General features: G+C 40.1%; 13 protein-coding genes and 1 long non-coding RNA gene across 19 annotated transcripts; 6 read left to right on the top strand and 8 right to left on the bottom strand.

Moving 5' to 3' along the window:
- The first annotated feature begins 612 nt into the window (after positions 1–612).
- Positions 613–21780, top strand: LOC122979837 (lysyl oxidase homolog 4-like). The gene is made up of 15 exons (XM_044347603.1): positions 613–1142; positions 2103–2371; positions 2472–3088; positions 3826–4037; positions 10095–10133; positions 10259–10466; positions 11600–11780; positions 13261–13415; positions 13538–13705; positions 14200–14362; positions 14449–14692; positions 15648–15763; positions 16172–16308; positions 20798–20909; positions 21020–21780. The coding sequence occupies exons 2-15, from the start codon at positions 2104–2106 to the stop codon at positions 21088–21090; spliced, it is 2691 nt and encodes an 896-aa protein (XP_044203538.1). The 5' UTR covers positions 613–1142; position 2103; the 3' UTR covers positions 21091–21780.
- Positions 21781–27161: 5381 nt separating this feature from the next.
- Positions 27162–33493, bottom strand: r3hcc1l (R3H domain and coiled-coil containing 1-like). 2 transcript variants are annotated; one of them, XM_044346047.1, is made up of 7 exons: positions 33390–33493; positions 32326–32832; positions 30648–30835; positions 30273–30343; positions 29413–29508; positions 29168–29308; positions 27162–28548 (listed from the first exon to the last, which is right to left on the bottom strand). In XM_044346047.1, the coding sequence occupies exons 2-7, from the start codon at positions 32806–32808 to the stop codon at positions 28496–28498; spliced, it is 1032 nt and encodes a 343-aa protein (XP_044201982.1). In that variant the 5' UTR covers positions 32809–32832; positions 33390–33493; the 3' UTR covers positions 27162–28495. The 2 variants fall into 2 exon arrangements, with proteins under 2 accessions (XP_044201982.1, XP_044201983.1); XM_044346048.1 differs by lacking the exon at positions 33390–33493 and adding an exon at positions 33305–33382.
- Positions 33494–33790: 297 nt separating this feature from the next.
- On the top strand, positions 33791–39054 carry crtac1a (cartilage acidic protein 1a). The gene is made up of 14 exons (XM_044346046.1): positions 33791–33914; positions 34694–34899; positions 35011–35207; positions 35323–35459; positions 35599–35755; positions 35838–35972; positions 36287–36423; positions 36545–36681; positions 36820–36902; positions 37115–37215; positions 37305–37473; positions 38247–38392; positions 38680–38719; positions 38807–39054. Exons 2-14 carry the CDS (start codon positions 34703–34705, stop codon positions 38812–38814), a joined length of 1644 nt encoding a protein of 547 aa, XP_044201981.1. The 5' UTR covers positions 33791–33914; positions 34694–34702; the 3' UTR covers positions 38815–39054.
- A 1390-nt stretch (positions 39055–40444) lies between these two features.
- golga7ba (golgin A7 family, member Ba) lies at positions 40445–46622 on the bottom strand. The gene is made up of 5 exons (XM_044346053.1): positions 46496–46622; positions 45378–45503; positions 42638–42790; positions 41829–41930; positions 40445–41709 (listed from the first exon to the last, which is right to left on the bottom strand). The coding sequence occupies exons 1-5, from the start codon at positions 46541–46543 to the stop codon at positions 41626–41628; spliced, it is 513 nt and encodes a 170-aa protein (XP_044201988.1). The 5' UTR covers positions 46544–46622; the 3' UTR covers positions 40445–41625.
- Positions 46623–48500: 1878 nt separating this feature from the next.
- zfyve27 (zinc finger, FYVE domain containing 27) lies at positions 48501–58214 on the bottom strand. Of its 4 annotated transcripts, none has more exons than XM_044346050.1 (13): positions 57869–58199; positions 55904–56141; positions 55713–55783; positions 55418–55604; positions 54392–54487; positions 53876–53988; positions 53559–53677; positions 53068–53139; positions 52667–52687; positions 50837–50978; positions 50674–50720; positions 50477–50558; positions 48501–50309 (listed from the first exon to the last, which is right to left on the bottom strand). In XM_044346050.1, exons 2-13 carry the CDS (start codon positions 56137–56139, stop codon positions 50239–50241), a joined length of 1257 nt encoding a protein of 418 aa, XP_044201985.1. In that variant the 5' UTR covers positions 56140–56141; positions 57869–58199; the 3' UTR covers positions 48501–50238. The 4 variants fall into 4 exon arrangements, with proteins under 4 accessions (XP_044201985.1, XP_044201984.1, XP_044201986.1 ...); XM_044346049.1 differs by having other exon boundaries at positions 57859–58199; XM_044346051.1 differs by lacking the exon at positions 52667–52687 and having other exon boundaries at positions 57859–58191.
- Positions 58215–59598: 1384 nt separating this feature from the next.
- si:ch211-284e13.5 (uncharacterized protein LOC793850 homolog) lies at positions 59599–64072 on the bottom strand. Its single transcript, XM_044346055.1, has 3 exons — positions 63541–64072; positions 62474–62809; positions 59599–61785 (listed from the first exon to the last, which is right to left on the bottom strand). The coding sequence occupies exons 1-3, from the start codon at positions 64064–64066 to the stop codon at positions 61217–61219; spliced, it is 1431 nt and encodes a 476-aa protein (XP_044201990.1). The 5' UTR covers positions 64067–64072; the 3' UTR covers positions 59599–61216.
- Positions 64073–64173: 101 nt separating this feature from the next.
- Positions 64174–71706, top strand: avpi1 (arginine vasopressin induced 1). The gene is made up of 4 exons (XM_044346057.1): positions 64174–64269; positions 66583–66805; positions 67843–68308; positions 69577–71706. The coding sequence occupies exons 2-4, from the start codon at positions 66772–66774 to the stop codon at positions 69776–69778; spliced, it is 702 nt and encodes a 233-aa protein (XP_044201992.1). The 5' UTR covers positions 64174–64269; positions 66583–66771; the 3' UTR covers positions 69779–71706.
- Positions 71047–77484, bottom strand: pi4k2a (phosphatidylinositol 4-kinase type 2 alpha). Its single transcript, XM_044346056.1, has 9 exons — positions 76970–77484; positions 75047–75247; positions 74827–74958; positions 73808–73961; positions 73654–73715; positions 73427–73526; positions 72635–72768; positions 72482–72541; positions 71047–72281 (listed from the first exon to the last, which is right to left on the bottom strand). The coding sequence occupies exons 1-9, from the start codon at positions 77306–77308 to the stop codon at positions 72120–72122; spliced, it is 1344 nt and encodes a 447-aa protein (XP_044201991.1). The 5' UTR covers positions 77309–77484; the 3' UTR covers positions 71047–72119.
- A 2167-nt stretch (positions 77485–79651) lies between these two features.
- pgam1b (phosphoglycerate mutase 1b) lies at positions 79652–83185 on the top strand. Its single transcript, XM_044346566.1, has 4 exons — positions 79652–80057; positions 81415–81689; positions 81798–81978; positions 82536–83185. Exons 1-4 carry the CDS (start codon positions 79919–79921, stop codon positions 82700–82702), a joined length of 762 nt encoding a protein of 253 aa, XP_044202501.1. The 5' UTR covers positions 79652–79918; the 3' UTR covers positions 82703–83185.
- An 867-nt stretch (positions 83186–84052) lies between these two features.
- Positions 84053–89266, top strand: exosc1 (exosome component 1). The gene is made up of 8 exons (XM_044346064.1): positions 84053–84201; positions 85328–85443; positions 85717–85791; positions 85916–86004; positions 86105–86138; positions 86249–86299; positions 86608–86692; positions 87986–89266. The coding sequence occupies exons 1-8, from the start codon at positions 84069–84071 to the stop codon at positions 88090–88092; spliced, it is 690 nt and encodes a 229-aa protein (XP_044201999.1). The 5' UTR covers positions 84053–84068; the 3' UTR covers positions 88093–89266.
- A 62-nt stretch (positions 89267–89328) lies between these two features.
- knop1 (lysine-rich nucleolar protein 1) lies at positions 89329–94304 on the bottom strand. Of its 2 annotated transcripts, none has more exons than XM_044346063.1 (7): positions 94197–94304; positions 93403–93477; positions 93013–93081; positions 91634–92896; positions 91458–91529; positions 91183–91251; positions 89329–90322 (listed from the first exon to the last, which is right to left on the bottom strand). In XM_044346063.1, the coding sequence occupies exons 4-7, from the start codon at positions 92846–92848 to the stop codon at positions 90017–90019; spliced, it is 1662 nt and encodes a 553-aa protein (XP_044201998.1). In that variant the 5' UTR covers positions 92849–92896; positions 93013–93081; positions 93403–93477; positions 94197–94304; the 3' UTR covers positions 89329–90016. The 2 variants fall into 2 exon arrangements, with proteins under 2 accessions (XP_044201998.1, XP_044201997.1); XM_044346062.1 differs by having other exon boundaries at positions 93403–93503; positions 94197–94302.
- A 2754-nt stretch (positions 94305–97058) lies between these two features.
- gprc5bb (G protein-coupled receptor, class C, group 5, member Bb) lies at positions 97059–105054 on the bottom strand. The gene is made up of 4 exons (XM_044344804.1): positions 103929–105054; positions 102131–103235; positions 99153–99265; positions 97059–99048 (listed from the first exon to the last, which is right to left on the bottom strand). Exons 2-4 carry the CDS (start codon positions 103233–103235, stop codon positions 99004–99006), a joined length of 1263 nt encoding a protein of 420 aa, XP_044200739.1. The 5' UTR covers positions 103929–105054; the 3' UTR covers positions 97059–99003.
- Positions 105055–109361: 4307 nt separating this feature from the next.
- LOC122979096 (LITAF domain-containing protein-like) lies at positions 109362–121402 on the bottom strand. Its single transcript, XM_044346307.1, has 6 exons — positions 121259–121402; positions 112434–112501; positions 110758–110866; positions 110523–110582; positions 110215–110362; positions 109362–110119 (listed from the first exon to the last, which is right to left on the bottom strand). Exons 3-6 carry the CDS (start codon positions 110855–110857, stop codon positions 110014–110016), a joined length of 414 nt encoding a protein of 137 aa, XP_044202242.1. The 5' UTR covers positions 110858–110866; positions 112434–112501; positions 121259–121402; the 3' UTR covers positions 109362–110013.
- Positions 113447–114613, top strand: LOC122979098. Its single transcript, XR_006402797.1, has 3 exons — positions 113447–113457; positions 114004–114011; positions 114095–114613. It is a non-coding gene; the product is annotated as an uncharacterized LOC122979098 (long non-coding RNA).
- Positions 121403–121896: the final 494 nt, after the last annotated feature.

A 121896-nucleotide genomic window follows, 5' to 3' on the forward strand; every position in this document is an offset into this window, starting at 1 on the left:
AACTTCCAACAAAAGGGACTCTTGACTTTTTAAAGGCATTTCTTGACAAATTACATTCATCACTGTAGATTTCTTGCTTCTTTCCTATATTTGGTTACTTTGGGGTCATCTCATAGCTCATCTATGGGAATATCTGCCCTTAGTTTACGTAAATGTGAGCCACCATCCATCTCTATTCTTAGAGAGAGCTTCCTGCAAGCGAGGAGGTGCCACGACTAAGGATGTTATGAAACTTAACTTCATGCAGAGAGAAAAAAACATTCAGACTGGCAGCTCCATTCTTACTGCTGCAGCATACATAGTATTTATTTCATGACACCACTAACTGTGGGCAGAGGATACTGCCAAGGCGTGTGTGTGTGTGTGTGTCTGTGTGTGTATATGATTTTACCATTGTGCGGGATAGAAACACACCCCCTTTCAGACATCAGATGGGAAAGTTATTTTTTATTTAATGTATATATACATGAAGTGTTACAATGAGAATGAGAATCATGGTTGAGTGAGAACTATAGAGTGAGACTAGAAATATTCACTTGTAGAACTAAGTGTATGCATGTGAGCACGTTGTGAAATAAGGAGAGAAAAAGAAGAGAGATCCTTATAAAATCTTGGTGTTTTATAAGTTGAACTCACGTGGCCTGTGTGTCCAAACCACGTGACCAGCCTGCAGCAGAGAGGTTGGTTTGAGTTAAACTACTGTACTTGCTGCAGAGTAGCAGCATATGTACATAAAACAAGTGTTAACAAGTCTGATTTTGGGGTGCACTATTTATGACACAATCAGCTAAATACTGATATTCAAATATGGCAGCTGAAATACCAAAAAACTAACTAATTTGCTATATTTTGGATTGTCTTTCCTTTGTGTTTTAATTGATTTCTATAGTTAGTTTTCCTTTGATGGATGATAGGTGATGTAAAGGAGAAACGTAACCAGATGAAAAGAAGAGAAAAGTTGCATAAATGAAGGAAATGGGAGGGATGGATAAAGTAGCAGATTGGAGGGAGTGACAGAATAATAAAGAGGGAGGGAGAAGAGGAGAATAGAGAGACATCAGGACCAAACTCACTGCCTTCTTTTCCTCCAGTGCTCTCTCCCTTCTTTCTCTCAGTGAATCCAGGCTGAGATCAACAGATAGGTGAGTTCAACTTCAGCATTTTTCTGTCTTCTCTTCACTTCACCTTTTGTCTTTTGTCTTTTGTTGTTTTTTCTTTTTTAATTTTTTACCTCAGTCCCCTTTTTCCTCTATGATATATGATTTCATCCCTGCAGCTGTCTGAACTCATCAAACACTCATCTCAATTTTAATTCATCCTTCATTAGTCTGAGTTACTGCTTTGATTTACATATATTTGTTTATCTTATTAGATGTATTTATGTATGTTGGCATGTTATCCACGTGTAGAGCAGAATTTGACTGACCTCTGACCCTACTTTAACATGCCTCTCTCATCCTCTCCTCTTCCTCAGATTGCTCCTTTTCTCCAGTTTCTTCCTCTTTATTAGAAGAAAAAGGTTTTAGAGATGGACCAAGGATGAATCAATCATTGCCCATTAACCAAAATGTCTCTCACAGGAGCAGACCCGATGTTTTATTTATGTGTGAGAAGATTTTTATGACAGTGTTTATTTGCTTTTGTGTCTGTTGGCTAAATTCATGCAGCTAAGCTTGAGGGTTTGCGGAAAGCCAAAGTTTCCGTTGGCTGGATGTAGAGGCTACATTTAGCACTGGTTATTACCCCCTTGCCCTGACTGGTTCAGACTGAGGGCTGTGCTCAAGCCTCTGACTGTCCTTTAAATGACTTTGATTATTATAAAAGATAAAAAGATCTATTTTTCTTTTGTTTTACTGTGGAATGTCCCATAAGTGTTAGAACAGTTTCTAATTATATGTTTTGTCAGAGGAAGGAATGTGAGTTTCATGGCTTTGTGTGATTTGGGGGATTTTTGTGGTACCATGTGCATTTTTATGTTGGGGTTCCTGCTTTACATTCACATTCTCCGGTTTCTGTTTTATTCCCCTCGTCTTCACCTGATGTCACACTGCTTCTGTTTCATTCGCACCAGCTTTTCTTCACTCTCCTTTTTTTCTCTCCAGGATGGTGTGCCTCAGCTCCCTGTCCACACTCCTCCTCCTCCTTCTTCTCTACACCCCTCCGCTGTCTGCCCAGGAGGTGCTCGTACGTCTCGCAGGTGTAGGACGGCGCAATGCAAACGAGGGACGTGTGGAGGTGTTCTACAATGGCGCTTGGGGTACAGTGTGTGATGACGAGGTGGATCTGCACCTGGCCAATGTGATTTGCCGACAGCTGGGCTTTCAACGCAGCTTTACGTGGGCACACAGTGCCAAGTTTGGCCAGGGACAAGGTATGTCCTGCCAAGAACATTTTGTTTTGAACACCTAAAGTGCTCACTGATTTTTTTATTTCTCTTGATTCAATGACTTACCACCCTTTGTTGCTCTTAGGTCTGATCTGGTTGGACAATGTGCGCTGCATGGGCACAGAGCTCTCTATTGCAGAGTGTCGCTCCAATGGTTGGGGAGTCAATGACTGCACCCACGCTGAGGACCTGGGGGTCATTTGCAGCCCAGAAAGGAGACCTGGCTCCCCCTCTATCTCTTTGGAGGAGGCCCCTTCATCCTCCAGGCGCCAGCCAAACCAACCAAGACAGAGAAACCATCCACCGCAGTCTGTGTCACCCCCAGCTCCACCTGCAGCCCAATCCCAAACCTCTTTATCTGCAAGAGGCCATGAAATCGCCCTTCATCGCGGCCCATCTTCTTCACGTCGCAGCAGCATCTCGCCACAGGAGAATGGCCACGAGATCCAGATTTTGCGACGGAATCGTCCCAGAGGAGACCAGCAGGTCAACCCAGCCTTGCCTCAAGGGCACCAGCTACCTACACATCTGGCAAATGGCGCTACCTACAGGCAGAGACAGGAGACAGCAAGGAGCGGTCCACAAGCAATGAGACAGGAGGCACAGGGGCAGGTGAACAGGCAGCAGTTCAGTGGGAACCATGTTGAACCAGAGCCTGTTTATCCAGGCATGGGAATGGAGACAGATGCACACTACACACAGGTAAAAACACACACGGGCATAGATACACACACAACTTCTAGCACACACCAAAGAAGTAAACTGCTCAAGCTTTATTCAGGCTCCCATACATAAATGTCATTTGTGGAGCCACAGGCCAGTGGGCATGTATAATTAGAGACAAACCTAAAACCAGACCTTCTCCAGATCCAGTTCTTAAGCACCAGCAGGGCCTGAAGTTTAGGAACCAACCACCAGTAGCTGAAGAGTCCCAGTTCTTTGCAAGGAAATGGCAAGATATTTATCACTTGTGTTTGGCTTTCTTTTCAACTTGGAGAGTTTAAACTGTCTTCACTATTTTGTTATCGTCATGACACATATCCCTACACATTAAACAAACTCTGTGTTCTGGTAGTTTTCTTCCTGTTGCCTATGTAATGTGGATGATTAGAGGGTATGATGATTAGAGACATAGCATATCATCTTATCATGTTATTCTTCTCTCGATTACGTGCTGTTTGCAGTTAATTAAGTGAAACAACTGTTGTTTGAGCAGAAATGAAGTCATGTCTATTAACTCAGATTAATCCTGTTTTAGTATGCATGACAAAAGCTTGTCATGCACACTAAAACAGTGGGTTGAGGTTAGAGCAAAGCCTTCAAAGCAAGTGAAAAAGATCCATTTCTATCCCCTGACATAAAACCTTTTTTTGTATAAAGCAGTGCCATACTCAATTATTTATCATCTTTTTAAAAATTGCATGTTTTCTGGTGGACAGGGATCTTCAAGGGTTCACTTAGAGGAGGCTCGTCTTCGGCCTGTGCTCTCCAGCAATCATGGCAGTCTGGTGACAGAGGGAGTGCTGGAAGTGAAGCATGCTGGGAGGTGGCGTCATGTGTGTAGCCAGGGCTGGGACCTCAGCAGCAGCCGTGTCGTCTGTGGCATGTTAGGATTCCCTGATGCAGAAGCCTTTGACCAAAATGCCTACAGGTGAGTATGTGAGAGTGGATGAAGGAGGGAGACAGAAAAAGAGTGAGTGTGCACACAGATGCATATGTGTGTGTATGGTTATGAAAGGGATGGAAAAGTGTGGTGGACACATCCCTTTGCGGATTAGGCGGCCCCATGCCTGGATTGCTGTTCCATCCCCCCCATAGTAGAGGTTAACCACAACTGCTGTCATTAGTACAACCACATTTGGCATGTCCACTGTGGCATCAGCCGAGCCCGGCTGCTGGCCAGGTCTGTCTGCCCCATTGGCTGAGTGAGGCTCGACACAGAACTTTAAAATAGTCCTAGAGAGTATGTTATTACTACAAGATTATCATCATCATCATGGCGTGTGTCTTCACATGAAACCTCCCAAACATGGTTTCTAATCTCATATAATTAAGAAACTCCCAGTGAAAACTGTGCGCAGCAGCACTTTCTAATGCGGTAGCCTGCAAGAATGACTGAGTACTCACCTCTATTGAACTTAAATAGATTCACCATTGAAACAATTTGATTTCTGTGTATGTCTCTGTTAAAATCATTAGTTAAAATAATTTAACAATGAGGAGTCAAATCACAATTTACATTCACAGCATCATCCTATTATTAAGCATTGAGCTCTTTTCGAGCTAGCCTCTGCTCTTCCATCTGTAACTCAACAGGTTTCCTTTTTTCTGTCTTTCTGAAAAGCTCCTCCTGGGGTTTTCTGCCCATATTTTAAAGCCCATATTTATTATATCATAAGAATATAATAAATATTTTTTATAATAACAACTAATCAAATGTGAAAGGTGTCAAATGCTCCCAATCATACTCCTACACCAAATGGCAGAGAAGCAATGTTAGCAACTAGCTGGTAAACATATTGTAGCATTTAGCTACTTCTCGCAGGAGTTCTTGGAGACGAAACCAGCACTAAAAGTGAATATTGGATTTACATTCATCAAGTGGACAGAAACACAACTCCAAATGAATGATGAAGTTGCTCTGTATCACCTGCAAAACTTTGCCAAAAGTTTGGCATATCAACTTAAAAGGCAATAATATGTCAGCGTTGTGTTCATTACTTGTTTCAGCTGCCCCCAAATGACCAAAATTAGTTGTTGCCGGTTTAATCAAACTGGGTTTCTTTTACTGTACTATACAGTAAAATTTGAACACTTCATTATCTGAACAAAGAGAAAATGATGATTTGTTCATCAGCATTCAACAACAGCTTCATGTGAGCTGTATAGTTGTTGAATCCCAGCAACATAATCACAGTGTTTTCTTCTGAACCTTCTTCTGTTAAAATTACAATGTGCTAACATTTTCTAGGTAGTCCAGTCAAAGATACATATTTAGTATAACATATAGACAGAAAACCCCAGAAATAAAGACACATAATTTGCTCAACTAATAACTTATCTGTTTAACTGCAGCCATAAATACCCCCAGAAGCACCAACACAAACCTTCAAAGCCCTTACACACATACCATTAAAACCCCAGTACCTCATTCACACACATACACACTAATACATCCCTACAAGCCTTACATCGACTATGTCCAAAATCCATGTGCACACACAAATAAACACGCAAACACATGCCTGTGCGCACGCAAACACAGCCCTCTGTGTGTCAGTCTGTCTGCCCACAGAGGTCTTTTTATGGCTTGGCTAACAGGACGACTGTACTGACCGCTGGCCTGCCCTGCACCATCTGTCTCTCCATGTCGCCAAAAATTACGCCTTGTGTCTTGCCCTGGTCTGCCTGGCATTAGGATACAGGCTGTTTCTCCTCAGCTTCCCTGTATACCACTGCCGCCACAGCCCTAGCAACAAATAAGTCTTGCTCATAGTGGTGCTTCCTTCAAGTCACAAATGGAGCAAAGACATTATCAAAAGACAAGACTCTAGTTGTCCATCATACTAACTTTCTAAATCTAAAGCTACTGTAGACAACAACACTGAAAAACACCTAGAGCCAAGAACCCAACCAGCAGCTTGTTGAAAGACTGGACTGGGCTAGAGTATGTTTGTTTTTTGTCAACCTCCACCCAGCTACGTGGGAGATGAATGGAGCAGCCATTTTTGTCCAACAGTAAACAGCTGGGGGGGGGGGGGGGGGGGGGGGGGGGGTTGAAAAAAACGCATTAGGTGGATCTTTGGCATCTAGTGCCACTGGTGTTCATGTATTCTAGGGCAGATATTTGTGTGAGGTTAAAATTGTGACGTATCTTATCCGGTTACAATAACCATTTTTAGCTGGGGCATTGTCGGTTGGTGGGATAGTCCACCACTTTGGTCCAGACTGAAATATCTCCACAAGGATTGCCATAAAATGTTGAACAGATATTTAAGGTTCCCAGAGGATGAAGCCTACTTGGCTGTTTCTGTTTAACCATATGATAACAGTCACATCACATCCTCCTGGTGCTGCCAACTGTGCTGGCAGTGGGCCATGCCTGCTCTTCTTTGGGGTTTGTGTCCACTTGAACATCTGTAATTATGGTCTGAGAGATCCTTTAATCCAGAATATTCTTTCAACTGAACCTGCTGCACACCCTTTGCTGTGTCAGCACTTCCCCCTGTGGCCATGTGGTTGTTTTTTTGGTGTGACTGCTTTTGTCTCTGCCTGTTAAGTTGCTCAGCGCATTTTTACAGATGTTTTAAATACTCCCCCACTTTGCTGTGCTTACAAAAGGCAAGTGCTAAAGCCATTTTCCAGCTCCCTTGTTTCATCAAATCCACACACTCTTTGAGGCTCACAGTAACTTCTTTAGTTCCCCTAATTTATTTATTTTCACCCCCTGCTCCTTGTTGCTCCCCTCCTCAGTTACAGCTTTTTTAAGAGACTTTTTATGTCTTTGTGGCAATTATGCTAAAAGCCGCATTTCATGGAAAGTACATCATTATGACCCCTTTGAGTTTTCGTTCCATGGAGGTTGATGGGACCGTCTAAGGGCTGTTGTGGAGTCAGTGTGGCAACCTGCTGTCTCTTGAGTGAGCCGATTGTTCCAGTCAGGCAGCTTTGCATTCATGCAGTATAATGACAGGTTATGTCTCCTTTCCTGACAGTCAGCTCCTCTCTCCAGTGTGGCTTATGGTATTGTGTGGTCAGGGTTGCATAAAAAAAAACCTGGCATCTAGCTGATGATCCTGAGGAGTAAGGAACTCTTCTCCTGGTTAAAAGGATTCATCAGAACCTGTTTGTTGAGCCTGAGGCTTGATGCTGCGGTTGACTGTGCTTTGTTTCAACCTGACAAGAGGCATCATCTACAGTGCTTTCAAGTCTCAGTAAGACCACTGAAATTGGTCTGAAAACCATCTCTGCTGTGAAGTTAGGCAATGCTTATAAAAGTTGCCCAGTTCACAGAGATTTCAGTCTTACATCACTCGCTCCTTGTTTCCCAACACGCAGTCCTAACGTTGGGTAACGACACGTGGGGATTTAAAGGGCTTTGTTTTTACAGAGGCAAGGCAGGGAAAGTTGATATGTACGTGCATATTTGCATGTCTGGTGTGTGTGAACCAACATGCTACTGCTCGACCGCACAGTAGACACTGCCAAGCAGAGCAGGCAATTATATGGGTAGCACTCACCCCCCTCTCACTCTCCTCAGCCTCCTCCACCCCCCTCCACCCCATGAACTAACACCCCTCTTACAGTCTGTCTCTCTCTTTTTGATTTACCACTGTGTAATGAAATATTTTAAACTGTGCAGACAGACACACAAGCAGATAGACGAATGCAAACACACACTGTAATACATACAGTACCCATTTACAAAAAAATCACTCCTCATCTACATAAAGAGAGATCTGTATTTCAAGATTAATGTAGTTGTAGTTGTTCAGTCTATACAAGAGAGAAATAGAGAAAGATACTAATTGCAATGTTTTATCTCATGTAAAATTTAGTAGCAACCAGTGGAACCAGTTACTCAAGCTAGTGTAAAAAGTACAATATTTTTCTCTAAAATGTAGTGCAGTAGAAAGATTCACTAAATAAGAAGTATTTAAAGCTGAAAATTATACTAAAAGCTAAACTAATCAATATTTTTATATTAATAATGAATTGAATTACAAACCAGCTCCTTTCAGCTCTGTGGGGCTTTTTTTTCAGTCTCATTATTCTGATTAAGCTCATTTCCAGATGTAGCAGGCAGCGGTTTTCAGTGAAAAAGCTCTGACAAACCCACAAAGAACCACCTGCTCAACACTAAACACTGGTGAAAATAGCGGAGCATATAGCAGCTGAAAAGCCAGATAATTCACCACAGGGGAGCATAACAGTCAAGAGGAGCCAAAAGCACGTGACTAAATATACATTACTTCTACCTCTCAAACTCCACAATTTGATGTGATTCCAAGATGGAAAGAGGAAGAGTCAAAGTCTGAGTGTTTCTCAGCAGATTAAACCACTTTGAATGTGTTCATTGTAGAAGAGGAAGATGAACAAATGTATCCACCAGAGGAAGCCAGCTGACTGTTGTTAGACTTTTTGTCTAAATTACTTTTCTCCATTCTTTGACTGCAGCAAACATCACAAAATAGCACAATGTAACAGCTTATCTGAGGTTGGAACTTTCCTTTTACTGTGACAGACATGATACATATAGTTTTCCCTTGAGTGTCTGGCTTGTTGTTGGATTGATTGTGGTGCACATGTTCCCTACAGTTGTTTTTCTGGCTCCACACACATTTCTCATCTAATGTTGGGAACGTGCATAACAATTTGTGAATTGCTAGGATACTGGGGTTCTCCTGGAGAGGAAACATCTCCCTTTTTAGTCTGCAAAATTTTTAATTGCATCACAAATCTGGTTGTATGGTAAACTCTTCTTGTGTCTATACTTAGTCCTCTGACTCATTTAATTCAGGCACGTTCAAGGCGTCAGTCACGCTGCACCTGTCTGTGGTTACACTGGTTGATGCATGTGGTCAGTTGTAATGTGTGTGTCACAGAAGTATACTTCCCAGACTCTGCCTGGTTTGTGAATCATCCTTTTTATTGAACTCCCTTTTTTTTCTTCGCTGTTTTAAATTTTAGCATAGTGTGTGTGTGTGTGTGTGTCCAGGCGTAGGGAGCCTCATTATGTGTATAGGCTACACACTGTTTCCCTTTAGGATTTGACTCTAGTTTAAGGCAATACCCATGAAACTAGACAGTTTTGAAAACCCTGTTGGAGTTGGCAGACCTCAATAAGGCCTCTTACAGGGATTAATGTATAGTGGCTTATTCATATTTTTAGTTTTTTTTCCACACGGATGCCCCAAACCAGACATACACTGTAGACATATAGACAAACACTGAAACAGAAATACCCATGAATGTAGAAATGGAAGATCTAAAAAAAAAAAAAAAACATAACAAGAATGTGGAGGTTTGAGAGGAGGGAAAGAAAGAGGGAGTTATGTGATCCGTTATTGTAAATCTCTCATACCCTGTCTCGTCCATGAGGGCTATGTTTATCTCCTTCATGTTGTGTCTCCTTCATATTTTCAGATTCCAGTCTGCTTATTTAAGGTTTGATAGATAGGATGGAGGAGATGTCAAAGAGGAGAGGCAAGGATGATTGAGAAGAAAAGAGGAGAGTAGGCAGAAGGGAGGAGCACAGACTGCGAGACAGCTGGTTGTTTTGTCTACTGGATGTAAAGCTGAACAGTTGTCAGGAGTCTACAGCCATGTTAAGGCCTAATATTCACCATCTTAGTTTAGCCTGTTAGCATGCTAACATTTACTAAGCACAAGGTACACCTAAGGTTGGCAGGAAATTTATTAGTTTTGCCGCATCAAATTTTGTGGCAATCCATCTAATAGTTGTCGAGACATTTCATTCTAACCATGAATGATAACCTCATGGTGGCACTATAGGAAAAGTCAGGGGATCACCATAGACAGTAGGATTCATCCTCTGGGAAGCATTAATGTCTGTTCAAAATCTCACGACAAATCCATTCAATAATTCAAAAGTGTTGGACCGACTGACAGACCATCATTGCCATCCATAGAGTTATGTTGCTGGCATGGCTACAAAAATCCAATTATTGTGTTATTTGTCTTTCAGGAAACAGTGGGACTCTAAGTTAGCGGATCCATCCTCCAGGTAAAATCAACATCCACTCTTTGAAGCACTCTTTGTATCGTGTGTATAAAATGGTCATGTATATAGCAAATCACAAACCTCTCTATTCATCTATCATCTATCTTTCTACTTCATTCCCCACCCAGGCTGAGGACACAGATCAGTAAAAAGGCCTACTGGGTGGAGAAGGTGCAATGTCAGGGTGTGGAACCCTCTTTGTCGCAGTGCCAGGCCCAGCTGTCCCTCCCCAGGAATGATGTCCCATGCCGGGGGGGCATGCACGCTGTTGTTCGCTGTGTTCCCGGGCCCCAGTTCGCACGCTATGGCAGAGCACCTGCACCACCCGCCGTGCCGGTCAGTGTGGAGGTGGAAGCCAAAAAATATAGATTGTAAACGAAGAGTTATAATTAAAGGAATAGTTTGACATTTTGGGACATATTCTTATTTGCTTACTTAGAATTAGATGAGAAGATGAATACAACTGACCCAGTGGGCTAGTTTAGCTTAGAATAAAGACTGATAACAGGGAGAAACAGCTAACCTAAAAATCTGGACACAAGCAGAAAGGTTAATGAGACAAGTTGTGGTTGCCTGTTGGCTCTTGCTTCATATGTAGCTAATAAGTATGAGCGTAGTGTCAATCTTCTCATTTAACTCTTGACAAGGTGAATAAGCATATTTTCCAAAATGTCAAACTATTCCTTCAAAGTAGCAGAATTACAATACATGCAAACAAACAGCAACATTAGAGGAACAGTCTGTCCCATGGATGTATTTAGGGAGCTGGATACAGCGCCACCAGTCACCCTTGCTGCCAATTTCTCCTCGTGGCCACTAGCAGTACTGCAGCAAAGCCCTGCGGTCCAAAAGTATTTTCCCCATAGAGCACCATTATAACAGAGACGTCTATAAAACTGTTGATAGGACACCTCAAACTGCAAATAAGGTTAATTATTATTCTTTGTATAGGAATTTTTAATCCATGAAGACCAGAAAAGCGATTTTAAAGTTTGTAACTTCACCATAATGTAAAGTCTATGGGCCAAGTGGTAAAACACTTCTGTGCATATTCAGTTAGCCTGCACAACACGGACAAAAACCTGGAAGCAAGAAACTTTTTTGGCTTATGTACCAGGCGCTTGTTCCTAGAATACACCCATGAACTTTCCCGAGGGGTCATTTAACAGAATAATTTAGCTATTTAAATTTTCTCAGGCTGTTCCACACTGTCAAGAAAATATTCTTTTGTCTTCAGTTTAGCTGAAAGAATAGAGCTTTCCATAAGGATCTCAGTTTCTGATTCAGAAAAAAATTTACCAATACAAGCGTACAAAGAATGTCTGTCACATGAAAAAAATTCACATGAAAAAAATGATGATAAAACAATTATGAATAAAATAAATTAAAGTATGAGGCTGAAATTTAGTTGTTTAGGCAGTTTAACAATCTGAAATTGTTCCATTTTTCACCTCTCCTTTTCCTTGCAGTCCGTCGTGCGTCTGAAGGCGGGGCCCCGTCTCGGAGAGGGCCGTGTTGAGGTGCTGAAGGAGGGGAAGTGGGGCACCGTGTGCGACCACCTGTGGGACATGCCTGCAGCCAGCGTGGTCTGCAGAGAGCTGGGCTTCGGGACGGCCAAAGAAGCCCTCACCAAGGCTCAGTTGGGACAGGGTGAGACAGAATACATAAACTTAGCTACACAAATAGTGTACATAAGGTCACGCTGCACTTTGAAGTCTATGTGATGCTTTCCAGTGATGCGTTCTGCATTACTCACCATCACTAAGGAAGTTATCGTGTGAGATGTTTGATGTTGAGTATCACAAAGACCCCTGGCTACTGTGATAACCGGTGATGATCTGAACAGTACTGACTTTGATTCGGTGCCTAAGTTCACCACGCACCCCTGAGCATGATCAGTCCAACTCAACGATCCTTGAGACTAAACACTTCTCACTAAATATGTATTTCTAAACGGAGCGATGCAGTACTCTGAGAACTTTGGACCCAAGCAGACAAATAAACCCTGTGAAAATGTCTCCTCCTGTCCCAGAAGCTGATTGTTGAGGAATTCGACTCATGACCAATTATACAAGTGTAAACTATACTAGGAGGTTCCAGCGGCCAAAACAATGCCTTGTGTTGTTGTCAAAATAAACCTGTTATATGTGAACAGCTAGCAAAGCTTTGAAACCAGGATGTCAAGCAATCAGTGCTGAGCAGGACCAAACATTCAGAAAGATTGTGATTATTTTGGCGCTGCGTTTTTTGTGGGCAGGAAAATATAGCCATGAAAGTGTCTAACAAAAACAAATTTAAACATTTTCCTCGGAAATAGACCCTGCTTTCACACACTCACTTTTTATTCGTGCCATACCTCTGCAGTAGCTCTGTAATCACGTTAATTTCCTGCCATTATCTTTCTGCCCAAATAAGCACATTGCATGTCCTATAATGGTGGGTGTATTTCCTCCTCTCTGCTTGACTTAATGAAGTAATTCATGGAAAAACATTTGAGTGTTACTTTTAGGGCTCTATTAAAGTAGGTGCTATAGTGGTGCTATGTCTAAATAATGAACACGATTAAATGTCAGGATGGAGCATTGTGACTTTTAATGTCAAATTTCAGGCCAGTTTACCAGTGTTGTAAGAACAAATAAGAGACAGACCTGTGCCTTGCAGGAGCCATTTGAAAGCTCATGGGTAGTGCAGTCAGAGAAGAGCGACTTGAATCTAGACTTGATGACATCTTTAGCTATTTAAGCCCAAATTATAGGCTTTATAGGACTTCAGTCTAGGCCTCACACACCTACGCAAACATAGATGTGTTCAAAGATTTTCCTCCATTTTGGCGTTTTGGTATCTATTTTGGGTTATAAAGCGTGGCCCTGGTGGAGTGTACAATAATTTGGATAGAAAGCTCTCTGGCTAAACTCAGTTTCAGAGCCACATCAGAGGTCCCGATCATGTCTGGGCTTTTAATCCCTCTCTGTGGACATTTGTGGCTGCAGAGCCATCAGGTTTTGGAGACTTTAATGTACTGTGTGTGTATGTGTGTGTGTGAGTGTGCGTGAGTGTGTCTTTTTGCATGTGGCCTATGGTTAGCAGACATGTGAATCAATCAACTGTCGTTCCACACCCTCTTATGTAGGTACTGGCCCCATCCACATGAACAGTGTGCAGTGCACAGGCAGAGAGAAGTCGCTTACAGAGTGTCACTTCAGGCCGGTGCCGCTTTACACCTGCAAACACAGCCAGGATGTAGCAGTCCGCTGCAATGTCCCCAACACCGGCTTGCAGGCCACGGTGAGAAACACACACACACACAAAACTCAAAAACATATCCACTTATTCACATATAGGCACTGATATATGGTAGTGTTCAAGGATACGCAAGAAAACAGTCTTGGCCCTCGATCCAATTCCAGGTGCGTCTGGCAGGAGGCAGAGAGCCAGCCGAGGGCCGTGTGGAGGTGCTGATGGAGGTCAGAGGAGTGAAGCGCTGGGGCTCCGTCTGCAGCGAGAACTGGGGCATCAACGAGGCCATGGTGGTCTGTCGACAGCTGGGCTTGGGCTTTGCCTCCAGAGCTCACCAGGTGAGCGACAGAATAGAATACAAATGTTCAGTCTTTGCTGTTTTTCTCTCCTTTTTTGGCTTTAAGCTTTTGTTCTGTGTGCTCCTATGTCCACCGCTCTCTCTGTCCTGCTGTTTGTGTGTCTGTGCTGCCGTGTTATTACCGAGGCCTGAGGTAGGCTAATTACAGGCTTCTCAAAGGTCCACTTCCAGCACACTGAAAATAAAAGTGGGAAAGTGAGGCGAAGAAAGATCGGGAAAAATTCACAGAGCAAACAAACTGAAAATAGAACTGTGCATGGAAAGGGCAGTGTGAGACTGTTTTGGGGGGGCTGCTGGGAACATTTAACAGGCCGTTTTAAAATTATGAAAAAGAGTGGAAAATGTGATAATGTCTACTGATAGTTACAAAAATATAGTTTCTTTCTTTCTCTCCAGACGTATTTAACACAACGACACAAAAATGAGCTCTAAAGTTTTTGTGTGTGCACATTCTCTCCTTGTGTCTCTCTGCAGGAAACTTGGTACTGGCCTAGTTCTTCAGATGCTTCAGATGTGGTTCTCAGTGGAACTCACTGCACTGGCAATGAGATGTCTATCCAGCAGTGTCGCAGAAACACAAACGTGTACTGTCCCAGAGGAGGAGATGGCAGAGCCGCAGGAGTCACCTGTGTAGAGAGTGAGCCAAAAAAATAAAACACACAGACAAGTTTGTATTTATTGTGCAGCGACTGTGAAGTAAACTCTGCGTATTTACTTCAACAGCTGCTCCCGACCTTGTACTGGATGCCCAGCTCGTCCAAGAAACTGCCTACCTGGAGGACAGACCCCTCCACCTGTTGACCTGCGCCAACGAGGAGAACTGTCTGTCCTCCTCTGCCGCCAGGATGAACTGGCCCTACGGACACCGCCGCCTGCTGCGCTTCTCCTCACGTATCATGAACATGGGCCGCGCTGATTTCCGACCCCGGGCCTCCAGAGAAAGCTGGACATGGCACCAGTGTCACAGGTAAGACTGGAGGGAGGATGAAATGAGGGAGTAGATGAAGTTAAAGGCTGCAGTGTTGACAATGAGCCAGTTGTGTCACTTAGAGGAGCTCTCGGGTTTTCATTTTAACCAACAACTGCTCATTTTACGCCTTCGACCGGATAGGGGTAACAATGTGGTGATTTTAGCTGCTTGGTTGGAGAGAAAACCTGCATAACCTCCTCCATGGCACAGGACTGGGAATCATTATGAGGTGGTACAAGAAAAATAAGAATCAACATTTAAAAAAAACAAAAAAAAACACAGTTGCTACCAGAGGTCAAAGAATTAAACGTCTGCAGCAAAAGATGAATGGGAATTAAAGATTTGACGAGTAAAACGGGATCACTGGGTGCAGCGCAATGCAGAGATCTGAACTATAAATATCGCACAACTTATAAAAGTCTGTTATTTAACGCAATAAACACAATCCTTTACCCTGCAAAATGATGTTTACAATAAACATCCTTCTCATTGGTCACCCAGTTGTTACATTCAGAGCCATGACGAGGTTCACAGCAGCTTGGCTTCTTATCTCAGCGGTTGCGGTTTTGTGTGTCCCAAAACGAAAGGCACAGCTCAGTGTCTCTCCCAGCCGCAACCCAATCACTACCTCCCCAACCAGCAAAAACATGGTCTGACTCAGTTTTGGTAGAAAATGTCCTGGGAACGGTTGTGTAATGAGAGAAAGAGCAGCACTAGATTGATATCCATCTGCCCACCTGTGTTTTTACAATTGCTGTCTTTCTCAACAACGTAACAGGATTTATGATCGCTATATTTAAAATAAATGTCAGGGTTTTTTTACCAGCAGGAACAACAACAAAAAAAACAGCAACAAATTCGGTAGAGATCGCTTAGTTTCTTTCTATAACTTTTTGCCATTTTTCTTCACTTTCTTCATGAATTAATTATGCTATCCCGATCCAACTCTCAGGCACTACCACAGCATTGAGGTGTTCACCCACTACGATCTGCTGACCCTCAACGGGACCAAGGTGGCTGAAGGTCACAAAGCCAGTTTCTGTCTGGAAGATACCTACTGCCCTGATGGTGAGATGGAATTCAGATTAATGACACATAAATCTACTTTTTTTTGGGGGGGGGGGGGGGATCTGGAGACAAGAGGCAACATTGTGACAAACAAGAGGACAACAATCAGGAATACATAGAAGTGAAAAGCTGAAATCCCATAATGAGCATTCAAAGGCAGCGGCAGACTCAGAGGCCAAGCCTAAATTGATCTTGGCTTCACAAAGCACAGACAGTTTAAAACAGCTTAGATCCTCTCTATTCATTTGAAAGTCACTAAAAAAAGATCTGTTTTTGAAATCATTTCGTTATAATTTCAGCCTGTTTAGTACAAGAGCCAAATTCAAATCCACAGCAACTGACAGCAAGGAAAATTTACACATCATAGCTCTCTCTTTTTAACTCTCCTTATTCTGTTTTGTCTCCCAGGTATCCATAAGCGGTATGCCTGCTATAACATGGGACAGCAGGGTATCTCAGTTGGCTGCTGGGACACCTACCGCCACGACATTGACTGCCAGTGGATTGACATCACAGACATACGACCTGGTGAATACGTCTTCCAGGTCAGGAGATTTCTTTATTATGGAAAAAAACATCTCCCAAAGTGAACTGTCACCTTATTCTTTTACACAGCATTCATGATGATATTGCACCAATGATCTCTGTAGCTTACAGTCACGTACAAAAGTGAAGAAAAAGAAAAGAACAGAGCAAGCACATCTAAAGGCGCACGAGATAAAAGCTGTGATAAAAGACTGTAATTTCAGCTAAGTGGCTCTTGGCTGTGTTTACTGCCATTCAGGTGTACAAATGTACGTAGTTTTAGGGTGTGTGCGTATTTAAGGAAAGTGAATTTAGTCTGTATTTATACAGAAAGCAGACCTGCTATTATCAATCAATCAAACTTTATTTATATAGCACCTGTCAAACAAATGCAATTCAAAGTGTTTTACAAGCGACTGACAAAACGTTGAATGTTAAAAATGGATTTAGAGACTCATGTACACCAAAACAACTAAAAAGCAAAAAAAATAATACTAATACTAATAATTGAATAAAAAATAAATAGATTATAGTAAAACAGTAAAATGTTAAAAAAAAATTACAATAGAATAAAATAAATAATCATGATAAAAGCCAGACTAAACAATGGATTTTAGTTTACGTTTAAAAATATTAATATTTTCAGCTCCTCTCAGATCCTCTGGAGGCTGTTCCAGTGGCTTGGAGTGTAACGGCTGAAAGCAGCATCAATAGATGTTTTTGTTCCGCTTTGGGGAACAGCTAAAAGAGAAGAACCAGAGGATCTGAGAGGCTTTCCTGGTTCATAAACCAGCATAAAAGCATTTCTGAGAGGCAGTTTGGAGTTTCTCTCTCTGAGCCTTTGATACTTTATATCTAAAATAAAGTTAAAAAGTGAGTTAATCAGCTAGTGTCATCAGGAGACACAGCCACATAGAGCTGAGTGTCATCATCATAGCAGTGGAAGGAGATGCCGTGCCTCCTGATGATACTGCCCTGGGGTAGCATGTACAGATTAAAAAGTAATGGTCCTAAAATTAATCCTTGTGGTACCACACAGGTAACCTCATAGTGTTTGGAAGAGTGGTCATCTATACGTACAAAACATTTTCTTCCGCAAAGATATGAGGTAAACCAGTTAAAAACAATTCCAGACAGGACAACATGCTCACTTAACCTATCTAAAAGAATCTGGTGGTCCACAGTGTCAAAGGCAGCACTCAGGTCAAGTAGCACCAGAACTGAAGGCTTGTTGCTGTCAAGATTTGTTCTGATATGATTCACTACTTTTAGCAGGGCTGTCTCTGTGCTGTGATGTCTCCTAAAACCTGATTGAAACATTTTTAATTTAGTGTTTGAGTTTAAAAAGGTACTTAACTGATTAAAAACTAGTTTCTTTAAAATTAAGCTTAAAAATACGAGATTTGAAATGGGTCTAAAATTGCTGGGTGTTAAAATATCCAGCTGTAGTCAGTGATTTACTATGGCAAGGATGTCTTCAGATACAGAAATAAAAATAGTTTTAACAAGACTAGGTCAAAACCTAGTATAAGGCTGGGCCATGTATGAAATGCTAGAGGGCTTTTAATTTGTACTTCGCCTGGTTACCATCAGACATGGACAGCATTCATTTTCAAGATGTTTTTTTATGTAAGTTTATTTATTTGTATTGCACTTTTCATACAGTAACTGTAACTCAAGGTCATGTACACATAAGAATAACATTAAAGATACTTAAAATACATTACACCAGATTTTGGGTGTAGAAAGGGAGAAAAAATATTAAAACATAATAAAGTGACATATTAACAATCCTACAGCGAAAATTACAACAGCTTAATCTCTGCCATTGCTGTTGGGTGGTGAAAAATGCATTCTGGTTTGCTTCAGTGGCCTTCGGCCGCCTTCAGCCAACCAATGCTGTAACTTCATCACTCAGTTAGTAACAGACATTCTGTTATAGGACCGGCCCCTTGACATCACTCTGTAGAGGATATACTGTAGGTAAAAGTGCAGTGTGCTTGTTCTGCTGGCAGATACCAGGTCTAATGTGGATTATTTTCTCCCTGAAGTGGCCAGCAAACTCTTCACATTTAGAACCTGGAAGCTCGATACTGTAGTTAGTTGTGGTCCTTAGAAAGTATGGGCTTATTTGCAGAAAGTACAGGCTTATTGACAGTGGAAAGGCTCTGTCAGCACTTTACATACAGAGTGAGTTTTATGTTTAAAAGCTGAGCTCGTTGGTTCGACTGCACGTGTCTTGTCTGCATCCTGACATCCAATCTGCTGTGGTGACCTACTCATCTGTCCTCCCTCTGTCATTTGTTCTATTTTTTCCTTGATAGCTCAGTTTCAGTAAAGTGATGATGTTTACAGTTTCTAATTATTTTCAGTGTGTTTATGTAAAATAAAGATGTTTAAGTCTGGCTTGCATGTGTGGACTGTATGTAAACTACATGCAGGAGTGGTCCTCCTGCACTGTATGAGCCTGTACAAATGTGACGAGTTACGTCTCGAGAGATCAAACCACATACATGTCATAAAGCAGAGATACACTGTTGCCACGACTACGTGACACAGCAGCAGTTTGTGGCCAGGATTGTGGTTCAACAGTAGTTGAGCAGCTCATAAATTTGTGTTAGAAGTGAGAGATTGGGGGAGAATGCAGATCTTTCATGCAGCTGGGTGTTTCTTTGGGTCTTTACTAAGAATGACAGGGTGGCAGTCATTTTTAGGATCATACATTAAAGCCGATGAGTCACGTTCACATCAGCTTGATTGCTCCTGATTGCTCTGTCATTTAAAAATCAGCTGTGCAACCTCACAGTCTTTTACATGACAGTGACGACCTTCATTGTTCTGTAAAACAGGCTGTTGGCCTTTTGTTTCACATTATTACAAGAGCTTTTAAAAAGGCATCAACTGCCACCAAGTTAATATAATGTTTTACACTGGGACTATAAAATATGTGCTGAAATCATTGGCTGCTCTCAACATGCGATATTAAAAACATATGAAATGCTTGACACCAAATTTGGCTGAAAATATAATGAAAAAGAATCACAATTATGAATATTTTAAATCTTAAATAGTGCTCTGTATAAATATAATTGGAACCACAAAAATTATACTGTATGTAAAAAAATGAAACTGGGTCGCTTTATTGAATGTGTGGTCAGGTTATCTGTTTGATGTGTGCATCAGGAAAATTCATTTGTGCGCTTTTCTTATATATATGGCAGGCAGACAGACAGGGTGGAAAACAACAAACCATAGCAACCAACCATGGCTACAGCCTAATGATAGGCTGCAATTTAAATCCAAAACCAAAACTGTCATCTGCATCTCTGGGCCTTTTTTTCCTGTACAGATAACAGTGGAAAGTGATGTCATGTAACGCCTGAACCCCCAATTTATACATCATGAGCCATATAGAAAAAGAGAGAACAATAATCCTGTGGCTTCTAAGTGAGCCCCGTTGACAGCCAGTTGTTTCCTAACTGTCTGAAGTAAAGTGTTACTTTCTCACTTGTTCCCCTACTTTATTAAGAGACACTCCTTTCCTTAATCAAAACTTCAGAAAGGTACTTTGTCAAGAAACCAGTGGAGACTCCAGGAATCACTGCTCCTGGACAAGAAATAGTCCTGCACATAATAATTTTTACAATTTGTATTTTGTACAGATTAAACAAACATATAGTTAAATATAATGTGTTAATTAGTGTGCTTTAGAGGTGCTGGCAGGCAGATTTTTTTTAACCTTTGAACAGAACCACGTTAGCCATTTCCACCTGTTTCATGTATACTAAGCTAAGCTAGCTAGCTGGCTGCTGACTGTAACTTCAAATTTAACATAGTCAAAGTGTATTAAATCCTTTGAAGTGGAATTGACAACTTCCCCAAAATACACTCCCAAAACATGCATCTGAATGGTGTAAAACAGGTTCTGTGAACAACATTGTTCTTAATCTGTTGTTGAGCTTAGTTATTTGAAGTAATGTTCAACTTAGATCAAATAATTTCCCAATCTAAATTAATTCAGTAAGAAAAAACAGAAAACTGAACTGTGTGAAAGATTCATCTTTACAGACCCTGCCAAGATACCTATCTTGATACTAGAGTTGGTATATGCAGTATTGTCCTTAATGGTTTTCAACATGGTGGGGTGAATCTGTATTCCCAGATGGGTAAAGGAATCATTGATTGTCGATTCCGATAGATAGGGAATACTTTTGACTGAAGTACAGAAGGGCATGAGTGTGGATTTTAACTAATTATTTTATATCCAAAGTTAAATATATAGTAAAATATCATCTGCATACAGGGCAATTACTCCTATTACAATAGTAGAGAAAAGCTGGGATGCTCTAACTGCTTGCACTAGTGGTCCAATTGCCAGGGCGAAGGGCTGTGGGGACTAGTGGTACCTTTGTCTGCACGAGACTTGCAGTGGAAATGGGAATCAATAAGTTAATAAATGACTCACTTGAATCTTGCAGCATCGTAACTGTAGTCTCTCTTCTTTTACAGGTGGAGGTCAACCCTACCTTGGACATGGCTGAGTCTGATTTCCATAACAACGTGATGCGCTGTCGGTGCAAGTATGATGGAGCACGGGTTTACATGTTTGGATGCCATGCAGGTAGAGTGTGAAAGCTTTTTCAGTGCACATAAATCCCATCTCTACACCTCAATACTCTCCCTATTTGCTGCTGTGTATTCCATTTTCTCTTCTTTGTTTGTTTTCATCAGGTGACGCTTACAGCCCTGAGATCGAGGACTTGTTTGACCACCAACGTCAGATCTCCAACAACTTCCTGTGAATTAAGGAACACCCAGATATAAGGACAAAAAACTGTACAACTCCTCACCACACCTCAACATATCAGGGGAAGGAGGTTGAATGACAAAAAAACATGCCAGTAAATAGAGACATGAGGGTCAGAGGGAGGAGGGTGGGAAACTGGGATGGTTCGGGAGGGAAGGAGGGAGGAACTTTATGGAAAAATGCCTAATTAGTATCCCATGACTGATCATCATCAAAGTGACTGTTCCTGTTAGAAAGTCGAGGAGATAAAAAGACGAATGTAGAAAGAAGGAAAGACAGAAAAGTAGAAAAAGACCAATGTAGGCCACCACAAGCTTCATTTCACCATGATAAAACCTTGTTTACAATATTAAAAACTTATGTTACATTTTTTTATCTAATTGAATTCCCTTGATTAAGACATAACCATAGTTAAGAAAGTGAAGACATGAAGGCACATGAGTACTTGTACAATACTTCAATAGGCTGTTGTCCATATAATATCAACACAGGTACCAGACTGTCTACAGAGCTCTGTGTATGCTTCCTCTGCTTTCACTGTTCACATTACAAATGCAGTATTTCCTGTTTCAACCTTGTGGTTTTTGGATGATTTGGATGATGGTTTTGGATTAGAATTGATTTTTTTTTTAATTTCATGGTGCTATTTTGCCGTATTTGAATAAATATTGTAATGTATTGCAAATGTATTGTCATGTACAGTTTTATATTACCTCTCTGGAATATTGTTCTTTAGGTCTCTAATTTATACAGAATTTTAATGTACTTTTAAGTTGAACCTTGTCCCTGTGTGGCTGTTTTTTTGTATTTGTTAATTTTATTATGAGAAATATTTTAACTTGTTTGTCCTTTACCTGTTTAACATCGGTAACATCAGATGAGATCTGGTTGTACCACGGTATTGCACCTTCAACAGTACTTAATGGTAGTGAAAGAATAAACATCAGATTGACAAACTGTATGGTTATTTGAGGCATGGTTATTTTACTGCAGAGCTTGCTAATGTAAAACAAAGATAAAGATTAACATTACAATTTCTGCAGATTTGAGGAATGCTGATTCACTAAAAGACAGTGATTCCCTTTTTAAACTGACTATATAGTGAAAATTTACAATTTACAGTTTCATTTAGCAAATGCTTTTATCCAAAGTGACGTACATCTGAGAGCTGATACAACACAAGCAGGGATCTAGTCAGGTGAAAACAAGACGAGTAAGTGCCATAAAACTAAGTTTGAGTCTGATAGGACGTAGGTGCCAACAGGAGATGCCCAGAGGCAATGCATAGAGTACACAGAGTGCATAGAAGCAGATTTTTTCCCCTGTTCGTGAAAGAGCTGGGTCTTTAGTCTTTTTTTTAAAGGTTGAGAGGGACTCTGCGGATCAAACAGAGTTTGGTAACTTGTTCCACCACTGAGGAACTATAGAAGAGTCTCGTAAGCGACCTGTTGTGGTGGTGGTACCAAGTGCCTTTCATTAGTAGAGTGTAGTGAGCGGAAGGGAACGTAGACTTGAATGAGGGAGTTCAGATAGGCAGGAGCTGTTTTAGTTGCTGTTTTGTAAGTGAGTGTCAGGGTTTTGAATTTGATGTGGACAGCAACTGGGAGCCAGTGGAGTGATATGAACAGCGGGGTGACATGCGTTTGGGGCTGGTTGAAGACCAGATATGCCACTGCGTTCTGGATCATCTGCAGAGGTTACAGTCATATGCGAGTACATGCAAGGAGGCCTGTCAGTGAGAAGTTGGAGTAGACAATGCGTTATATTATGAGAGCCTGAACCAGGAGTTACGGTGCATGCTCAGACAGGTAGGGTCTGATCTTCCTGATGTTGTAGAGGGCAAATCGATATGACCAAGCAATCGAGACCATGTGAACCTTAAAGGTTAGTTGATCATCGATCATGACACTCAAGTTTCAGGCAGACTTTGTGGGCATGAGTTGGGCTGATTCGAGCTGGATACTGATCTGTTGTATTTAGGGACTGGCTGGGTTGACAAGGAGCTCAGTCTTAGAGAGGTTGAGTTGAAGATGGCATTCTTTCATCCACGCTGATATATCGGCAAGGTATGATGAGATCTGGGCTGAGAATGTGTGGTCTGTGTGGTCAGGAAGAGCTGGGTATAGTCAGCATAGCAATGGTATGAGAAACCATGAGAGCCATGGGAGGATTACTGTGCTAAGTGATGTGGTATATATTAAGAAGACAAGGGAACCAAGCACTGACCCTTGAGGAACGCCTGTGGATAAGCTGTGCAGTTTGGACACTTCTCCACTCCAAGATACTTTAAAATATCTCCCTGAGAGGTAGGACATGAACCAGCAGAGGGCAGATCCTGAGATACCAAGCTTAGTGAGTGTGGAGAGGAGGATTTGGTGGTTAACCGTGTCAAAGGCAGCTGACAAATCTAGCAGCAATAGAGCTGAGGACTGACTAGCAGCTCTAGCTGAACATAGTAATATTTATTTATTTATTTATTGAATGGGACAGTGTGCAGTTTGAAACATTAAAGATACATTGCACCAGAGTTAGCTTGAAGCTAATTTGCATCTGTAGTCCCCGACAAAAAACATACATCAGCACAACAACGAACAGTAAAAAGCAAAAAACCACACAGAACACAATCAGACTCAATGGTTACACAGATGATTGGTCTTTAGTACATGTTTCTGTCTGGTCTTGAATGCATTGATAGAACTACAGTTCTTCATATCGTCAGGTAGGGTATTCCACTGAGTTATGGCTTTCACAGAGAAAGCTGACTGCCCAAATGCAGTGCGATGAAATGGTATGGTACAATCTTGTATAGAGGATATTCTGGAGGATCTAATAGAACTTACTGAGCAAGTGTACACAAAGTCACATAGTGGAGGAGGGACCAAACCATTCAAAATATTATAAACTAGGCACAAATCTGAGAATAAACTAAAATTGTCAAAGCTCAGTAAATTGTATTTCTCCAGTACCCTACAGTGATGGAAATGCATTGGCTTTTTGTCAAGAGTTTTTAGAGTTTGTTGTATAAGGACTCAAGAGGTTTTATGGTTGTTTCTCCAGCCTGCCCCCAACATGTGATGCAATAAGACATATGGGAAAGAATCATAGCTGCATAAATATCTTGGCTGCGTCCAAAGAGAGACAGTTTGTACTTTATGATTCCATTACCGACAGGAGTGCAGTCTCGTTAGAGTGATCCTGCTTAAAGCCAGATGAATGAAGATAAATAACAAAATCACAAGTAACAGCAGTTCATGCAGTTTATACAGTGCTTTGTGCAAATTTTATACTCTGATAACAACCAAGTTTAGACTCCATTGCTCCCTTTAGCAGTTTCTATAAAGGTTTAAAAAGAGCGACTGGGTTTCCCATTTTCTCCTGGGAGCCTGAGCTAACTCATTCTTAATGGTTGTTTCCAACCTCATTCCCACTGATGAACACATACACACACACACCACACACTTGTAACTCTCACAGCTGCCCACTGTCACATTACATAAGCTATACTTTAAGTATGGGACTTTCGAGTTAGATAAGAATATCATTTTCACATTCAGTAAAGAAAATGACAATAAATATCAAGTGAGTTACATAAAGAAAGTTACTACTGATAGCTACTGTAAATAAAATCATTTATTAGTGACAGTGGCAGCACAGTGTTACTGTTACTAGCCACCATTTTCCATAAGATAAAGACCATAACTATCTGTTATCTGAGAATTTTAGAAACTCCTACTCCATCCTACAGTAACGCTGGACATAACATATCATGCCTATCAGTACCTGCTCCCATTATTAACATAATCATTTTATTATCATGCATTGCAATGTCCTTTGATTAAAGGAAGACAAACTTTAAATGAACAGCAGCCACTGTAATCCCCATTATGTAGTAATATTCACCTTAAGTTTGCTAACATTAGCCACCATAAGCAACTGTATCAGCTGGTGCATTTTTGCATATGAATTCTGCTTTTTATTTGTAATTGGAACACTGTCATTTCTTCTCTCAAAAGTTCAATAATCACACTTTAAGTGAGCACTATCATCTTAAAGAACATACTGTTGTGCTAATGCCAAGATGCTACTGACTGCTCAGGTCATGATCAAACTGATTGATTGTGTAATTAGTAGCAAAGCGTTGAATTTGTGAAGGGAGAAGGCTGATGTAAGGTGTGATTGCTGACAGTGTTTGGTGCTGGGAAACGTGCCACCCAACACCAGCACACTCCTTTATTGTGGTGGGACATTAGATTGTTCCTTCATTTGGACCATGCCTCACATTTCATTTGCTCCATGACATAACAGCATTTCTGTGTAGCACATTGAGGGCAGAGCTACTCCCCGGGACCACTACTTGCTTAGTAGTGGTTTGTGTTCGTGTATTTAATCTAATGATTGTGTGTGAAGCACCCAGCGGGCTGCTCTGCGGTGCATCACCTCCTCATGAACCCACAGTAAAGCATGACATTATGGGCTGGGCTCAGATCTCACATGATGATGGTAAAGAAGAGCAGCTCCAGGAGGCGTGTAGTTCAGCTGCAAGAACAACAGCGCACATGGAGGTCCACTTCTGTTCTGGCAAACTCACTGTGAAAATGTGGCCACATTTGCTTTTATTCCACACTGGAAGACATTTTTGGAAGTAAGTTATGTAAGAGAAGGGTTATGTGTGCATTAAACCCAGCAAAGGCCTGGCTGCAACAGTTAAAAAAACATAACCAGCAATAACAAGAAAATAATGTAATTAATCACAAATTAGACGCATGATCTATTCACTAGACACTACAAAAAGTCTCACAAGCTTGTGTAGCTTATGTGGTGGTTATGGGTACATTTTGTGTTTATTCGTCTGTCTTGAAGAGATTTAAGTGACATAAAAGAAATAGCAAAATTACAAAAAGTCTACCAACCCTGAAACAAAAACATATTTTGTTGTACCCACCTCTTTCCAGACTCTCAGCAATAGATATGCAAGTTTAAATTAATGAATCAGAGTATAGTTGATGAATCAGAATATAGCAGTCAAACTGAGAGGTAAGATATGAAAATTCACAGCCCTCTTTGCCTTTATTTTTAAATCTCATCACTTATGGTTCCTGGAAAAGTTTAAATAAATTATGGTGTACCAGCAGCCATAAATAAAACTTTAAAAATACTACTACTCTAACTGATTTTTAATTCCTTCTCCATTAAATAAAACTGCATTTTTCTTACTAATATTCAGTTTGTCCCCATTTTGTCCGTAAAAACACACAATACACATGCTGTCAGACACATTTTCATCAACTTAAGTGTGCTGGGCTCATTTGATTCTTAATCCGCTGATCCTGCCTACATCTCTAGAGATAAGGGACCTCTGAAAGGGGATTTGTTGCTGCAGAGATTTTATTTGGATCACATAAAATGGCTATTAATTTAAAACCAATGTGAACACAGAAACTGAACGTGCAGTGGTGCCTCCTCTGAAGCTGCAACACTTTAATTAGCCCACAATGAGCCACGTGGCACCATGTCTCTGTTGCTCTTAGCCAATGATCTAGACACAAACTCTTTCTTCCAGCGGCACTGGAGAGTACAGATTTGAGAGAGAAGAGAAGTAGTTGTAGTATTGAATATTAGGCAAATACTGTAGACTGAATGGTGTCTGAAGGCAACATAATGTTTTAATATGAATGATCATCTTTTAAGCAGCAATTTATTGTCTTACTTTTTTTCCCACCAACATATTGCAGCTAGTGAAGCCAAAAGTTAACAGCATATTTCAGTTTGAAGTTGATGCAAAGTTCACTAACCGAAAACAAATAAATTTGCAGCTCTCAAGGTAAATGAGACGCGTTGCCACATGGTCTGTGGTCAGCTGCCTCCAGCTGTCAAAGAAGTCTTGAGCCTGGATGTGTGTGTTTGAGGAAGCTCATACTAAATTATGAAAGATTACTCTGAACTGGGAAACTGAGGTTGAAGTTAAACCTTAAAAATTCAATAAACACTGTCTCTCTCTAGAGAGAGCCAATTTTACCACTTCAAAATTCTAACTTTCCAGGAATAAAGACACACAGGCCTTAGAGCTTGACCACCACTCTTTTTTTTATCTAAAGCAGTTTGAAAGTTATTGTGAACATTACTGTTGGAGATTTTTCTCAACCAACAGATTACACCAATTGGAGTGGAAACGTATTATCAAAACTGGAATTGAAATAGTGCCTTAAATTGTTAAACATGAACTATTCAAGAACTTATTTTTCTCGAAATACTTGTACAGTACACAGTGTGACCTAAATACAACATCTGCTTATTCAAGGTTACCGGCCAGACATCTCTGCTGGCTGTGCAGGCACATTAAAACCCAATACTACTAAATTTTCGGGATTTATTCTCCAATCATACTAGTTCCATATAATAAAGCTCTTTATAATGTTTTAAATGTCAGATTTTTTTCTAAAAATGGATTTGAAGAGTAAAGGAGTAGTCACACAGATTAAACGGAACATGAACAGAATATTAGACACATAACTGTGATTTGCTTTGGAATATCTTGTTGTTCACCGGGTTGAGATTTGTCCTTCAGAATAAATGACATCATCATCAACAAGACTCCTCTCATTGAAATTGTGTACAGACAAGCACACAACACAAAATACAAACATTAAATTTAATCAACTGCTGAGTGGTGGAGGCCTTTCGAGGGGTGTCAGCTGCAAACTGAACTGATTCAAAGGTTTGTAGTAAAAGTTTAATAAGAAGTGTCCAGTTATGATGCATTCACTATAGTGAGTCTCAAACTGACTGTAAACACACGCTGCGTTTTTTTAAAACTTTTAATTCAACTGCCAACAGAATCTTAACAATGTCTTTGTGTAAAATGATGCACTGTTTCACAAGACTGAATTCAACCCTCAAATTTACAGGTGGATTTACTTGGGTCATCTTTACAAAACATAAAAAGTCCATATAAAGACAAACATGAATAACATAAATTAATTTGTTACCCTTTACAAGTGATGAGGCTCAGTCCTCGTTGCAATGTTAAGAGATATCAAAATAAGTGAGTCTGTTGTGCGACACACCCTGCACAACCAAAATATGAAGATAAAGGTTAGGGAAAGGAAATGGGACGCTCTCATGTGATGTAACACTGCGGGCTAACAAACAGACGAGGATGAGATGTTCAGTAGCAGTTGGTGAAGGACTGTGGCAGAAAGAAGGAAAAAAATGGTGGGAATCCATTTCTGGGAAGTGTAGTGGTAGGAAGGAGTGACCAGTTAAGAAAAACAGAGCAGGAGAAGGACAATCTTTATCGAGTGTGAAGAGGTACAAGATGTCTTTAGCCTCTGCTGAATCAAGGAATCTAAAAAAAATAAAATAAAAACAAAACAACAGAAGGGAGGTAGTTTTCTGTCCAGTCACTTCCCCTCCCAAGCATCTTCCCTCTGTTTGACTGCCAGGCGCTTTTTTTCTGAAAGATAAATCACAGAGAGACAGTTCGTCATATCAATCAGTGAAAGCCCTTAACTAAACAACACTTTCATGATTTGTTGCTCTAAATTTGTAACAGTCTGCCACATGCAGGGATCTGTGGAGCTGAGGCAGACTGAACAGCCAGTTGTGGATATGACCATACGTGGCATCCAGTCCAAGGACATAATGTTCAGCACATGATGCACTTCAGCGCTGACATTTACTCTGCGTGTTGTGATGTTAAATAACGAGCGCAGCAGTGCATCCATGCTAAGAACAAAGGAGCTTTTTTTAGTTCACTATACTCAAGGCTCTGACTTCCTGACTAGCTGTTCAGTGGACAGCCATTTGTGGTTTTCTGTGCTTATATACTTATGTTCCATCTAAGAGGGGAAATAGCTGCTGGACTGATTATAGACCTGTTATGATCTGCACAGCAGCGGACGGAGAGCAACTTCTCTTGGCATCAACCTGCAACTACACTTGTAACTGTAGTTTCTTTGAAAAGTATGAAAACAGCTCCCACTTGTGGTGAAAACCTTGTGATGCGAACACTGAGGCAGTGAGACTGTCAGATTAGGGTTGTCATGTTCTGCAGACCACAGTTCATCTCTTACCTCTTGCTTCCTGGAGCTTCTTCCTCTCTGCCTCGCGCTGCTCCTTCGTCAGGTTGCTCTTTACACCGAGGGCACCAATCACGAGCTTTCGAGCCAGTGCTGCACTCGTCTGAGGTCTCTCCTTAGCAGGCAGGAGGTAGTCTTGGGATGGGAGGTGAATTAAGATAAGATTAGTCCTTAAACGTATATGAGAAACAGAAGACAGACGGACAGAGAACCGGAAAGACGGTCGACTGTGTTTGCACCTGAGCAGCTGCGGGCTTTGGCCTTTATGGCAGGGGAGGATTTGGAGAGTGGTCGCAACTTCATCAGCATATGTTTGGATCTCAGAGCTTCACGGGCTGAAAAGGGAAAAGAAACAAAAGGTTGTTTACTATTATTTGTATAAAATGGAAAAAGACACTTTGTAAGATGATGTGACAAAGTAAAAGAAACAACTTACAACACCATATAATACCTCAGCAGTAAATGCAAACTTAATGTTAATAATGTTGTGAATTTCTCAGTCAGAGGTTACGGTCTACTAAAGCCCACTGATCCTTCTTACTAAAACAGTTTTCTTCCCATTATGACGGGGAAAAGTGTCACAACATCAATTTCTACTGCAGAGGATAATGTACTGTAAGGTACCCCCCAGATTTTTATGTGTGGTGGAAAATTCATAGTGTAATACATATGTATTTTTAATTGTGTTGAAATTTATGATGTAATGCCTATATACTCTTTAAAGCTCATATAGCCTCTCGTTTTTGACACTGTTTAGCTGACATGACACAGAAGTGGAATTGACAAAATCAATAGTCTGCCAAGCATTAACAGACAAAGTAAATAAACCTGTGAGGTACTCTTTAATATTATTATAACCAGTGATATTTTAGGGGAGTTACTGGGATAAATAAGAAAAGACCAATGAGAGGTGTAAGAAGGATCAGGAGAATGTATTGCCTGACAGTTTCAGTTGCTCTGCACAGAATAACTCAAGGTCTTTACCACTTCAATTCAATAAAGACATTATACTTTTTTGACAATCTTACCTCTGGACGATTTTTGTTTTCCAAAAGTTAATTCATTTGCCACAAATGATGTGAAGCAGAATTTCACTAACCTGCTATGGGGCTTGAGAAGAGACCCAGGGCATGTGTGTCATCAATCCACTGAATATCAAAGCCTCTTTGTCTGAAAAACATAAAAGTCACAATTAAGCAGAACTAAAAGGTTACTAAACCTGAAGGTAGATAAAACTGGTACTTCAAGTCATCTGAGATACCAGAGACCCCACACTGAGTCACTGAGATTTCAAATTTAGAGACCTTTCTTGACTCCTGTTTTTAGTGAGTCAGAAGCTGTTTAAGATCAGTTAAAACTCAAAGTTGATCTTAAAATGAAGAGTTGAAAAGAAACCTGAAACATATAGATGACTTTGAACTACAGTATATTAAGATTTGAAAAGTATAGAAGTAGTACAATGAATTTTACATACTGGTAGGACTGAAATAACTTAAGAAGATCCTCGGTCTTAAACTCTGCAGGAAAATCATAGATCTCGACGATGTGAGAGAGTTCGTCCTCTGTGAGGTCGATGTCCTCATCATAATCTCCGTCCATGTTGTAGTAATCGAATCTGGCCTCCTGGATGGACTTCTTTTTTCTACCATCCTTTGGAGCCAGCTGGAAGGGTGAGGAAGGAGTGTGAGCAAATGACAGAATGATGGCGAATAAAGAAATTAAAGTAGGAAGAAACAGATAAAGTCTGATTTATATCTCTGCTGTCAGGTGTCACTAAAGCCTAGTCAGAGACAACATCCAGATTCAAGACTTGCATTCTGACACACACACATTAGATCCAAGTAAAGTCAACAATACCAAAAGCTTAGCACATGAGGAGGAGGTTGGGGTGGTGAAACAGTAAACAACATAGACATTAGTATATCAGCAAGGTTATAGTGAGACTCACTATAACACTATATACAGCTTCAGCTCAGCTACTCATACTACCACAAGGCTCAATTTATGGAAAACTGGTGCACATCATCTACAACATGTCCAATCCTGGGTGGACAAATCTATCAATCATTGTACATTGTAAATACATTTAATATTCTTAGTCAAGCCGAAACATTTTCCTGGTCTAACTTAACAGTTCAAAGCCGTTACTGGGTCAGAATTATAAAATACTGAGAATGGCAGCTACAAATAACATTTTGTTTTTTTGTTGACCGTTAGCAGTGTCACTGCCATCATCCAGAAAACTTTACATGTCGATTTCTATTTCTAAACTGATATCAAGATACTGAATATCAGTGGCCAGTTTGGTGGGTGTAGTTTGTGGTGCTATTGAGTTGTATTGCATTATACTAAGATATCAACAGTTTAATGGTCATAATTACATTTTTAATTTACAAATGTGAGATGATCAAAATATGGTAAAGTCTCCATTCAGCACAGGGAAACTTTTTCATGTAGCAAACATAAGATTGTATTGTGTTACACTCAGAAGTGTTATTAATATGTAGTCTACCCTAATTTATATTAACGTGGGGAGGCAATAGCCTATATATTAGAAACAGCTCTCAATTCAACAGCATCACTTAAGGGCTACAACTAATGATTATTTTCATTCTTGGTTAATCTGTCAATTATTTTCTCAATTAATTAATTAATGATTTGGTCTATAAAATGTCAGAAAATGGTGAAAAATGTCGATCACCATTTCCTAAAGCCCAAGATGCAACTTAAGGTGTCTTCTTTTGTCCCGACCAACAGTCCACAACCACAAGATATTCAGTTTAATATTATAGAAGACTAAAGAAACCAGAAAATATGTGTGATTAAGACACTGGAACCAGAGAAGTTTAGTACTTTGTCTTTAAAAATGACTCCAAACAATTAATTGATTAACATAGTTAATGATTAATTTTCTGCAACTGATTAATCGACTAAATGTTGAAGTTCTACAACAACCACTAGCGACTACAGCCCCCAGAAAGACCATGAAGTTCAATCAGCATCACCATTAACAGTTTCAACAAAGCCTGAACATTTTAACCTTGGATTTTATATAAGTACAAATAAACTGGCAACTGAATGTATGAATGTTGGGGGAGGTTCCTCTGGTTACTTTTTTTTTCCTTTCATCCAAACCTACTGTAATTTCTCACCTCTTCAAGCAGGTGCGGATCGAGACAATCCCCATCATCATTGAACAAGGTGTCCCAACTCTCCTCTTCCCCCTCTTCTTCAGGAGAGGATGCCGCCTCCAACCGTGAAGTGACCTCTGTATCCACATTAGTTGAGTCAGGCTGCCCATTAGTCTCCACCTCTGTATCCTGTAGCCTCTCTTCCTTCACATCAGTACTGGTGTCACTGTTCGGTACCTCACCCCCATCTTGTCCTCCAACAGGTAATGTCTTTCCCTCTCCTCCAGCCTTGTCCTTCTTGTTCTTGGCATTCTTTCGTGCTTTGTCCGTGTAGCGAGGCCTGGGTCTTGGTTTAACTTCTCCCTGAGTCTTAGCTTTGTCTTTGGAACCCTGAAGTCGTTGTTTGGGCACGTACAGAGCCTGACTTGGCCTCTTTGACTGAGAAGAAGGTGTAGGTGAGGGCTGGGCAGTAGCACTGTCTTCCTTTGGCTGTTCCAGTTCCATTATTGAGAGATGTTATCAAAACATCTGGATAAACGAGCAACGGAAACAGGAGAAGAGGCAAAGCAATAAAATAATGTAAGTGGTCACTTCTTTGCACTATTTGTATCCTGTTTACAGTTCACAGAAACGGTTTCAGCTGTTTATAGTAATTCCTTGTGTATATTTCTAAAGATTGTTGTGTTGTTATGTTGCGTAAGTACATTGAGAGCCACTAAAAACATAAACACACTTGGCCAATAAAGATGATTCTGATATAAAGTGTTAAATCTTTCTCAAACATTAATATATTTCAAAATAGTCTTGAATAAGTTTAATGACAGTATTATTTCGTTTTTATTCCAACGACTTGGTCTAGGCAATTCCTCCGAGAGCACAGTCCAAAAATGAAAGAAGCATTTAACATAATGCAGTTAGCTGAGTTACAGTTAGCTTCCTCTCGCTGAGGCTATAAACATTATTTACTGAGGACACAAACATAAAGTTAACACCGACTTACATTAAAATGTAATTCTGTTCATTTATTTTCACTGAGACTATTTTAACTACACGTATATAGGATAAATATTCCTCTTTCGGCTTACCCGTATTTGGTTTGTTTAGCAACAGATTTCCGTCGCACGACTGACGCAGGCGTCGGATAAACGCAGAGAACTCTGGGAGTTGTTGTTCTTATATGGCTCTGCAGCAGAACCACTGTAGGACGACGAGCTCGTTTGTTTTGACGTCGAATTTGTTTTACAGCAGAATATGCACAGTCTTTATGAGTCAGGATTTCTGTCCCGACAGGAATAATGAATGTGCCGTCGCCTGAGTGTATTATTATGTGCTATTGCTGTACTGTGTTTATTTAGCAGCGCCTACAAACAGAACCGACTTCCGCGTCTCACACACATGCTCATAGAAATACCGGTCAGCCATTGGCCAACATCCGAATTATTTAGACCGTTCGTCGCTGATTGGCCAAATGCCCTACACGTTACACAAGCTGTTTCGTAAATTTTAAAACGCAAAGTTGTGTAAGGTCTCAAATGGTATTATAAGGGTGCAGACTGCTCTCACACCATTTGTGGGTCATTTGCATCTCTGTACATTGTGAGAGTTGTCAGGTAAGACAGTATTTAGTCTCTGAAGGAATTTAACTCTTGCATGTTACTGGCTCTGCTCAGGTGAAGGCATAGATGAGGAATGTGCTGCATGCATGTGTGTATTAAGAGAGCATTCATTATATTGTACATCAGTGACTTCGAAGAGCAAACGATTATATCTTGCATCATTTTTAACAATGAAACAAGAAAGAATCAATAATGCAGAAAATATCCAGCGTTAATAAAGTATGTGCTCATACTGTATAGCTGCAAAAATATGCATTTTCAGGGCGGTATTCAAGTATCTTACTTTTTTTTTTTTCAGATGTAGAATTACTTTTTCAAAATGGCAAAAACATAATGGTGTTCGCTCGTGAATTTAGAATAAAAAATCTCATACTTAAAATCTTCTACTTGGGCTCTCCTCTGATTTTTGTTGTTTTTTGGACACTACTCAACTTCTACCTCTATATCTAATTTTTGCTTGGTTTCATGATTTCACCAAATCTTACTAAATCTTTAAAAGTTGCGGGACTCACAAGAGACACATAGAAAAGAAAATTGGTGGAGTTTCCCTTTAAATTCATGTTCTTATAATTTGCCATAAATGTATGAATGATTTTGCTTTAAAGAAGCAAACTAATATGCTCTCTATCATGTCATGAAGACAGGATGTCTGTGCATTATATTTGCTCAACACAGTGTCCTGTTAACTTACATTATGTCTGTCCTGCTCTCTATAAAAAGAAATTTCCATGTGAATTGTGAAGTGAAATGTTTAATGCTCTGTGTGCCACCAGGTTACAAAGATGTGGGGTTCAGGTGTGTTGCTCCTGCTCTTCGGACTCTGGCATCAGTCCCAGGCTCAGAACTCCGACCCCATGCTACAGGTTGTAACACAGACGATGCTTCCTCCTGACAGCCTGCACAATCCGACACAGCTCAATTATGGGATGGCAGTAACTGATGTGGATGGTGACGGCGACCTGGAAGTGGTTGTGGCAGGGTGAGTGTATCATTACACATCTCTTAGCTTTGGCTAATGTTCATTACACTTTGTAGGTTTGTTATATAAAATTGTGTGAGCAAAATAAAGCTGTGTGTTGTCCTCCCTCAGGTACAATGGGCCCAACCTGGTGTTGAAGTATGACCGCGTTCAGAGAAGGATGGTAAACATTGCTATTGATGACAGTAACTCTCCATACTACGCACTGAGGGACCGAGCAGGGAACGCCATTGGAGTTACTGCCTGTGATGTGGATGGAGATGGACGTGAGGAGATCTACTTCCTCAACACAAACAATGCTTACTCTGGTAAATACTTCATTCTTATGATCAGTCAGTTATGATCAGCAAAGTGCATGACCGCAGCAAGTTATTTCAGGTAGATGAATCATTTTTCCCCCTTATTACTGCCTTTTTTTTGCAGGACGGGCAACTTACTCAGACAAGCTCTTCAAGTTTCGTAATGGCCGCTTTGAAGATCTGCTCAGTGATGAGCTCAATGTGCGTCGTGGCGTCGCCAATCGCATGGCAGGACGCTCTGTGGCATGTATCGACAGAAAGGTCAGTACACCTACTTTGTCCAGTGGCTTGGTTCTTCACATCTCACCCTCTCTACTTTCTCTTTCCCCTGTTCTTTTAAGAGATTGTCAGTTCTGTACAAAACCCTTCTGCTACTCTTTTGCCTGTTGTTTCTCTGCAGGGAACTGGCCGCTACTCAGTCTACGTGGCCAACTATGCCAGCGGCAACATCGGCCCCCACGCTCTCTTAGAAATGGACGAGGCTGCCAGTGATTTGACCAAGGGCGTCATCGCTCTGTCTGACGTAGCTGCTGAGGCTGGAGTCAACAAGTACACTGGTCAGTTTGGAGAATATAAAGCGTGTGATGTTTTGAATTTGGCTAAATCAGCTGCTGCATTCAGAGTTTGGTTGTTGTGCAGGTGGCCGTGGCGTGGTGGTTGGACCGATCCTCAGTCAGTCAAGGTCAGATGTCTTCTGTGACAATGAGAACGGACCCAACTTCCTGTTCAAGAACAATGGAGATGGGACTTTTGTTGATATGGCCAGACAGGCAGGTGAGAATAAATCAGGAAAGAAGAAGCTGAAAGCAGGCAGAGTTTTTTTTTTTTTTAAATAAGAGTAGCATGAGTGCAGTTGTTACTTCATGAGATATTTGTATGTCTTTCAAAATATGTCCTCTTTGTCTAATATGTTTTACTCCAAATATTCTAGTTTTTGTTTTGTTTAAGAAGTACAGAAATATAGTTAAGCTTTAGTAAAACTAAAGGTTGTAGGTAAATTGTTATTATCAGAATATTGAGGTTAATGCAATGCAAATAGCAGCATTATCTTCTTTAACACTATCTTTAACACTGTGTAACCTTTAAAGGTGTGGAGGACAGATACCAGCATGGCAGAGGAATAGCACTAGCTGACTTCAATGGCGATGGAAAGACAGACATCGTCTATGGCAACTGGAACGGCCCACACAGACTTTACCTGCAGGGCAGCGACTCTAAATTCCGGGTAATTAAAGAGAGCAGGACAGTGGAGGGAAAAGAATAAAGGAGGGATGGAAAGTAAACGTTTGTAACTGACAAGATTTTAATAAAGCCTGACATGAAAAGCTATGTGTTCTCCTGTGCAGAACATCGCTACTGGAGGATTTGCCACCCCCTCCCCTATTCGCACAGTCATCGCTGCCGACTTTGATAATGACAAGGAGCTGGAGGTGTTTTTCAACAATATTGCCTACAGAGGCAACGCCCCTAACAGGCTGTTCAGGTAAGATTTCAATAATTATGTGAGCCCAAACTCAAATGAGAGGCATCCTTCATTCAAGGAATAACTGGCAGTGGTGCACATCCCAGAGCATTGAGATCATTATCAGCTATTTTTAGAATCTTGTTTGTTTGTTTACAGGGTATCAAGGAGAGATGGTGCAGACCCTTTGATTCAGGAGCTTAATGTGGGAGATGCTGCAGAGCCACAAGGGAGAGGAACAGGTGAGATATATCTGAACTCAGACCAGAGGACTTTGGACAATACATTTTCTCTAGTTTCATTCTCAAAATGATGTAACCTGAACTGAATATTCTGATATTCAGCTATCTCTGTGTTTGAATGAGATTTACAGTGACACAGCTGTCAGTAAAGCATCACAGTGAGGTTGTTATGTAGGTCAGCGCAGTGAAAGCTCTCTGCCTGTTTTGGACAGGTGGCACTGTGACAGACTTAGATGGGGACGGACAGCTGGACCTGCTGTTAGCACATGGAGAGAGCGCCCAGCAGCCAATCTCTGTCTTCAAGGTCACCCAGGTGTGTGCATGTGTTTTCGTGCGTGTGTGTTTGTTCATGATAACTCAGCTGTGACTATCCACAACCTAACCTGTCATCTGTGTTTTCAGGGCTCGTCCAATAACTGGCTGCGGGTCATCCCTCGCACCCAGTTTGGCTCTTTTGCCCGAGGTGCCAAGGTAACAGCCTTCACCAATCAGAACGGAGCTCAAACACGCATCATAGACGGAGGCTCAGGGTACCTGTGTGAGATGGAGCCTGTTGCCCACTTTGGTTTAGGTAAGTAACACGTACACACTTTATAGACACCGTAAGAACATGGGACACATATTTCAATTAGCCAATTTATTAGCAATTAGCCTAGCTTAGCACAAAGACTGGAACCAGGGGGAAATGGCTAGCACTGGTATGTCCAAAGTTTAAAAATAAGCCTAACAGCACCTCTAAAGCTCATTAATTAACATAAATATTTATGTAATTTTTAAAATCTGTACACCAACAGGAACAACAATTTGTGGTTTTAGAGGGAGTTATGTGCTGTAACAGTTTCTCTTTCAAACAAGTCTCAACTGGATGCCAGACAGCCTCAGAGCAACACAAGAAGTCACTGCTTCCAGCTGTTGTTCATCAAGAAAAAGCTACAGCATAAAACTCCCAGTACATCATAAATTGTCAATTTTACATTTCTGTTTGTATACAGATTAAACAAATGAAATACAGTGTGTTAATTAGTGAACTTTTAGAGGTTTTGGCAAGAACGTTGGACAGAACCAGGCTAAATGTTTCCCTTGCTTCCAGTCTTTATGCTAAAGCACGCTAATTGCCTCCCTGCTCTAGCTTCATACTTAACACACAGACATGAGAGTGGTATTGATCCTCTCATCTAATTCTTGGCAGGAAAGCAAATAAGCATGCTTCAGAAAATCCTGAACTATTCCATTAATATGTGATATCGTGTTGTCCTCAAACATACTGAAAATTATAGGACTTTTTGAAGGCTTTATTTTCCTCTTCGTGTGATGCTCAGTGATTTTTCTGGTCATTACTCCCAGGAAACGATAAGGTGACGGTACTGGAGGTCTCCTGGCCTGACGGCAGCTCCATCACTCGCCTCCTTCAGCCTAGTGAAATGAACTCAGTGGTGGAAGTAGCCTACCCCAGAGAGGGGGAAATGTCTGTGCTTGCCAATGACACACAGGTATGCACTACGGATCCACGGCATGAGTTATGAACACGGGTAATGTTCCAGTCAGTCTGTCTTACTGGTCTTTTGAGCTGATCAAATCAACCACAGTATTTATATTTCTCTCTTACTGCCAGCGTCAATTCAATTAGAAGCAATTTTACAAAAAGAAAAACATGAAAGTCTCTCTTTCTTCCAATCACAGTTGTTCAATGATATTTTTCAGATCTTTCTATAAAATCCAAATGAATCAACATATTTGGTTTGGATACCAGTAAATTCCTTTTTTTTCTTTTTTTCAGTGTGGTAAAGGCTTCACTGTCAAGAACGGCCGCTGCGCAGGTAGGCAATTTTTTTAAAAGACTTTTTAAAGGTATAAGTATTAATTTGTATTCTTTTTAATTTTCTTTTATGTTTATTTTTCAACAGGTATTTGAGGACAATCGCATGTAATGCAATAAAAAACAGTGTGGAAAAGGACGGATTTTATTTTTCTTTCTTCTGTGCTTTGGGACAGGGGCCTTGTTGTTTTCTTTACTCTATGAGTAGTTTTAATATTTTTGTTATACTTATTTTTTAACACTTTCACTTTCATTGGTTACCTAACTACTACAGCTGGGTTACGGTTGAGATTTCATGTACCATGGCAAACTCCCTAAATAAACTGCTTCAATCAATATGCTGGGTGTGTCAGATTATCATTTCATAGTTTAAAAGTTATATCACTGATTTCAGTAACTTGAACCACTGTATGTATAAGAAAAAATTAAGAAGTGTCTCCCATGTGTTTGCACGCCTCTCCTCTGCCTTTTCTAGCCTTCATTCCATCTCTTTCAGTTTCAAACATTTGTACGGTGTTGTCCTAACCTTATGTATGTCTTTCTTTGTTTTCCCCCACCCATATGTCCTTGTTCTCCCCTGTTCTCTCCCTCCATCACATGCAGCGTTGGCTCCATTTTATGATGGCATCCGCTCCACCTCTGCCTGCACGTTTGAAGCCTGCTGTTTTAAGACAGTTTTATTACAGTGTGTCTTGGTTCTCTCTGCACTGGCAGATCTGAGAGGATGGTAGCATTTAGGGCAGCAATGGTACAGTAAGAGAGCATTTATCCAGCACTTCCTACGATATGCAGTAATAGCATGTCTATTGGTTTTATCTTGATATACTATTTAATCATGTCCTATTATATGGACATCCTGCAGTCTGGACATTTCCTGTTTGCGCTGGTGAACTGAGTGCATGCTTTAGACTCTCCATGTTTTAATTGAAGACTGGTTAAACTGAGATTGTGGCCTTTAACCAGCTGAATATGCTGCAGTGTCATATAGTGAGTCACACATGCATGCAAACATGAGGGAATTTGCCTGACCAAAGCTTTTCATGCATCAAATTAGCAAAGTTTTTTCATCCAGGTGCCTAAACCAATGTTTTTACTGCATGAAACAATTTGTAATTAATATTATGCATAAAAAAACTGAATGTCCTTGTGAACATTTTCCTGTGAATAATTTGTCCTTTGTAGTAACATTACCATGGTGACATGAGGAGAGGATTTGTTCATGAAGTCAGTGGTTTAATAAAATCAAAGAATGTTCTTTTACATAAACTAATAAAACATTCTACTGTTCAGCGAAGATGATGAAAATGGTTCTCAAATTCTATGAATTGTGAATTATGTTTACTCTAACATAACATTAGAGCAAACATTTTTTGGTCACATAAAGCTAATATGCTAACAGGCTAGCATACAGTTCTCTATTAGCATTAAAACAACAGACAGAGCAACGGTAGCACTCTTTTGGAGTTGTTTTTCTGGGCATCTGATGAATGCAAGTCCTATATTCACTTTCCTTTCAATCTGTTTTGTTCTCCACCAACTCCTGAGGGAAATATCTGGCTGTTTGTCAGCCGCTTGGTGCAGAGCAGAGAGCATGCAGTGGGTTTATCAAAGACTTTTGGTTAAAGAGTGGTGAGTGACAATTAGCTTTTCCTGCAGTGACAGGTCAAATCATATGCCATAAGAAACATCTATTATATAGATTTACAATACAACAAAGAAAGATAAATTCTGTATAGCTGTGATGAAACAGTATTTATTTGACACCAGTCATATACACCTTGTTGCTATGTGTATCAAACAACCAGCAGTACGAAAGTTTGTTCTTGCACAAAATGTCACCAAAGGAAAAGACACATTCACATTTGTAAGCCAGTTTTTCGGCAGTAATTGTTCTTTGGAAGTTCGTTCAGAAATCAAGGAAGGGTTGATGTATTTCAAAACACAACAGGTATGATTCAGGAAGACTTTTTTTTTTTTTTTTTTAACCCATCCTTTTTCTACTTACTGATGCATTCAATGCACCGTATGTCTTTGCATAATCATCCAAATTTAGGAAGAGTTGGTCTCGCTCAGTGAAACCAAGAGGTTAGTACTAAGACTTGTGCATGTGTCCGTGTTCGTGTGTATCGAATAAAACGCAGGCTTCACATGAGCAATGTGGAAGATCTGCTACATTATATACATGGCTGAACGACATTCAGCGTCTACCAGACAGCATGATTTACAGCAGAGGTGAAGGAGGAAGAAGGTTTATGTACAATATATCTGGGCTCTGGGTGGGTGAAGCCTTGTGATGCCCTGCTCAAATAATTGGTACATCCTTCTTACATTTCCTAAAATCTGGAAAACCAGAGCTACAGATACATGGTGAAGCGTTAAGTCCAGTTTTGTGGTTGGTTTGCAGCGTTGGCTGATCTGGACCACGTGGTGCAACTGTGGTGGCTGAGGTATGAGGCTTGTGGTGTTCACTCATATTTCAACACTTCCTCTCACTTCCTTCCATCCTTTTCTCACCCACCAGATGACACATAGCTGTGGGAACTTCAAAGAGGACAGGAGGCAAAGTAATGGTACGATCACACAAAGTATTACTAGCAAGATGATTTTTTTTTTTTCTTTTCACTTAGACTTTCCATCCTACATTACTGTATCAGTGCAAGCACACTAACTACTGTTGCAGTGCATGTTTTAAGCACTCACTGTGAAGAAAAAGCTTAAACAACTTAAGTAAGTGATGGCAGGTCAGGAGCAACATGCCTTTCTTAGGTAAAGATAGTGAATCCTTTGTGTGAGCGTAGCTTAGGGATGTATGGCGCTAAGTGTTGGGACAGGAGTGGTATCGCTGTCCTAAGTTCTCCTCTGGGGTTGTCAGTGATCAGGGGGACATGGTTTTTAGGAGGCACCCAGTCATCGAGCGGTGCTGCCGGACACAGAGCTGCTGCCTGAGCTGGAGCCACTGGAGCCTCGGTCTTCATAGATGGAAATCTCTATCTGGTGAAAGTAGTTAGGGACCAAGATTTTTTCCATGGAGTAATGGTTAAATTGAATAGAAAAAGATAAATGTGAATGTTTTTTGTTTACTTGCAACTGCAAACACTGAGTAAGGATACGACACGCATTCCCCTCTCTATGGGATCTGTGATGAGCAGACCTCTGGGAGCATAGATCTTCTCATTCTGCTCCTGAATGTACTTGGCTATCTTCTTCAATACCTGACACACGGATGGAGAAAAAGAGAGAAATGGTACGGAATCAAAGGCATGTTAAAGGACAGGTTCACAATTTTTCAACTCAGTCTTAAATCAACAGTCAGGTGCCCGTATGAATATTGAAACAGATTTTTGCTCGCTATAATCATCCCTCCAGTTCATACTGGCTATTAGAAGATCTCCTCTAAATGTGCCTATAATGTTTAAGCTACACTGTATTCAAAAGTTGTTCGAAGATAATAGGAGGCTTCAGAGTGTCTGAGTTAGTCAAATAAAGTTGATATCTTCCATAGTCACAGTCTTTTTAGAAAAATTCCCTCTTTGCGTCTTCAGAGAGTGTTTTCCGGTTCAGCTGCAGTGGAAGGATTGTAACAAAAAGAAGGAATTTAGCACTAAAAAGACAATAACTTTTAAAGATATTGACTTCATTTGACTAATTTGGACAGCTGACACCTCATATTGGCTTCAAATAAACTTTTAAATATTTTTTTTGCACAGAAGAAGAACTGTGGGTTTTGTCATCACTTACATCAAAAGAGCGTTATGAAGGGATCTCTTAATGTCCAGTATGAACAGGAGGAATGATTACGGCAAGAAAAACATGAGTCATTGTTGATTTGGGCACCTGACCGTTGTTTTAGAAAGGCCTTGAAACTTAATCCCCACACTTTATCATTAAAATGCATGAGGTCGTAGATCGCCAGTCTGACCTTCTCATAGCGTGTCTCCATGCAGAGGAAGATAAGATATGCTGTAGCACAGGCCAGACAACCCTCCAGATAGGACTGGCCTCCAATCTTTTCTGCCTCTGCGTAGTAGTTATTCAGTGTCTTCACAGTGTCCTCAAACAGTGTCCGCTCAATCTGGAGACACACGGACAGAATCACGGGTAGTAACAGAAAATATTAGTTTTCAAGATGTAAAACCAAAATTTAAACTAACTTATTCTTCATCTTTAAAGTCTCCCTCCACTCAAAAATCTTGTTGCTGCAGTTGAATGTTTGAGCTTCACTGTGCAGAGTTTGTTTTTACATTCATCTGCTGAAAGTGGAAAGTTTCTCTGAGCTCACTGAGAATCAGATTTTTTGGGGCGGGCCTATGAGCAGGATTTGTGACATCACAATGAGTTTGGACCCAATCGTGGTCCAATATGCAACTTACACAAGTGTGAAACTTAAAGCCTCCAGTGCACAAACACTGAGAATGGACTTTACAGTGACGTAGGAGACATCTTGTGTCCAGCTGTTAAACTTTTGAAACAAACAATATTTGCATATTTTTAAGATTCTGGGATTTTTAATGGGAGAGATGGAGGAAATCATAGACATAAAACACTAGATGGGACATTACGTCATACCTCATGGGATAACCATCTGCCATCTTAATCTAGATACTAGTCTGTTCGCAATCGCCACCAGCGGGCAGCAACTATGGATGTCAGCTATGCAGCACCTATTGCTTTACTAAAAAGACCAAAGAGACCAGGGATCTGGCATCACTTTCCACACATCAGTATATAGTAGATGAGAAACTTATTTTCTACATATTGGCCAACTAAAGCAGTGAACTAGGTAACCTCTCTGTTAGCTACCAAGTGACAGACTGGCTGAGTTCTAAGTCAAAGTTACTGCTGATTGCGAACTCTCAACAGCATTGATCTGTTAGCTAAACAGATAAGTTATAACCAGCGAACATTGTTTTAATGTTAGCTACACTAACTTAGAGCTCAAAGGTAACGTTTAGTAATGTTATAACAAAGTTATTAATATTACTCTAACATTTGACCGCTAAACAGTTGATTCCATGCTGATCAAATGTTAAGTAAACATACAACATGGTAACGACAAGGAGAAGTGCATTTATTTATTTCCTGAATTTATCTATGAATTTTTTTCCCATGTACTTTAAGATATTAGCAGTGTTAATGAGTATTTGCCAGTGTGTGTGTGTATGTGTGTGTGTGTATATGCATTTTTCTATCCTTATTGGGACCGTCTCTGGTATAAACATTGACTTTATTGGGACCAATAGTTGTCATGGGGACCAAAACCCGGTCCAGATGCGGCAAAACGTCATTTCTGAGGTCCTGGTTAGGGTTAAGGTTAGGCTGTACAAAATGAATGGAGTCAATGCAATGTCCTAACAAGGATAGCTGTGCAAACTTGTGTGTGTGTGTGAGAGAGAGAGAGAGAGAGAGAGAGAGAGAAAAAGAGAGATTTATCTTGCCTTATGTACAATTTATGACATTAATAAATATATTAATATACTAGAGTAGGTATATTTCCCTCTTGTGTTTCTGATTGTAACTGCCTGCAAATATAGGCCATAATAGTCAATCTATTTGGGATTTCTACATAAAAGGTATTCCTTAATGTAGTATATTAGCCATTCAGAATGCCAAAGAAAGTTCTTACATATTAAGTTCATGCAAAATTGAAAAAATAAAATCATTGTCTGCAAGATTATCGTCATGATTGAAAGCATGATTTGTTCTCCTGGAGCTTTAATAATCAAACTCCTGCCAGAATCTTTGTTTCTTTGGTTCAGTCTAGACAGACACAGTTCTCTTATGCTCATTACTTTGAATAAAAAAACAGTATGTGTTGGTAGAAAAATACAAGGATTATAAATAGAACATAAGCCTCTTTCAACATAGGTTCCAAACACAGCAAGTTTAAAACTGGACCCAGGTAAGATGGCTACCATATGGCTCCATCCCAGAATGTCAAGTCACTATGTCAGGTCGCATCTAAAGTTTTATATCTATGGAGGAGATGTCATTTTAAACATTTTAAAGTGGTAATTATACATTTTTGTGGGAAAACCATATTAACCACAAATTATTGTTCCAAGCAGAGTATTGTTACATGTCTTAGTACATGTCAGAGGGGAGCTTTAAAGTCACCTGGTGAGTAGAACAGTTTTCATTGTTTTGGTTACAGGTTTAGTTCCCAAAATACAACTGTAAACGACAACATCACTTCATTTCTGTTAATGATGTCATTAATTAAACTAACACTGTTTTTGCTTTGTATAGTCACCTCTCCTTCAACATTGCACATCTGTAACCACTGTTAATATCTCTCTAAAGGAAACAAAGCTTTCCTGTACAGTGCTAAGATATCCATGTAAAGCAGGGTTAAGACAACAATTTGTTTGTATTTTACTCATTAATTACCGCATAGCAATCAGTGTTTTGAATTTAGCCGGTATTATCCCTTCCAACATGAAGACATGTGAAACCTTTTTAAGTGACATGCCTACTATTAATGTTTTAATTAGTAAATATCTACCTACACATGCGCGCCACACTGGCATCATCTCATACCAAGCACTATGATAGCTACAAATACACATCCAGATACAGGTGTGGTTCACTTGGAACTTGTCAAGGATAAAAGGGCAACACAATAAGAAAACACAGCACAGCACTGCTTTTTGACTCCTCACCCTGCTCTCCAGCTCAGAGGGGAACTTGGTCTGGAACTTGCAGGTGGTTCCCTCGCTATAGTCTCTCTGGATGAAGACTTTGTTGGCCAGAGATGCACTGTGCCTCAACTCCTGCAGATTGTGGAACTAAGGAGGAGGAGACAAATAAAACAAGGTTTGATACAGTGTCTCTTTAATGAGTCCCCAGAGTTAAGCCTACTCAGTTATAATGTGTGCAAACAGTGGCTGATGTTTTGGTCTGTGGAAGTAAAGGATGATGGAGGAGAATGTGATCCATCACTTTATGGCTCGGTGTCTGCACTCATTTCTGCCCTGTTGGCTGTTGGAGCAAAGCCCAGCTTTTGGACATACTATCTTTTCCTCACACACTTTCATTCTCTCTCTCTCTTTCTTTCTCTCTGGTGTTACAGGGAGGTAAACCTTGCAGGAGTGGGGCAACATTTCACTACAGCTCACAACAGATCGATCAGGCGGAACACGATGAAACAGACTGATAAAGAGCCAAATCTTGCAACTCTTTAAATCTCAAATATTTGTGCAGTGAATTTGGATTATCCTAAATGTGAGTGTTGGTTTGTTCCCCCCAATGAATCATTATCATTTTTGCATTTTATCAAACTGACAGCGAGAGAGAGAGAGAGATACTGGAAAAGCAGTGAGGAAGGTTTAGGGCGGCGTGGCTTCTGTCCATGGTGCTGAACGGGGTTTGTCGGTGTGTATGTGTGTGTGTGTGTGGTCACTGGTCAACACAGTGGCCTGTCACCGGATTAACGGGGCGTCTCAACACACAAAAACAGATCTGCTTTCACCAAAACAGCTTAACATCGAGGCGAGGATCCACTGATTCTGCCCCATTTCTGTTTCCATTAAGGTCAGCTGACTTTCAAAATTCCCGTTAATGAGGTCCTCTCTTTAAAAAAATGCTCACAGGAGGACGAAACTAGCAAGATAATGTAGGACACAGTCGTCTGTCCTGATTCAGTGTGGCACAGTTTGAACGTGAGCCGTCTCAATGCCCTCATTGACCATGTGAACTGCAGCCGCGCTGGTTTCACTGAAATGATAATTATTATTGTTCATGCTGGTAAAGGAAACCTCAGATAATGTGCCAGTCTTACCTCTGTCGCCATGTTGCCATCCGTGGCCGTAGGGACGAGTCCCTGCATGCGCTGAAATCGCTTTAGTGGGACACAGGGACGGATTGGAGGAGTGCAGGGGGGAGGGGCGGGGAGGAGGCGAGCGGAGGGTGAGCCGCGGGGGGGCGGGGTCAAGGGGCGGGGCTTATACGAGTACAGTGTTAAGGTCATACCAATTTAGCTTTTTTTTTTGTGAGTTTGGACTCTTAATTTAACCAACTTTCAATTTAATGTTCAATTTCTATTGTATGGAAGCAAAATAAAGTATTCATTGTTTTTGGCCATATTGTGGGAAACTGGAAACGGCTGTAAACACAACATTTCCCCCTAAAATTGACATCCAACAGTTGCCCATCCAGAGGACATGAAGCAACATATAGCTTTCAGTTGAGTCGTGTTTCTGATCACCTGACAAATACAAGTTCAAAATTCACTCTTTTAGCTTGGTTTTGTTCTCCACCAACACATTAGGGAATTATCCGGTAAATGCTCCTTTCAGCTAGACACTACCTTCAGCCCTGTTTACACCTGGCATTCACTTGTGTCTTGGGCGATCTGATCACAAGTGGACAGCTTTAAGTACACCAGTTCACACCAGGCACTAGAATGTGTCTCCATATGCCTCTCGACTGACCACGTGTGATCAGATCTCACTTCCCCGCTCTATATGCAGATAAACACGTACATCGTTTCCGTTTGCAAACACCAAATGCGTTGTTGTTTTTAACTGGCAGGAGGCAGCAACGCACCACCTGTGTCTAGTCTGCCAGAAATTCAAAAATATGGCTAGAGAATCCATTTTGCCTGTTGTTGTGGCTTCCTGTTGTTGTTTCGCACTTTAATATGACACGGTTGGCAATTGAGTACATACTTCTGCTCATGCAGAGTCACTGGAGTAGGCAGTCTTTCAGTAAGACCCAGGACACATTTTTGTACACTTCTAAAAAAAATGTGGCCACATGTGGCCCAGACCACCTCCGAATGTCGTCTGAGCAATCAGAACTGGGTGCATTCACACCTGTACTTAGAGTTGTCCACTTGTGATCATATCACCCAAGACACATTTTAATGCCAGTTGTGAACGAGGCCTTTATCTGTCTACTTCCTTCTGAGCAGATAGCATGCAGTGGGTTTATTGGAGCTTTGTCACTGAAAAAAAAACTGCTACCAAAAAACAAGGCTTATGAGAGCAGTGAGGGTGAACCAACAAACAATTATAAGTTAACAATAAGATGAAAGACGCTAAAGTGCTCAACAGAGCTGAAGAGAACTGCAGAGTCGGCTGATAATTCTTCATGGCTACGGCTTCATCACAAGCGATTCTGCTCACATTACACATACTCATTTGGTCCATTGTTTATATAAAACATTGAAAAGAGCAGCTGTAAGGATAGTCTTATAAGCACTTAATACATACTGCAATTGTGAAATTGAATCACTTCTAAAAACTTAATATTGATACTTCAACTGTTATTGCATTGAACTTTTTTACTTTGAAAACTATCTACCTGAATTTGTTTGGATTTCAGTAGCCAAGGTAATTTCAAGTTGTGCAATTTCAAAAACTTGTAGCAGAAGTATCTAATGTTCAGAAATTACACTCAAGTTGTTCAAATTAAATTAGTCATTTTTGGATCCAAAAAATTCCAGTCAACAACTCAAAATGCTTAAGTTGGACCGGTGAAGGTCAAACATCAGAATTCAACATGAGTTTCAAACTTAAACATTGGGTTTAAGTCAAGTATGAATGGAACTGATCAGATCTCTGTCCAGGCAGTTTGCGTTCTGTCAGAAACGTTTTCAGTTTTTGAAATTGCAAAACCCCAAGCATTCAGTAGTAATGAAATTTTACAATTAGGTATTCAGTTGCTTATTAAATTAAAATTATTATGGTCGTTTTTCTTGGCCTCCATGTAACTGAGGCAAAGACACCAGCTTTCTTTAAGAATACCTCCAACTCAAAAAGAAAATACTTACCACTTTTGACTTTGAGTTAATCAAATCATCACAGAGTTTATTTCAATATTGGCATATTTCAACCATAAAATAAGGGCCATTATATACAGAATGAATCATTAGGTCAAATAATTACTTGGACTTTTGGAGTTTTAAATTAAATATATTAGATATAGAACAATTTACAGTAACAGTTTATATATGATTACAATAAAAGCAAAGCATACAATTACAATCATCTGTGTCTGAATCATGATTAAAACAAACGTTGCATCTAGGATCCACTTCTTGGGTTACAATGCCACCACACCAATTCTTTTAAGTCCTGCTTGCAAGAGTGTGAGGCTCTGCTGACAGTTTAAGTTGGTTGTGCAGCCCATTCAAATGACTTAACTCCAGTTGGGCTGACTTTGATCCAGTTAGAGGTAAAACATGGGTTCCAAGGACCTGTAGCTCAAGGAGACTTTTAGGCTGCTGTAATACTCCAAAAAGCTCATTTCACATGTCCACATACGAAAAATGACGACCAAAATGAAGCACCAATTTGATCATTACGAGAAGCTTTGTCCATATTTTTACTCCAGTACACCATCACTGGCAACATGTCAGACATAATGTGATTCATTGCAGGCCATGCATTTTCAGTTTACTGCCATAGAGTTATCATAGTCTCACAGCATGTAATGTCTGCTCCCTTTGTGCCTAAGCTCCTCTAGCTGGTGGGAAATAAGTAAACCTCACTCACGAGTCACAGTGAGTATTCCTGTATTTCACTGGCAGAACCGCACTTGAAATCAAATTTAGAGTTTGCACAACATGCTCTTGAAGATGGCTCTGTGGGCAAATACCAGCATACTTACAGCCTTGAGGTCTCTCAAATAATGTGCATGCCAACAGGAGGAGCACATAGGTTGCAACGGGTGCAGACAACTAGTAACACAAAAAGTAAACCAAAACCACTGGCCTTGAAGACTTGGACAAACTCAGAATTAATCAGCTGACATTGGTGACCAGCTGCAAGTGGATTGGGGGGTTGAGTATGTGAAAAAAAAGTTTGGCTGGCCAGCCTGCGCACATTGTGGCAATCAAAGCCAAATACAAAGCTTCTTTTGGTCGTACATCCATGATTTTGTTCATCAGAACACAGAGAATTCAAAATAGTTTGGAGTACACAGCCATCCTCACGTCAAATTCATCACCAATCTAAAAATATGCAAAATTTATACAATTCTTGATCGTACAGAAAAGTCCCCACAGTTGAACTGCTACACAGGGCTGCATTTTAAGATATCAGCATTCAAGTCTGATCAACTTTGTGGCAAGCCGAAGCACGTAAAAGCAAAACCACTGACATCCTGTAAGCTTATCTGTTACACTCAACAGCGCCAGCCCAATCCTGGCCTCCACCCTGCATGCTTTGCACTTCCTTCTGCTCAGCAAAGGGCAAAAATAAGGTCCTTTAATTTTAGAGCCATTGTGCTCTGTAGTAAGTCTCATTGATCCATAAGGTCCAGTTTTTCATTGAGAACTGAAACAGGAAATATCTAACATATTACAGTAGAAGTCCTATAGGCAACACGAATAGCTAAGGAGGGATGCAACTGGAAAAGGCAGAAAGGTTCTTGGTGTTCAATATGGGAGGTATCTGAACAGATATGAGTGCTCAAAGTTGAAAACCAAGGCTTGTGTTAGGGTTTCAGTAACTTGTTGAAGGGCTCAGGTGCAAACGGTGGATGACCTCCCAAGAGAGACAAGACTGACATGCCATCTCATTGTAACTTGATGAGAGAGGAATTACAGGCAGCACAAACAAACACAGTCTCTCTCTGGGCCTCTGGAGCTGAAGAAGAAACAGAAATAAGACAATGTGATCAGTCAAAAGTCAAAGAGCAGATAAGAAAGAGGAACAGAGACAGGAGACTGTGCTTTGACATGATGCAACTGTCATGCAATTTTATCAATCAGTCACCTGTCGACATGAAATATTCGAACATTCTCCCTTCTCACCTGTTGCTCCCATGCAAGATCTCAGCACTTTGAAAGAGCAGCATCGGGAACAAAAGCTGTTGCCACAGTTACTGCAGTTCCTCTGCAATAGGAAGAGACATCGTGTTGAAGCTTGTGCCAATGGAAAAGTAAGACAAAATTAAATATGATGATGACGCGATGCCTAAATATATCTTTAAACAAGTTTTCAGTCTCACCCTTTTCTTCAGCACTGAGAAGACGGCATTGCAGCTAGAACAGTTGCCTTTGTAGACAGAAAAAGAAACATAACATTATGAAAAGCATCTGTTCACAAAACGCTCTTCTTTCATCACTGAAGTATAATAAGAGGGAGGAAATACAGTGTCAGAGCAGACTGACCTGTGCTGGTGGTGGGGTAACGTTTACGCAGTTTCTCTGTCAGTTTGGACACTTTGCTGCGTATTGGTTCATTGCGACTGAGGAGACCATTTTCAGAGATGGTGTCATACTCAGGAGCTCCAAGCGGCCCATCATCATCCTCCTAAAGAAGATGGAGGAGGAGGGAGAGACAAAGAGAAAGGCAGACTGAATGAGACACTTACATACACTGTAAGCTACAGTAATTGGAGTAAGTCTTTTATAGTATGAAAACCTGGCCAGAATACTGAGCCGAACTCAGCAGTACAGCTGAACTGGATGAAATTTATTATTACAATTACAGCCAGTTTAACTGATAGATGTTTGGCAAATGAATCAAGCATGATGATGGCAAATACTAGGACTACTAGGGAGATAGATCGAGAGAACAAACATGCATGTACATGGAAAAATGGATGTATGTTTATACAGGATCTATTTGCCAAAAATGAGGACACTGAACCCCTCACAGAGCTGAGAAAACAATACATCTCTATACTTACCTACATGTTGCACAAAAAAGACTTGTTAAAAAGACCTGTTCCCACTTTCTGGAAACTTAAAGCTGGGTGGTGATGTTATTTATAACCAGTGTGCAAAATACCCTTTGACAATTGGGAGTCCCGGTGCCAAACAGAGTAGCAGAGTAGCCATACATCAGCAACTAGATCCCAGTAACTATTTAAGAACGAGTGCAGTTGTGTATCGTGTATTGAACATTTTACATATGCCGAGGCGGAGCAAACTGCATTCAAATGACATAAATGCTTTGACTGAAATATATATTGTTATTTTGTTATATAAAATAAACCTTACTGTGTCGATAAATGGAAAATAATCAGACACGTTGTTGAGAACCCGTTCAAATTTAATTTTCAGATTTTCAGGGGATCCAAGCTGTCGATTAGGCCTAAGAGTTCACTGACAGGCAAAACTACCACTTCACATGACAGCAATAAGATGATACAAGAGGACCAGAGAGTTAGAGGGCAATGAATTAGAAGGAAATAGTCTCAACAAAATAAAAGGATAACGATGAATGTCAAAAAAAAAAAAAAAAAAAAAAATGTCTGCCCTCAACATACAAGGCTTTCAGAGTACAGGTCAACTTGTTTCTCTTTGGTGTGCAAAAAAACACCAATTAGCATAAGGGAACGTGACTTAAAGCATGATGTATATGTCATTATGCACCAAGTTAAATTTGTGTTTCATATGCTGTAATTAAATACCTAAATGTTTACAATATGGTTTCCATCAAAACACACACACGCAACATAAGATTAGTGGGTCCATCTCACTAAATCGGTTTGAGGAGGGAAAAGCTGATGTCAATGACACAATATGACGTCTCTATGGTGATGAACAATGACCAGATGTCCTTGTGCAATGGTTTCACTGGAGCCACAATTATGGGCCTGCAAATTATACAGCACTACCTATCACTACTGCATACTCATGCTCAGGGAACAGACACAGGAACAGACGGATGGATGGACTGATGGAGGGTTACCAGGAAATCTACTCACCACTAAAACCAAAGGCGTTTCCTTCTCGAGAAGCAGAACAACACATGAGAACGACGTTACCCACAAGCATTGTTATTCAGTGTGACTACACATGAACATACATACAAAACCAGGCTTCAACGAGCAAAGCAGGAGCTACACCACAAAAGTAACCTCACACAAGCTTCCAACACATGAAATAGTTGTATAATAAAACAGTTCATGTGTCAAGTGGGTTTATAAAAGCAAAATTACTGAGTGGCAGTGCACTAGCCTCTTCTAAACAGAGTTGGGGTGACACACTCACCTGCAGGGAAATTGCATTTTCCTGAGTGCAGAGGAAAGCAGAAAGAAAACAGGAAGTAACAGGAAATATGTCGTCAGCATGAAAGGGGTTTTTCACATTTAACGCAGAGATATGAGAGAGGTATCGATCTTCCCATCTAACTCTCTGCAAGACAGCAAATAAGCACATTACCCAAGATGTTGTACTATTCCTTTTACATTTACCAGCACATGGCTGCTGTAATGATTCGTTTTATCCTGATGTGTCTTTTATCACTTATCTAACAAGACACATTGTGGCGCCCGGATGTCCATAATTCCAACATCAGATCTGATATTATGAGGAAGAAGTTAAAGGTTGCCCGAAAAGAATAAAAGCAAGGGATCCCAGATTTGGGCAAAAAGTTTTAGGATTGTATTTACCTCAATGGCATCCTTAAATTCATCATCAGGCTCTGCCTCCTCAGCTTCCTCCACACTGCCGGGAGACAGATCCTGCAATAAAACACACACACATTAATTCATAAATACTTGTTGTAAAAGCACCTCAGACTGCTGCAGGGTGATCAACAGATATTCTTTAACCTTGATCACAGATGAACATAATATTATTTTTGATGGGTGAATTTTTCAATTCACTGTTGCCTTGTTGTGACCATGAGGCCTCCAGAAACATACAGTCACATGAATCTGACCCCTTTCTATGCCTTTGGCTGAGAATAAAGTCACAACAGGATGGAGCAAATCCATGCAGGGATATGCATTATGGTACTGGGTGAATACATTGAGAGCATGGGTTAAACTGGATAAGAAGCTTACAGCCATGGTTGGTTTTAATGTAAACCACGACCACTAAATCCTTCAGTGTTCAAACCCACATGCACTTTTCTCCACACTGTCCTCCATCTGCTCACCTCCAGACTAGTTGGTGTGGGGGTTCTGTCCAATATGTTGCCCTGTTCATGTTCTTCACATGTCACCTCTGAGGCCTGGACCTGGCCCACATGGAACAGCTTCCTAAGGTCCAACAAAACTGGAACAAAAGAAATAACACTTGACTTTACTTTCTTAAAGGGATAGTTCACCTGCTTCTCCAAACTGGAGGGTGCGGACCAACATATACTGCAGGTAATACACTGACTATGGATAAGTACGACCCCACATGCGAAATGTCTCTTTAAGTTAACCTGTTAGTGTACGTCCATGTTATTATTTGACAGGATGAACTCACCTCTGCAGAAGTCTCTGTTCCACAGGAAGATGGCACTGTTGAGCCCGGCAAGCACCCAGCCCACAGGAGCGACATAGAGCAGACTCAACACTATTAAAATGCCTCCATAGAACCTGGAGGGGGATTTAACAAATGTCAGGTCACACCACTATGTAAGTGACTGATCAGCCAGTATATTCTTACAGTGATTAACACAGTAACCTTGGTGTGAATAAGACAGTATTACAAATAAGCTGTTCACAAGAGTCACCCCGCAAATTATGTTACAACATCAGTTTCCCTTCAGTGAAACTAGAATACTCAATGGCTTTATTTGTTTATGCTTATACTGGATTTGACACTGTTTGGTTTAAAGTAACCACAAGTTAGTGCTACTGTAGTAAATCTATGTAAATATGGCTACTGACAACATCAGTACAGAAACAAATAACCAAAGACAGCAGCTCTTGAGTAATGACTCCTCAGCTACACAAGGCCTTCTCTGTGTGTTGTGTGTGTGTGTGTTCACATGCAGACCTTGATGACTTGGTGTGATTGTCCCAGTACAGGACCTTGTAAAGAGTTTCAGCTGACTGACAGGCAGAGGACAGCATGTCATCCAGGTGCTTCAACCTGGTGAAGACAGAAAACATGAGCCCACCCACAAACACAAACACCAGAAGAACAAAGATACACTTCCACCCACACAATAACAAATGTCCTGCACAAATGTCACATAAATGTAGGACACATGAGTACAAGCCACAGTGTGTGAACTTGTTCCAAAGAGGGCAACTGATGGATATTTTCATTGTCAGTCTATGAATTACTTTTTCTATTAAATCTTTAATTTATAAATCATTATTATAAGATTAAGACTGAGATTAAGACCTTCTTTATCGTCATTTCTCAGCACTCACATCCAAGGTTAATAATGGTAATGGCTATAATGGTACAGTCTGTGACCACTAGCAGAGCTGTAGTTGTTGGTTTTGATGATCGACCCCATACAAGTTTGTAATGTGCTGTACACGGTATCAATGTGGCCATAAAAGTAAGACTGAAAGTAGATATAAACAATGCAGGATAAAAAGAAAACATGTTTTACGAGGTATGAAATGAATTGAACAAGTTTGTGAGGCCTCAAAAGTATCCATTTTTACATTTTTGGTGAAAAATAGTGAAAAAATGTGGTGAATCTTTGGATTTTGAACTGTTGATCAGACAAAATTTGACCTTGGGCTCTAAGACATCATAACAGGCATTTTTGCTACTTTTTGGCATTTTATAGACAAAACAATATCAATTGATAGATTAAGCGATAATGAAAATCATCATTAGTTGCAGCCCTAAACAAATTTTTACAAAAGTGACTGCGACACAGAGGTGAGGAGCACATAATGCAAAGTGGAGTGGCATCTACTCCACAATTTTTTGCAAACAAATTTAGATCCAGATCTGGATTAAATACCCAAAGTCAGTTGCACACATGTGTAAACATGCTCTCATTGCCAAACCATTCAATACAGAACATAGCCCAATCCACAGCAGCATCTGTCTTACAGGTCTTTGACTTCCAGCATAGCCTCCTGTTTAGTGAGGTGCACTGTCTGCAGGTCTCTGCGATGTACAGCATGATAGCGCCTCTTCTGGAGCTCCGCTTCCGAGGATCTGCCCACGCACCTGTCCTGCAGGTAACCCAGGGCAGCAGGCACTGTCACTGCCACCACACCCACTGAGAACCAACCCACTGATACCAGAGAGGCAGACAGAACAGTGAGTAGATAAATTATTCAAGTGTCTTTTTAAACACCACACTAAAGATGGATAAATATTAATGCCTAATGCCTCATCTTACCTTCATTAACAGTGCAGAAGAAGACATTGAGGAATATACAGACAAGCAGAGAGCACACGGGCATCTTCCACCTGAGGGATAAAAAATCAACATGGAAAACTGCAATATAAATATGGCTTCCTGCAATCCAGGCCAAAAGCAATTACATCAACTGATTGTCAGGCAGGCCACAAATAAACACACATACACACCCGAGCAGGAAGCGTGCCAGCTCCACCACATCTGCAACTGGTTCTAGGAACAGTGCCATTCTCTTATAGGACACAACCATGTTGAGTAGGTCAAAGTTGGGGGTAGACCGCGGGCTCCCCAACTCAGAGGCGTCTGGGGACCCAGGAGTCTCTTTGGATAACGAGTGTACCAGCTCCCCCCGTTCCCCTGCACCCTGCGAGGGGTCCTGGGATGCTGCTGCACTGTGCATCATCATTCCTGTACAGCGTGAGGGAAAGAAAGCAATCCTGACAGTGAAAGGGCAAAAAGATTCCCGGCTTAATGTCACAGCCCCCTAAATAAATATGCTCTGGACCCCGCCTATAAAACCTGCTTACATGGAGTTACAAGCAGCATATAAAGCTGCGGGTATGATGTTTAATCTCTATCATCTGATAAATAAACAGCAGCAGGTCGTGGAGTTGATGTGGTAAACTTTAATTTCCACTTTTCCCAACTTTTAAGTCTCAGCAGAAACCGTGTGACACATTTTTCATCTAGATTCAGGCGGGACAAGCTGAGTGAAATGTGTGTTTATTACATGTGTCTTATTAATGTGTGTTAAGTTTGTGTTGTGTATGAAGCTGTTGATACACGTTTTGTTTACGTGGCACAAAGAGCCATAGATTCAGGTCAGTAATACAACCTTTTCAAGGGTGCACTGCATCTAATGAAAACTATTCTTGGTACTGTAAATTGAGTCATTTTTGAGTGAGTTCCTGGTAATTCAAGTTGCAGCCAAGTATTTGATTAAGTACTGTAGTATTGTAGCAATAATAATAGTAAATGAAAGATTTTAGAACTGCAACTACAGATAATTTTCATTCATCTATTGATTTCTTTCTCAATTAATTGATTAGTTGCTTGGTCCACAAAATGCCCAAGATGCAACTTAAAATGTCTTGTTTTGTCCCAGTTAACAGTTCAGAAACCAAAGATATTCAGTTAACTATAATAGAAGAATAAAGAAACCAGAAACTGAAGAATCTGGAAACAGAGAATTCTGGCATTTTTTCTTTTAAAAAATGACTCAGAATGATTCACCGATTGTCAAAATAGTTTGCGATTCATTTTCTGTCAATCAATAAATCAATTTATTGACTAATTGTTGCAGCTGCACAAGATTATTAGAGGGTGTAGTTGGTTTAAGTTTGTCTGAACATTTATTATTTCAAAAAATAGTTAACTGAGAGTTAAAAGTTTGGAGAAGTGGAAATTAAAGTTTAAGAGAAGGGATGCACTGATCTGTGTTTTTCAGTACCGATACCCGGGCTTTGGGTATCAGCAAATACTGAGTACCGATCTGATACCAGTGTTTAATTAATAAGCTTTATGCCTCACTGTGTGGAAGAGACTGGGATCATTCTTTTATGTGTAAGGCAATATCAGACTTGACTTAAACTTTGCTGTAATAACTTAGTAAAACAAAACGTCACAAATAAATACATAGATATAAATTTACTGAATAGTTATTTATTAAAATAATAGTATCCGATACCAGATCCAGCTATTTGAGTCAGTATTGGATCGATATCAGATATCAGTATATCTCTATTTAATAGTATATATATTGGGATATTTAGGAATGTGCACATATGATTGTGAGCAAAACTTTCTCCCAGTTATGTGCATACTCCTGCTATGATCACTGATGTAAACTAATCTTCCAAAGAGCTACTTTCTTACTATACAAGTAATCTTAACCTATCACTCAGCTACATGACTGGTTTTGCTGTAACACACGAATTTAGACCATTTACTGTGTCCTGAAGAGCACCTGATTCGCTACAATAAGCAACATCCTCAAATCAGGGCCTCAGTGTTGTGGCCTGTGAGATGCTGTCAGACAGGAAAGTTAATGCATGCTGACAGACGGACACTATAAATATCTTATAGTTACTTCAGCCCAGCTAATATGATCTGGGAGATAACTTACCCCGACCTACGTTTTCAACAACAGCCAACAAGAGAAGCAGCAGCAGCAGCAGCAGCAGAGAGAGGGAAGCTCAGGCGAAACTAGCCGACATCATCCGCCTGCAGGAAGGAAGAGCCTCCACATTCAACGGCCTGGTCAACATGACAGCAGCCCGGACTCCTCCATGAGCATTAATGTGTATAAAAGAAGTACTTTTACAAAAGTGCCGCGCTGTCTGCTGCGAAAACCGCCGGATAAAAGCAGCTATTTTGACTGTTGACGGCTGCTCGGTCCCAGCTAGCTGTTAGCACTTCCTCGTCCAATTCAGGCCAACTAATTGATAGCAGAAGAAGGAGCATACGTCCGATGTAGTCGATCACAGAGTGGTATGATCTTTGGATGATGAAATGAATTGATGTGGACTTTCTAAAAAAAAAAAAAAAAACCACTATGGGGGCTTGTTTGAGGGTTGGATTATTTTGGGCTATTGTTGAGGTATAGCCACGCATTCCCCACACAGCAACATTTCCTGTGTTCATTCATGATTGTTGTCTCACAAACAGTGCTGGTTTAAAAAATTTCAACCAGTAAAAGTTGCACGTCCTCTCCTTACTGATAGAGTCTCATTACTAAGTAGACTAGACTAATGGCAAAAGTTAAATTGGCCTTATTTTGTGTGCATATTTGATGGCATTTGTGTCAGCAACTGCAATTTGGAGCTTTGTTTTCACTGCTGCAGGGCGGGTGGGGAGTCAATAAGAGAGAGGGAACAGAGATGACAGCTCATATAAAGGTACAAATACAGGGAATAAAGAAAAAATATGAATGAGGATGGAGGAGAGCAATCAGAAGTATCAGTGTGGCAAAATAGGCAAAACTATGAATCTGATCTCTATGTAGCAATGCAATTATTTCTTCAAACCTTTAATATAAATTGAATTGAACTTTTAATGCTCTGTGTTGCGTTGAGAAGTTCACTGGTCCTGAAACACAGATATTCACTTCAGTGGGAAATATAGCCATATAAACACACATACACATAAACTGCCCCTCTTTTTCCTTATTAATACATCCAATCAAACTACTGAGTCAACAAACGGGCAGGGTGTGATGGGACGTGACTATCTCCTGGGACACTAGAGTGATTCCATTAAGCCTTAATGAAACAGTTTAGCAGCTGCAGCAGGTTCATAAGTACCTAATCATTTATAACTCCTCCACACAGCAGCAGCAACGAGCTGTTTGAGGACATATGAGAACATGTGATGTGTGATACTACTGATGCCCATGAGAGAAAGAGCAAGACAGAGTGAAGCAGGTATGGGTATGGACAGTTACCTGCAAAACAAAAAAGAGTTATAGTAAATCTACTGCATATTCTGGCTAAAAGTAACAGTTTTGCTGCCTAAAGTCTATACAGAATATCTTAGTGGTTATTGTGTGAATGGGAGAAAGTTCACCTAAGGTCAGGAATAAACAATACAGAAATTACCCTGTGTAGAGAAGGGCAGCAGAGAAAAAGATGTCAACAACAACTACTGACTGCAACATTCAGAAACCGCTGTTTGTGACTGACAGTAATATCATGTAACTACAACTACATCACAACTCAAGCAATCTGAATCTTGGCTGCAACATGCTGGAAGTTGTAATTCCACACCCGAATATTTCTGGTTTGGTATTGAACATGTTTTATATTTGAATCCACTGTCTGAGCACCAAGTTCCTCCAGCTATATCTGACAATACTCTTTTCAAGACCTTCATTTCTCTTTTTTTAATGTAAAGATTGTGGTTGGTGTTTAATATGACTTCTTGTAAAGGGCATATTTAGTAATACATGTATATGATATATGGTATGATTTATTTATGGATTACAAACACATAAACAAAATCCAAGAGATAACATGCTAAAGTGAAAACACTTATTTCCAACAAGGTCGCAAGATGTTAATAGACAAAGAAACATAAAGAAGCACAAGACATTCAACATAAAACTAAACAATAAAATCCTGACATCAAAAAACACATCACCACAATTTAAATTAAAGAATGATAACACACACATCAAAACAGTAAAAGTACCTAATCATTTTTGGATATATACTATATGTTTTGATATGATGTTATTTGTCTAATGATCATCAGACAGAATTGGCAATTCATTTTCACTTCATATGACCTGTCGCCCTCTACTGGCACCCAGCACAAGGTGCCTCTGGCACAATGTTAGAGATCAACTATATAGAAAGAGCCAACAGGGCTATCCTCCTCAGCGGTCTCAAAAGATGATGTCCCTCAGACTGCATTCGACATGGAACAACAGACTTGTTGAGGTGGACTGGGACTCTGCAGAGGCCTGGCTGTTCTTCTTCTGGACCTGCTAGCATCTTCTGGTATCAGTTACAGTGCTGGAGTAAAAGTTAATTTGCATCTTTGACCAAACCAAATATTAAAAACACATGTGAAATGCTGGGATTTTGAGCAATTTCAATACTTCTCTATATTTTCCGTTAACTCTCTGACATGTCATACCAAAACTGCATATTAGGATAAATTAAGCACAAATAAATAATTAAAAAACAAAGATTTAAACAAAATATATCTTTCTACATTTTTAGAGATTGTCATGAATAACAAACGTAAACAGACTCATCATAAAACAAGACAAAATTGCACTTAGAATCACACTGAAAGGTTCCACACACTTAATATAAATTAGTAATACTGAGCCATTGTATACAGTATGAAGCAAAATGGTTGACATGGTCATCAAATAGCCATAGTACCCATCTTTTGTCTATTTTTGCCTCGTCTAATAATGAGATGACGCCTCTTACAGAGCATTAACAATGGAATAAAGATTAGTTTCAATAACAGAATAATTAATAGTTTGACAGAAACCACAGACAGCTCCTGTAACTGTGAGAGCAGTACCTGCCATCTCAAAAGGAAGACCTGGTAGAGAAGAGTGAAACAGTACAGACAGAAGATCTACTGGTTTATGTAAAATCAAGAGATCATTTAAGGTTAGATTAATATATGTGGGCCATTCATGGTCCTTCTCAAAAATCTGATATTAGCCTGTGATTAGGCTCCACCTCTGAAATGTTGATAGTACCTGCCTGTGCTAGTCACAACTAGGGGGACTGTTGTTTGTCCTGCACTGTAACTCAGATGCCTGCAACTATAATTCAGACTTTAACTGTCTGAATAATTTCTTTCAACAGCTTTAGATCTGTAAAATCCTGTAAAAATTTCTTTACACTAAGAAATGATCAAATTAAAACACATTGAGCATTGCATAAAATCAGCTGTTCACATCTTGTATTGAAAAATTTTGGTCCTTAACCTTAATGTTGTGTCCCACTTAACTGGAGCTACTTGCTATGTGAACGCTGGTGGAATTTGAGCCCCCCACAGTTTCTGAAGGACTTTCCACACTGTCCACAGATGTAAGGCTTCTCTCCGGTGTGGATACGGAAGTGCCTGGTTAAAGCCCCAGAGTGACGGAAACACTTGGAGCACACTGAGCAAGTGTACGGTCTCTCTCCTGTGTGGATGCGGAGGTGGGTCTTGAGGTTCTCCATGCGGTTGAACTCTCGGTTGCATTCCGTGCAGCGGAAGGGGCTGCAGCCCGGTGGGTAAAGTTGCAGTCTGGTCCTCTTGCTTCCCGCTACCGGCTGCTGACGCTTCTGCTGGCACTGGCCGTAATGCCGCCGCAGCAAGCTGGGCAGGTGGAAAGTCTGACCGCAGGACTTGCAGGAATAGATGTTGGCGATGGTGTGGCCGAGACTGCGGCTGGTGCGGACATGGACTCCAAAAACCTGCGGGGAGGCTTCCTGGATGGGAGCTTGTTCTGTCAGCTGGAGGATGTTTGGGAACTCTGAGGAGAGGGATGGAAGATCTATGGATGGTGTGAGGCCGGTGGTCAGGTTTGGAGGATGAGCTGTACAAAAATCACACATGTAGGAGTTCAACTGATGGAAATTTGAACACTTAGAAACTTCATATTAAAAACAAAAAGGTAAAGTTGCAAACATCTGATGTCAGTAATAATTTTTTAACAACAATGCAGAGCACATTACTTTTTGTAGGCTTCAGTCAGCAATAAGAAGACACAAATGTGATTACATTCTTATGGATTAGTCAGCTAGACTGACAATCACATTTATTTGATCTTGTTAATCTTGAAAGCATTCAAACTGCACAACTGTTTAGAAGCCAACTTAAATCACATTTGATGTTCATAATTATTTTAACTTTTAACTTTCTGTTTGCATATAATTTTGTTTTAATCAGTCTTCTTGTAAAGCTGTTATTCTATCGTGATTGTTGTATTTATGCTTTATAAATAAAGTTTATTATTAATAGTATTTAGTGCCCAACTTGTCCAGATGCCTACTTTGAACCCCAGCACCTAAATGCATGATGATGCAGATGATAGAGGCCATCAATATCATGACAGTAGTCTAAACTAGAGCTTCTCAGCCATGGGAACAGGAGACCACAGCTGTTTCAGCTGCTTCTCCACCCTGACTGGGGAAAAACCGAGCCCTTGAATATCAGCATCAAATGTCAACAATCTGAATAGTTGTTGCTATAGAGGTTCATACTTTGACAGTTTTCCATCTTACCCTGTGCCAGCCTGGTGCAGGACAGCTGTGTGTTTGCGTCTTGGCAGTGAATATTCTGCCCTTCTGGTTTCCACTCCTCCTGCAATGTGGACTGGACCACAGACATGCACTCTGGGCCGAAATCCTCCAATTTGATTGAGTCTAAACAGCAAGCAGAAGCACCTCCTCCCTCCTCTTCTGGCTTCTCCTGCTTCACGGTAACCTGCTCTGTTGGGAACTCGTCCTCGCTGTTGGGAAGTAGTGGTGAGTGGTGGTGTTGAGCTGCCAGGTCTTGACATGGTTGGTTGATGCTTTCTATCTTCACCACACATACAGGGGAAATCTCTGCAGTGACATCTGCAAAAAGAAAGATCAGAAGCACATTTGACCTTTTTCAATGTTTTTCACAAGTCACTAAAACATTACTTAAATTGCCCTGCAAAGTTTGCACTCTTATGAATTGCAGATACTTGAGCATATTTTCTGTGAAAGCCTTTTAAAAGAACAAAAGCAGTAATCTAAGTACACTGCTGAGTTTAGACAATCCGTTCATTAGGGAACTGAAAACCCCTCTTAAGTTATTTTCAGTTATTATAATGATGTGCATTGATTAAGTCATTTGAAGGAGAAAAACAACAGAATTTATAAGAGACCAGTATAATCCTAAAATGTTACTTATTTAAGGTAAATTTAAGGCATTTAAGACTGTCACCTGGGTTAAACTGTGTATATTAACTAGTGAGAGTGTGCATTAAGAGGTGATGAGAGCTTTTTAAGCTTTTCAACTGATATTTTGAACCATATTGTGTAGATTAATTTATCAAATTACATTTTTGAGGAGGTACCTGTACAAATGTGCACACACAAACAAATGTATCTATCTGCAATTGCTTTTGCACGAAGAGCACTGAAGAGACCGGTGTTTGTAGCTCAGTCTTGACTAGCATGTGGGTGTTACTACAAACCGCACTCATGTGTCAACAAAATGTATGAAAATGTCATCTGAGGTATTATATTCTGCTTTATATTGACCTACAAGGTATGATGGCAGGAAAGTGATCAGGCAGAAAATAAAAACTGCTGTTTACCTTTAGTCAAAGCAGCGGCAGCACATCCATCATTTCGGTTTTTCTCCTGGTCTGAAGCAGCATCACTAATAAGCTGTGTCCTTACATCACCGTCTGATCTCCGCTCTTCATCTCTGCTCACATGGTTACGTTTGGGGTCTGGATGAGGCTGATGTGCACGGCTGTTACCTGCAGGAGTGTCACCTCTGCCCCCCGTGCAACTGTGCACTTTGGGTTTTTGCGACATGTGACTGATGTGAGGTTGATGTGTCTGCTTTGCAGGAGCAGTACCTCTTTCCTCCAGCATGGCTTCAGCTCTCTGCAGTCTTTGTTTGAGGGTCTCGTTCTCTCGTCGCATCTCTTCATAGATGTCGCCTGTTGCCTGACCTACAAGCTCCGTCACCTCCCGAACTGCGATCTCCACAGCCACTTCAAATGCTCCATGTATCGCTGCAACAAGCTCCTCTTGCAGGGACAGAGCCACCTCACATGCGGCTACAGTTGTCACAGACGGGCGCTTTTTGCTCCCAATCAGCTGCGGTTTCATGGTGCATTCACTCTGTGCAATGGTTTGGAAATATTCACAAAAATCTCACCAGAATTCGGACTTTCCTGCCTTTTCTATCTTATGCAGCCTCATCTCTGAGCATTGCGAGAGGTTTCACTTCCGCCAACCGCTTCTGACACCTACCGGTGTAAAGGCTGAACTGCACCAGTTTATTAAGAAAAAAAGAAAAAAAAAGTGACAAGGTGAGTTTAAGAAATTTAAGTTTATTATTTTAACAAAACAGTTATAACAGCAGGCATACTGGTTTTAATAAGTGTAGGCGACTCTTCCGTGCAGAGCTTCATCCATCAGCTGCGAGTTTTATAATAATCCACGTGAGCAAGTATCCAACCAGATGGTCCGAGGGTGGCCAAAGTCATCACAGTCAGGGCAAACAAAGATTCCTGCAAATCATTCAGAAATCACTTTAGGAAATCTGAGACATTTTCCAGTCATGCATTTGGGAACTTACCATGGCGCCAACTTTATCTTTAGCTGGTTTGCAGTTGATATAGTTTGCTCGCTGTTGAATCATTACACCTGCACCAGGAGCCAAAGCCCGACGAGCCCTCAGCAGTCCAACAAAAAACCCACACATGTCTGAAGAGAAGGGTCCGCTTCAGAGACAGGCGAGGTAGCTTATGAAGGCTTTGGGGAACACCTGCTTTAAAGTAGTTGTCCTGCTACACACCTGCTAATTAGTCTGAGTTTAATTGCTTTGCCTTTAGGTGCTGTAGGAATAACTGGCCAAACTTTGATGAGTTCATGTTTCATGCGTTGTATGACCTCTCTATGGTTGCTTTCATCAGCTTTTCATGCTTATAAAACTAATACGTTTTAATTCATGTTTCGCAGCAAAAATTAGTTTCATCCACTTTTTCATTCACTGTGATTGTGCTGCAATGTAACCTTACAAAATGACTGTTGAAAATCGTTTTATTTGAAATATATAATTTCATGTTCCTTGTTGATTATGTCAGTTAGAGAAAGATGATCTTTGATTGAATAGCTCATGTTTTTAGTTCTGATAAGCTGAGACACAGTGGAAGCTTTCATATTACAGCTCTTTTTGATAAACACCTATGACCCTTATTTAACATGGCACAGGTTTGACAGATTTAATATGTGATTAATGAAAATGACTACTTATACTACTTATTTCTAAGCAATCACACCGCTTGGCTTCTGCTCAATTATGTTCTTGGCAGAGTCACAACCAATGACAGATTTATTTGCTCGTTTTTTTCTTCTTATTTATGGTTTTGTTTTTTTTACACTGGTGCAAATTATGCTGATTTTTTATTACCAACCTATTTATTTTTGGATCAATCGTTTAGTCCATCAAATGTCAAACCTGTCACAAGACTCAAGACTTGAGTCTTGAAATTGCTTATTTTGTTTGACCAACAAAATACCTATTCTAAATGAATAATTGATCAAAATTGTTGTGGAGCCAAGGTGAACTTGGACATCGTAGTTCTTTTGTTGTTGTTGTTGTTGTTGTTGTTGTTGTTGTTGTTGCTGATGACTGACAGAAGAATGTGATAGGCTCTCTGGGTTGCTGGTCAATAGTACCTCTAAGGACAGATGGTCATAGACCAGAGCGTGAAGAGACACAATGCATCATAGAAGTGAGACAATAATATGCAGTGAAGCAGGATGCTACAGTTCATCAATCAAGCTGTTGTCAACACTTTCATGGATGGCTCTTTTCAAATCTATTAATCTTTGTGAAATGAAAATGATAAATACCAATATATCTCTCTTAGACACCTAGTTGAATCTATCATTTGCAAGAGATATGTCATTCAGCCTTGAGTCTGAAAAATTGAAAACCAGGTCCTCACCCTAGATAACAGGAAAATGGCACCACTTGGTGGCCAGTTGTTATAAAGACACATTCATTCTAATTGAGTCTCCATTTATCATTCATACATTCCTTCAAAAAACCCAGAGAAGATACTTTAGTCTAACAGAAAACTATATAAAGCAGTAAACATAAGACATGATGTGACAATACATGCAGGTCAACAGGCACTGAATTCCTGTGAAATTTACATATTATTTTAAATTTTATTCTTCTATCATTCTGTACATTTTCTGCAAATTTTATGTTCCTACATTATAATCTACATGTTGTTTCAAAGGCTTCTCCACACTGCCAGGATATATGAAATCCCTCTGTTATGTTTTAATTTAAATTAACAAGTTGCCCCAAAACTGATTTAAAAATAACATTAAAAAATAGCTTTCAATACCTACAACATGTACACACTGAATTTAAATGCCTCCACCCCCCAAATTTGCAGAAACAATACTGGGAACATGACTTCAGTGTCCTTATTGGCCTTGTGACCATCCCTGTGTGTGGGAATGCAATGCCAATCAAATATCACTGTTAATAAATAACACATGATGTAATTGTGGCATTACTGCAGCAAATATACACTTAATCAACAGTGGTGGGAAGAACATTTGAGGCTTCTGTTGATCTGCTTGTTTGTTTCTTTTTGTAGACTGACTCTTGATTTGAGGTAAGCACCTCACCTCAGCACTGACGTCATGACTGGATTGATTAATTCTCACGGCCTCCGTGTGCCACTGACGCGCCAGCTGGAAGTGGGTCAGCTCAGCATTAGTGGGTGTGAAGGTTGTGGTCTGGATGCTGGTTCAATAATCAGGCTGTCTGTCTGCCTGTGTGGTGCATGCTCAGAGTTTCTCTCACTCAAACTGCGGAGGGTAAGAAGTCAACTCTTTCTTTTCTACGTATGTTAATTGTAGAATATTTTGTTTTTTCTCAGTGTTGCCTGTATTTTCTGTTTATGTTGTTGTAGACAGATACTGAAAAATATCAGCCAGGATACGTTTTTATGGAATGAATTAAGGGTAATTATTGGAGATGTAAATGAGAAATTACATGAGACTGCACTGTTGCTATTGGCTATTCTAACATAAAAACTGAAAATATATTGGATACTAGAAAAAACATACAAGGCATATTTGTGGACTATTTTGACCAATTTAACAGTTGTTTATTTTCTAGATTTTCACCTGTATGTATTAGGTTTAGGCTACGACAGTGGTTACCAACCTTTACCAGTTAGGGTTAGGGGTTAGTGATATTATAATATTATAAATTTAACCACAAAGCTATTTTCCTCAGTTTTATTTGTTTGAGTAATTTTAGAGAAGAGAAATGTGGGTAATTTTCTTCCAACAGAAATCTACATTTTTCTGCTGTCCTCCGCTTTCATCATCTCCCCTGAGATATACCTAGCGTCCCCTTGCGGGGGTCTCAACCCCCAGGTTGGGCCACTATTTTGTGAAAGAGGAATGTGGATGGAAACAACATTACAGAGCAACTTGGTTTCTCTCTGTTTTTTTACGTCATCCCTTTCCCCTCCAAAGGGTATCTCCAAAATATCCATTTTGCAGGAAATAGCAAATACAGCTCCAACATTACTCAAAAGGATAAGGATGCCAGAATTTGTCTAATGATACAGGAGGCTGGAATGCTGAAGCTAAAAAATGAGCATCATCTAGTTTGAATGTGCCAGATTTTTATGACACTGGCATCACTGTGTTTGTGCATGCATGTGTGTTACCTCTCCCTACGCACTTAAGACCCATGAATAATGAGATAAGACAGACGAGGGAAGCTAAGGTAACTAGGCTTTTTGGCTGCAGCCCCGGAAATGTGTCTGCTGGCTGAGGGCTTGATCTCTTTATCTTTCATTTAACCAATTGGGTCTCTTTCCTTTCTCCTCCCTTTTCAGCTTACCTTTCCTTCCTGTCCTCTTGCCTTCCCCCTTTATATTATCCCCCAGTCCTGCCCTTATTTCACCATCTAGACGTTCTCCACCCTCCGGGCATGGCAGAGGCCCCAGCATCCACCCCCGCTGAGAATGGTCTGCCGGTGTTGTGGAAACACTCCAATCGACGCCGCAGGAAGTCTGGATGCTCCAACATCTTTACAGGGGTAAACATGCACCAGTTGCACCGGCTGTTCAGGACAGCAGGAGACAGAGACGCTGAACATCGGGCGAAACTGGTGTGGCAAGGGGCGGATGCAGACATGGAAGGAGCAGAAGAAGAGAAGGAGAAGGAAGGGGAGGAGAGAGGGGATGAGGCAGGGCTGGCCCAGGCCTTGGTGGGGCTCCGAGTCCGAGCAAGGAATAAAGCAGGCTTTAGGGCAGAAGGACACAGAGACCACACGTGGCTCAGAACATCAGGGTACCTCAGGTGAGTTTCAAAGGTCATGAAACCAGCAAAATGTATAAAAAGGATGTGACAAGTGAAACGTAGATGAAGAGTTTAAAAGGAAAAGGAGTGAAAAGATTCTCTTAATCTATCAGAATAGTAGCAGAATAGTTCTCAGTTCTCTCTCTGCTTATTAATAATCAAAAATACTGTCATTTTATACTTTTAAACAATCGATCTCAATATTCAAGGTCTTGTCCAACTACAAACCGGCCTTGAAATGCAGTGTGTAGATTGTCATGTGCCTAATCAACTCAGCATGACTTCACAAGACTGTGTCCTCTTCTCTCTGCATACCATAACACACACACACACACACACACACACACACACACACACGCACACACACACACACACAACTGTCATACTTTGCTTTTGACATTCCTCACTGAGATGAAATTAGATTTGTTGGAGGAGTAATGAAGTGCCACAGAATGGTAAAATGGTAGTGTGTCTCTACAGGGCGGGGCAGTAATAACAAAATGGTGAGCTGTAACAAAAATTGTCTGATACCAATTAGCTTACTTTTTCTTTTTTTTAAGCAAAATTCCTTCAGCACAGTGTTGTTTAAATGAAGTAGGGTTCTGTCTGAAGTGCAGCTTGATTTGGGTGATGATTACGAGTGCCACACCACACAATAATGTCACTATTTCAGTTGCTGAATGGCTCTTTTCCACTCATTAAAAGGAAGATTTTTTAATTTTTCATTTCTGAGTAGAGGTAACCTGTTTAAGTGACTATTTACATTAGATCATGGTGGGATTTATTGCTGCTGTAGAGGTTGTGGCAGAGGCAAAAATCAAAGGCTGTGCAAATACATGGATTCATGCTTCTCAACACATCTTCAGTGATATTTTTGGAATCATCGAGTCTGTTAAAATCATACCCCCACCTCCAGGCAAGGCAGAGGTTGAGCAGACCTTAGCTTGTGTCCAGGTGGCAAGCTAGCTCATTTCTCCCCATGGCTCTTGCTTGAAGCTCTCTTTACTCCGTCAGTAGCGTCATAGTTGGCTATTCTCTACCCTTCCTTGATGCCCAATCTACTGTCAAATCCCTATAACCAACTTTAACCGGCAGACACCTTTATCTCGCCAACCACCATCCCTTCTTCAAGGGAATTAGGGATGTAAAGAAGGAAGCATAACATTAGCAAGTCATTCTAAGAGCTTGTTGTTCCAACAGCATTTGTTCATAGTCTATGTAGGTGTGTAATAGTTCAGCTAAACCAGAGTTACTTCTCTGTCTTCCAGGATTGAGGAGCCATTATCTGGCTACAGTGTTGAGGGTGAGGAGGTTGACCGAGCACCCAGTCCGGGAGAATTTCTGCTGGCGAATGAAGAAGACATCCCAGAGAACCAAAATCCCTTCAAACCCTCCTCTTGGAGGTTGGGTGTGGCAAGGCAGGAGGGTGCCAGAGACTCTGAACGCTACCTTCACCGCATCCTCCACTAAAAACTGACTAGAGTTTGGGGCAACACAGACAGTGATGGAAGATGCAATGAAGCTGAAGTCATGAAATACATGATTGGTTCTACATGAGGGGATATATTGTATTGCTCTGAATCTTACTGCTAACATGTACTCTACATGTTAGACCCCAACACAGAGAAAAACCAGAGAACTTTCGTAAACCTGTTTGGGGAGTAGTCCAACTATTACAATTATAATGTGTATCTCTTCCAGTGCAGGCATATTGGAGAGGCTGTGTTTTAACAGAAATGGGGTATTGTGTAACCCTGGAAGGAAATTTCTGATGCACAAAGTTATTTTTGATTGCACAGTTGATGTTGGACGTGCCACAGAATTCATGGTATATTAGGGCAGAATATTGTTACACTGAATTAAATGTTTATGTTTGAAAAGCACTTTAAGAGCACTTCTAGCCTGAGATGTTGTTTTCTTTAAAGTACTTAATACTGAAATGTCTAAATGAAGATGCCACCATGAATCACGTTCTTTTAAAAAAACAGATCAAAACCGCCTCACGGTTGTATGCCTCCACCAACCAGCCAAGTTGCAGTTAACATCCATGTCCAGACTCATAATATTTGTAGAGAAGACTTTAAAGGAATTTCATAAAAGGTACTAAGTTTGACCTTTGACCACCAAATTCTAATCAGTTCATCCTGCCCGTTTGTGCCAGATGTAATAAAATTTGCTCCAGGCATTCCTGAAAGATCGCATTCACAAGAGAATGGGATGGACATGAGATCACAATGACCTTGAACTGTTACCACCAAAATCTAATCAGTTCATCCTTGAGTTCACCAGCTAGTCACTAACTTTGTCTGTCTGCTTGGGCAGGTAGCTTTTGATGTAAACAGCTGCTGGAAACAGTGCTGATGAGAGTGGTGTAAATGAACCAAAACAGTAACACTGCAACCCATAAAACTGAAACAAAGAGTAAAAAGACACTGAAACAATCCGTAGAGCTGAATAAAACTGCAGTCTGGAAATAATAATCAGTGAGTTTGTCACTATTAACGACTCCTTTCAAATTACACAAAGTATCTTGATCTGTTGTTAATATAAAAATATTGATTATAGCAACTTTAAAGACATGATTTGTTTGACAATTAGCATATACTATAACATTTTGACATTACCTACTGTTGTATTAAACCCAGTGTACATGAACAGAACACAGTAAAGCAGTGGATGATTTTTCATATTTGTGTCATGTGACTGTACGTTTCTCATTCACAAACACACAAGTCATCTGTATTAATGGAATATGTTTTAATTATAATCTATCATTAAATATTACATACAAATTATACAGTGCATTGTCACAATACATTTCAATTCAGTACAGCAGGAAGTTACTTCGTTGTTTACTTGGGTCCACATCGCGAGTCAGAATAAGTAACAGAAATCGATCAATCAAGATGGCCGACACAAACAGGAGCTTGTGGACTAGGACAGCCACCATAACCCTGCTCTACCTGCTCGCAGATGGGATAATTTTGTCTTCTTCGCCAGATTTAAACCATCAGTGAGAGAAGAAAAATTAGACAAGCCAGTTGTACTTAGCTTAACAGACAATGTGTTTCTTTAACCAAAAGTTTCTCTGCTCTCCAACATCACTCCAGATGACTTGCAGATCCTATTCTAAACAGTTAGGAGGAGCAACGAGTGACTGTGAAACCAGCTCACGTGGCTTGTGTTCATTGTGTAGTGAGACATACACACCACCACTGAACGTCCAGTTTCTAAATCTTCAGACTTAACCACAATGAACACTTCTCCTTATTTGTTAAAAAAATAAAAAGCTGATCATCACTAGTGGCACCACTGCTTTCACCAACCCCGAGCTTTTAACGGCGTGGGAGGGAATATGCAGGTGAATATTAAAAGGCAGAGAGGTAATGAAAAAAAAACAAAAAAAACGACATGGAATGCAACACCTCCCATCCAAAAACCTAGCATGAGAGGCTTTTGACTAGCGTGCATATGTGAGTGAGCATATGTGCACCCAGGAGACCAACAGAAAAGTCTGACATCTCACTGAAATCTCTCTCTCGCAACAAGGTACAGAATCTTTTATCATTTAGGCGTAAATTCTTGACGTCCAACACAAGGCACAGAGGCAAACGGGGAAGATATGTTGTGAAATTCTTCCTCTTTTGGCCTCATCTCTCCACCCACTCACTCAGTCTTTGTAACCAAAGTATCCGTAAGGAGAGGAGAGGAGGGGAGGATGATTATTTCAATTTCCATTTTGTCCTCTCTTCCATCCGCACATGGACATGCTGGCTTCCTGCTGTTCGTCCTCCTCTTTGCTGCTCTTTTCCTACCACCAGGTGAAGAAGGGTCTTCTGCTCTGGAAACTCTGTGTGTAGGACTCACTGTTGGCTCTCTGAGGCGCTCTGGCTGTTTCCACGATTACTGGGGGCATCTGGACCAACTGGAGGGGTGTTTTGCCATCCTTCAGGGCTTGGCACAAGTTCAGGATCTTAAAATAGAAAAAAGGGCAAGATTTGTTTTTAAATTACGTTCAATGTATGCTTCCATACAAAGACTTTCATCTGAGAAGTAACAGTTTTAGTGGTAGACACCATTTCTTTCAGAAGTATGACTTCCCCTATTTGGTTTTGGTGGACTGGTGTATCTGTATGTTATCTAAATACAATAAAAGCCTTCAGTTTTGCTCACCTGCCCCCTCATTACAGCCACTTGTTTGTGAAACTGTCCTCTGTCGAAACCAGGGTCTTTCTATGGGACACAAAACGCGATACATATATGTTTTACATAATGTTTACAGCCACAGAACTGAGTTATCCTCAATCAATCAGAGTCACTCCATACCTTGAAGAGTTCATAGAGGTCCTCTTCAAGGTCTTTGATGAAATTTGGATCAGAGAGTTTGGGCAGGACCAGCTCTCTGATTTCCTGGGAGAAAGGAACTTTGGCCTGGGAGAGCCACGCCCAGTAGAACGGGTCTGGTGATTGGACAACGAAAAGGTGTCTTAATGAATATTCATTAGTTGTAACGAGCTGGAGAGTTAATAGGGTGATGGAATAAGTGATCTATAGTGACAAGGTTAAAGAGTTAGTAAGAACTAGAAGAGTTAGTATTAGAACTGCAACAATTAGTTGATTAATCGATTAGATGATCAACATAACATTTTTCAGCAACTATTTTGATTATCGATTAATCGTTTTTGAATAATTTTTTGAGAAAAAATGCCAGAATTCTCCGGTTCCACTTTCTTAAATGTTAATATTTTGTGGTTTCTTTAGTCTTCTTTGACAGTAAACTAAATATCTTTGGGTTGAGGACTGTTGGTCAGGACAAAACAAGACATTTTAGGTTGCATCTTGGGCTTTGGGAAACGGTGATCAACATTTTCTGCCATTTTATAGGACAATCGATCGATCGAGGAAATAATCAACATATTAATCCATTTTTAGAGAAACTTTGATGATGGATATATAGACAGGTAAATAGAGATGGATACAGATATAAAATACATGACAGCTGTAACAAAAATACTATAACAACTTTCTCTCATAAGTGTTGAAAAGAGATAAGCAGATTCTCTAAAAGCAAGGTTTAGAGCCATAATTGGTTAAAACAAAGTCGATATAGGTGCTCACAGGCTCTCCAGGAGTCTGGGTGTTTGAGGGGGAAGGCGAGGCCGTTGTCTATGGCTGCCAGCTTGATGATAGGATCTTTTACTACCACCCAGTCTGTGTCCTGCAGAGAGGGAGTGAAGGCACATACAGGAATTAAACATAAACATATTCCGCCATTAGGATCAACACTTAAAAAGTTTATGTAAAGATTCAGGCTGTGTGTGTGAGTGTGTGTGTCGCATTCTCACCCTGTTCCCGACAGGGTCCATGGGGCAATCATACTTCAGCAGCCAGTTGTCATTTCCCCTATCTAGAAGATCAGAAAAATCATTCAAATTCAACACAGAGTGCTTTGTTGAGAACACTGCCTGAAATGATGACCCAGCCCTGATGACTACATGCCTGTGTTCCTGATGATGTAATCGAGGACTACGAGCCGCTCAAACTGCAGCTGAAGCTGACGGTTAGTGTTCTCAGGCAGAGGCTCCGCTTCGAACCTCCGCAGCCAGAAATCTGCATCCTTGTACCCATCAACAAAGAGCTGGAAGGAACCGACCTGGTGGAGTAGCAACAGATCCCTCAGCGCTCTGGATTTTTGGTTCATTTCATTATATTGTAATGCCATCGAGCAAAGTGCACTGAAATGATTTAAACGAATTTCTTGTTCTCCTGGATACAAAATAAATGGGTCATTTGTTGCTTAACGGTGTTATTTCTTGTATTCATGTGGATGACTTGACAAACAGACGTTGTGAAAGCTAAAATGACGTTAATGCCAGAGTCAAATTTAAATATTAAATCATGTCATGTCATTTCAAGTTCTCGTCCACTTAGAAGGTGTTTTTCTTCTTGTTTCTTCAGTTGGATGTTTGAGCTTCACTGTGCAGAATGATGTTTGTGCAGAGTTTGACACTGGAAGCTATTTTGCTTATTTTTTGCTCAGCGAAAATCTGAGTTTAAGAAGTGCGCCTACAAGCGTGATTTGTGATACGACAACTGCTTCGGAGCCAGTCGTGGTCCAATATTCAACTTTCACAAGTGTGATGTTGAAACTTGAAGCCTTCAGTTCACAAACACTGAGAATGAACTTTACAGTGAAGTAGGAGACATCTTGTATCCAGCAGTTTAAATATTTGCATATTCATAGTTTCTGGATTTTTCAATAAGGGAGAGGGAGGAGATGCCATTTTTGGGATTTATAAAAAGTAATACCTTTCTTTGGGTGGCTGAATGTTATTCTGGGTAAAGAAGGTAATTACCAAATGAGGTTAGAGTGGACAGCTCATTGAACATCAATCAACTGATAACATCCAACACTTCTAAAAGTGAATATTTCCTTTGACAATCACTGTTTGGTAAGCAGTGAACACAAATCATTCACTGAATTACATCACTGGTGTAATAAGAATTCATCAGCTTACCTTGGGTGGTAGTCCAATCCTGTGGAAGCGTTGGCCCACTTTAGGCACCTTCTCCAGGGCTAGCCTTTTTCCTCGAGACTTGACCCTGTCTATGGCACTGTAGTTGAACGTTTCACTAGCTAGGTACACTACCTGTGAAGTGGAGAAGATTGATCAAGAGAGGTAACATTTCTCAAATGGTTTATTGCTTTTTATAATGCAGATGCGTGTGCATGTGTACCTTGGTCCTAGGAACGATGTTGAGCTCCAGTTTCTGATCAACCAGACTGGCTCCAGCCTCGGAGAGGTAACCCTGGTTCAGGACCAAACAGTCACGACCAAAACAGCAGGGACAACATAGTTTCTGGAGCCACTTAGTCCACTTTGGGTTCAGCTGGCCATAGGGCTCCTCATTCTTAGGTTTGAACACTCCGATGATCTTCTGTAGAGGGAGACAAAGAAAGGAGAATGAGGATGAAAGGCGGAGACAGAAAGTCAAAGCAAAGCAAGATTTGGTTGTTTTTGAGGTGAATAAATGTTTTAATGAAAGATTTTTTTCCTTTGCAATCTGTTTAAAATATAACTGAAATATACTGAGCAAACGGATGGACAGTGGAGAAGAGGATTATTTGAAAATACGCCTGTTTGTGTCAGTGAAAACGTGTCACTATCCACTAGGAGCTGAGGCCAATGTGCTCTGTAAAATCTGAAACTACAAGCTTTCTATAGATGCCTTTCAAGCATATATGTTTCATAAGCAAAAGATAGATTTTTGGGTGCGGTGTTACTTTTAAGTTGTTTATAGAAATCACATGTTGCACTAGTATGACACACACACACACACACTTACACACATACACCGATTACAACATGAAACTTGGTCATAGAAGAGAATTATATCCTCAGAGAGCTAGCACATGACTACTAAGCACACTGGTGACTAAGTAAAGAAACTGGAGAGGTGGGGGGATGGCGACGGGAGCAGGGTCATTGGATAAAAACCTCACACACTCAGCCTAGAATACTTATGTCTGTGCTGTAACAGTGAAGAAAAAGGCACATAAAAGTACCAAGACTATCCTATCTTGAACTGAAAATACAACAAGTGTAATTTATGAGGATCCATCTACACAAGCCACAGACACGCTTCCTTTTTCAACATGTCCCATAAATAGGAGCGTAATAAGAGGACAATGAGTTGCTCAATATTTTTATTGGTTGGCTCCAGTAGTGCTGATTAAATTTTACTGTTGAGAAACAGGCGTCATTAGAAAGAGTCAAGGCGACAAATGTAAGGAAACAATATAGTAATTCATATGGTGATTCTCTGATTTGTCTCGAATGTGAAGCACTTTGCAAAAGACTCGAAGACAGTGGTTACAACTGCTGTGACAAATCAGCAATGTGTGCTCAACCTCTTCAATTTGATTAGATCCTTAGGACTTTGATCTTTACCCGGAAATGCGATACAGAGAAAGGAGAAGACATAGAAGGAGCAATACCTGAAATAACCGGGGAAAAGCATGTTATCTGCTAGAGTGTTGCTGTTGACATCATTGTGACTGTGTGTCAGAGATGGAGGTTCACAGATTAAAACTACCCTTCTAAGGCAGAAGGATCTGAAATGATGAAAACCTACCAGCAATGCCACAGTCACATTGATTGTGAAAGCACTTCAGAGGAATCTAGGCAGATAATACAATAACATAAATAAGAACTCATTTTTCCCACCAATAATTGGCTTGTTCAGTTTTTAAAGACTAAATTTTAGGTATATTTTGTTTTTCATTACTTGAAGTATTTATGCTGTTGTTGTTATTGTTGTTGTTATGTGCTGCACATGCATGTTTTAACTTCCAGATAAGGAAAAACTATTTTCCACCTTGGTGAACAATGAAATTGTATTCTGCCCTATTCTAAAAATGTCTTGTTTATTGGTTTAAACTGGGGAGATGTGGGGTCAAGTTGACATGTCTTAAAGCCTATTTGCAAAGTCATCACGGGCTAGTTAGAAAGAGGCCTTTCCTAGAAGCGAGTGGCACTTTTATCATAAACAGTCTTCACTGCATCCCACATAACACCTCAGATTTCATGGATCACCCAAAGGGGCCGTTAGGATGGCAGCAGCGGTCGGTAGATCAGTGTTAGCAGCTGTTCTTCTTACCCCCTGTGAGTCTTTGACAAAATAGCTTCCACTGGATCCCTGGTAGATCCTCTCGGGGTAGATACCCTCCTCGATGGCTCGCTCGGCCTTTCGGATGATCTCTCTGAACTCGGGATCCTCCGGGAACTCGTTCCTGTGCGGCTCTCGCGGCGAGCTTCCACGGTCCCGGTCCAGAAGCGGCTGTCTCTCCCGGCTGCGCCCCGGACTGCCAGCCGGGATGCGCACCACAGAGCCCGGCGTGCCTCCAAACGCGCCCCGCGGGCTGGTGGGCTCTGTGGGACAGTAGCTGAAATCACCCGAGTCCCGGAGCGGAGAGACAAGCGGACTCGTCTCGTCCATGTTTTTTTTCTATTATTTGTTGGAGGTGGACGACAAGTTATTTCTAACTCCTGGAGAAAGAGAAGACACAGAGGAGGGACAGAAAGTGGGACGGTTGTTTTGTTGGCTAGTCCTGACGTTGGCTAACAAGGAAACACAGAAACAAAAAAACAGAAAATCAGATGACTGTCAGTTTCCGGGAAGAGGCGGGGCTTGTTGAGTATTTTGATTTTAAACCAATCAGCGTTCAAATACTCCTGTCAACAAGCCAATCTCTAACGCTGATTGGTGATTATCTTTCCGCCCACGGAAGACATGTGAGAGCGTAGCAGTTAGTGCAATCAATTAACTCCAAATTAAAAATCCTTTGATTAATATCAGTTATTATAGGACTGAGGAAAAATCGTTTTTCTTGCCACTGTCAAACTAGTAAATCTTGGAAAATTGTCTTTTCTCTAAAGACACATTTAGATTCAAAGGAATGGATTCTTTTGGTTTTTTTCATTGAAAAGACTTTTTTTTTTTTGAAAAACCATTTTTATTTTTCATTTTTTATTTCATTTTTAACTCCTATATTTGATTGAAAGTCATTGCCATCATTTCATTAATTCAATGTCCACTTTTAATCTTATGTCACATGACAGCTTAATCAGTAATAATGAAACAAATTAAATATTTATTTATCTTCAGTCTGTGATGTCCTCAACATTGGCCTGCTAGTGAGCAACAACACTCAATCTTTTAACAAAAGCACATTCAATTTCAGCCTTTTTCAGTGGATAACAAATGCATTTTGTCTGTAACCCCAAAGTGTTTTAATCTATTTTGTTCAGTATTAGTTGCACGAGACCTTGGACAAAAGTTTGTCTTTTTTAAAGCATGACGGCAGAGCATTGTGTCATGGGTTCATTCATGATCATTGCAGTAAAAGGTTCTTGTTCGGGTGAAAAATAACATTTAAACTACTGTTAGTATCATCTATCAATCTTGCTGAAGAATTAACTTACTATGTATTTATAATGAAACTGAGGGGTTTCAACATCACAAGGATGACATGTATGCTATTCAGCCTGCTCATGTGACTTTGTCACTCATGTCCACTGACATTTAATGGAGATATCAGCAGTAGACCGGCACATAGAAGTATAAATGCTACACAAATCTAATTAACAAAGGCAGCAGTTTATAATCAGTCCAATCGTATTAGCCTTGTGAGCTTATGTGCCCCATCATGGACTGTGTGCACCCCTGACTCCTTCCATTTGTGTTGCTCCCAAAATGCTGAGACGCAAACTTTGACTACCTTCCCCCTTCAACATGAAGGTCAAAGTTCAGGGGTGGCACCAGCTGTCGCCTGGTGTCCAGGTCAAGAATTCTGGATCACTTATGAATGCTATCTAACCACATATTGCTGTACTTTGAAAATTCAATGCATTAATGCTCATATCAGTCACGCTTCTTTTAAGGCTCTTGGGGCTATATCTTAGACAAGTCTCAACTCCTTAGGGCCAAGTCACGTCACATCTTCATAACCAAACTGCAAGTTAAGCGACCTTCAAATCTGTGACTGCTAAGCATTGAAATGACACAGCATTTTAGTATTTTAAAGATGTGCTAACAGTGTTTTTGCATAGTGTTTTCAATGCTTAGATCTAAGAATTAAAACATTCAAGATGTGTGGCCATGCTTGCTCTCTGGTGTTGTTTTAATTATTCATATTAACCAAGTCAAAACTCAAGACTTGAATGTTTTTGCTTTTAAGTCTCAAGTCAAATAAGCCAAATAGGTACTGAAAGTGCAAGTCAGACATTCAACTCACACAAGTCTCAATAAATGTTTGTGAATTAGTCTCTGGTATCTGTGCATGAGCGTCTGTGAGCGAGGCAGCATAGCTATTCAATAGATTTTCTACCACACATCAACACTTAATGATTCTGTCCATCTTTAGGGGGTGAGGATGAAAATGAGCAAAATGTTCAGCTCTTTAGGCATAAATGTCCTGAAAGAGCTGCACATTTTGATAGTTGAATGGTTTAAACAGCTGAAAGTATGGAGGAGTTATAAGAGTGGACTGCTGGTGCTGCTGGAGCAATCTCAGATAATAGGCCAGTAAGATGTAGGCTACTGTTTGAATACTCTAATATGGCAAACATGTAGTATACTGTGACTGGTATTTGAAGATATGTACACTAGTATTTTCCCACTGACCATAGTCATCACTCATGATGTTCGTTTGTGTAAAAGAAGCATTTTTTCCATAAGATGTACAAACGCCAGCCCGCAGGATGCACTGCTGGGTGTGTGGACGTGCCGCTGTGCGCATCATCCTGCCTCCCTCCTCCTCCGGTGCACACAGCTCGCCTTCTGATTGGTGGAAATCAGCAGGAAGAGAGGAAAAGGGCTCGCCTCGTGAGATCTGTCAAGTTCAGACAGACCAGCAAACCCAGTGGACCCAGTGCTGCATCGCACCATCTCTCCTATCTACCAAACATACCGCGCCCGCTTCTGTGTAGCCGTCTGTGGGGTTGCGGCCAAGTCAGGACCAATCTGCAGACTTTGCTGCCGCATTTGAAGAAGAGTCACTTACCCCAAAGTTTCCGGAAATACAGCGCAGAGGGCATCTGTGTGAGGATGGCTGCGTACAAGCTGGTACTGATCCGCCATGGAGAGAGCTGCTGGAACCAGGAGAACCGCTTCTGCGGATGGTTCGACGCGGACCTGAGTGAGACCGGGGAACAGGAGGCGAAGAGAGGAGGACAGGCTTTGAAAGGTATCAGATAATGTCACAGGGCCTAATCGGGCTTTCTGTCGGTCTTTGGATTAAGCCAGTGCTTATGCAACTCTGCCGGATGGGGAAACAGGTAGTCGGCCCACTGCGACACAGCAAGAGACAGCATGAGAGGAGGGATGGAAGTGACAGAAAGAGTGTTTATCAGGCGAGGCTACGGTTATTCTTTTCAGTGAAACAGTTGTATTATTATTCCGCATTTCTAGAGGGAAGTGGCCTAAATGTGGGAAATGGTTTCACCAGTTTTTCAGTCTGCAATAGATCATCATGATCACCATGATGGTTCCGCACACCAGTACAGCCAGACAATCTGGTGCTGTTGTAACATCTGTATTTTATGTTTTTCTTACCTTTTTTTGATAAATAATATTGTATGTATTGTGTAGTGAATTTTTCATGATGATATCTGCTGTTAAATTCCCATGATGATTTCACTGGGATGTTGGCACATGTTCAGATTTAAGGCCCCTATAGTATTCTCAGTTACTCAGCTCAGATTCAGCCAAAAGTTTCGATGCTCTGATTTCTAGATAAGCAGACAGACTTTCACTTATTTATTGTCAAATTCAGTTAAAATAATTTCAATAGCATAGTGAAGGCATATATATGGATTTTTACTTTTGACACAAGACTATGTGCAACTTTACTAAAAGTACCCTCTTACCAGATACACAACTACCAACACTGCATGCTTTTTAAATGTGATTGCTATGACAAAGGTAAATGTATATGTATATATGTGCCTTCATACAACAGAAAACGAAGATAATCAAAAGGAGGATCACAATATAAACCGTATAGAGTCTTTCATTTCACATGTTTCCTTTTTTTAAACACTTTCTGTCCTTGTGGAGAATATTTCATCAACAATACTTGTTCATTATCACGGTCACATTTTTCATAAGCAGACTCATAATTTTTAGTGGGAGGTTTAGTGAAAAAAGCAAAATATGACAAAAAAACACAAAGAAAAGACGCCTGAATTATCAATATGGATTACTGCTATTTGCAAAGTGATTTTTTTTTTTCACCTATTTATTGTGTCGGATGTGTCCACCACATTATTTGATTTTATTGGCACACACACTCCTGTTGGTTGTCTGTGACCCAAAAAAATCATCTGCAGGCACATTCTGCAGAGCTGACAGTCTGCCACTGTCACGTGGCCAACACAGCCACTGACTAAGCAAAACCAAATGTGTAAATGTCAGTAAAGGAGCAATAAACAATGCAGATTATTGTCTTTGGGTCTATGATAAAAATACATTTGTATGCAGCTGTCTACTAACATATTATTGAGTGATGTATATTTCATGTCCTGTCTCTTATTCGCCCCCAGACGCTGGCTATGAATTCGATATTTGCTACACCTCTGTCCTGAAGAGGGCCATCCGCACCCTGTGGCATGTTCTGGACGGCATCGACCAGATGTGGCTGCCCGTCCACCGGACCTGGCGCCTCAATGAGCGCCACTACGGTGGCCTGACCGGGCTGAACAAGGCTGAAACAGCAGCTAAACATGGAGAGGCTCAGGTCAAGATCTGGAGACGCTCTTTTGACACCCCACCCCCACCCATGGATGAGGGGCATGACTTCTATCAGACCATAAGCAAGGTGACCCCTCAGGAAAACCATCAACTATTGTCTGTTTATCTGTTACATACACTGTACAGCTGTACACTGTAACACAATTGATAACATTAAATTTCTCATTTGTGGTAGGACCGGCGTTATGCCGACCTGACAGAGGATCAGCTTCCAACCTGTGAGAGCCTCAAGGACACCATTGCCAGGGCACTGCCTTTCTGGAACGAAGAGATTGTTCCACAGATCAAAGAGGGAAAGAGGGTGCTGATTGCCGCCCATGGCAACAGTCTCCGTGGCATCGTCAAGCATCTTGAGGGTAAGAGACAGAGTAGGGACTTAAGAAGAGCTTCGGAACGTTTACATTTATTGACAACTTCACTGTTACGCAACACTGAATCAGTGAATAATCTCATTAACCAAACAATACTTCAGGGTTATTAAACAAAACCACAGCCTGAATTAATTTCAGTTGCTTAATTAATTTTTACAAAACTCAATCTAAGCTTCAACTGGGGCAGAGTGAATTATTTCAATTTATTTGATTCAAGAACAATGCATTATGAATAAGTGTAAAAGTGAAAATATTATCCATACCAACTTAAACCAAATCCATACTAACAAAGGTAAAATGCTCATCTTGTTTTTTATTGACTAACTCAATTTAAAGATGAGGCCCCAACGCTGTGCATGCAGCCTTCTCAGAAATCTTAACCATGACCATGAAATCTTTGCCACCATATCCAGCTAGCAGCAACTGTTGCTGAGTCACTACTTGAAGTGAAGCTTGCCTCAGTCTGCATCAGTTGATGAGATGCATTTAAGGCACCCATGCAAATAGGTTATAAGCTCTGCATGTCTGTTATTGTTTCTCAGGTATGTCAGAGGAGGCCATCATGGAGCTGAACCTGCCCACAGGTATCCCCATTGTGTACGAGCTGGACAAAAACCTGAAGCCTTTAGGACCCATGCAGTTCCTGGGAGACGAGGAGACCGTAAAGAAGGCCATGGCAGCTGTGGCTGCTCAGGGCAAGGCCAAGTAATAGACTCCTCTAGAGTACAGATCAATCATGTGCTGTTCAGTTATCAAGTTAAAGCAAAGTCATTTACTGTTAGTGTCATCACAGACTTGCACACACTCACACACACATTGTGCACTTTATTTTATTAAGATGCAGCTACCACACAAATATACAATCTAGTGTTTGATTTGATTGGTCTATATTTTGTGACATACCAAGGTATTGAAACATAGATTTCATTATTAGACAATGGATATCAACTGTAATATGATTTATGCACTGACCAAATTGCAAATTAGGGACCAGCGAATAGGTGCAAACTTACTGACTTTGCAGATTCACCCCAAGTATTCCAATTTACAATCTGTGTAGTTCAAACTGAGTGGGAACAGAATAACCTAGGAAGTAACACTGGGCAAGTTGATATGCTCTACACTGCTGAATTTTGTTTGCTGTGGTGTTGTGAGAAAAAGAATAAATGTTGTGAGCCATTATGTGATGAAATCTGTTATCAGTGTCTGATATCTTTCTTTCAGTATAATGTCCATCATTCAAGCAAGTAGCCTAATAAGAAATATTGTACTCATTCTGTAGCTGCTCCCGTACTATTACATTTTTTCCTGCTTGGAATTTAGTGCATATACAGATGCTTACATATACAAATAAGAAAGGAGACAAAAATGAAATAGATGAATTACATTTACAGTTAACAAATGAAGGAGAAATCTGCAAGGGGTTACATGAGACTAAATCTGTTTGTCCATTATTACCCATGATGTTCTGCCAGTAAGCCTGTGCATGTTTGAGTGGATGTTTCAGATCAAATCTGCACATGTGAAATTATGAATTTGTTTAAATTATACCAATACATTTTTACATGATCTGTTTGTGTTTATGGTGATCATATCAGAATTCAACATGGAAATTACATGTCACTGAATGCTAATGAAAACAACTGGCAAATTTCAGTAGATTATAAAAATGACTTAGCATTAATTGGCAAATAATCAGTATTTGGTCAGCAGAATTGTCTAAAATCTGCATCAGTGTCTTCTTAATTTGGTTTTCAATAATAATAATCTTTTGAGCACTTCTCAAAATCCATCTTACAAAGTGCTTCACAAAGGCAGCAATATATAACAGACAAATCATAAAATCATTGGGTTTAAAAAAAAACAAAATAAATTTAGTGTAAGATAAAACGAGCAAATTTAAAAGAAATAAACAGAAATAGAAGAAAAATTTACTATTAATTTAATATCGGTACTTTGCAATAATAAGAAATTACTATTTGTTCATAAACAACCCGCTACACGGGTCAGAATATGTGTCCTGTGTTGCTATGACGCATCAGCATGTGGTTCATGGGCCATGTGCCTCAACAAACATGGCGGACCGAGCTGGATGTCCTCCTTCTCCTAACCGACCAATCAGAATCAACCCGAGCCTTTCGTCACAGCCAATCGACGAACGGTCTACTCTTCTCGAAAACATGTCGCCCATGAAGCTGTGTGTTCCAGGTGAGTCCCGTAAATATGTCTTTAATTTAACTCAGCGTGCAGCTACATTACACTTCACATCGTTCAGCAGTTTCTTGCTTATGTTAGATTTTGTAGACGTCGCTGTTTGGAGTGAAAATGTAGTCAGACAATGTGAAATCCTGTTAATTATCACCTGCTGCCATGCGTGGGGTTGGTTTCGCCTCGTAGCATAGCTAACGTTGCTTATTAAATTGTGGCTGCTAAAAGTAACTCGTATCAGGTGAACGTAAGTGGGAGTTGTACGTTTCAGTGGCCGTGTGTCCCCCTGTTTTACGTTAAAACAAGCATGTAGTCGTGCAGGGCTGAAAGTTGTTGACATTTACTTTCTACGGCAGGTTTTCCTCTGCAGCCCTGCCCATCGCCTCAGGCAGGACTTCAGCATTCCTTCTTGCACTTGTTGTGACTCACCCATGGCTTTTAATGTGCATTTGGCAGTCGTAAATGTCAAAAAATGTTTCACACTTTCAAAATTTGTTTTTGAGGTGTGATGGTGGTTTATCTTTGTGTTAAAGTAGAATGTAAACATAATTACATGGCAGGAGGAACCTGGCGTGGTGTCAGCCCTTTAAAGATCATGCAGGATTGACATTTCATGTCATGTTAAGTACCTAGGTTAATACCAAGGTTTAAGGGCTTACAGTGACTCTAGAGAAGTTATTCTAGAGCAACAATTCTACTTATATGAAGGGCATTTTAGTACAAAGAACACAAAGATGTCATATTAGTTAAAACAAGACAAGACTGCTTCTGGATGAGTTTCACTTTCATTCCTAATGTCCAAGGGTGGTCTTCTACAGCTTCTAAAGCTGTGTACAGTTCTTGGTTAAAAAAAAAACAACAACCCAGGAATACTTTACAGACTTTATACCAGAAAATTGTTTTGCCAAGGTGGTAGTCCACACAGATCCTAACCTATCTTGTCTCATGATCAATCAAATTAGCAGATAACAGTATAAATGATAAGGCTAGCTCATTATAGCTCTGCTATAAAACACTTTATGAATTTCTGACATTTAATATGTACAACTTTCTCCGGTATTTCAACACCCTCCTCCTCTAATGTTTCTTTCACTGACACTTCCTCTGTCTTTCTCTTCTTGCTCAGGTGACAAACTATGCAGTGTAGAAGACTGTATTCCCGGCACAGGAGTGTACATGCGGCACGGCTACATATACTCCTCATTAGCAGGCTATGTGCTCAGGAAGAACGAGGGAGAGGAGGTGAGGAATGTGGAGGGTGCGGAGATAATGTGGGAGAGAGGTGGGGAAAGCTTCAAAAGCATTTAGACATGGAAGAGTGCCAAAGTGATGGTATTGCACAATGTTTGTGAATATGGAGTAATAAGTCTGTTCAGTGCCTCTGATGAGATATGAACCATATTTTGTGTGACAGGTCTTTAGGCTGTGCTTTAAAAAATGGAATCAAAAGAAAGTAACAGGTTTTGTGTGAGCTTTGTGTGCAAATAATGTGTTTTTATTTTTGTCTTTTTTTAGTTACCAGTAATCTCAGTGGTGAGGGAAACAGAAGCACAACTACTACCAGATGTAGGAGCAATAGTCACCTGTAAGGTATGAAAGCGGATCAATTTATTCTACAATTGGGTGATCTGTTTAACTGATCTTACACTCTACACAGTTTAGATATATATCCGTTTATCAAAAAGGTGGTCTGCCTTGTTCTTTGACTGGACAGGTGACCAGCATCAACCCCAGATTCGCCAAGGTCCACATCCTTTATGTAGGCTCCACACCGCTCAAGGACCGCTTCAGAGGCACCATCAGGTAACACCAAAAACTAACTCCATAGTGAAGTAATGTTCTATGGTCATGTTAACTCAGTGTCTTTGCTAAAACTGAGCTCACTCTCTCTCTGTCTTTCTAGAAAAGAAGACGTGCGAGCGACAGAGAAAGACAAGGTGCACTTGAATTCTCGTATTCACTCAGATCATCATCAGCTCTCTCTGCAGCTCTTACTTGCTGAAACTGAGATGACATGATCAGTGTAAAGCTTTTGTTATTGTTACAGGTGGAGACCTACAAAAGTTTCAGACCTGGTGACATCGTCCTGGCGAAAGTGGTATCCTTCACCTGCCCCCGGGTCAAAGACAAATACCTTTTTCTGTAGTGTAACATTAGTCGGCCATGACAGCCACCATACTGCATTTTTTCAGCCTCCTTCATTCCTAAACTTAGACTTAAACAAAATCAACCTTCAAAGAAGTTATTTGTGGTTATTATTTCTTGTCGTGTGTTGGTATTCTTACATTAGGTGTGAGGATTGTAATGCATGACAGTTGTACATTTTTGGGTTTTATGTCTCATTATCAGTGACGTGGATGAATGTTGTTTACTTTTGTGTCGCTAACCCTTGACCTGAGATGTCAGATTTCTCTCGGTGATGTGCAGTCTAACTACCTGTTGACTACGGCGGAGAATGAACTGGGGGTGGTGGTGGCACACAGTGAAGCAGGTAACTGTCAGCTCTCAGTCAAACAAGACTTTTGCTTCTGTCAGATCAAAACTTTTATCTAAATCTATCAAGTAGGATTCCAGTACAAATCTGCACAAATGAAAATCTGTTTCAACACAAGGTGGTGCAAGTGTAACTGTTCAGACATCAGATATTTTTAGAGTAACAGCAGCAGTCATGAAGCTGTAGCATTATATAGTTTGTCAGAATTTTAAAACTGTGCCAGCCTAGTTGTCTCCCCCATAAATCAACTGAATCAAAATACACTTACAGCTATTCTGACAAGCAGCTAAATTAATCTCATCTTAAAGGTGACCTGTGGAGTTTTCTTATGAAACGATATTTCTGTTTACATTCAGTGTTTCCACCAAAACTCATTGTGTTTATCCTCGAGGCCTAAAAAAATCATATTGAATACATTTCCTTCCAATTTTCTTAGACGTTTGAAACCTGCAGTGTTTACGTCAATGGTTTCTTCTTCTCTGTTGTTGTTGGTGCGTTCCATTGCTGTGTTTCTGTGCCACCTGTAAAAACATTGCTCCATAGTGCTACTAGTGGCCTCACACAGGCCACTCCACAGGGTATCTTTAACCCATAAGAACCTGGACCCATTTCTCCTTAAAGGAAAATTATGGGGAATATAAAACAGACCAAATGGACCACAAGGAACACATTTCTGAATTCTACCTTCAGTGTCAAAGATCTGTAATGTAACATATATGTCATAACGATATTTCCATAACTTGTTTTATATCAATTTGTTCAAGAAATGTGGTCAGAACAGGTTAAATGTAATACAGGACGTCTTATTAAAGCATCAGAATTGTTAAATGGGTTGAAACCTACCTTTAGTTTTTTAAAATTAGCTAGTTCTGTCATATTTGCTGACCAGGCACACTGCCATTTTGGAAGTGATGTCACGGGTACACAGATTCACACATTGTCACATGACTGCACCAGGATGTTCAGTAGATGTCACTTAGGGACTTCATGAGTTAAAATCAAGGATAAAGCTGTATAAGGAATTTTCCAGAACATTGAAAGGGTTGGTGACACCTGTGTCACCATGGCTTCTTATGGATTAACCTCCCATTATAGCAGAGCCACATTTCTCTGAACCTGACCAAAAGGCTTCAGGAAGGAAGACTAAGAGTCTGATTTTGAACATAACACCACATACACCGTATTTTTGCATGTAATGTTTTGTAATTTTTTAGTTTCCAATAACTCTTAAGGTTATTGTAATACCTCTTGTTTTTCTACATAACATCACATCTCTACTACATTTCCCAGGTGCCCAGATGATTCCCATCAGCTGGTGTGAGATGCAGTGTCCTCGAACACATTCCAAAGAATTCCGCAAAGTGGCGCGAGTGCAGCCGGAGTATCTACAGGCATGAGAGCCCTGAAACATTTTTCTCCCACAAGGAACACACAGCTTCCCCTCTCTCCTTCACTTACTGTCGTCATGCAGCCTCCCGACTCTGTTTCAGATGTATTACGAGAGACTGGACGACACGCATATCGTTGGCTACTTCCTGGCTTCATGTCATTCTTAAGTGTATAAGTAGCTTTCCATCTGCACATTTTGTCATCATACGATTATGCCAGCTTGAAAACACTGATGCAGCATCAGACCAAACTGCAAAATTGTCAGGACGCATCATAAACAACGCAGCGACTGTTGTTAAGACATGTTTATGGAAATCTGAAAGCATTTGCCAGCGGTGTGGGGTTTTAAAGTTGCCTATAAATTGCCTGATGGCAGCCTGATGAGAACTGTAAACAGAAGAAATGACTCAGTTTACTCAGGATGTTACACCGCAGCTGACAATCTCCAGATTTCTAGATGATCACTATGTTGAGAAGCTAAAAGCATCAGAATTTTGCACCTAGTAAAGAAAGGTGTCTTTCATAGATGCAGGATGCTCTCAGTTTTGCTAATAAGAATTATGACATCATCAGGTCGCTCAGGTGATTTTAGCGTTTGGTCAAGACTGCATCTTGTGTAAAGAGAAAAACGAACACTCTGCATTTTGTAACCAGAGAAATCATTGCAAAGGGCAGTGGTTATATGTGTTCTGAAGTAAGGAGGATTTGACCAAAATGATGCATAGTGCACATTGCACTTCGGATTGCATGATGTCATGTAGGTGGCTGACTTGTTTTTTATACCTTGTCCATAAAAGTGACAAAAACAGTTTAGTTGAAAGACACTTTAATCTTCCGAGGCTCCTTTCAAGCTTTTCCAGTTTCAAGTGAACTGATGGACAAATGTTGTCCACAGCCTAGTTTTTAAAGGAAAATGAATGTGATTAAGAGAGCTCTATGTTCAGAAACAGCTACTGAGCACAGAATATTGAAGTACGACATGTGATAGTCATATATTTCTTTTTTGTTTTCTAGCACATTATCAATGTGAAACAATAGTGAGCCTACAATAAACAAGCAGAAATGCTTTCATGTTATCATTCTTTGAAGCAAAGCGTACTTGGACTTCCTTCTTCCTTATTCTTTCCTCACTTTACAGCAGAGGTCATGTGCAAGAATGAAATAAAACGACTATCAAAACCATCAACATGTTTCCTCCTTTTGTCCAGACTGATGCAAGTAATGAAACTTAAGGTGAGGAATGGTGATTTGTAACTAAAACTTTTATTCAGTATTTGACACATACACACCTCCACTTAAAGTATTTAACTGGCAGGAAAAATCTGGTTCAATGGCTGTGCTGTGACTGAACATCAGACTCACTTTGCTCCTAAAACACAAAGAAGCAGCAAGCTTTTTTTTTTCTCTCCACACCTTAATGAACACTCTTACTCTAATTCCTCTTGTGAAAAATATTCTAATGTGCAGTCGAGATACGGGTCAAATCAGCATGGTATGTAACACTGCACACGATGCTTGTAGTCACTTGTTACCATCATGAGAATGAATATAAACAATGAACTCGCTCAAAGTGTTTTTGTCTGCAACACTTTAACAGAATAAAACTGAAATGAGGAAAACAACACTGTCAGGCCATTACAATGTTAACACATGAACTCCTATGATAAACTGATTCTCATAGAAACAGTCTGGTACGTTAACAGTCTGTTAAACAATATGTTTCATTTACAGTATGTACAAAGGGCATTTTGTGTTGTGTTCATTGTCTGATATTTATTTACATACAGGTCTACATAGTAATCTGTAAGAGGTTGATTCTTCAGTGGAACTGAGCAAACATGACAGCGCGCAACTCTGCAGCTAAAACACGTTACACATAAAAAATAAAAACCATACACACACATCTGTTCAAGATGACCACACACACTTTGATCAATCGTCAAAGCGGACTGATCGACATGCATTGATGTCGATGGCGAACTTCTTATTGGACGGTGCAGTGAAACCGAGTCCCGCCCCCCTGTTATTGAAGTCCATTCTGCGCGACTGGGCGCGTTCAAACTCTCCCAAAAGCTTTTGCTGTAACTGCTGCTGTCCATCTTTCCCCATTGCCATATTTGCTCCTCCGGTGCTCGTCGCAGCCGGCTGGAAACTCTTTTTGAAGCCGCCCATCAACCTGAGGAACTTCTGCTGCTGTTCAGAGCTTTCAAACTGGGCCGTGCTCCACTGGCCGAAACCCTGAAGAACAGAGATTTTGAGGACAAATGTCAGTAACTAAGAGCGTTAAAGTGGATTCAGACACGTAGGTCTCAGTTTATCTGATCAGCCTGTGAAAACAGAAAAAGTCCGAAAATATTCCTGATGACATCATCATTATCTCAGCTCAGGCTTGTAGACTGTATATTTATAACTGAAAGCCTACATTACAAACTGCCAGTGTGGACTTTAAATGACAAGCATTTATCAGGTAGGGAGGGTCTGGTGTAAGATGCTATTAAGTTGCATTATGGAAAATGTAATGTATGGAAAATGCATTCTGACCTTTTTTTTTTTACCCAGCTCTCCCATTTCCTGCAATTTCAGTGCAATACTAAAACACTTGGGTAACCCTTTAAAGGTGACATATCATGCATTTCCAGGTCTATATTTATATACTGGGCCTCTGCTAGAATATCTTTGCATAATTTACAGTTTAAAAAAAAACTCCTTATTTATCTCATACTGGCCCCTTAAGCAGCCCCTCAGTTCAGCCTCCATCTGAAACAGGTGGATTTAGCTCCCGTCTCTTTAAGCCCACTCTGTTCTGATTGGTTAGTTTCCAGAAGCTGCCACTCTACAGACTTCTGATGGTTCGAGAGGCTACGTAAACAAACAATAGTAGTAGGATTTCACTTCTTTTTCTTGTTCTTTACTCGAAATGGAAATCGCTCAAATACATCCATTCAAGTTTGAATCCGATCCGAAATATGTATCATACATCATAACAGTATAAAAATAACAGAAATTCACAGAAAGCATGATATGTCCCCGTAAAGGCAAAAAGCCAAAGAGAGATTCCACTGTTATATTTTCTTTCCAGGACAGGGGTTGATACTGACCGAAGGTTTAGCTGGTTTTTGAGGTTGAGAAGCTTTGTCAATCTCCTTTTGTAAAGCTTGTCTTCTCTCCTGTGCCAAACCACAACAACACACTTCATTAAGCGTCATTGCATAAAACGACTTATTTGATCGACACCACTCTCATGTCTGTTCATTAAATATGAAACTGACAGCCAGGAGACGTTTAGCTTAAGCAGATTAAAGAAACAAGATGATTTTATAAAATGTATTTATGATGACTCATGAGGTGAAACATCAGTGAGAGACGTGTTTACCTGGTTGATGGTCATCTCATCAGTGTTTCCAGTCTTCTCTGACAGGAAGACCACATCCACTTGGGGCGACTCCTGAAACACAAAGAAACCCGATTAAAGTTTTACTAACCATGCTACAAATTAAAAAAAACAAAATCCAAGCTCAGTGTCATTAAGCTCCGACAATACACACTCACATGTTGGTCTTCCACCTCTTCTTTGATCTTCTTCTTCTTCTTCTTCTTTTTTGCGCCGGTTTCAGAACACACATCCTCTACCTGCGTTTCCTCCTGAGGTGAGCTCTTCTTCCTTTTGTTTTTCTTGCTTGTGTCACCGGCCGCTATCACAAGAGTTTCACTACTCTGTCCCTCCTCCTCAACTTCTTCACATTTGAGTATTAATGGTTCTTCTCCGTTTAAGTCAGCCTTTTTCCTCTTCTTCTTCTTCTTGGGCTCTGTCTCCTCTTCTCCGCTGACCTCCACAGCATTTTTTCTCTTCTCTTTTTTTCCTTTTTTCTTTGTCTTCCCTTCCTCTATGATAACCTCACTCTTTGTGGATTTGTCTTTTCTCTTGTCTCTCTCTTCCATTTCCTCCTTAATTGCAGCTTCAGGCGTATCTTTGTCTGATGCTGCTCTTTTCTTCTTTTTGTTGTCTTTGATTTCCTGTGTTTCGACTTCACTTTCATCTTCTTTAGTTGCAGCTTTATGTTCAGTTTTGACTTCTTTCTTTTTCTTCTTTTTCACTTTCACCTCCTCAACCTCATCCACGTCTCCCTCTGGTGTTTCTAACTTCACTCCGTTCTCAGCTGCTTTAGTTTTCTTTTTCGTTACATTTATTTCAACTTCTTCAGCAGTTTTGTTTTTCTTCTTTTTCCTTTCTTTAATGTGCTCCTCAGTCTCCTCTGTGCTCACAACTAACATCTTATTTTTTTCTTTCTTAACCTTCTTTGGCACATTCTCCTCCTCTTCCTCTATTTTGACATTTTCTGGTTGAATTTGTGAAGCCTTATTCTTTACTTTTTTATCCTTCTTCTGACTCTTTTCCTCGCCGTTTTCTTGTACCGAGTCCTGTCCATTCTCATTCTCAGCCAGCTTTTTCTTTTTTGTCTTCTTTTTACTGACTACTCCGTCATTTCCATCCATGACATCAGAACCATTGGCATCATTTAAAGAGTCAGTGATTACTTTCTCCTTCTTCTTTTTCTTCTTCTTCTTCTCCTGTTCACCACATCCATCCCAAGACTCCTCTTCATTAACCACTGCCTCAACTCTTTTGCCTTTCTTCTTTTCTTTTTTCACTTCTGCTAAGTCATCAACAGTGCAGTTTTTGTTTTTAGCTAGAGAGGCTTGTCCTGTCTTTTGTTTCTTCTCTTTCTTTACAGGATTCTCATTCTTCTCATCCTCCATCTTCATTTTCACCTTTCCCTCTGACCGCTCCACAGCAACAGACCTCTGGCTTTTCTGGTGAGAGAAATACAATTACTAGAAGTTAATCGCTTTCCCTGAGATGAAATTACAGAACCAGGAGCGTAGAATATATGTGCATGACTGTGACTAACAGAGCAGTAAATACTAACCAGCGTTTTGGCTGACTGCTTGGGCTGGGACTCCTGATCAATCTCTCTTTGCAGGGCCAGTCGCTTCGCCTGCAGGAAGAGAGCAGAATCAAATCAAAACATATGAAAATGATGCAAACCCGCTTGATGCAGTAACACCAATTACTCTTTTATTTAAGAAGTTGTACATTCATGTAATTCTCTGGCTTTGTGCGTCTACTTGTATTATGTTTAAAGTTTAGTACATTGTCACACCATACAACCTGTATGCACCAGGATGTTCAGTTTTTCCCAAATCTTATGTGTCAATCCTCGACAATTAATCTCTCTTGCAACATGAATGGGTTAACGCAAATTATTCCATTTCAAATCATGATTAAAAGTGGGATATTTGATGTTGCGTGTCAGTACCTGATCAATGGTAATCTCACTGGATTTAGGTGCAGACTTTTCAGAAACAAAGATCACTTCCTCATCTGAATCCGTCTGAAACATGAAATGAACAGAGTGCTCTGCAGATGCAAATGAACATGCTAACCAATTATTTTGATTATCAATTAACCATTTCAATAACCTTTCAAGCAGAAAAGCCAAACATTCCCCTCATTCCAGTCTCAACTGTACTGATGTGATAGATCTAATTATGTTTGGGCTTTGGACTGTTTAGAAAAAAACAAGCAAATACTGTAGGTGACTTCACCTCACCTCATGCTTTGGTAAATTGTGATTGCCATTATTTACTATTTTCTGACCTTAAAAGATAGAATGATTAGCGTCAATCGATAATTGAGAACGTAATCAGCAAAATAATCTATAAGGAAAATAACCATGAGTTGCAGCTCTAATGCTTTCAGCCCCGCTGTTGATAAGTGAGCCAACTTAACAGATTGATATTAAACAACAGCCTCCAGCTACATCTGGGCTCTTCATAACATGCATGCTTCAACTTCATCTTCAACGGCATATGTAACAAATTCAGAACCACAGCAAGATAAAAAAAAACCTTGCAGGCAGAGTGAGCTGAGTTTATTCATAGCACCACTCTTGGTATGAACCATGCTACAGCTAACTTAGCTTACAGCAGCTACATGACAGCTAAAGGTTTAACCGCTGCAGAAACAAACTAATCGGTCAGCCTGTGCGACTATTATATAATAGTTGCATAGTGTATAATAAAATATTAATTTTACGAGCGGCTTACTTACTTTTTACTCTCTGATAATTCACGTGGATGCGCGTTTACTTTCTTAACCTGGAAGTAGTTTGTCTCGTTCCGGTTAGCAACGAGCCAGGCGTCCCTAACAACCAATGCTATATTCACTTGCTAATCGGATGGTCCCATTTCCCGAGTTGGGAAGTGGGTAATGTGGAAACAACATTGACGCTACAAAGAAGATGTATTCTTTTTATTGTTCAGAGTGTTTATTCAACACACTGATATCTATTTCCAGTTTTTGCGTGACAACGAAGAGCAAAGGAAACGGATTAACTTTTTTTTTTAACTAATCTAGCTCAATCTACGTGGTCAGCAACTAACGGTTACAACCTAATACCATATTACAAACTACATGCGAGCAAAAAATTTATATGCAGTACATAAATTAATAAAAAGGTTTTTTTAACCATCACCCATACTTTAGTTTTGTCCGCCATGTTTCTGCGTATATTGTGTACATTCATGTGGTGTCAGAATAATCGAAAAGTTCCTGACTGGGAAAATTTACGTGAACGCACCCTTAAATCAGAGCAACATCTGAGAAAGTCGGCGACAATATTGGCACCCAAATGCCACAAATTTGACGTCATATATGCATAAACATGGCGGACGAAAGTAAATGGTTGATAACAAGAAACTTTTTACTAATTCGCATATTTCATAGCAATATTTTAGTGGTTTCAGGGAATGTACTGGTTCAGCAACAAGTCTGGGACAAAATAATCTAATAATTATTATATAAAAATCTTTGTAGTGTCCGTGTTGTTTCCACTTTACGACTTAAAAGCTGATAAACACACTGAAGTTGGAAAAACGACTTTCCAACTCGGGAAATGGGACCATCTGAGGAGCACGTGAATGCAGAAAATGACATCAACTTTCGACAAGTCGTGTAGCAAAATTTTCACCAACTTTCCCGAATTAGGGGGGCGCTCATGAATTTTGCCAGTTGGGAACTATTTTTTTTCCGATTATTCTGACACGACATGAATGGTACATATGTCATTGGTCTTATTTTGATTTTGTTTGGTTTTAACTATTAAAGAATATTAAATCATTTAAATGTGTTTGTCATAATCGTGTCATAAATTAATGTCAGACCAGGATTGACTTCCAAACTAGTTGTGATGTCACAAATCCTGCTTGTAGGCCCATCCCTAAAAATCTATTTTTAGTAAGTACAGAGAAACTTTCCATTTTCAACAGATGAATGTGAAAACAGTCTTCTAGTGTCAAACTGCACGTACATCATTCTGCACAGTGATGCTCAAACAGTCAACTCTAGGAACAAGAAGAAAAACAGGTTTTTGACTGGAGGATGACTTTAAATAACTGAAAACAACAGAAAATCAACAGGATAAAAGGTTACACAAACAGGAAAGTCAAACCAGGTGTTAAATTAAGTATATCTTAGACCATGGTTAATTTTGCTACCTGGAGCCTCTTGCAGCAAACTGCAGTGTCCAGTTGTCAGTATGCTTCAACTGAAGTAACTCACGGATAGTCACAGCATCTGAAACCCCCTCCCCAACAGCTTTACACCTTTAGGGCTGTCCAACAAGTTCTGTAAGTTTCTAAAACCAACAATCTCACATGTCCACATCATTCAACGATTGGCCGGGTGTGTGGAGGTAAGAATGTAGGCAGGGTTTGGACTAATCTCTCAAACTTTCTTTTTACACACCTATTTCTGTCACTTCTGATATGTAGTGTACAAATCAGAGCAACACCATAAATGCCTTCAAGAGGGGGCTGAAAGTATGCACCACTGGACAACTATTGTGTCTCGCCCTTCAAGTGTTGCCGTTCTGAACAACACTTTTACCTTTGTACATGGTTGGACAGCATGTCACACAAACTACTTTCAAGCACACACAGGCCTCATTCTTTGCCTCAGTACTAAAGGAAATCATTCGCAGCCTCAAACTACAGCTTCCTAGGGCTGCAGTCCCAATCTCCACCTACAGCTTCGAACAGGCCATGAATTTAAGGGTCCATAGCTTATATAAAGCAAAGGCTACTTTTAAAACACTCCCACATGCAGTGAGGAATTTTAGAACAGCTGCTCCCTTGCCTTTTGTGATGACTAGAGTTGAAGGCATGGATGAGATCATAAACTGGCTCATGATTCAACACATCACACAGAGATGAGACCTCATGCATGTCTTCACTTAGCTCCTCAATAATCCATAAACTTGCTTTGCTGTGATGACCGGCAATAATGAAATATGACAAGTGTAAAACACGTTCTTTTTATGGTAGGAGCAATACTCAAACTAATTTTGTGAAATATTATCTACACTTAAAAATGCATTTTTTAACACAGTGTATTCACTCAGGTCCTCAGAGTTTTCATCTGATGAAATGACCCTTTAAGGAGAGAAGAGGTGAATGAATGGAGCGTTTGTTTTATATGTGGACCCGTTTTAAGAGTAATCCTTACAGAAAGCACACGTTTATCAGTTTTTATAGTGTCCGCTGGAAACCTCTTTTGTGTTGTAACATAGTTCCTTCGTTGTATATGACTTGCAGCATTTCTGCATTTGCAGGGGGTTTCAAATTTGTGATGTATTTCTAATTTTGCTTCTGTATTATTTATTTGCTACTTCTGTGTTGTCAAAGTGGTGAAAATATTTTCTTCATTCACTTGTTTTTTTTCTATCTGCTTGCATTTTTTTTTTTTTTTTTTTTGCGATGCATTGAGCTTTCCAGGCCATCGTATATATTCCCCTGCTGAAGGTATAGATTATGTATCCTCTGTCTCTATAAAGTGACACATCCCTACAGTAAAGTGGCTTCACTGGTGTTCCAAAAAGGACAAGAGGCTGAAGAAAAATCAGTTCACAACCAGACAATATTTAACAGAAAATGTGCACTGATGTATTAGTCACTTTGTGCAAATCACATTACAGACATTCATGTTACGCTGCCATAAAACAGTGACAGTGCTATCATCAGAGGAGCATCGTAAAAGGAAAATACCAGTGCATTTTCACATTTGGATTATTTACTTGAGTAAAACTCTGTTATATAAGGTTATTACATAAAAATCTTGCAATAATATTTTTATTATACAATATTAGAGCACACACCTGTACACAAAAGCAAAGTTGATGACAATTTAGTTAATTAGTTAGATAGCAAGAAGAAATGGTCACAGCATGAACATGTTCACAGCTCTTTGAATTGTATTTTACTTGGATAAATTGTTCCTGGTTGAATTCAGTGTTGCCGCTGATGCATTTGAACAGCCACTGCCAACTACACATCAATCTAGACTTGGAGCCAAACTTTGTAATGTCATTAGTGTAAACAGTATGCATGGGTTTGATTCACAGTGATGGATGGCTGAATGCTTTCTCCATATTCGATGGAATTTAAAATTTAAAGGGATCCTGAATGTCAGAATACAAGGCTATGTTGCCATACATCTTCAACAAAGTGTACAGTATTTAATGATCATAGCCTTATTGAGTCCAAATTTGGAGAACAAAAGTGAAAACTGGATGACAAAACAGTCTATTTAGTAGCTGTTTTGGAGCTTTCAGTCATATCACATGCTCTTCCTCAGCACACACAGTTTTCCTAAATTATAGATGTTAAAAATACCATTTTTCTGAGCACTTTAATGACTTCTCATCCATGTGGCTTAAAAGTGGTGAGATTGTTTTGTCGGCTGATATTTCCACTCAACAATAAAACCGGTCATTTTCTTCAATGTGTATATCAAAATTCTAGAAAACACTGAAAATACATTAAGCTTGACAAAATACATTACCTTTTAACTTTTACATGCATCTGAAATGATCATAGATCTCAAATATCACAATGCCCAGACATGATTAGCGCTGATAAAGTGCAAAATCACAACCTCCAACAATAAATACCCTATACTGCACCGTATTGCAGTATTAAATGGCTTTTTATGATATGCTTAAAAACTAGTCACCCGTGAGCTGTAGACTCCTCGTTCACTTTTTAAATAATCTGATACAGTAATCCATCAGCAAGCCCGGACAAGCTCTGTTAAATGTAACATGGATATTATCCAGTAGCACTGTTAATGGATAGATGTGGTGAGAAAAACACTGAGGGGTATTTTTCATCTTCCCAGCTGAACAGGCAATTTACATAAACATCCTCAAGGTTTTTATCTGAGTTGGAGCTTGAAACCAACCAGAAAGAGAAGGACAGTGAGGTTTTATGAAGCGAATAAACATCAGAAGGTAACAGCAGTGGTTTAGAGCTGCTCAGACAGACAAAGTGTTTTCTTTACCACATTCAAATCCTGCTTTAATCTTTACTCTCTTATGGTCCAACAGCAGCTATTTCAGTTACTTTCCTTCAGTATCACAATGGACAGTGGTTTTTGATCATCATAGGCTATGTATATATACCTCATATCTAACAACATTAGTGCTCCTTGAACACTTCTTCTCAGCATATTCACATATTACACACAACACTATATGCTGATCTGAGCTGATCAAAGTAATGCACTGTATCCTAAACTGTGGAAGCTGCTTCACTCTCACCTCCATCTCTTGTCGTTTCATGTTCAGTCTGGTCATAAAGAGGCAAATGAGACAATCTCAGCAAAAATACTATTGCGGTTTGTATTTAAAATTCATACATGTATGCAGAAACACAAATACATTAAACTTATTTTGCTCCCACCAATCCATCCAGTGTGATATGTTATGTCTTTGATATTTCTTTCTCCTTCTTAGGCAAAAGGAAATTCTTCTATCACACATGTGACACTGGTGTATATCCTCCTCAAGTTTTGTCCCACTTTACCATAATCGTCGTCCAGTGTAGTTAACTGGGGCTGTGGGCATCTACAAGAGAGAGACAAACAAGTAGCAGATAACTATAATAGTCTAGTTATTTAGTGATTGAGAGAGAGTGAAATATACAGAGTGTGTATTTCCGCCATACTTACTGTGCCACCATTCATGACTAGAGCCATTTCAGTTGGTTGGTAGACGTGACCTCTGAAGGCAATGCCAGGACGCATACTCCCATGGCTGCTGTGGTATGTTCCACTTCGGAGAGCTGACAGACCAAGCAAAGTAAATCACACACAATAGTTACAGGTGTCAGTCACACAAACAAGTGTTACATCTTCTGTATTATATTTGTTCCGATTAACTATATAACTTTTCCTTAACAGCAGCCACTGGATGCTATTACAGGACAACAAGACATTTAATTTCCCTTTGTTTCCTAATAATTAATCCTATTTTTTTTAGTCAGTTGATTTAAGAACTTAATTATTAGACACCCTGACCGAAGACATATGAAAATAGGAGCAGGAAGCAGGTAATGGCATGTCTCTTGGTGAGATATGGAGTGTTTATTCCTTGTTTTACTTTTGCAATAAAGCAAGTGAATTGAAGTTAGCTAACAGCCACTATAAGCTATAAACGGTCACACCAGTCGGCTGACACCGCAAATATTCTGAGTGTAAAGATTAAACCAGGGTGTGTTTTATTTCTTATTAATTGACTTTGATTTGCCAGAAGACATAACATTATATATATAATATTCATGATCAAAAAAACAGAAACAGTCAGAGTTAAGGTTTTGAAAACAACATCTTTAGGTATAAGTTAATAGATGTTTAACTCTCAAAAACTCACTTGCTATTAAGCAACATAAGCAAACAACCTGCCAACAGTCTTTTGATTCAAATATTCCTACATCCTGATTTGTGCACAGGAATATGTGACACCAACAAAACTGTTAGAAAATTGTGTGTTCATGTAGGATGCTATCACTTATAGCAGGTCATAATAGGCATTGGGCCTTTTTTGTTTTTGTTTTTGTCAACCTGGGTCTTATTTCTGGCCATTTTTCCTATAATAACACATCATTCACAAGCTCTACTGCAGAGACTTCAGTTTAAAACACTGCCAACACAACACTGCCCATTAGCACAAAAGTCTTAATCTCATCCTTTCAACCACAAAGTAAATCCTTCCTCTGTTTATCCTAATTCCTCGTGGTTTAGCCTTTTGTCAGTGTATTTGGCTTCAAATATGGAGAACAATCACATTAAAATGACTCATACATCTCGCATCTCCCTGTAGAGAATTCTGTTGGATAATCAAGTGTTTCAAGAGGTTTGATTGGATTTTGGATTGTGTACAGTAGCTAAAAGTGAGCCACACTTTGCTGTAAACAAACCTACATGGCACTCATGTATGGTAGTCATCTTGCATGTTACACCAGATATTGATCTGGAGTGCAATGGATGATTTCAAAGGAGATTCCAGATGAAAATTTCATATAAATATTTCATATAATTTTGGTTAAACTGAAGTTTTTACTTTATTTATTCAGTTTATCTCTCAGGGACAATGCATATTAACAAACATTACTGTAAAAATGCCAGAATGAGCCAAGAGGCTAGTTTTCATCCGTAGTCCCTGGCCAGGTGTGAAGTTGGCAACCTAAAGTCAGCCTAAAATCAAGAAACAAGTTTAAAACAATAATCATGATGTAAGGCATGTTACAGTAACAGCAGAACACAGAACTGGGCAGCAATAAAAGCCGAGCAAATTATGGTTCAACAAAGCAACAACAAACAATTACAGAACAGCTTAAATTACAGAACAGCTTTGCAAAAACAGACATAAGCAAGGACAGATATGAGCGACAGGATAACAGTAGCACCAATGTAAGTCAAGCAACAGGGCTGTTAAGAGGGTTGCCAGATTTAAAAATTGGTGTTACTGGTGTTATGATAGTCATCTTCTAAGCAATCAGGAAGACTCCCTGAGAGAAGGACCGGTTTAATATCTTTGTGAGGGGAGAGACTAATGATGTCTTTAGATCTTTAAGCATGGCAGTATCCATATCATACACATCCTTTGCTTTTGATGTTTTAAGAGAATTGATTATTCTTTGCACATCTGCCTCAAGAATATCTCTTATGTGAAAGGGTAGTCCTGCAATGTCCAGTGACAGGGATAGTGGCTGCAAAGCTGCAGCCTCTGATGGAGTAGTATTTGTTTGACTCACAGAGAAACTCTGTGCAATGGTGGCCACTGAATCAATAAAATAATGGTTGAGAGCTTCTGCAATTTCGACTGGGTCCCTTGAAAGGTTTCCATTGATTTCAAGTTCCATTTGCCTTCCTACTCTGTGATCTTGTCCTGTCAGTATCTTTATCTGCTCCCAGATTAATTTAGCATTACCACGTCACCAATTATGTTCAGGAAAAAGTCAGCTTTAGCCTTTCTTAGCCCCTGTACTACTTTGTTCCTTATCGTAGTGAATCAGTTTGTGATTATGTAGCTTAGCTTTAGGAGCTGTTTTCAGGGCAAAATCTCGTTCTTTCATCAGTTTTAGTATGTTCACGTTGTGACATAGCAGGCTGGCAGAAATATGGCTGTAACATACAGAATGTAGGGACGGACAGTGGTGAAGTGGATGATGCTGCAGGGGTGATTTGGGATTTGTGTGGATAAACATTATAAACACTTATTTCTCATTAAGAAAACATTGTAAATTACATGAATTCAAGCTGACCTGAGTCAAATTTATGATGACCATTTAAAAATGTCAGAGCCCATAGAGGTTACTCTTGTTGTCCACTCTTTCATTCCTAAGCATGACATTGAATACAGAAATCACAAAGTCATCCACCATTTTTGAAAAGGATCAAGGCAATGTCCATTTTTGTTGTCAGTTGCCTAGCAACAGTACCCTCATGACTTACTGAAAAACACTTAAATGCCAAGCTTGTTTTTTGCTTGAACTCCCATGTAAGAAAGTATGACCTCACAAGTTCCATTTCAAACTAGAACTTGACCCAGGTTGGTTTTTAATAAAATAAAAAACAGGTTCTTTTTATACAAACACGAACATGCACAGTGACACACACACACACACAAACACGTTACATAAGCTTACTTGCACTGTGCTCCTCCAGAGCAAAGGCCTGGTTTTCTGGGAAGGGCCGGTGAGAGTGTGCAGGGAGCTCATCTCCGAAATGTGGAGGAGGGGACGTCTGACTGGTGTCAAAGAAATCTTGCGTGTTGGATTGTGGAGGTTTACGGAGACACAGGTGCGCCTCTGGAATAGCGTGGAACAGCAGCAGAATCCAGCCCTGAATGACCAGGGCCACCGCTAGCGCAGGCTCGTCCAACACCTTTACATCCTTCTTTCCTCCTCCTCCCAATCTTTCCCCTTTCCCTTTCACCCTCAGTGCCTGGCTGCCGTAAAGATAAAACCCCAGCCAGGCCACCCATAGCAATGCTGATGCCAGACAGGACAGGAAGAGCCAGACAGCGTTACACTTCCATCTCCGTTTTTCACTCTCTTCTTCTCTATCTTCCTCACCTGCTCCCTCTGCCCCGAACTCTCCTCCACAGAGCACCACCCCCAGGGAAAGCCCCATGGCTATGAGAAGCAGCCCCAGGGTGTAGCTGCATGTCAGAGCAAAGTCTAAAGGTGGATATTCGCAGGCTGGGTGACCTTCCCTAACGACTGTCAGCAGGACCCATTCGGCAGAAATGATCCCCTGAACCAAGGCCAAGGCCAGACCCAGCGCTGCCAGGGAGCTGCCCGATGGGCTCGACTTGCCAGCCACCAGCCTCCTGAGCCTCACCCCCTGGACTAGCAAGCTGGAGAAGCAGAGGGCAAAGAGGGGCCCCCAAAAGGCCCTGCGGACCACACAGAGTGCCTGGTTCTTCCCCACCAGGAAGGCCAGAGAGATGGTGAAAAGCCCGAGGAGTGTGCCCAGGAGCAGGAGCAGAGGCCCCAGGCCGGAGCGCCTGGCGGGGTCAGAAATGGAGCGAAGTTTGACCAGCAGGAGCACAGAGAGGACCACAGAGGTGAGGCCGCCACTACAGGCCACTGCCTCCAGAACAACACCCCAAACCGACTCCAGGTCACACAGCACTCTGTACGGAGGTTCCACATTCTCACTGCACCCTCGAGGAGGAGGAGAAGGGTGGGATGAGCCATAGCCAGTCAGCGATAGGAAGCAGATGATGATAAAAGGGCTGACAGCCATCTTAGAGACACAGAGACAGAGAGGATGTGGTTATGAAGAGAAACAGAGAAAGGGTTAAAGGAGAGAAAGAGAGGGAGAAAGGTACACAGATAAACAAGAGGAGGAAGGTAAGAAAGAAATATGTAGAGATAAATTTCATTAGTTTATACAGTACAGTACAGGATCTTCATGATTCACAGTGGTAGAAAAAACAGCAGTAAGTACATAATATCCAATAAAGCTGTTATATACCAGAGATTAATATGTTTCTCTCTCTGTCAGACACACAAACACACACTCATACACTCTCAGCACAGAAAAGAACTGCTTTTAGCACTGGGCAATGGTTTCCATGGGAACGGGAAGCAGCGTGGGCTGACTACATTGCATACTGGGCTTTGAGAAGTCGAGTTTCTGTACCCAAAGCACAGAGACATGCACATGTGCACGCACACACTCACACACAATGTTTGTGCTTACTTGTGAGGACCCTCAACACAACACACTCTTTAATGTAAACCTGATAGTCTTAACTAACTCTCAAGCCTCAACCAGGCCAAAATGTCCTCACTTCTAAACAATGCCCTCACTCTCAAGGTCTGAAACTCAAATTGGTCCAAACAACACACACATACACACAAATACACACACACACATGCATATAAAATACCAGAGCATTAAAATAAATCTTCAATCACAATCATTTCAACTCACCTCAGATAAATTCTTAACCTGAATTCTTGATTATTGATAAAGAAGGGGCATCATAATTTTCCATTCATCATTTTCGGCATCACTTCAACTAATGAAAGTGTTCTTGTAATCCCAGTTAATAAAATCCTTGAGGCAGCAGAAGCCAAACGGTTTCCATTTTGTCTTTGAAAATGTCTCTGCGAACACAGCTCCCACTGTTTTAAAGTGCAAAATAACACTTTGTTAGACCGATAATGTCTTGCTGCTACAATGACACGTCCAGCTGCTCCAAGAAAAATCCTCAATTATGATGCATGCCTTGATACTTCACACACCCACATGGTCAAATATATCTGTCTCTTTATCACTCTTCTCCCTCTCTCTCTCTCTCACTGTCTCTGCCTCTCTCTCGCTCCCTCTGTCCTCCTCTTTCAATTCATTCTGTCTGCATGTCTGTGTTTCTCTCTCCCTGCTTCACACTGAATCTGCGGAGGTGTCAACAGAGATGCAATCCCAGCTTTACTTCTGTGCACCCACACACAGGGAGTATGAATCGCTCATGCACCTGTCTAACCAGGAAGAAAATAGGAAATAAGTACAGTGTATGAGCATAGCAAATCACAGCCAATCCAGTATTAGTCACTTGTTTGCACATCTCTGTGTTATTTCCAGCCTTCAAGCTTCCATGTCCTCCTCATACCACTTATGCAATGCTTCCTCACACCCAGAGCTGTAGGAGATGTAGATTCATCTATGACTCCTGTGGTGTAAACCAGATTGGACCAAAACAATTAGAAATCTCTTCAGCAGTACGATGTCCGTGGACAGTCGGCATGTGTTGCAGAGTGAGGATGGGATTTGGATTGGGAGGGGCAGATGGTCAATCTAAACACAGGTGAGCCCTGCAGCCACGTGGCCATCCTAGTAGGGAATGTTACGTAATACCCTTGAAGGCATGATTCAGCCAAGTCTCCCTTTAGAGTGGAGTAATCTCCTCCCCAGGAGGTGGCTTCAAGTGGGGTTAGAGAGGGACACAACATGAAGAAAACCATGACAAGGAACAGCCATTGTGTTAGCTAATCGAGTCAGTTTGGATCAGCGTGTGAGGGATTGATGCTGACAGACACTAGAGAGCTCAGTGACAGATAGAGGTCAAACACAGGAGGAGCCAAAGCTGGTTTTGTGGTACGCAAATAAACTCACAGACACATAGACAGATGTAAGTAAGGGAAAGCACACCTGCACCCTGCTGTGTCAGTCAAGACAGTCTAATCCAGAAAGTGAGTCCTTGCTAGCATGCAAGCAGCAGGAGTCACTACTTTGATGATAACAGAAGAATCAAGTGATGAATGAGTTTTTCACACAGAGTTCAGTCGCATGTGTATCTGTGGAGGAAGGAAGCTAAATCCCATTATAGTTCTCCAATATCCAGGGGACAGAGTGTTCTAGGAAGCCAAGACTGACTCTATTGTTTCATTAACTAAGATTTAGCAAAATGCAAAAAGACGTAGGCACTTCTGATCATAGGTCTATTGCCTACATGTGCCACCATCCATCCCAATTATCCACCACTGACACCAAGACAGTTTGCAGCCATGCTAGTAGATCTGTAAAGCTGTACTTTGGCTTCACAGAGGGGCTTTGACCTCAGTGTGAATGTCAGTATGCTAACATGATGATGGTATTATTCAGCTGGTATTATGTTTATTGTGCTCACCCCCTTAGTTTAGCATGCTAATATTTGATAATTAGCAGTAAACACAAAGTTCAGTCAAGGCAGATGATTTTGTCATTAGTTTTGCAGGTAATTTATTTAGTCGTGAACCAAAGTATTGCACAAATTAAATTTTTGATCTGATGATGGCAAATGATCCTGAAGGGAACATGCATATTTCTACCAAATTCATGGCAATATATCATATAATCGTGGAGACATTTCAGTCAAAACCACAAATGTCAACCTTATGGTGGCGCTAGAGGAAAAGTCAGGGGATCACCAAAGCCAGCAGGGTTCATCCTCAGGGCTTTGTGGATACTTGAAGCAAATTTAAGAGCAATCCATCCAATAGTTGTTGAGATATGTCTGACCATAAGTTGTGGAGTGTCCCACAGACATTGCCATCCTTGGAGCCACACTGGTAGTGTGGCTAAATATTTCAGATGGGGTTCCCTGACTCTGAGGTTTTTTAATATCACAGTCTCTGAAAAAAAAACAACAACTACAGATCATGTCTGAGTTTAAATATTTTGGCATCACCGTTGACTCAGATCTGTCTTTCATGTCACACAAAAAAGAGTTGCAAGGAATGTTAGATTTAATCTGGTCAATTTCAAATTCGCAAGGAACTGAATGCAGTGAAAATGTTCATGAATACAATGATCCTCCCACACAGGTCAATAAAACCATGCTAAAGCCGATAGAATCCCTGTACAAACAAACAATAAACACCCTCCTTCCAACCATCATTGCAATATTTTGAAAAAGCACAATTTACAGTTGACTGTGTCTTGTTTTCAACGCGTTACACATTATGGCTCCTCCACTACTCTGTATTTACATCACATTAGAAACAAGCCAAACCACTAGAGCAACAACTAGAGGAGACTGTCTTGCTCCTGGAAGACTAAGTCGTTTTGGCAAATCTGCTTTTTCTGTCAGAGCCTCTCAGGATTGGAACAACTTGCCACAACACATAAGAAACTGTGCCAACTACCATTCATTCTCCACAACATTAAGAGCCCGGTTCATTAGAAATCAAACTTGTGAACACTAGAACAGTGAGCTGTTTTCATGGTGTTTGTTGTCTTATTTGTCATGATTATGCTTAGTGTAAGAGCTGCTCCTGCTTATTACAGGCTCTGTACATAATATCCACACTTCACCAGTCCTAACATTGTGTTGTCATGCTATTTGTTGATTTTGTGTGTCTCCAGAGCTGTCTTTCTTTTCTCTATGTAGTGCAGGCTCTGATCGTTTCTGCATATTTTCACTGCTTTTATTGTCGATTGTATTTTCAATGCTTTCATTCGTAACGTTTGTGCTTTCAACTATTTGTCTGCCCAGGGACTACAGATGAAAATTAGCCTTTCTGGCTAAATCTGGCATATTTTCAGAAATGTTATTAATATGCATTGTCCCTGTCAAATAAAGTAATAAAAAAAAGGTTCTGACTAGCCTCACCTTTCTGAATTGCCTTGTGAAAGCCTCTCACAGACATGATTGTCTGGTATCCCTGTTTGCTTCAGACATTAAGTCTAGAAAACCTTCTCCAGTTCAGCTGGAATTTGTTGCCTAAAAGGGAGAAATGTGTGTATTGGTGTGCTACATGTATTTTGACCCATTGTGTGTTTGAGTATTTTGACAGAAACAAAAGAAGACAGAGATGGGAGATAACAGCACAGAGAAGTGCTGACTAACAGGACATCAGTCCTAATCTGGGTAATCCAGTCGTCACTACGGCCACAGTCCAATAGGACCTTGTTAAGTATGGTCCATCCAATAATCCCATCTTTATCCCACCTCAGATCTCTCCTGACAAACCTCCACATGCAAGTTTAGAAGGGAGGGCTTGTTGGGCTGAACGTATTGTATATGTTGTGACTCTGAAACACCTTATTTCACATGTAAAAACATTTACAGCTGAAGATCAATATTTCACTCCTGTTGACCACAATGCAGCTCAAGGGTATCAGTTATTATGTGACCAGGATGTGTTAGATTTTTCATTAGATTCATGAGTTTTTGTGTCCTGAGTTTAATGCACTGATAGTTAGCATGAAGTCTTTCGCAGCAGCATTAGCTGTATTGACATCCACCATAGAAATAACTTTTTTCTTGGCCACTTGCTGTTCTGTTGTAGTTATGATAAGATTGTTGAATGAGGACTAAACCCACCACCACCAACCCAGGAAGACATTCTGGCCTTGGAAATGATCCAGTAAAGTGACTCCTAGCATCTCTCCTTCTTCCTCTTATTTGTGTTTATTGGTGGATCACAATCCAAAAATTAAATACAGTCACGTACTATATCAGTGTGTTTAAAGTCATGGCACAAAATCATCTGAATTCTGATTATATACTGTAGGTAAAAAACAAAACTCACTGTGAGCACTCAGTGGCTCTATTCCTGCTCTGCCTCTCTAAATGTATCTCCCTCTCTAAATTGCATTTATTACAGTACAAAACAACATGTTCTGTATCCTCCACTAAATGACACCACTGACAAATACACAGAGGTCTCTTTCCCATTAAGTACAACACAGAATTAAAAGCAGCAGCAGCAGCTCAGACTCCTTCACATGTCGTAGGCCCACACATACACACACACACACACACACACACACACACACACACACACACACACACAGACATAGCAGGAAAAGCACAGGCAGAGCTAATATCATTAATGATGGCTCTTTTCTATTCACATATTGCAGCTAGCCAAGTCAGACACATTTTAATAGCATGCAGCCATCATTATTGATATTAGACACACCTGTTCTTTACCTACTATGTCAAAATGTCTGCTGTGAAAAAGTTTTATGCTGCAATAATGCCTCCCTTTAGTACATGTAGCCCTTCTGGCTGGCATTAATCACACTGTTCTCCAGTAATTAATGATTTGATCTCTGCCCTAAATTAACACAAATAAGCTAATTTTGAGCAGAAAAAGCAGTTACACATAGTGTGTGTATTGCAAAAATCACATGTATTAACATCATACGTCAAAATAAGTCAATGTGATAATGTGTACAGCGTAAAAAAATGATTTAGTGTGTAGTTACCCTTTAAATGTGTGCATTAATGATGCATGCAGACATATTTACTTACATTACTTTCTCTATCCACTCAATGACAAAAATAATTTCAATTATTTCTGCAGAAAATTTTGATATATTATTGGTTTATTTGACAGTCTATGAGACTATATATTAATATAATATTTACATTACATACAGCACCAACCTATAGAGATGTTTTATAAATGATACAGTGAAACTAAAATACAAACTGTACAATGGATGTTTTTGACAAAGTAATTTACTTACAGCCTCTAGGCAGCACTGCAGGATTTAGTCTAGTTTGTCACTCTGTAAAGAAGCCTGACAGCCAGGTTAAGTGTTTCTTTAGCAGTTGTCATTGAAATATATTTGACTGGTTTTATGATGTCATTTCAAATATTGTGTCCCTGATTAATGATGATGTGATTTGATAAATACCACATATATTTACAGGGAGCTTAAACCATATTCTAATAGTCAAAGAACCAATACAGATTTTTTCCTTCTTTGGTTTTCTAATACTTGTTAATAGTGACATTTTCATCTCTACTTATATTCAGTTGTTTAATTATGGTCATAAAGTCGAGAGAAAAGTTACGAATGAATGAATCAGTAAACGGAAGACATTAATGCTGAATAAATGCTGATTTATTTATTTTAATTTTTCAGTAGTAAAAGCAGAGTTGATTATGTAAGATTTATTATTATTCATTATTATTTATTAAACAACCTAACTAAAGATGATTATTATATAATAGTTACTTAATTATCTCAACATTTTATGACAATATGTATCTGATCATGTTTTTAAAAGACAGGAATATTGAAGAAAACATTTTACATCTGCAGTGCGGATTTAGTAGATTTTTTTTCCATGTTTAAGTATAAACAATTAATTTCATGTCAATATGTCATCGAACTAAAATTTCAATGACAGCATTCAAAATGCAATTAACCTATTAACTCTACATGTAAAAAGGATAATTTGACTTTATTTACAGATATCTTACTTTTTAAAAAAAAAAAAAAAAGCATTAGAAAACAATATACTGGGTTTTATTTAAACAAAATAAGATATTGCTCATCATAATAATGAAAATACATTTTCACATTACATTTTTACAACATGATTTCACATTTTAAATCATCAGATAAAAAGGAAGAAATCACAGCTCTTATGTAATCTTCTATGAATATTTTACAATGATGTCAGATGTGTTTACAGCTGAGGTTTGTTTCTCCTGTACAGATGTTTGTTTAGCCATGCGTCTCTACCTGCAGTATAGAGAGAGAGTTGTAGTAGAGTTTTCCCTGCGGTGCTGCTTCACCTGCGTTGATGGATGTGGAGGACAGTGTTGCAGGAGGGGCAGGAATGCTCCACATCCTTGCAAGCATCCACGCAGAACGGGATCAGACAGCAAGGCCAGCACCTGGTGTGGAGCATCAGAATAAAGTCAAAATAATACCTCATCATGTGTGCACCTGTGTGTATGCCTGAGTTGTGTGTGTTGTGTGCAATACTCACACAAAGATTCCAAGTAAGCCACAGAGCAGCCAGGTGAGAAAACCATTTCTGTACTCAATTTTAGTGATAATGGTGTTTCGGCAGGTAGGACAAACCATCTCTGCAGGAGCATCAGTTGGCAACTGCTGCACCATCACCACCTGGGCCACTGTGAGGGACAAAAACACACTGACAACTACAATCCGAATCTCCTCACCAACCCGTCACTGAACTCAAAGCCGGCTTACAAACAAGTTTTTGCAGTGTTTGCTGTATATTCTGCAAATTAGAGGTTATTATAACTTGTGAGAAACAGTTGGGAAACTCACCGGGTTGTATGATCTGAGGTTGTTGTGGGTTGTACAGGTAAACAGGCTGACCTGGAAAACCTGGATATGAGAAGGAGATAATTAACTCAGAAAAGATTTAAGGAGCAGAATGAAAGCAAGCTGATAAAAAATGGAACTAATGACAGGAATAACTCAAGAAATAACAGCTGCATTGCAGTAGAAGAGGGTTCATAAGCAGGAAAAATGACACGGTTAAAGGTCCCTGATCTGTTACCAGGTTGAGGGCCAGGCTGAGTTGGGTAGCTGTGGTTCACAGGTGGGCCAGGGTACGGCGGTGCTGGTATTTCCTGGGGAGGCTGTGGATCCTTCTCCATGATATCTGTCTGATGGAGTGAGAAAGAGAGCTTGTCAAGCAGAAAAAAGTATGGAAAGAGAGAGCTGAGAACTGGTGTAAGGTTATGTAATCCAAAAAAAAAAACTGCATTAGTTCTCCTGATCTCTCTGAATGAAGGAAAGCACAGATGTTTAACAGAGCAGGTCGGATGGTTAAATGCGGAGCGTACCTGAGTCCAAAGTGAAACCTGGAACCTCTTCTATCTCTTTTTGCATCACTTCTCTCTCAGTGTGAAAACTCACTGATCAAGTTTAGGGCATTTTAAAACAATGAGTGGCCCATCGTTAGGCACACACAACACACCCGTCAACAGCTAATGCAAACAAGCCATTGTAATGAATTTGCATTGAAACTGGGAGTATTGGTTGTCATTCTGCAGGGGAGTGCCAGCTGAATGGATTCAGGTAGATGTTTGTCAAACATTGTAATGTATGGAAAAGGATTAGGGTGACAAATTTATCTGAACTCAAATATATTTTTCACATGTGGCCCCTACATGTCTCTCACAGGGACTGTTCCCCGGTGAGAGACATGTGTTTAAAAGCTCCTGAAAATGCCAGAAAGTGGTCCTTGAGTTTTTGACTGTTTCTAAAGTCAAGAGTGAACTTTTTTGAACTCTGTCAAAACTGTCTCAAACATCATGAACGAATGGTCGATGTATTCATCATATGTTAGTCTTCCCCAGAAACTTCAGGGGGGTTTTGTGCGACTTGCAGTAATTCTATATTTGCTTGTGTTTCCGTATCTTAGTTTTATTTATTTGCAGCATTTTTGTGGCCTACACGTGAATACCTTTACTTAAAGTAAGCTTAAAGCTAGGTGCAGTGCATTGATCTCTCTTGGCCTCTGTACAAGTCAGAGAATGTATTTTGATACAAGTGGGAAGAGAAATGAAAATAAAAAAGGTGTGGTGGTGAGTCCAGATTAAAGATCTCGTTTAACCTGTCCACCTGCACTACTTTTCCTGTTGTGATAAGTGTTCCAGTAATTATTCCTCTGTGGAAACTTATAGTATTTTATTGTCATGTTTAATAGGTCAAATAAAAGTAATAAAATGACCTGTTCAAACATAAGGGCTCAAACTTTAACATAAACCTAACATCTAACCAAAGTCTCCTTTAAAATGATACACACATGAAAACAAAGCAACACACAAACACAAATTCCAGGATTAGGTGACAGTTAAATTGTGTCTAGTTTGAGTGCAACACAAAGAGCTGTTTTTAACTATGAAAGTCAATACAGAGCAAAGGATTAAGTGACTTTCAGATTGATCACTGGATAAACAAATCCTAACAGCAGCACTTTAGACTCCTGCTTGTCGTAAAAGAAAAGATGAAAAACAACAACACTTTTGCATACTGAGAAGGTAACCGGATGAGAGATTTTTCTCACTTTTCTCACAGTCCTAGAGTTGCTGCTCTTTGATTTTAAAGCATGTAAGTCTGAACAGAATTGTCCAAAAGAGAAACTTTCAGCTCCTGTTTTATCCAAGGCTTTCCCCTTCCTCTATGCTTTATTTGATCTCATCTCCAGACAGATTTAATGCTGCTTACCTTGATAAAGAGGCTGAGAGTGTGTGAGAGATCCTGCTAGTGCTTCTTCCTCTGAGGTTTGAGAGTAACTGAGAAAGACAAGACAAATGTTATTGTCACAAAGAGGGTGGGACAACATTGTGAAGAAGCTGAAGTATTTATGAATCATATTGTATTTCAAAATAACTCATTCCAGCACATTTCGCATCTCAACTACATTTATAGTGTATCAATAATAATAATAATCATCATCATCATCATCATCATCATCATCATCATCATCATCATCATCATCACTACCTTTCTATCTTCTTTCTTTTGAAACAACAAAACTCTTTAAAGATATTTTCCATTTTTTTATTTACTATATTTGATGTTATATTGTTATATTATTAGATTTTTAAATGTAATATATCGGTTGACCTTTATTCATACCAGGGGAGCTCACTGGGAGCAAACAGGAGCGCCCTGTTTACTATAAAAATAACCCAGTGTCTTCACTGCTGGTGAGGCAGAGCAACAGCAACAGCTTTTGTGTGAGTACACAGGAGGCGTTCAGGCACAGTGTTGAGTGTAGGTCACCTGTGTTTTGGAAGCACTCAGAGCCCAAAAATATACAATCACCGCAGTTACACACGTAAAAGAAAAAAGAAAACTACACTGAGTTTGTGTGGGTTAGACTGAATGTGTTTTATACGGCCTACATATCTTCATTTGTAGGTGGATAATGACACTGTGGCACAAATGTGACAGATACAAGTGGTTTTAATGATCCAGGTTATTGGCATAGCATGATGCTAAACCTGTCAGTAGTGTTCTGAAGGTTTTTTGTCAAGGAAGAATTAAAAGTCACTCTGAGAAGCATCCAAAATCACGTTTAGTGTGTCATACAGTTTTCAGGCAGTAAACAGTAACAATCAAACAGTTTAAGTTTCAAACTGTACACTACCTGACATCTGAAATACCATCTTTATGCAATGCTACTATTTTAGAGGCCTAACCCTCACCATTTACTTTTTGTGTTTGTACATTTTCATTGGTATCAGTTTTATTTGCGTTTAATCAGTTTTTATTCCAGCCTGTTTGGCTTTGTCTCCCCATAATCTTGTATTGTTAAGATTATTGTAATTTACCTTTTCTGTGAGCAAAAGAGTCCATTGAGAGTCTTTGAAAGCTTGTAATATCAACAGCATTGCACTCTTTTAGTTTCACATGTAATGCTGCGTGCTGGCCACTTGGTAGAAGCAGTTAACCAAGAATGGGATGCACTGAGAACGAGAGATACAGTTTGTTGCAGTATGTGGCCACCATAGTTACAGCTTTTCCATAACTGAATCCTATGTGTCCCGCAGTATCTGTGACTAAGAATTGAGGTTCGGTCTCCTGCTCATGGCAAATTGAGTCTCCACATCCATCTTTATTAGCCTGTTTCTACAGCCAGGCTGTGTAGACTCAAAATCTATCCAGTGTGTGGAATAAGTTTCTGTTTGCTGTGACATATGCAGTTCAATTCATTGCCCAGAGGATGGTATGGTAGTAAGTATACTGTTGCCTTACAGCAAGAGGTTTTCTGAAGGTGCTGGGGCCAAAGACGCAGAGGTCAGGGTGATAGATTGGCTGGACTCAAGTCCTCCATGAGGATTAGTGGTTTATAGAAAGGGTGGATGGCTTGTTCACCAGAGGGCATAAACCCGTGATATTTGTGATATTTGCAGCAGAATCGATGATTTGTGTCTGTCTCTCAACCCTGCAGGGATTTCTGCAGAGGTCAGAGGAATTTGATAGGTTGCATCTGAAATTTGATAACAAACAGGTAGATGCTTTATCTTATCTCCTTCTCCCACAGAAAATGCAAGTGTGTGCAAAACAAATTACTGATTTTGGACACAGCAAAGATAACATCACAAGCAGCATCATACATGTCAGCTCTTACAAATACTTGGATACAGTGTTTGATTTTTAAGCGTAACCAGTGCAGAGTACAGTTGTTCTTAGTCGTTTTTATCAATCTGTTATTGAGAGTCTCGAAACCTTTTCTTTTATTTGCTGGATTTGGAGTCTGACAGTGAGAGAAACAGCGTGAACAGTATTGTGACCATCTGTTCAAAGATGCTGTCTGCCTTCTTTATTCCTCATAGCGGTGTTTTGTTAAATGCTTTTTGCTTGTACAGCCTTTGTGTGTCTTTTAGATTGTTATATTTATAGTTATGTATTAATATATATATTTGTTTAACAATTTCACTTATAGTTTTTTTAAAAAAAGTTTACAGCCTTTCATTGTTTCTATCTTTACGATTAACATTATTTCCTATCACCTGTCTGTCATAAATAAAGTTGTATTGAACTGAATTTAGCTGCTGTGATTGGAAACCTGTCCTTGCATCTGATCATTGTCAAGGAATTTAATTTCTTTGCCTCAGTGAAAGATATACTGTAGGTATTTTTATCCCAGACCTGCAACCAACACAACAGTTGACATGTGGAGGTTGTCCTCTATTACTGCTTCCCCTGGCAATAAGCTCATCAATTGTTTTGACTCTCACTGTATAGACTGTCACATCCCCTATAGAGGTCCAAGCCTGGATAATGAAGACAAAATGAAAAAATGTAGGAGTGAGGGCAACAAGAATGTTACATTCAAATAATTATATTAATATACATTGAACATTACAAACAATATCTATTATTTCTTTCATCTCTTGCAGTAATGATGATCTTCATTTGTGTTGTTTGGTTTAAGGGATTCGTGTGTTTCTCTGATGCCCTCCTCCTCTTCCTCCCTCTCTCTCTCTCTCTCTCTCTCCCTGGGCATACAAAGGTCATTCAAAGAGGAGAGCTGAAACGTTACCTGTGTTTCTGTCTTTGATTTAAAACCAAACAGAAATATAACAAAGCCATGATCTCTAGTGTGCCCTAAGGCATCTTCTTCTATCGTGTGTGTGCTCCTCTCGGTTCTTTCTGCTATTATCAGAATCAAAGAGGTTGTAAAGCTCAGAGCAGAAAGTTGATCAAATCTATAGTAGTAGTATATGTTTATTCATTGTCACTGAAGACTAACAGTAACTTTCTACTTGTTTTTCCTCATCGTTACATAGTTATTTCTATCACAGTTATTTTGTGATTACAGTAATCTTTGTTATTTCATCACATGACAAGAAATCAAAACAGCTATTGTCGGTGTCGATGGGTTATATGCCTTTATATAGCACATCTTGTTTCAAGATTTTTACACATCTTTTTTCCTATTATGGCATTTTACACATATGTCATTTGCTGATGTACACACTCATCATATATATTGACGGACGCATTCACACTGGGTGTTTCTGCAGCTGCCAATTTGTGCAATTTGTGTCTGGCTGTAAGCAGGCTGACAGGGGACTTGAAGACTTGATGAAAGAGTGAGATGAATGAAAAATGTAAGAGCAATTCAGTAATAACAGAACTGAGTGATTTAGTTGTATGAAACATTCAAAAAGTGGGGCAAGAAGAATAGATCTGTAGAATAATGAGATATTTGAAAATAAGTCTATCTGTCCACAGTATGTCACTGTTTTTAACATCTACCTGTCTGAATGTTCACGGTATGAAATATGGAAACATACTGCACAATTTTGACCTCCTTATTTTATAATTATGACTTGTTACACTTTATTCTGTGACCCTGTCATCATACTTTATTGCATGTTTTATCTTGATATTACTACTACATGACCCAGATAGCATATGGAAGTGGGCCACTTCAGGTAATGACTGCTGGCCTTTTTCTGGCCCAGATATCTTTGGTAAAGATGCGGTGATCTTGCCGGATGTGGGCCAATTCTGGTTTATCTGGTTTGTTCTTGTTTGCCATATGGCATTGCTATGGCTTGCTTGTGGCCCAGATCCGGGAAACAGGAACTGCCCAAGTGCCATCATTCCACACGGTATGTGGGCTGGATGAAAGTGCTGAAAGTGTCAGGTGCAGGCCGGATTTGCTATCTGAGGATAGTGATAGTTGTACCACCACCGTACTTAGAGAGGGGTCACAAATTTTTCCTGTGACATCAGAGGATGAACTATTTTTTGAACTTTTTCCACACTTCTGTGTCTCATGATAATATTTCTGTTAAACATCAACATAGATTAACATATATTAATGAGAATATTTTAATTTAATGGTCTGTGTTTTTTTTGCGAGTGTCATGTGTATGTACAGTATATATTCAATGTGCAATTTGCAAGCCAACGCTTACTCAAATAAATTGGGTATTTGCAATGCAGATGTCTCGATGTCTTTCCTTGCATCTAGCTTGTTTTGTGATAGTGTGAGGTAGTTTTGGGACGTTTTCCAAAATCCCCAGATACAGTAATAGGTGTCTGCCAAACATTTGTTTCCTTGTTTTTCCTTCCTTCCAGGGAGTGCATAAAATGTTTTCTTTCAGCTTGAAGTGTTTCCCAAGCAAGGGCAGTGATGCAAGGAACCCTGCCTGTCTTTTTTGTATTTCAATTAGAGACAGAGGAACAAACATAAGTCCAATTAGTGCTACCCTGGAAAGTAAAACATCTTAAGAATTTCTTGGCACAACTTCATTTCTAATTTTATACCCTCTTTCATTTTGTACTGATATTGTTGACTCTACACTGCCACTTTCTCACGGTACGTGCTTTCATCCACTCAAGCTGATGGAGGATTGTTATAGCAACACTTATATAGTTTGTGAGGGGCGTTCGATTTCAACTTATCTTGTAGGTTTCACATCTTGTCATAGATTGCATCATTGGTGGCTCAAAAAGGAACAACGGCACGCTAACATGAAACCAAATGCAACCCCTAGTTCTCAGGGCTCAGAAACCTGCAGGGTTAGCAAGCGATTACAGCTGCAGATAGAAAACAAGCACAAGAGTCTGGAGTAGCTAGCTTGAGGGGCCACTGTTATAAGGATCTATTTGCGTCAGACATGTGAAAGAAGAAGAGGAATTTTAATCCAAATCATTTGTAGCTTATGACAGTGTGGATAAAGTGTGAAAGGTGAATGTGTGAATCACTGCTGCAGAAACAGTAGACCAAGAGCTTATGAACATTAGAATGTTTTCTGGGTAAAACAAAGAAAGAACTGTTTCAGAGAAAAAAGGAACACCGAAGTCAAAGTTAGACAATAAATCAATAAATACAAAACATTCCTAAGGCCACACAATGAATGTGTACAACAGATGTGCGAGCTGAAGCAATGACTACGACTCTCAGCTTTAATTTGACATTTTGTACATTTTACAGTTTGGTTCACTCTCACTGCTTTCATTAGTATTTCCAGATGCAGCAGGCAGCTGTTTTCAGTGAAAATGCTCTAAAAACTCACTGTACTCCTCTTGCCCCACACCAAATGGCTGACAAAGTTTGTAGCTAGCTGGTGAACATATAAAGAGCCAAATATTTCCCTTAGTATGTGGTGGAGACCAAAAACAGAGCAAAAAGGATAGTGAATTACAGTACGCTAATGTCGCACTGTATCTGCTGGATGTGTAAATGAACAACACTTGCCATACAAAACTGAGGTAATGAGGTGATAAAATGTCAGTGTTGTGTTCACAGCTTGTTTCCACCGCCCCCAAGTGACCAAAAAATAATATATATAGTCATGCTGGTTTAAATTCTTTTAAATATCTTTTAAATATAACTGTCAAAAGCATTTTGTTGTTGTTGTTTCTATCAGTTGCTTTCTGGTAAAGTGGTAATAGGTATACCAGTCACACAAAGTGTAACTACAAGACGGTTTCCAATACATAGGTACATAAGTAACTTATAATCATAATAAACTTTATCATAATGTCAATGTCAACGTTGATTGGTGAAATTGTTGTTTCCAAAAGTGGAAGACATGGTGACATTATAGCTTCAGGATGAATCAACACTGAAAATCTGTTAAAAGTCTGAAAAAATGGTGGCCTCTTGGTTTTAGTAGGTTTATCTCGTTGTGCATATTCTGAGGAATTTGTTGGAAATTTGTCTGGAATCCTCTTGCACCCTTTGAATGAGCTTGAAGACAGATAAACAGAGTTAGCTGATCCTGAGACAAAACTCCATGCATTCATGCATAAAGCAGTCACAGTCCAGAACTTGGAGTGCTATTGTTTTTATATCCAGCCATCTAATCAGGGTCTGATTACAGCTTAGTTACCAGACAGAGAAAACCTGCAGAGCTGTGAGCCAGGAGGAACACTATGGTCGACTGTAAGGTCCAAGTTTGTCAACAACAGATGCCTGAGAGAGAGGACTAACTCAGACCAGAGGCCATGAGAAGCTCATTATGGTGTGAAAAAGGTGTGAAACATAGCGAAGGATGTATAATTCCCTGCTGCAGTAATAAGTGTGCATGTGTGTGGACGTGTGGGAGAAAGACAGAAAAAAAATGTGAGAAATGTAGTTTGTACTCCTTTTAGGAAATAAGTGTTATATTTCTTTTTCTACTGTCTATGAGATACTACTTGTTACTTCATACTAATTGAGATATTTTTACATGATCCATTCGACTTTTTATTATTGAGGTTATCATGATTGGAAATAAGCTGTGCAATTTCATGCTGACAAAAGCAGCTGAACTGAATTGAGGGCAGGCGACATGATATCCTGGTTTTGCAGAAAAAGAAGGTCAGGAAAGAGGAGGAAAGGAGCAACAGCTTGATGCTGAGTACAGCAGAGAGGGTGGTTAAGAGATGAGAAAGGGCCAGCAGAGTGGATTGTGAAGAAGAGACAAGGGAGAGAGGGAAACCGGTGCTGTGGAGCTGTGATAAATGCAGACCGCCGACAGCGTGGCCTTTCATATTTCAACACCCCTGCTCCTCATTTCTTTCCCTGGCAGACCTGGTTGTCTGGCCCAAAAGTCTCATAATCTTGCCAGGAGGTCTTCAGCTTTTAAACAAAGACATGATTCTGCTTCAACACAAACTGTCATATGCACAGAAAGTTACACACACACATAAAAAGGATTTCTGTAGAGGCTTCATGTCGACTCTCTTTCTCCTCCAGACTCCAAAGACTGCTCCAATTATATGGGAGTGCAAATGCCACAACGGCTATGGTGACCAGGAATGTCACTGTAATCAGTTCAGCCAAGAAGCCGCTGTGTAAAGGTGTTGGGTTTGACTAGTTCTGATTGTTAAATATTAAAGCTGCTATATCTTTCCCTATTTTTGTCATCTCTCTGTCCCCTTCTGCCTCTGCTTTGGAGCCTTTTCTTCTGCTCTTAATCAGCTGCAGCATATTTCCCTCAACTGTGTGGCTCGTCTTAAATGTCCTTCATTCTCTCTCCTGCTGTTACCAACTCTTTCACAGTTTTACCTGGCACATCCTCCTCTAGTGTCTCACTGTACAGGATCTAAAATATTTTTTGTCTCTTTTAAAAGACCCGATCACACCAGAAAGTGGCACAGCAAAGTTTATCTGCACATCCTCTCAAATTAGGAAATGATAAACCAAGGTGATGTACTACTCGCAGGGCTAATTGATGAACTACCTGTAGCTGGTGAGCTAATGGCTAACATGCGAGCAAGCCGGGAAGATGCTAGCGCTAGAGTCAGTCATAATAGCTCTCTAAGCTTCTTTTTATGTGTTGTTTACTCCCTCTTGTTCTCAGAATTTTATTCAATAAAGAGTTATTGAGATGGGATAAAGAAAACATTCTGAGCTAACAGTTGCTTGATAACTGTGAGATAGCGTTTTTCAACCAGGGCAGTACCGCCCACCAGAGGGCATTCAGAGAATGTCACTGAGCGCTGGAAGCAATATTTTTTAAAAGAGGGTGCGGTGTTCTTGGGTTTTTTTTGTCTGTGTCTGTTTTTAATGCCAGTTTAGTCCTACTTTCAAATGCACATTTTCACAATTTCATCTTTAGACTTCAGGGTTTTCCTATGTTTTTTCACAGTACTGTCAGGTCTATTTTTCTCCGTAACTACAGACAAATTTGTGTGTTGGGCTCTGAGCACTTCGAAAACATGGGTGACTTACGCTCAACACTGTAACTGATCGCCTCCTGTGTAGACAAGGGAAACAATGCTGAGTCTCTACTACTCATGGATATATTATAAGAGCTGGATACCGGACCAAAAATGGCATCCATTCGGTCCTAAAGGAATTGCTTGGCTGGCACATGCGCCAAAAAAGTTTCTAGCTTCTGGGTTTGCTTCCGTGTTGTGTGGCACTGATTATGCGCAGCAGCCCCGCGCGCAAGTTCCCGCTCGGCCTTTAGACTTTTCATTGTGATGATGACAAAGATTTTTAAAAAGTTTTTCTAGGCTTGAATAAAATTATACAAATATAAAACCTCCATGAATCAAACATTCATAATAGAAAGAATCATAATTCACCTTGTTTGCAACTCAAGGTGTCCTGTCAACAGTTTTACAGATGTCTCTTTTACAGTGGTGGTCTCTGGGGAAGATGTTTTTTGGGCCGCAGGGGGATTTTTCACTGCAATGCCATGAGTGGCCACTGGGAAAAATTGGCTGCAAGGCTGAGCAGCAGAGCCATATCCAGCCCTTATTATACATCCATACATACATAAATCTATTCTAATCCTGTTCTGAATTTTTTTTTCTTTTTTAAAATAATACTTTAAAAACCCTGATTCTTTAGTAATGAAAAAGAGCCAATAAGAGTATTGATACGTACTCTTATTTCTTTCTCCTGGAGTTTCATTTATTCCCCCAGTGCAGTCAAAAACATAACATGACTCATAACTCATCACCATAATTTCTATCTCTACTATTATATGACTCATAACTCATCACCACAACTACCATCTCTACTATTATCAGATCATTTTGACCTTCCCAGACACAAACATGATGAAAACTGTTGGTTACGTTACCTTTAGATGCTGAAGATAATCTGAATCAAGCGGATGAGTGAAGGTGAAATTAATCAGCAGATTCAACCAGGAAACCAACCAGAGGAAGAACAAACAGTTGTCAAGGTCTGCTGATTTACAAACAGTCTCAACTTCCTGTATTCATCTTCAACCGTGAACTGAACTTTAGAGTGAGAAATCTGGAACAAAAGTCAAATATTAACAGACAGCATAAATCTTTATCAGTGGGATCATAACGTCTGATGTGACGTGATGTGTGTTTTATTCCAAGAAGGAAATAAAAAGTGGTGAGATGGCATTAATACAGTCTGTTGTGTCTCTGATATGTGGAAAACGGGACAGATAAATTGTTTGTGGATAATGCATAGTTTTTGTTCAAATAACATCAAATTTTCTTAGGGGAGGACTCCCAAACGCCCCAACCAAACCTCTGCGGGCCAAGCCCTTGAACTCTGATCATAAACAACAACACCCATATCATATCAGCAAAATGGCACAGGACAAGAAAAAATGCCACCAGTATTCTATTGAACACCTTAGCTATGGATACATATCCTTCTGCTTTTTTCCAGTAGCCTCAGACTTTTTCCTCAGTAGGCTGATCTTTGTTTTCCTTTGGAACAATTAATAAGAATCTT

The sequence above is a fragment of the Thunnus albacares genome, chromosome 3, assembly GCF_914725855.1.
Source record: "Thunnus albacares chromosome 3, fThuAlb1.1, whole genome shotgun sequence".
NCBI classification, from domain to species: domain Eukaryota; kingdom Metazoa; phylum Chordata; class Actinopteri; order Scombriformes; family Scombridae; genus Thunnus; species Thunnus albacares.

Coding starts and splice junctions, on each gene's coding strand:
- LOC122979096 (XM_044346307.1), bottom strand. CDS start 110,857: ATGGAGAAGGATCCACAGCCTCCCCAGGAAATACCAGCACCGCCGTAC. Junction 110,583..110,757: donor TCAGCCTGGCCCTCAACCTG/GTAACAGATCAG, acceptor TCTCATATCCAG/GTTTTCCAGGTCAGCCTGTT. Junction 110,363..110,522: donor ACCTCAGATCATACAACCCG/GTGAGTTTCCCA, acceptor TGTCCCTCACAG/TGGCCCAGGTGGTGATGGTG.
- LOC122979837 (XM_044347603.1), top strand. CDS start 2,104: ATGGTGTGCCTCAGCTCCCTGTCCACACTCCTCCTCCTCCTTCTTCTC. Junction 13,416..13,537: donor ACACCGGCTTGCAGGCCACG/GTGAGAAACACA, acceptor ATCCAATTCCAG/GTGCGTCTGGCAGGAGGCAG. Junction 14,693..15,647: donor ACATGGCACCAGTGTCACAG/GTAAGACTGGAG, acceptor TCCAACTCTCAG/GCACTACCACAGCATTGAGG.
- zfyve27 (XM_044346050.1), bottom strand. CDS start 56,139: ATGATGATGCACAGTGCAGCAGCATCCCAGGACCCCTCGCAGGGTGCA. Junction 55,605..55,712: donor CTTCTGCACTGTTAATGAAG/GTAAGATGAGGC, acceptor CTCTGGTATCAG/TGGGTTGGTTCTCAGTGGGT. Junction 50,310..50,476: donor ATCTTGCATGGGAGCAACAG/GTGAGAAGGGAG, acceptor TTTCTTCTTCAG/CTCCAGAGGCCCAGAGAGAG.
- gprc5bb (XM_044344804.1), bottom strand. CDS start 103,235: ATGGCTGTCAGCCCTTTTATCATCATCTGCTTCCTATCGCTGACTGGC. Junction 99,266..102,130: donor TCTGGAGGAGCACAGTGCAA/GTAAGCTTATGT, acceptor TTGGTCTGTCAG/CTCTCCGAAGTGGAACATAC. Junction 99,049..99,152: donor TAGTCATGAATGGTGGCACA/GTAAGTATGGCG, acceptor TCTCTCTTGTAG/ATGCCCACAGCCCCAGTTAA.
- pgam1b (XM_044346566.1), top strand. CDS start 79,919: ATGGCTGCGTACAAGCTGGTACTGATCCGCCATGGAGAGAGCTGCTGG. Junction 80,058..81,414: donor AGGAGGACAGGCTTTGAAAG/GTATCAGATAAT, acceptor ATTCGCCCCCAG/ACGCTGGCTATGAATTCGAT. Junction 81,690..81,797: donor TCTATCAGACCATAAGCAAG/GTGACCCCTCAG, acceptor CATTTGTGGTAG/GACCGGCGTTATGCCGACCT.
- pi4k2a (XM_044346056.1), bottom strand. CDS start 77,308: ATGGACGAGACGAGTCCGCTTGTCTCTCCGCTCCGGGACTCGGGTGAT. Junction 75,248..76,969: donor TTGTCAAAGACTCACAGGGG/GTAAGAAGAACA, acceptor CTCCCTCTACAG/AAGATCATCGGAGTGTTCAA. Junction 73,962..74,826: donor GGATTGGACTACCACCCAAG/GTAAGCTGATGA, acceptor CTACTCCACCAG/GTCGGTTCCTTCCAGCTCTT.
- si:ch211-284e13.5 (XM_044346055.1), bottom strand. CDS start 64,066: ATGAAACCGCAGCTGATTGGGAGCAAAAAGCGCCCGTCTGTGACAACT. Junction 62,810..63,540: donor TGCCGCTGCTTTGACTAAAG/GTAAACAGCAGT, acceptor TTCTTTTTGCAG/ATGTCACTGCAGAGATTTCC. Junction 61,786..62,473: donor CTGCACCAGGCTGGCACAGG/GTAAGATGGAAA, acceptor ATTTTTGTACAG/CTCATCCTCCAAACCTGACC.
- knop1 (XM_044346062.1), bottom strand. CDS start 93,486: ATGTTTCAGACGGATTCAGATGAGGAAGTGATCTTTGTTTCTGAAAAG. Junction 91,530..91,633: donor AAGAGGTGGAAGACCAACAT/GTGAGTGTGTAT, acceptor TTTGTGTTTCAG/GAGTCGCCCCAAGTGGATGT. Junction 91,252..91,457: donor ATGAGATGACCATCAACCAG/GTAAACACGTCT, acceptor GGTTTGGCACAG/GAGAGAAGACAAGCTTTACA.
- crtac1a (XM_044346046.1), top strand. CDS start 34,703: ATGTGGGGTTCAGGTGTGTTGCTCCTGCTCTTCGGACTCTGGCATCAG. Junction 35,208..35,322: donor CACAAACAATGCTTACTCTG/GTAAATACTTCA, acceptor TTTTTTTTGCAG/GACGGGCAACTTACTCAGAC. Junction 36,424..36,544: donor GCAGCGACTCTAAATTCCGG/GTAATTAAAGAG, acceptor TCTCCTGTGCAG/AACATCGCTACTGGAGGATT.
- r3hcc1l (XM_044346047.1), bottom strand. CDS start 32,808: ATGGAACTGGAACAGCCAAAGGAAGACAGTGCTACTGCCCAGCCCTCA. Junction 30,344..30,647: donor AAGTTATTTCAGTCCTACCA/GTATGTAAAATT, acceptor TATGTTTTTCAG/ACAAAGAGGCTTTGATATTC. Junction 28,549..29,167: donor GAAGCTCCAGGAAGCAAGAG/GTAAGAGATGAA, acceptor TTTATCTTTCAG/AAAAAAAGCGCCTGGCAGTC.
- golga7ba (XM_044346053.1), bottom strand. CDS start 46,543: ATGCAGGGACTCGTCCCTACGGCCACGGATGGCAACATGGCGACAGAG. Junction 42,791..45,377: donor CCTCTGAGCTGGAGAGCAGG/GTGAGGAGTCAA, acceptor GTGTGTCTCCAG/ATTGAGCGGACACTGTTTGA. Junction 41,710..41,828: donor TAGAGAGGGGAATGCGTGTC/GTATCCTTACTC, acceptor TACTTTCACCAG/ATAGAGATTTCCATCTATGA.
- exosc1 (XM_044346064.1), top strand. CDS start 84,069: ATGGCGGACCGAGCTGGATGTCCTCCTTCTCCTAACCGACCAATCAGA. Junction 86,139..86,248: donor GAGCGACAGAGAAAGACAAG/GTGCACTTGAAT, acceptor TTATTGTTACAG/GTGGAGACCTACAAAAGTTT. Junction 86,693..87,985: donor GGTGGCACACAGTGAAGCAG/GTAACTGTCAGC, acceptor TACATTTCCCAG/GTGCCCAGATGATTCCCATC.
- avpi1 (XM_044346057.1), top strand. CDS start 66,772: ATGCTCAGAGTTTCTCTCACTCAAACTGCGGAGG. Junction 66,806..67,842: donor TCTCACTCAAACTGCGGAGG/GTAAGAAGTCAA, acceptor CTCCCTTTTCAG/CTTACCTTTCCTTCCTGTCC. Junction 68,309..69,576: donor AGAACATCAGGGTACCTCAG/GTGAGTTTCAAA, acceptor TCTGTCTTCCAG/GATTGAGGAGCCATTATCTG.